General features: G+C 39.5%; 1 protein-coding gene across 1 annotated transcript; it reads right to left on the bottom strand.

The window, feature by feature from the left end:
- Positions 1 to 44,151: 44,151 nt before the first annotated feature.
- Positions 44,152 to 117,372, bottom strand: OSCP1 (Organic solute carrier partner 1). The gene is made up of 6 exons (XM_067154551.2): positions 117,130 to 117,372; positions 106,483 to 106,802; positions 100,672 to 100,831; positions 83,842 to 83,995; positions 67,623 to 67,868; positions 44,152 to 45,075 (listed from the first exon to the last, which is right to left on the bottom strand). Exons 1-6 carry the CDS (start codon positions 117,242 to 117,244, stop codon positions 44,904 to 44,906), a joined length of 1,167 nt encoding a protein of 388 aa, XP_067010652.2. The 5' UTR covers positions 117,245 to 117,372; the 3' UTR covers positions 44,152 to 44,903.
- Between the last annotated feature and the right edge of the window lie 19,181 nt (positions 117,373 to 136,553).

Genomic DNA, 136,553 nt, shown 5'->3' with positions numbered 1-136,553 from the left:
AATATTACAGGCAAAATGTAACATTTAAATAAAACTTAAAGAAGTTCCAAACACTTAAATAAGTTCCAGCCACATCAGATTCATTCATTTTTTCTGTCTTTATCAACAAAATAACGAGGAGAACTAGCTGCATTTGAATGCTATGTAATCACCATAACACTGGAACTGGCTATAGTCGCATCTCTGATGTCTTCTTTTCCTTCACTAAATTAATTGTTGTTACCGGGCGAGTAGGCTGTGCGCGTAGAGGCGCGCGGCTGTGAGCTTGCATCCGGGAGATAGTAGGTTCGAATCCCACTATCGGCAGCCCTGAAGATGGTTTTCCGTGGTTTCCCATTTTCACACCAGGCAAATGCTGGGGCTGTACCTTAATTAAGGCCACGGCCGCTTCCTTCCAACTCCTAGGCCTTTCCTATCCCATCGTCACCATAAGACCTATCTGTGTCGGTGCGACGTAAAGCCCCTTGCAAAAAAAAAAATTAATTGTTGGATTCATGATCACTGGTTATCACAAAATCCAGATCAGCATCTGAATAGCCAGATTCATCAGCGTATAACATTTCCTTTATTTTACATGTTTAAGTCCTCTCACTTGATGCTGCCATGTTCAAAACATCATAGAAACACTAATGCTATTGTTTATTGAAGTTATGAACATTGCAAGAGCTTTGAAACTTACACCACAGATAATAACCTTGTCAGCATGTTAGACAAAATTAGGTACGTCAATGGTTGGGCTGGGCCTGAGAGACCCATTATTACTTTGCGCTAGTAACAGAAAAGTACTAACTGATGAAGCTCCTAGATAAGAACTGCAACACATTCCTATGACTATTACTGAAAGGTAAAGAGCCAATCAGCTCTCTGAATGCTAAGGCCTTGGGGTAATTATAAAATTTCATACTGCAGTATCACGCAGTGTCATGTCAAAAACATGAAAAATGTACCTTGGGACAAATTATGTGACTGGCAGACCAACCCACACCCTGTGGGTGGGGACAGTAGAATAACACCCACGATATCTCCTGTCTGTCGTAAGAGGCGACAAAAAGGGACTCCAAGGGCTGTGAACTTTGGAGCGTGGGTTGGCGACCACGGGGCCCTTAGCTGATTCCTGGCATTGCTTCCACTTCCTTTGTGCCAGGATCCTCACTTTCATCTATGCTATCTAACCTCCCTTGGTCAACTCTTGTTCTTTTCTGACCCTGACGCTATTAGGTTTCCGAAGGCTTGGGAGTCTTTCATTTTCACGCCCTTCGTGGCCCTCGTCTTTCTTTGGCTGATACCTTTATTTTTCGAAGTGTCGGATCCCTTCCATTTTTTTCTCCGATTACTGTTATGCAGAGGATGGATAAATAGTTGTACTTCCTCTTAAAACAGTAATAATCACCACCACCACTGGCAGACCAAGGGTGATGCCACATCAGTATCGGTATATCCGCATCTAGGAACACCATGACTTTGACGTCGCTGTGGCGGCTTGTGTGCTTGTTGATCCTGAGGGCTGTGCCAGCTCAGGGTTACCCATGTTGAATTCGCTTCGGTGTACAGCCAGACTAACAAGGTGTCCCCCGAGTTGCCTGGGAAGTGTCTGTGCTCTTTCTTCCTACCTTCACTATTCTAACCTTAATTTTCATTTCTCTGACTGTCTATCCAGCCTCTCTGTCTTGGGTAGAAAGTTTGTCTTTAAGTTGACCAAATATTTTCCTAGCTACTCGTGGGGCCAAGACAGAACCTGGGAACTATAGTTTTAATTTAGCGAAGGCTGCCGGTCTTAAAGGGGTAAAGGGTGGCACATTCAAAACAGTGTCAAAAACATGGAAAATGTACCTTGAGACGAATTGTGACTGGCAGACCAACCCACCAATTGCCTTGACTGCAGAAATTGACGAACGGGTAACTCAATTCCTGGTTGCTTCCAGGGTCGACGGTCAGAGCAAATGAAGAAGCTCAATGACAGATCTGTCCCATTAAGACAACGTCAGCTGGGCTAAGTAGACAGTTACTGGAGGCTGCGACGTTCGGTACTCTGAATGTTAAAATTGAGAAGCACAAGTCTCTGAACTTCTGCAGAAATGTTATATTTCACAGGGATTTGGTAAAGGCTTCCAATAATGATATGATCAGGAATCTTGCATGTCGGACCGTTACCGAAATGAAAAAGTTAAAAAGGCGTATCAGTGATAAGCTGCTCAATATGGGTGCCTTCATCTCAACCTTTGACGCCCAGCTCGTGCCTGAACACATCCAAGTTGCCATGTACTGCGTAACTGTTCGGCCATACATACCAGCTCCTACGAGTTGTTATAATTGCCAAAGATTTGGCCACACCTCATTACGTCATCAAGGTTCGACAACCTGTAAAATGTACGGAAAATGAGAGCATACTGGTGTCGATTGTACACCACCACCTGTGTGCATTAACTGCCATGGAATGCATGTTCCCATTTCTGAAGTATGTCACACATTTAGGCAGGAGAAAAAGATCCAGGAGATCAAAACGCTGTTAAAATCAATCAATCAATACTGATCTGCATTTAGGGCAGTCGCCCAGGTGGCAGATTTCATATCTGTTGTTTTCCTAGCCTTTTCTTAAATGATTTCAAAGAAATTGGAAATTTATTGAACATCTCCCTTGGTAAGTTACTCCAATCCCTAACTCCCCTTCCTATAAATGAATATTTGCCCCAATTTGTCCTCTTGAATTCCAACTTTATCTTCATATTGTGATCTTTCCTACTTTTAAAGACACCACTCAAACTTATTTGTAACATGTAATACTAATGTAATTTCACGCCATCTCTCTGCTGACAGCTCGGAACATACCACTTATGGTATAGATGTTGATTCCCGTAGGGAACCTGAAATATTTGTCCCGAATGAGTAAATTTATAATACCAATATAAATGGTCCGTTATTGGTTCATTATAAATTTTCCAGCTAACTCATTCCTGGTTGCCAGCGTTTCGCCCCGTGTGCTAAGTTGGGCTTATCAGTTGGTACATAGCACACCCACCAAGACGCATGGCTAGTGCATACCATGGAGGCCACTGTGTCAGGCTACTTGGAGCCTCTGGCAGTGCCAATGCACTATGAGAGACTTTGTCTCATTACCAAAAATTGATGCCTGCTTGGCCATCAGATGATATAGATGTTGATTCCCATAGAGAACCTGAAATATTTGACCCAAATGAGCACATTTAACAGGTGCCAGGAAATGTTCTCCGCAGTGCCTACTTGCTGCTGCATAATGTAGCATCAGCTGTTTAGTTGGCAGCATGGTGTCATATCTGTGACGCTTACTCGCCGACAGGCCAAGGTCAACAGGGTAGCAGTACAAGGAGGGCCATACATGTGAGCTGTGGGCTGACAAAATCGTCAGTATGTATTGCAGTAAGCCAGCGTTCAGATAGATCATTGGAATAGCGCAACAGGATACAGGTGGTAATGTTTACTACTGAAGAGAGAGCTTTTTTTAGTGGAATACATTTTTTGCGAAGGCAATCGGTTTACAGAAAATGTTAAACTAAAATTTCAGGCCCGTTTTCCTAATTCAAAGTGTCCAAACTGGGATACCGCTTATGATTTGATAAGTAAATTTCGTGTGACTGGCTCAGTTCACGATGTACCGGGAACAGTCAGGCCTACACTTTAACAGACGAAAAACTTGATGAATTTTCTGATATAATGCTGTGAAAGTCTTCGACAATATGTGTAGACATATTGAAGTCTGTCTTCGAACACAAGTACAACACTTCCAGCATCTGTTATGAATTGCTGTGGTGAGTACAAAGTTTACTGATTGTTGTTTGTTTGTTTTGTTTTGATACAAGCAGCAGCAGCAGCTTTGCTGCCAATTTAACTGCTCATGCTACCTCGCGCAGCAGCATGTAGGCGCTGCGGAGAACATTTCCTGGCGCCCTGTATAATACCAATATGAATGGTCTGTTATTGGACATTATAAATTTTCCAGCTAACTCATTTCCTGGTTGCCAGTGTTTCGCCCCCATGTGCTAAGCTGGGCTCATCAGTTGGTACATAGCACACCCACCAAGACGCATGGCTAGTGCATACCGTGGAGGCTAAACTAACTAACTAACAATGCTTTCATTCCCCACCCTGAAGGGGTGGGGTGGGCCACCTAGAGGGTAACGCCCTCTCTCTGGCCAAGAGATGCAGGCAGGTTGGGGAGATGTGATGGAAGAAGGAGGTGGGTAAAGGATGTGAAGAAGTAGGAGATGGGTAAGGAATTATGTCTATGCCTAAGGATTGAACAAACGCTTTATTTAATTCAGAAGTACATGCGAGACAATAAATGATTTATGGAAGGGAAAAGGTGGAGTGCAAGTGGGAGAGAAGAAGTTCAGAAGGAAGTGCCAGGGTAAAGGTGCAAGGTAAGGAGATGGAGGGTAGTTGTCATATGATTGAGGGAAGCGATGAGAAGACGAAGGAGTTCAAACGTTGGGAGGGGTGAAAGGATGAAACCAGTTGGAGGAAGGGCGGACACACTGGTGGAGATGGGTAAACAGGAGGAGGGGCTGGCCGGGGGCGACGAGACGTATTATCGTAGGGTTGGCGACCGGGTGAGGGTGGTGAATGAGAGGGTTCCACTCGATAGTGTTGGCCGTGGACACTGGCACCGGTGGTGATGAGCTGGTGGACGGCATCAGATGTAGGCAGTTGGAGCCGCACCAGAAATGTTGGGCCATGGGCGTTCCGAATCCGAATAGCATGTCAGACTGGAACGCCCGCTGCACAAAGTTGTTGTAGAACGTCCCTGTCAGAGATTTCAGGTGGGATTCCACGTAGTACACAGCTATACACAGTTGGAGGGGATGGTGAAGATGACTGGGTCGATGATGTCTGGGCGGCGGCTGCTGCGGTATTGGCTGCCGAAGCAGCGACAGCCGGCGTGCTAGCAGGGAGTTGCTGAAGGGCAGTGGGCAAAGAAATTGGGAGAGATGACGACATAACAGGTGATGAGTGACAAGTGGTGACCGTTGTGACAGGAAGAGAAGAAAGGATACTAGCGGATGTCCTAGTGGTGGTTGTTGGGAAGGAGGGTGTTGATGGCTGAAGCATCGTTCGGGATGTGGGCTCGTGAACAACTGGGACAAGTGTTGGTGATTCAGAGAGCTGGGCTTGAATGTCCGGAAGGGTTGGCACCACTGCATAGTTCTTACAATGGATCGTCGCGCCGGAAGCGAAGAGGCGGCAGAGGGCGTCCTCTCCGCTGAGATGCACTAGAATCTGCGTAGAGGGTTTAGAGGTGTGGCCAACCATCAGTCTGTAGGCGTTATGTACCGGGAAGTCAGCGGCAAGTAGGTCATCGATGATATCTTCTTCAGAGATGGCTGGATCCACTCTGGGGATGATACAGTAGGCTATGGTTGTGGGGAGGTCAACAGCCAGCGAGGCGCCAACCTGTATGCTGATTAGGGTCGGCTAGGTGGCAGGTAGAGATGAAGGCCACCCGGCCTAGCAAAAATTGGAAGTTGCGACGCGGAGAGTATGTCCACTTGGTGGTCTGTTTTGTGAAACAGTGTCGCGCTCTGTTGTAGTGTATGTAGAGTGTGCCGTGTGCTCCGTGTGCAATGCCAATGCACTATGAGAGACTTTGTCTCATTACCAAAAATTAATGCCTGCTTGGCCATCAGATGATGTAGATGTTGATTCCCATAAGGGACCTGAAATATTTGTCCTGAATGAGTAAATTTATAACACCAATATAAATGGTCCGTTATTGGACATAAATTTTCCAACTAACTCATTCCTGGTTGCCAGCGTTTCGCCCCCATTGTGCTATGGTGGAATCTTGTTTGAGAGCTGGACACAACACGACTATGAGAGGAAATCATTCGAAAGACAGAGTATCTGTGGATAGTGGGACGACTGGAGATGTTTGTATCCTTTTCCACTCAGATATCTTCATAGAAATGACAGTCCGTACTCAGCCACACGCAGTTGCAGTTCATGCTTTGTTGCCAGTGATTACAGTGGTGTGCAATGTGTACTTTCCACCAGATTACAATCTTTGGGTGTTTGAACTCCAAGATTTAACCCCTTAGTTACCTCCTCCTTTTCTCTTGCTTCTCTTGGTTCTTCATTTTCCTGCACTAGGGGATGGATTATCAAGGGATTGATCAACCAGTTCAATCAATGCACGCTCAACACAGGGCAACCAACACATTTCAGCAGCATACATGGCACTTTCTCCCATCTGAATATAACCTTGTGCAGCCGAGTATTAGTTCCCCTGTTATGGTGGCATGTACATGATGACTTCTGTGATAGTGACAACTTCTCAATATTAACACTTTTGAATCAAAGACGGTCCAAAGTAGCCAAACACTGGTTACTTCAGTGGACCAGTTGGCTAGATTGTTGAAAACACGCAGTCGTGGCTGATGATATTCTGGAGTCTGTTGACGACCACTTTTCTTTCATTATAGCTGGAATTCTGGCTGCAGCAGAGGAAACAATTCCTTCTTCATCCAGTATCCCTTGCCAGAAACAGGTCCCATGGCGGACCAACACGATTGCAGCAGCCAGTACGTGATCACCGACAGACTTTTAAGCATTATCATCGGATTCGTACAATGGCCAATCATAGTACATTCAAGCGTCTGCGTTCTAAGCCCCAGTTTTTATTTGAGAAAGTAGGAAAAGTGTGTGTCTTCCATGATGTCACATACTCAGTCATCACAAGTACGATCATCTATATATATAAAATAAGAGTTTTGTCTGTACATTGCCCAGAATTTAAAAAGGATGGTATTTCTGTATCAGTCGTGCCCACTGTAACAAGGAAATGCACTTTTTACTTTTCTGTAATTTCTGTCTGTCTGTCTGTCTGTATGTATGTATGTATGTATGTATGTATGTACACGCATCACGAGAAAACAGCTGAAGGGAATTTAATGAAAATCGGTATACAAAGTCGGGTAATAAGTCGCTACAATCTAGGTCATAAATAATTTTATTCACACTGACTGAAATGGTAGTTTAGGGGAATGCCTAAAATTTAATTCTCAAATATTTATGTTATTAGTGGTCATATCTTAATGAAAATTGGTATGCACAGTCGGGGAATAAGTCGCTATAATCTAGGCCATACATAATTTTATTCACGCTGAATGAAATGGTAGTTTAGGGGTAGGCCTAAAATTTAATTTTCAAATGATTATATCATTAGTGGTCGTATATAGTATTATATTTCTGACCATATGTCGTATACATTGTTACCATAACAGCTATGATCAGAGATATTCATGAATTTGGATTTTTGTTTCTAAGTCCTTATAAGTGCTGAGTCACGAGAAAATGGGTAGACAGGATTTAATGAAAATTGGTATGTAAAGTTGGAGAATAAGGAACTACAGTCTTCGCTATAAATAATTTTATAAAACGCTCTAAGATCACAGTCAAAAGAAAACTAAATGTGAAGGCCTACAATATAAAAAGATCATAAAACTGATCAACAATAACATTACAATGACCATTGTTTGTTGTGATGTGCTTTGTCTTCTGTTGCCACTCATCTCCGATAGATAGGATTACTCCTGAGTACCGAGTATTTTTTTTAATTTGCCTTACGTCGCACCGACATAGTTGGGTCTTATGGCGACGATGGGATAGAAAAGGGCTATGAGTGTGAAGGAAGCAGCTTTGGCCTTAATTAAGGTATAGCCCCAGCATTTGCATGGTGTGAAAATGGGAATGCACGGAATAACATCTTCAAGGCAACCAACAGTGGGGTTCGAATCCACTATCTCCCGAATGCAAGCTCAGAGCTGTGTGCCCCTAACCACACGCCAACTCACCCAGTCGTACGAGTGTAACAGTCTGCCTAAATAATGGCCGGAAGTAGCTGGGGAGTTAAGTAACTTTCTTCTTTAGTGTGCCATTCCTCTGTTTCATAAATTTCCGATACTACTGGTACGTAACACACTGGTTTTTCATAGCATTTCAGCTATTCAATCTCTACTCTGAGGCATTGATTGGAATGAGAAGTGTGCATATTTAATGGAATAATGGCAGAGAACTGTTCGCGGCTGCCTGCGGTCTGGTCATTCCAGCTCTGGAACTTTGGACTGTTAGATCGGCACCATAGCACTATTCGTTAAAAGTGAAAAAATGTAGTGTTTTTCATTTGATCGAGTATTTTATATGATAAAATTGCTTTTAACTGCTACATTCCTACTGACGTTTTTGTAATGTCCTATATTGACTTCAGTTAGGAAAACTACAAAGTCAGTATTTCTGAGAATCCCGTAGTGAAGCATGGTTACATCAGCTAGTAGGTAATAAATTTCATATTGTTTCATATTGAAGAGAAATATAATGTAAAGCAAAAGCTAAAGGTTACCACCTATGGTTCAGGGTACTTACAGGGGTTAGACAAGGCTGTAATCTTTCACCTTTGTTGTTTGTTGAATACGTGGAAACCTTTAGGCTTTTGGTTTACATCACAAGTGTGGAAAAAACTCCACCATATTGTTGGAGTATAAGCCCTTAGTCCCCAGAATCTCCATAAATGGAGATGTAGTTACGATTCCTTCAGTCATTGCAGACCACGTTGCGCCACATTTCACAGATACAGCCAGCTCTGGGTTATGATCCTGCATTTCTGTTTATTAAGTGCATAGCAAAGGCACACCATCTGTTCTTTAATAATAATAATAATAATGTTATTTGCTTTACGTCCCACTAAATACTACTATGGTTTTCAGAGACGCTGTGGTGCTGGAAGTTAGTCCCGCAGGAGTTCTTTTACTTGCCACTAAATCTACAGACATGTGGCTGATGTATTTTAGCACTTTCAAATACCACCGGACTGAGCTAGGATCGAACCTGCCAAGTTGGGGTCAGAAGGCCAGAGCCTCAACCATCTAAGCTACTCAGACCGGCATCTGTTCTTTGTCTATTCCCATAACATGCCTTTCACAGGGTGGGAACTGCGGAATGCATTCGCACTGTGCAGGAACACGGCTCCTGGATCAGACTAAATCCACAATCATATACTTAAACATTTGAGTGACTGATGTCTAAAGGATATTCTCACCCTATTCAACAGAGTATGGAGTGAAGGATTGTTTCCATCTCAATGGCGTGAGGGAATTATAATAGCAGTTCTCAAGCCAGGTAAAGATCCAAAGCTTCCAGATAATTACAGGTAATTACTATTTGAAAGGTTGGTGAACCGGCGACTTGTGTGACCCTTGGAAAAGGAAGGTCTCTTGACTAATTGCCAGTGTGGTTTTCGATTTCATCTGTCTGCCACCAATCATCTGGTCAGACTGGAGAGTGCCATTCAGGAGGCCTTTCTCTGGAAGAAACGCCTCGTAGCCGTCCTTGAAAAAGCTTATAGCACTACTTAGCGATATGAAGTTTTCTCAGTTGAATGAGTTGCGAATACATTTCCTCAATATTATTTTCAAGAAAATGGAATACCATGGGGATCTGTACTGAGTGTCATGCTCTTCGCAGTCGCCATTAATAGCATAGTTGCTTCTGCTGGGCCTGCAGCTGTTCTATTGCTATATGTAGACGATTTAGCTCTAAATTACAGCTCCGGAAGGATGGAGTTTGCTGAGAAACAGCTATAGCAAGCTATTAACAGAGACAGCAGATGGGCCGTGCAACATGGTTTTCGATTTTCAGTGGCAAAAACCTCAGTTGTACACTTCTATAGACGTCATCTTGTGAATCCTGAACCAGAGCTCTGTTTGTGAAACAGTGTATTGAGTGTCACACTGTTTGCAGTAGTTGCTGCTGCTGCTGCTGCTGGGTCCGCAGTTGTTCCATTGCTATGTGTAGACGATTTAGCTCTACATTAGAGCTCCGGAAGGATGGAGTTTGATATAGATGTTGATTCCCATAGGGAATCTGAAATATTTGTCCCAAATGAGTAAATTTATAATACAGTACCAATATAAATGGCCCGTTATTGGACATTATAAATTTTCCCGCTAACTCATTCCTGGTTGCCAGCGTTTTGCCCTTGTGTGCTAGGTTGTCTTGAACGGACTTTTAGTGAGATACCTTCATGGCGCGTTCCACGACCAGATATATGGCTAGATCTACTCCATGGACCCAAGGTAAACACAGATTCTTCTGTTTATTGGAAGTATTTCCAGGACTTCGTTCACCAGTATCCAGCCACGAGGCACGTCTTGATGGATGGTTCTAAGATCGCAGAAAGTGTGAGATGTTCTTTCGTCACAGATAATGTTAGCATGAAGATCTCACTTCCTAGTGTCTGTAGCATGTATACTGCAGAGTTTTTTGCCATCTTGATGCTCTGCAGTTTGCACTGGGTGATGAAAGAAACCGCTTTCTCATGTGTATCAACTTGTTAAGTTCTCTGCATTCTATTGACACCTGTTTCCTGCAACATCCAATGGTACAACTAAGTTGTGTGATGTTGACACCGGAATCACTATCGCGAGGCTTCCAAGCCACGTTGGTATTGTGGGAAATGAACTTGCAGTTGAAGCTGCAAAGGAAGTGGTACTTTTACCTCCTAGACCTGTGAATGTACCTGCGGGGGATATTTGTTCTCCGATATACCGAACCATCTTGGTGGCCTGGGAATCAGAGTAGCTAGCTATCCAAACTCCCAACAAGCTGAGAGCAATTAAGAAGACGAATACCGTGTGGCAGTCCTTTTTCTAGCCTTCATGGAGAGAGACCTTAGTTTTGTGTAGGCTGAGGATAGGTCATGGAAGATCTACGCACTATTATCTCCTAAAGAAGGAAGAACCCCCCCCATTGTGTACATTTGGTGCTGCCTTCACCATGGCCCACATCCTCAGAGTGCGCTAATCTCTCTGCCATAAGACAGAACCTCGGCCAGCAGGAGACACTGAAACTCATACTAGTCAATGACGCGACTACTGCTGATCTCGTCATTCTCTTTATGTGTGAGAGCGGATTAATCAAAGGTATGTAAATTTCAAGAATTCTGTACCTCGGGTAGTTTACATTCCCTTTTGATGAGTTTATGACCTTTTCAGCTTTTTGTTTTATTTTTAAAAATCATTTTCAAATTGCTATGTTTTATTCTAAATTCCTTTTCCACTTAATTTGTTAAGACAGGATGATTACCTAGTTCTACTTCTTAAAACAAGATCACCACTACCCGCATAACAGCACAGAGGAGACCAGCTTTGACTGCCCAACAATTACAAGATGACTTCTTGAGGGCAAACAGGGTCTGTGTATCTACATAAACTGTATGCAGTCAGCTGCATAGTGTCCAGTTAAGATAATTTGGACTGATTTAATATGTTCCTCTGGAGAATCATTATCATATAGAGAGGATTAGATGAGTCAGCCAACATGTAATTGGGGGTTGGATGAATAGCATAAGTACTCTTTGCTGATGAAACACAGATATCACTCAGGCCAGATATGCTATGACAAAGGTTGTGGAGATGTAAAGGATGTGGTGCAAAGTACCAGCATTTTCAAGAGGTGGTGGTGAAATTGTTTGGAATATTCATGGCCGTTATACACCTTTCATACCAATTTGAGGGATGTTAACTGCCCAGCAGTAATGGGCTTATATTGGTTTTTCTTGTTAATTCCTGCTGCCAAGTAATGCAGTAGCACTACCATATGATGGCAGCAGAGGATAAGGAGGTATATATCTCAAACCCTGTAGATAAGAAATATGAACTAGTAATCTCATGTTGACCCGTTAACAAAGTCAAACACAACTACACGTTAACGGCAGTATTTAAAAAAATTTAAAAAAACTAGCTCTTACAACAAATGAGCTAATTCACCCAAGAAAACGGGAAGCAAGTACAGACACCGTAAAACACCACCTAAAATAGACAAAAAAACCATACCAGAACTGGTGGAGAGGTGTCACAATTAAAACCATGGATTAAGAACAATAATTGTACCTGGTATCAAAATACTAAGATTAAATAAAGAACATGTCTTACCTTGAAAAGAAAAATATGAATACCTTTATTTCAGGAAAACAAAATTAAATTAAATAAAAGGCCTTAACAGAGAAAACGTCCACCAAATAAATGAAATGAATAGTCTATTTAAATTAAGTTAAATGACAAATTAGAAGGATTAAAATTCCTATTTGTGGTCGACCAACCTAAGAAGAAAATAGTAAATGACATCATGATAATTATTTGGGAATATTAGGTCGTGTAATATTAAGTGCTAGCTGACGCGTTTCGATCCTGCGACCAGGATCGTTTTCAGAGCAATAACAAAGCAAAATGACAACTGTCACTCCATAGTAACCAGACTTAAGATAGAGAAACCCTGTTAGAAATATAGTTCATTCCAGGATCTCCAGAGTCATGGAGAAAGATGTTGACGAGTTAACTATGGAGGGTAGCCATGATCTACTCAATATATAGCTGTCACCTTTGTTGAAATGATTCGGCCGTTTAGCAATTTCTATCATGCCAAATAACATGCTATTATTCCTGACTTAATCCCATAAGAGAATGGCTTTCTTTCTGGGATGTTGTTGTTTGAGTCATCAGTCCATTCGGAAGTTTATTCCCTCGGCAAACTATTTACATAGGTAGGCTACCATGCATTTGAAATGATTATAAGAAACTGTTCTCTCCCTCTGGAAATCTAAAGTTAAATGCCATTCTCCCAGTATTAGAAAACTTGAATAGATTAAACGCAGACTGAGCATCTTCCAACAAAATTTAAAAGTCCCCCCACAAGATCACTCGCGTAAATGAAAACTTCTTCTCACGATGTTACTTGCACAAAATCTCGCCGAATAAAGGGTAACTAACCAACGCAGTCATCGTTTTTATTAACTCGTTCTCGAAGATGCCGTCATATCCTCGATTGGCGCCATCACTTCCCTAGACCAATGCCTAGCTATATCGACCGTGGCTCTATCATTTCATTGGCACAATACATCGCGTACCTGATGCTTACTTCAAACAACTCACGCAGGTGTCTCTAGCCTCTCGCCGGGCTTCCAAAATGCTGTCCGTTGGAGTTCTATTGTTCCCTTGCTCAGTTTTGTGTACGTAATGTCCAAATTCCACCTTCTAAACTTAGCTGGCGAGCAAACAAACCCGAGCTCCAAGCTCCCTGCAGAAATTGTGGCATGTGCTGCTGAATGTAGATGTTTCCTGCCAGTTATACTTAATAAAAATGAAATATTCTCTGTACATTTGAATAAATGACTGATTAATTAAATGAGCACTTCAATAAAGGCTCAAGTGGAATAACCTTTCCTAAACACAAACTGCCTTTAGTCAAACCAGTTATTAATTTTGCAAACATGTCCAATATAATCAGAAAGAATGCTTTCCCAAAGCTTACATGCAATGCATGTCAAACTGACTGACCTTTCCAGGTGCCTTATTCATATTTGGGTCTCTCAAAGCTCTGTCAAATTCTGACCTCAAAATTGGGTCTCCCATTTCATCAGCATCAAGAACCGCTTCTTGTTCCAGATTCGTATCATTTACGCCTTTACCTTGATACAAGTGTTAAATATGTTCTTGCCATATTTCTGCCTTGTCTTCTTTCCCTAGAAGTGGTTTTCCTTCTGAGATCTTAATATTCACATATCTATTTTTCCTTTCTACAAAGATTTCCTTGATTTTCCTTGTATGCTGCATCTACCATTCCTAGGACCATACAACCTTGCACTTCTCTTTTGCCATTCTTCCTTAGCTGTCTTGCACTTTCAATCCACTTCATTCTTTAATCACCTGTATTCTTTTCTGCCCTCCTCATTGTTTTCATTCTTGTACGTTCGTCGTTCATCAATCAGGTTTGGTATCTCCTGAGTTATCCATTGATTCTTAGTTGATCTTTCCTTTCTTTAGCAGCAGTACTGACCTCATTCTTCACGATTGTCCATTCCTTCTCTAGCGTGCTTCTTTCATCCTTTTCATTTAGTCCTTGTGCTACATGTTTCTTGAAACAATCCTTCACACTATTTTCTTTCAACTTGTCTAGATCCCATCTTCTTGCATTCCTTCCTTTCTTCAATTTCTTCAACTTCAGATGGCATTTCATGACCAACAAGTTGTGGTCAGAGTCCACATCTGCTCCTGGGAAATTCTTGCAATCCAGTACCTGGTTTCTGAATCTCTGCCCAATCATAATGAAGTCTATTTGATACCTTCCAGTGTTTCCAGGTCTCATCTATGAATACAACGTTCGTTTGTTGTATTTGAATGAAGTACAGTCGAACCTCAATATCTCGAACCTCCATTACTCAAAAATTTTCAGTATCTCGAAGTAACTTAAATTTCCCGTCGTTTGTTCTATTCTTCACGTGTATTTATTTCTCTATTACTCGAAATTCAATTACACGAATTTCTCAATTTCTCAAAGCAAACATTTCCTCCCTTGAAGCAAAAAATACTCTGTAACTAGAATTTTGTGCAACATTAACTGTGCAATACGGCATTTGTGGTTTGTGAGGATTAGTTAATAAGTAAAGAAAGGTTTACAGTGATGCTGGGGAATAATATGACGGGAACCGCAAAACTAAAACTTCTAATGATTGGAAAATCGGCGAAGCCTCAATGTTTCTCGGGCGTGAATTAATTACCGGCCACGTACAAAAGCAACCCCTGAAGTCGCAGATGACAAGCTCCGTTTACGAATCTTAGCTCCGTGGTATTGACGAGAAGTTTCAATGTGAAGGGAGGAATGGTTAACAGTAACAAATAAAAGACTAATGGACTTTTTCCAAAAAGGTATTAACTGAGGTATGTTTCTTGTTTCACTACTGAATGTACTATATCCCATCTTCTAAAAAGGTTACTATAATTAAAGTGATGCCCTAAAATAGAGTTTGTTTGTATATTTCTAAACACTGTTAAAAATAATGTATTCAGTATAAGCCCGTAGATACATATGATTCAGTTATGTGCCATACATCCTCAAAAACAGTATTCTCGAAATTTCGATAACTCAAAATAAAATTTAGCTCCCGAGGTAACTCGAGATATCGAGGTTCCACTGTATTAGCAAGGGCTAATTTATGAGTGATGCAGAATTCAACCAGCCAACTTCCTCTTTCATTCCCCTTTCCCAATCCAAATTCTCATACTGTATTACTTTCTCTTCCTTGGCCTACCACTGCATTCCAGTCTCCCATCACAATTAGATTCTAGTCACCTTTTACATATTATATTCAATCTTCTATCTCTTCATATATTCTTTCATAACTCTTCATCATCCGCTGAACTGGTAGGCATATAGACGTGTACTATTGTAGTGGGCATTGGTTTGATGTCTGTCTTGACAACAATTATTTTTTCACTATGCTGGTCATAGTACCTTACCTGGTGTTGTATTTTCTTATTCATTATTGAACCACTTCCTGCATTTCCCATTTGATTCTGTGTTGATAATTCTGTAGTCACCTGGCCAAAAATCCTCTCCATCCTGCCAATGTACTTCACTTATACCAGCTACATCTAATTTCCCTTTTCAGATTCTCTTAACAATTCAAACTTTTAACATTCCACACTCCAAATCGCAGAATGTCAGTATCCATCTTTCTGATGATTGCTCCCTCTCGTGTAGTCCCTACCCGGAGATCCAAATGGAAGTTGATTTTACCTCCTGAATATTTTACATCATTCATACAGAGAGCTGCATGTCCTTGGGAGTTAGTTATGGCTGTAGTTTTTGTTGCTTTCAGCCTTGTAGTTGTATCAACAGAACTAAACCATGTTAAGTATTATTACAAGGCTATATCAGTTGATCATCTAGAATGCCACTCCAGCAACTTCCAAAACGCTGCCAACCCCGTTTTGATGAACCATTCATTAGTCTGGTCTCTTGACAGATACCCATCTGATGCGGCTGCACCTGCATTTCGGCTATCTGCTTCACTGGAACGTACAAACCTCCCTACCATTTAATGATTAAGAACAATATCTCTTCAAGAGAACACTGATATAAGGCGAGCAAGGTTGACAATTTCTGGGAACTGGAGGTTATGTATAATTGTTGCCTCGAGTGCATTGAGAAGAAACTAGCCTCCGCTCCTGGCATTATGTAGTCGAGAACTGCAAAAAGTGCAACAAAAAAAGATAGAAGTAGGGAACGGGAGTTGACGAAGTTCATACCTTATAAATATTTTGAGAGAATCCACTTTTTTTTTTTCAGTACTAAAAATAATTATGTCATATAGGACATGTTTCATCACTTCTTCTGGGTTATTTTCAGCTACTTAATGAGTAAGAACAATTCCAACAGCATATGAAAGATACTAAATAATTATATGCCACAAGATGATGCAGTGTCTTTCTTAAAACACATAAAATGTCTATTAAAATATATTCTTGATGTTGAAGGACATTCAAATAAGCCTATGTAGGAAAAATTAAATGAGCATAATTATACTTGAAGTACAATTAATTGTTAAAAACGTGTGTCCTTAAAAATTATAATACCTACATTTGAAGGCAATAATTTACTACATTAAAAAAACACTATACGCCTGTAAACTTCCATTTAAAAAGAAGTTAAAGAGATTACACGGTAATTGTTTTAGTCGTTGCATTGTTATTGATTATTGCCGCTCTTCATATTCAAATATTGCATTGTTGGCTACAGCCGTGAACAAAGGGTGTAGTTTAGTCAAGTAAATATAAATAAAAATCAGCTGATCTTGTATTCCAATCATTTGTAGTTCTGAGTAGGTAGTTAAAGTATCCGTAATTTATATTGCGCTCCCTCGATCTTTCAGTATTTATGAGCGGTTAGATAATAATATTAAAGTTCATATATTCCAGTAATTGCAATTCAAGTCCCTGGAGTAGTAGGAGGAGTTTTGACAGAAATATTTTTGAGAAATTATTATAGACAACCTCGTATTTTTCAGTAGGCCTAATTAAGGACACTTTTATTCTCCATCCCATGGAGTAAGGAAAATAATAGTAATCCACCAGCTGTAATAATCACATAACCACGTTTCAGTTGAGAATTGTAGTGAAGATAAGGTATATTAGATAGTATCTTGCCTGTTATATTCGTGTTTTTCTTTGTGTACGGCAATCCTTTCGATACTTAAGCATTTAACCAAATGCAAGGTTTCATTTCTATTAGAGCATAGTAGGATAAAGTTATACTAAAGAAATAAACTTTTGTCTACGCGTTTAACTTTGCTGGTAATCCTTGAGTACAGTAGTTGTTGCCAATTTCAAACTTTAGGCCTAATTGCAATTTTCATTTCTATTTGTGCTTAATAATAACCTATTGTAATTAGGATATGTCTGGACGTAGTTTAAAAACTGTTGTAGTGTATTGTAGTGACTTATTAGGCTTTAGAGTGCTTATTCTATTATTTTCAGTAGTCTTGCAAATTTCAAACTTTAATTGTAATTTCCATTTCAGTTTGTGCTTAGTAATAACCTGTTGTATTATAATTAAGATACATCTGAACATAGTTTAAAATCATTGTAGTGTATTATAGTACGTATCTTATTATAAATTAGTGTGTTTATTCTATTACTGTGAAATATTTGTGTAGTATAGTATCTGTAGTATCTATAGTATCTATGGTATCTGTATTAACTCTATAACTAGTATTCTGCTGCAGTAATTAGGGCAGACTTGACTGCAGTTTAGAATTGTGTAGACCTAATTCTTGTGTACTACTTTCGGCTTTCAGTAATTAACAGCAACTTTCTTTCTGTTAGGGTGTTGTAGAAAAAACCTAAGTAGTATTGTAGTGTAGTAGTAGCTTATATTAATTACCTTGTTGTTGTGTGATTTTTGTGAACTATCCTAGACAATATTTCTTTCCTTTCATTTTTATAGGCAATATTTCTTTCCTTTCAATTTTATTTGCACAGAATAAGTTATTTTATTTTTCCTTTTCTTCCCATTATTTTGTAAATAATGGCTAAGCAGTGCAACTGTAGGAACTGTGAGTGTGGCCAGGCATTAAGGAGTATGAGGGAGGAGTTGGAGACTTTGAGGGCGATAATTAGGATTCTCTCAGAGGACAGGAAGGAAAGTAGACCTTCCTCAAATAATGTACAGGATACATTAGGTGTAAAGGAGGGATGGGAAGGAAATGGGGGAATTGTAGAAGATAGGTGGTCTAATGTTTTAAGGGGAAGGCGACTGCAGGCTAAGGGCTCTGTTCAGGACAGGTGTCTGTTAGAAATCGGTATGAGTCACTGCAGGTAGAACAACCAAGGGAAGATGAGGAACAGGGAATTGTTGCTGAGATGTGTGGAAGTAGGAGGAAGGGAAAAGGTAGGAAAGGGAAATGTAGTGTAGTGGAAAGGAAAAGACAGGTGGAACAGGGTCATGGGAGGGAGAAAAGGGAGGAAGAAGTAGCTTCTGCAGCAGTGAGAGAAGATAGGGCTGACCAGGAGGGGAGGGGATCAAATGAGGTGGGTAGGGTTGAGGCTCCGGTCATGGGGGATTCCATCGTTAGACATGTGGAAGAAGTGTGTGGAGGAAAGGGAACCAGGGTAGAGTGTTATACAGGAATTAGGTTGAGGCAGATGTTGAGGAAAGTAGAAGAGAAGGAAGAGGAAAAGGAGAAGGTGGTAGTGTTTCACGTTGGTACTAACAACATAAAGCAAGCAGGTATAAGTACCAACATAGCTGGGGATGTGTGGGATCTGGTAAATGCAGCACGGATGAAGTTTAAGGAAGCGGAGATTGTTATCAGTGGAATACTGTGTAGGAGGGATACTGACTGGAAGATGATTGGGGATTTAAATGAGACTATGGAGTGGGTATGTGGGAAACTGGGAGTGAGATTTCTAGATCTTAATAGGTGGGTAGGAGACAGGGAACTGTGCCCAGATGGCCTTCACTTAAATCGCAGTGGTACATATAAGTTAGGAAACTTGTTTAGAAGGGTTATAGGCAGGTACATTCAGGGAAACGGGGTGGCTTAGGGAGCGGTGTTAAGCAAACAGGGAGCTAGAAATCAAGTAGGGATGACATAAAAATGTTAGTGCTCAACTGTAGAAGCATTGTAAAACAAAGGAATCAAATTAAGTAATTTAATAGATATATACTTACCAGATATTGTAATAGGAGTTCAATCATGGCTGAGAAATGATATAATGGATGCAGAAATATTCTCACAGAACTGGAATGTGTATCGTAGAGATAGGATAGGAATGGTAAGAGGGGGAGTATTCATTCTGGTGAAAGAAGAATTTGTAAGCTACGAAAAAGTTAAGGATGAAAAACATGAAATTCTGGGTGTAAGGCTCTTCTCTAAAGATAATAGGCAACTTGATATCTTTGGCGTGTACAGACTGGGAAAATGTAGCGCTGATGCTGATTCAGAATTATTTGATAAGATAATCAGCTATGTTGGAAATGATATGGAAAGGAATGTGATAGTAGCCGATGATCTTAATTTACGAAATGTCAATTGGGAAAGTAATGCGAACGACAGGAAGCATGACCAACAAATGGCAAATAAGTTGATATGGGAAGGGCAGCTGATTCAGAAAGTGATGGAACCAACTAGAGGGAAGAATATTTTGGATGTGGTGCTGATAAAACCAGATGAGCTCTATAGAGAAACCAAAGTAATAGAAGGTATTAGTGATCACGAAGCTGTTTTTGTCGTAGTTAAAAATAAATGTGAAAGAAAGGAAGGTATTAAAATTAGGACTATTAGGCAGTACCATATAACTGATAAAACAGGCATGAGGGAGTTTTTATTAAGTAACTAAGATCGCTGGAAAATGGTAAATAAAAATGTAAACAGACTCTGGGATGGGTTTAAAGCAATCGTTGAGGAATGTGAAAATAGGTTTGTTCCTTTAAAGGTGGTAAGAAATGGTAAGGATACACTATATTATAACAGAGAAATACAGAGACTAAGAAGGAGGAGCAGGTTGGAACAAAATAGAGTTAGAAATAGTTATGGAAGTAAGGAGAAATTGAAGGAACTTACTAGGAAATTGAATCTAGCAAAGAAGTCATCTAAGGATAACATGATGGCAAGCATAATTGGTGGTCATACAAATTTTTGTGAAAAGTGAAAGGGCAGAAACAGGTTCCAAGGAGGACATTCCAGGAATCATTAATGAACAAGGGGAGTGTGTATGCGAGGATCTTCAAAAGGCAGAAGTATTCAGTCAGCAGTATGTAAAGATTGTTGGTTACAAGGATAATGTCCAGATAGGGGATGTGAGTAATACTAAAAAAGTATTAAAATTTACCTATGATAACAATGACATTTACAGTAAGATACAAAATTTGAAAACTAGAAAAGCAGCTGGAATTGATAAGATTTCTGGGGATATAGTATTGTAATGAGATGTACAATATTATAGGTTAGGATCCACCTTTCAATACTCCGTAATAAGATGGTAAAAAGTAGTTACAACCTGTTTAATGGGACCGGTTTCAACACATTTTAAGTGTCATCATCAGCCAATTTGCGAAGATCTTAAAACAACTAGCACATTGAATACAGGCAAAAAATTAACATTGTATCATAACGTAGCAATTCAGTAAATGTTTTTAACTTTAAATAGTATTGTAATGGTTATAGCGTCCGCCATACCAAGTCGCTACGCGCCGAGCTCGTCACCCGTCGCCCCCACCCCTTTAGGCTCGAGCGCACCAATCGTGAGCATAATTTAAGTGCTGGGCGGGCCCTTCTCTCTTCTGTCCGTGGGACGACGGAAAGTACTCGACGATTAATCTGGAGTCTTTCATCTCGCGAGGTTCCTGGATACATCTAGCATCCGGACTGTTCCAGAAGGGTCGGCGCAGCTATATAAGAGACGAGTGACTTGCCTACAGAGAGAGTTAGTTAGTTAGTGAGTGAGTGGGAGCGAGATTGAGTTCGCTGGAGCGCAGTCAGTGATGGCTTGGGAGAGTGCAGCCTGATCGAGTATCTGTCTGTCGGAGCTGAGGACTCGTTCCTGTTTTCCTGATGTCGTGTGTGTGTGTCCTTTGAGGCTGGCTGTTGGAGGAGAACCTGGAGTGTTCTGGAGTGGCGAAGAATGGAACACTGGGTACAGACGTGTGAAGACTGCGGAGTTCAACGAGTTGAGTGAACAGCGGATACTATCCCGACCTGCGAGGTTGACGTGTAGGCTGTGGACCGTGACAGCGCTAACGAGTGTGACTGAGAGAATGTACTGCGAATAATCGATGTGTGTGTGTGTGTGTGCGTGTGCGCATGTGTGTGTGTGTGTGTGTGTCATTGTAGATGGAACATAAGAGAAACTAAAAGAGAGAGCGCGAACCGCCTGAATGAGTGTAAGTGTACTTGTGTAAGTTGTAAGCTCGGCTATCGTCTGTGTGTGTGTGTGTGTGTGTGTGTAAGTCTGTAATTGTAATGCTTCGTTAATAAATCGTAGGAATAGGACGCTACCAGGTTCTGTACGCATTTATTCAGTTATCTACCCCGCCAACACGTTACAACTGGCGTCAGAAGTGGAATGGACAAGTGTGATAAACTAGTGGATAAACTCTAACGTAAAACTGGTGTCAGAATCGAGTACCTGGTAGTGAATTTTGTAGTCGACAGAAATATCTACTAGCGAAATGAATTACGAACAGCTTCAGATTTTTCTAAGCAAGTTTAGTGAGCCTGAAAACAAAATCTTATCTTCCTATGGCAAACTCATTAGTGAACTGAGATCTGAGCGAAGGTCAAACCCGGACCAGCTGAAAACCGATTTGAGTGAACGGAAGAGTGAGGAGTTAAAGTCAGGAGACAAAGTGCGCTCTCTCGAAACCGAGGTCGACGATGATGATGTGCGGGATGGCAACGAACTGGACGAGAAGGGATCCGAAGAGATGCTCGCGGTTGTGGAGTCCGGAGTTCGAGGCCCAGAGGTGGAAGTGAGTGCCCTGCGTGCGAAAACGATGGCTGTGGACAAGCGAATGAACCCTGCTAGCATCGACGGCGGCTCCACCATCGTGAAGTTGGAAACCCTATGCGACGACGGGATTACTTCCAAGAGAACATGCCGGACCCAGTTCGAGACCGGATCGACGTCCAAGAAGAGTGCCGAATATCCGATCGCTGGACTACGAGTACAACGCAGCCCCCAGCAAAGTTCGACCGACGAGGAGGTTATGGGAGTGCTCGATGTACGCTGCGGTGTCTACCAACAGAGAGCCATCTACCGAGTCCAGTCGCAGGAGAGGACTCAGCGCACAGATATAACGCCGCGAATAGTCGACGCCGAGGTCGAGTGATTAGGCAACGTGACTGTGGAAGAGTTATCGCGAGGTGACACCAAGCTCGAGGCGGCTGACGTCTGTGAGAAACTACGTGGCACTGAGATCCGTCCAGGGAGGATGATCGGCAAGAAACAGAACTACGAAGAGGCTCTGATGATGGCCCACGAGACAGAGGCAGCGACTGCAATGGCACGGCTGGAAGGACCCCTACTAGGAGCCGGAGCAGCAATGGAAGACGAACCGATGACCAACGAACGAGGATGCCACCTGACTAGGACACTTGTTCCGGCACGAAGCTGCGCGCCGGTGCAAACATCAAATTCCGCACCTCGGAAGAAGACGAAATCCAGCAGGGCAAAACCTGGGACGAGCAAACCAGTCCCAGGCATCACACCAGAGGACTACGAAGATGCTCAAGCCCTGAAAGTAGACGCGGGTGTGGACGAAAGGAAAACCATCGAAGTTCCGGCTGCCATGCGAAGACTTGCTGACCGTTATCACCGGAAACAAAGACACCGTCGACCGGACCCACCGGATCCCCCATGGAAAGGTGGTGGCCAACCGAACAAACCATCTTGCAGCGTATCGTGGAGCCGCTTGGGACGAGCAGCCTTAAGGAGGGGGCAATGTAATGGTTATAGCGTCCGCCATGCCAAGTCGCTATGCGTCGAGATCGTCACCCATCGCCCCCACCCCCTTAGGCTCGAGCGCGCCACCGCGAGCATCATTTAAGTGCTGGGCGGGCCCTTCTCTCTTCTGTCCGTGGTCGCGCCGCATGGGACGACGGAAAGTACTCGACAATTAATCTGGAGTCTTCCATCTCACGAGGTTCCTGGATACATCTAGCATCCGGACTGTTCCAGAAGGGTCGGCACAGCTATATAAGACGCGAGTGACTTGCCTGCAGAGAGAGTGAGAGTGAGTTAGTGAGTGAGTGGGAGCGAGACTGAGTTCGCTGGAGCACAGTCAGTGATGGCCTGGGAGAGTGCAGCCTGATTGAGTATCTGTCTGTCGGAGCTGAGGACTCGTTCCTGATTTCCTGATGTCGTGTGTGTGTGTGTCCCTTGAGGCTGGCTGCTGGAGGAGAACCTGGAGTGTTCTGGAGCGGCGAAGAAGGGAACACTGGGTACCGACATGTGAAGACTGCGGAGTTGAACGAGTTGAGTGAACAGCGGATACTATCCCGACCTGCGAGGTTGACGTGTAGGCTGTGGACCGTGACAGCGCTAACGAGCGTGACTGAAAGAGTGTACTGCGAATAATCTGTGTGTATGTGTTGTGTGTGTGCGTGTGCGTGCGTGTGCGTGCGTGTGTCTCTCTCTCATTGTAGATGGAACATAAGAGAAACTAAGAGATAGAGCGCGAACCGTCTTGAGTGAGTGTAGGTGTACTTGTGTAAGTTGTAAGCTCGGCTATCGTCTGTGTGTGTGTAAATCTGTAATTGTAATGCTTAGTTAATAAATCTTAGGAATAGGACGCTACCAGGTTCTGTACTCATTTATTCAGTTATCTACCCCGCCAAAACGTTACAGTATCATATCTGAAATACTTATTTGATTATTGTTTGGTTGAAGGAGCTAAACCAAATCAATGGAGAGTTGCTATAGTAGCCCCTGTGTATAAAGGAAAGGGTGATAGACATAAAGCTGAAAATTACAGGCCAGTCAGTTTGACATGCATTGTATTTAAGCTTTGGGAAAGCATTCTTTCTGATTATATTAGACATGTTTGCAAAATTAATAACTGGTTTGATAGAAGGCAGTTTGGGTTTAGGAAAGGTTATTTGACTGAAGCTCAGCTTGTAGGATTTCAGCAAGATATAGCAGATATCCTGGATTCAGGAGGCCAAATTGACTGTATTGCGATTGACCTATCTAAGGCATTTGACAGGGTAGATCATGGATGACTACTGGGAAAAATGAGTGCAATTGGACTTGACAAAAGAGTGACTGAATGGGTGGCTATATTTCTAGAAAATAGAACTCAGAGAATTATAGTAGGCAAAGCTTTATCTGACCCCGTAATAATTAAGAGGGGAATTCCTCAAGGCAGTAGTACTGGACCTTTATGTTTTCTTATAATATATACCAATGATATGTGTAAAGAAGTGGAATCAGAGATAAGGCAGTTTGCAGATGATGTTATTTTTTACATAGTAATAGATAAGTTACAAGATTGTGAGCGGCTGCAGGGTGACTCCAATAGTGTTGTGAGATGGACGGTGGACAATGGTATGATGATAAATGGGCTTAAAAGTCAGGTTGTGAGTTTCACAAATAGGAAAAGTCCTCTCAGTTTTAATTACTGCGTTGATGGGGTGAAAGTTCCTTTTAGAGATCATTATAAGTACCTAGGTGTTAATATAAGAAAACACCTTCATTGGGCTAATCACATAAATATGATTGTTAATAAAGGGTTCAGATCTCTGCACATGGTTATGAGGGTATTTAGGGAGTGTAGTAAGGATGTAAAGGAGAGGGCAAATAAGTCTCTGGTAAGACCCCAACTAGAGTATGGTTCCAATGTATGGAACCCTCACCGGAATTACTTGATTCAAGAACTGGAAAAAATCCAAAGAAAAGCAGCTCGATTTGTTCTGGGTGATTTCCAACAAAAGAGTAGCGTTACAAAAATGTTGCAAAGTTTGGGCTGGGAAGATTCGGGAGAAAGGAGACAAGCTGCTCGATGAAGTGGTATCTTCCGAGCTGTCAGTGGAGAGATGGCGTGGGAGGACATCAGTAGACGAATAAGACTGAGTGGTGTCTTTAAAAGTAGGAAAGATCACAATATGAAGATAAAGTTGGAATTCAAGACGATAAATTGGGGCAAATATTCGTTTATAGGAAGGGGAGTTAGGGATTGGAATAACTTACCAAGGGAAATGTTCAATAATTTTCCAATTTCTTTGCGATCATTTAAGAAATGGCTAGGAAAACAACAGATAGGGAATCTGCCACCTGGGCGTCTGCCCTAAATGCAGATCAGTAGTGATTGATTGATTGATTGCTTGATTGATTGATTGATTTGAGTTGAAGATAAAGGGACTAGTACCAGTATCCCTGAAACGTGGAGAAAGGAAGGAGAAGTGGAAAATCTTCATTTTTTATGAAGGGTCCCTAGGAAGAGCGCTTCCTCTGTAAAGGAGGTGCGAGTAGAATTTGCAGATTTCTTCAGAATAAGACAAGATGGCCCATGGCAGAAAAACAAGTTAGGTTAACTGAGGTTTATGTTTTTTATATATAAGGAATAGAACCTTGACAGAAGAATGAAAGTTTGGCTAAGAAGGACAAGTTTTATATATACTGATATTGTTCAAGTTTATTATGCCGTGCGCGTAGAGACGCGCGGCTGTGAGCTTGCGTCCGGGAGATAGTGGGTTCGAATCCCACTGTCGGCAGCTCTGAAGATGTTTTTCCGTGGTTTCCCATTTTCACACCGGGCAAATGCTGGGGCTCTATCTTAATTAAGGCCACGACTGCTTCCTTCCAACTCCTAGGCCTTTCCTATATCATCGTCGCCATAAGACCTGTCTATGTCGGTGCAACGTAAAGACCCTAAAAATAAAAAAGTTTAATATTACAATTAGGCATAACAAAATTTTGTTAATTGCAAAACATATTTCTTGTCTGTGTATGATTTAGATATGTGATTAAGCTTACCTCTGGAGAAGGCAGATTGCTGTGTGTTTTATTAGGCAGATTTCCTTCCGTTCATCATACTCATTGCTTCAATAGGAAACCACTTCGAAATATGCACACTGTTGCAAGAAATAAATTATATAGTTCAGTGATTAATTATAATCTTATAAATATTTTGAGAGAAGTCCACTTTTTTTCAGTACTAAAAAGATGTATTCTCTTATTAAAATACAAGTATATCAAGTAGGACATGTTTCATCCCTTCTTCTGAGACATCTTCAGCTACATAATGAGTAAGAACAATATCAAAAGCATAGAAAATATCATAAATAAAATTATAAGACATTAGATGATTCATTGTATGTCTTAAAACATATCACAATAATACAGGCTACTGGTATCTCGCGTTAAAAGTCTTTGAAAGCATAGTCGTGAAGTTGAAGGACAGTCAAATAAGCCTATTTAGGGCAAGTGATATTAGCATAATTACTGTACATTTGAAGTTGAACAACCTGCTTAAGCAGAAACGTTTCAGGAAGAAGAAATAATTTGAAGTACAATTAATTATTAAAACGTTGTGCACTTAAAAAGTATGGTTATGTGTGTTGATATTTTTAAATTACAGCAGAATGTTCTTAAATAAGCGATGTGTTACATTTTTATGTAGATGGTTGGACTGGGGAGAAATCCTCTCAGAAAAATTCAGAGAAGAAACTTCCTGTAGTATTCTCTTATTAAAATACAAGTATATCAAGTAGGACATGTTTCATCCCTTCTTCTGAGACATCTTCAGCTACATAATGAGTAAGAACAATATCAAAAGCATAGAAAATATCATAAATAAAATTATAAGACATTAGATGATTCATTGTATGTCTTAAAACATATCACAATAATACAGGCTACTGGTATCTCGCGTTAAAAGTCTTTGAAAGCATAGTCGTGAAGTTGAAGGACAGTCAAATAAGCCTATTTAGGGCAAGTGATATTAGCATAATTACTGTACATTTGAAGTTGAACAACCTGCTTAAGCAGAAACGTTTCAAGAAGAAGAAATAATTTGAAGTACAATTAATTATTAAAACGTTGTGCACTTAAAAAGTATGGTTATGAGTGTTGATATTTTTAAATTACAGCAGAATGTTCTTAAATAAGCGATGTGTTACATTTTTATGTAGATGGTTGGACTGGGGAGAAATCCTCTCAGAAAAATTCAGAGAAGAAACTTCCTGTAGAATCAACTGGTAAAAAGAACGTCAAATGTATGTAACGTAGAAAGTTTTTATTGCATGAAGGAGGAGGGGCCTAAAAAAAGAAGAAAAGGGAGAAATTGGCAAAATTGCCAAAAAGGAATAGATTTATTTTTAATGTCAGAAACCATGTATTTGGGCACTCACTTCCCCGCCCATCTCCTTGTGTTGGCTGACATGCTTGCAAGATTATAGACTAGAAACAGCTGTCTTGCTGTGGTGAGCAGTGAACATTTGGAGGGAGTAGGGGAAGTGTGTGTGTGTAATGCCTGCTATAATAGTAGTTTTATTCTTTGAGAAAAATATTTTTATATATAATTTCGTCAAGAGATGTTAAGTTTTTTCATTACGATTGCCAATTGAATTGTTCCTCTGACCAATCAATCAATCAATCAATCAATCAATCAATCAATCAATCAATCAATCTCCTTTCTCCCAAATCTTCCCAACCCAAACTTGGCACCATTTTTGTAACACTACTCTTTTGTCGGAAATCACCCAGAACAAATCGAGCTGCTTTTCTTTGGATTTTTTCCAGTTCTTGAATCAAGAAATCCTGGTGAGGGTCCCATAGACTGGAACCATACTCTAGTTTAGGTCTAACCAGAGATTTATATGCCCTCTCCTTTACATCCTTACTACAACCCCTAAATACCCTCATAACCATGTGCAGAGATCTGTACCCTTTATTAACAATCATATTTATGTGATTAGCCCAATGAAGGTGTTTTCTTATATTAACACCTAGGTACTTACAATGATCCCCAAAAGGAACTTTCACCTCATCAGCGCAGTAATTAAAACTGAGAGGACTTTTCCTATTTGTGAAACTCACAACCTGACCTTTAACCCTGTTTATCATCATACCATTGCCCACTGTCCATCTCGCAACACTATCGAGGTCACCCTGCAGCCGCTCACAATCTTGTAACTTATTTATTATTCTGTACAGAATAACATCATCTGCAAACAGCCTTATCTCTGATTCCACTTCTTTACACATATCATTGGTATATATTATAAGAAAACATAAAGGTCCAATAATACTGCCTTGAGGAATTCCCCTCTTAATTATTACAGGGTCAGATAAAGCTTCACCTACTATAATTCTCTGAGTTCTATTTTCTAGAAATATAGCCACCCATTCAGTCACTCTTTTGTCAAGTCCAATTGCACTCATTTTTGCCAGTAGTCTTCCATGATCTACCCTATCAAATGCCTTAGATAGGCCAATCGCAATACAGTCCATTTGGCCTCCTGAATCCAGGATATCTGCTATATCTTGCTGAAATCCTACAAGCTGAGCTTCAGTCGAATAACCTTTCCTAAACCCAAACTGCCTTCTATCAAACCAGTTATTAATTTTGCAAACATCTCTAATATAATCAGAAAGAATGCTTTCTCAAAGCTCACATACAATGCATGTCAAACTGACTGGCCTGTAATTTTCAGCTTTATGTCTATCACCCTTTCCTTTATACACAGGGGCTACTATAGCAACTCTCTATTGATTTTGTATAGCTCCTTCAACCAAACAATAATCAAATAAGTATATCAGATATGATACTATATCCCCAGAAATCTTATCAATTCCAGCTGCTTTTGTAGTTTTCAATTTACTAAACGTCACCACAATCCTCTATTTGCAACTAGTGCTGTGGCCTCATTTAATTCTATACCTCTTATCTCTAAATCATTAGAAACCGAGTCTAACCATCGTCATCTTGGTCTCCTACTCCTCTTACTCTCTATAACAGAGTCCATTATTCTCCTAGGCAACCTATCCTCCTCCATTCGTCTCAAATGACCCCACCACTGAAGCCAGTTTATGCATACAGCTTCATCCATCGAGTTCATTCCTAACTTAGCCTTTACCTCCTCGTTCTGAGTACCCTCTTGCCATTGTTCCCACCTGTTTGTACCAGCAATCATTCTCGCTACTTTCATGTCTGTTACTTCTAACTTATGAATAAGATATCCTGAATCCACCCAGCTTTCCCTCCCGTAAAGCAAGGTTGGTATGAAAACAGACCGATGTAAAGATAGTTTCACCCGGGAGCTGACTTCCTTCTTACAGAACACTGTTGATCACAACTGCGAGCTCACTGCATTAGCTTTACTACACCTTAATTCAATCTCACTTACTATATTACCATCCTGGCAGAACACACAGCCTAAATACTTAAAATTTTCTACCTGTTTCAGCTTTGTATCACCAATCTCACATTCAATTCTGTTGAATTTCTTTCCTACTAACATCAATTTAGTCTTCGAGAGGCTAATTTTCATACCATACTCATTGCACCTATTTTCAACTTCCAAGATATTAGACTGCAGGCTTTCAGCACAATCTGCCATTAAGACCATGTCATCACCATATTCTTAAAGAGAGCAAATAAATACAGGTGCCGGGCTGAGTGGCTCAGACAGTTAAGGCGCTGGCCTTCTAACCCCAACTTGGCAGGTTCGATCCTGGCTCTGTCCGGTGGTATTTGAAGGTGCTCAAATACGACAGCCCCGTGTCTGTAGATTTACTGGCACGTAAAAGAACTCCTGCGGGACTAAATTCCGACACCTCGGCGTCTCCGAAGACCTTAAAAAGTAGTTAGTGCGACGTAAAGAAAATAACATTAATTATTATTAAATACAGGTCATGTAGGTATTAGTGGTAGTCATTACAAAATAATTAGGTCTGAAAAGAAAAAAAGAGAAGGTGCCATCTTAGGACAATTCCAAAAATTAACATGTTTTCCTCTGGTATAAGTTCCTCGCAGATACAATATCCTGTTATATCTTCAGTTGTTATTATCATTAGTTCATAGACTTTTTTGTTTTTGTTATTGGTGAGAATCAGCCATTTCAATAGTGATCATAAGTCACTGAGATTACAGTGAAACTCACAGCAGTAAACATACTCCCAGTGTCCCTCTGCTTTTTTTGTGCCAAGAAACACAGAGCTGGGTAGTTGTTTTATGTAACTCATTAGAAGCTTAAAACAACATTCATCAGCCTTATCATCTTATATAACTTGTGTCTGGAGTAATGTGTGAATTATTTTATAGTTACAGTAACTAAGAGAGAGAGAACACATCCAGCTTATATATAAATGAGGAGGGTCTGCTCCAAAGGTGCTATTTCCACTTTTAAAACATGTTTAGTATTTCATCCACATACATTGGCAGTAGTTGAATACTATCGAATGTCATGAGATGAGCAATCCAGACCAGAAAGATGTAATTCCTAGTGATGGGCAGTCTGAGACGGGGTCTAGAGATTTCTCAAAACTAGTGCAAGCACGGTTTCTCGAGAGAAATTTTGAGAGATCTGGAGAGCACTGTCCGGCGTGTAGGGTGTCATGGACCTACAGGAGCGGAATGTTGCTTGTGCCGAGTATGCAAATAGCCAACCACGGGCTTTCTCCATTAAGTAAATATATGTCAACAAGTGATTAGGGCGTTCATTTCTACCCAGGTCTGTGTTGACGCAGTATAACAATAATTATAAAGGATACGCATTCTGGCAATGTATGCAGCGGTAAGTACACGAATGAACAGGCTAAGTACAGAAAAGATGGCTACTGTGGGTGTACATCGTTATAACTCATTATTTATCAGACCTGACATTTAATATCAGTTTGACCAGTACTTGTTTTAACCGACATTATGGTGACAAAAAAAAAAAAAAAAAAAAAAAAAAACTGTACGCTACAACCTGAAGACAATGTCCAAAACGCAATGTAAGTTGTGAACATGGGATTATTTTGAAGAGATGCCACACAGCACAGTCCCCTGTGTTGTTTGTTCAAAAATAGTAAAATACGTCAGCAGAAATACTTCTGGGATGATCCAACACTTATAAACACGTAATATCACTGAAGGGGAATCATCACAAAGAACACCTCTGGTCTGGTCTGCAACATTTGCGAGGTAGGTGTACATCCTATCTACAGTTACTCACAAATTATGCAGGATTATTCAGCTAAAACGTCCACTGTTCAAGATACTGACATTCTGTTTTCACTTTCGTTAATGGTATTAAAGAGCTCAAGAGTTTACATTTTATAGTACTTTTCCTGGTCCTTGACAAAATTTATTGGCACACACGTTTCTGTATGAGAACGTTATATTTCACACAATAACCAATGATGATAAACTATCAATCTTATGCTCGTAGTTACTGGAACGTCGCACAGATCAAACACGGGAGAATATCGGGACTCTGTGCAGGCCAGTCCATTACAGGGATGTTATTGTCGTGTAACCACTCCGCCACAGGCCGTGCATTATGAACACGTGCTCGATCATGTTGAAAGATGCAATCGCCATCCCTGAAGTGCTCTTCAATAGTGGGAAGCAAGAAGATGCTCAAAACATCAATGTAGGCCTGTGCTGTGATAGTGCCACGCAAAACAACAAGGGGTGCAAGCCCCCTCCATAAAAAGCACGACCACACCATAACACCACCGCCTCCGAATTTTGCTGTTGGCACTACACGTGCTGGCAGATGACGTTCACCGGGCATTCATCATACCCACACCCTGCCATCGGATCGCCACATTGTGTACCGTGATTCGTCACTCCACACGTTTTTGCACTGTTTAATCGTCCAATGTTTATGCTCCTTACATCAAGTGAGGTGTCGTTTGGCATTGACTTGCATGATATGTCGCTTATGGGCAGCCGCTCGACCATGAAATCCAAGTTTTCTCACCTCCCGCCGAACTGTCATCGTACTTGGAGTGGATCCTGATGCAGTTTGGAATTCCTGTGTGATGGTCTGGATAGATGCCTGCCTATTACACTTGACGACCCCCTTCAGCTGTCGGTGGTCTCTGTCAGTCAACAGACGAGGTCGGCCTGTACGCTTTCATGCTATACATGTCCCATCACGTTTTCACTTCACTATCACATAAGAAACAGTGGACCTAGGGATGTTTAGGAGTATGGAAATCTCGCGTACAGACTTCTGACACAAGTAACACCCAATCACCTGACCACGTTCGAAGTCAGTGAGTTCCGCGGAGCACCCCATTCTGCTCTCTCATGATGTCGAATGACTACTGAGGTTGCTGATGGAGTACCTGGCAGTAGGTGGCAGCACAATGTACCTAAGATGAAAAACGTATGTTTTTGGGGGTGTCCAGATACTTTTGATCACATAGTGTATACCTGTGTATGATAAGGACAACGAAAATAACATAACTACTAAAGGAATGGGAGATATACAAAGGATGAACCAGTTAATATAGACTTTTATTACATTTGAAATATTCTTACAATACTTTGAAAAACTCTGTTGCATTCATCAGGCAGCAATGTCACCATCAAAATTAAGCTACCATGCCGGTGGGTACAGTCTAACAGAATGTGAACATTATTTTCTTTGCATACTTACTGGCATATACCTCAAACTGTCAACTCTCTCTCAGATATACAGTATAATTGCTATACAAAGTGTGTCATAAGGCCTATCATCAAGCAGACTGTACATCGAGTATACAGATAGTCAGATCATCATCTTTCCAGACCTTCATCCCAATTATCTTGTGTTATTTAAGCCCAGTTTTGTGGCTGGATGCCCTTCTTGCCCTGTATACAGATATAGGCCCATTCAGTATACAGTAGTGTGTTTTCTGTGGTGGTTGGTAGTGTGATGTGTTGTTTGTAAATTAATATGTATATCAGGACAAACTCACTCTCAGACCTTGAGCTACAGGAATTAACAAATCGTGGCTAAAATCCTGGCTCAGCCGAGAATACACACTGGGGTCCTATGAACCAAAGGCCACTATGTTGACCTTTCGCCCAAGGAACTCGACACAGATATTCAGATCCAAATAGTCAAGCAGGTCCTTCCTTCTGTGGAATGTAATGTGTTAACCTTAGAACAGCGGACCATCTTTTTGGAAGACGGTGCATTGTTTTGTCAAGTGCGATTGTATTTCTAAGAAACTGTTTTTCATCCTCCATAGGTTTATAACTGGACACCAGATGGCACTAATATAGATACCAGCTGAATACTGATAGCTTTCAAACATCTTTGAAAAGCAAGCAACGGTCTGGAGAAGTTTATTTAGTTGTAGAAGTGAAAGTACTTTCATATGTTCTTAAAATCAAGACGGCAGCCCGCTTTGTTGATGATTCTGAAATTAAGCGCTTGATTTTCAAAGATCTTAAGTGACAGTACTGATGGTGATGGTGATTATTGTGTTAATTCTGATGAGGAAATTATTCCTGAAAGTAGTGAAAGTGGCAGTGAAATACAAGGTGCCTCAGAAATAACGGGAAATTCCAATAACCGGAATGATGTTCAAGTTGGTGCAGGTGATGATACTATCGGCAGTACGTCAATATTTGAAGAAACCAGTGATGGGGTAAATGTGAACTGGACTGACATAGAACTGCAAGAAAGCAATTATCCAGGTGGACCATTTGCTGTTCATCACCCTGGGCCTATGAACTCGCCTCCCTGTAATGCAGCTCCCCTTATGTTAAAAGAACTCAAAATCCGTTTTGTGAAAATATTGTGTTTTACCTAGCATTCGAAATGAAAAGTGGAGAACTGTGGGACAATATGTAAGAACATACTTGTGTGTTTCAGAGTACCATATTTCAGGAATAAATTATCTATCAGAAATTCTTTTGTTAGAGCAAAATATTTCAACAATTCCCATTGTTCAAAGGATTTTCTAATTATATTTTACAATACTTAGAAATTGTGTTAGTATCTTTTATTATTCTTGTCATCTTCATGTATATCTGTCTTTCAGCTTTCTATTGATGTATAATATGTATTTATTAGGATTAATATATGATTACAGGCATGATTTTATTTTCATGGTGTATATTGGGGAAAATAACTCCAGCATTTACAGATAAACCCGCAGCAGTTCTAGGATTAATATTCAATCTTTGATATGAAACTCTCATATGTCCTCCATAACTATGTAATAATTAACCTGAAAGCATCTGAAAAAATAAATTCTAAAGCCATCATCATAAGCCTCACCAGCTAGTTTGAGAACAATTAGCCTGATTGGTTTTCTTTTGAAGTTTCAAGAGGCCCAGATCTCAGGTGGTGGTGGTGGTGGTGGTGGTGGTGGTGGTGGTGGTGGTGGTGGTAGAAACTGGAAGTGCAACTGCGCGACCATCCTCTCTTTGCACTAATTTGAAGAAAAATGGAAGAGGTCCAACCACAGATCTATGTACAGAGAGGTTCCAGCTGATGTAAAATAAAAGAGAGCAAAACCTCTGAAAGTTGGGCAGAAGACTAGGCCTATTGTAATAAGTTCGGCGCTATGTCTGGTTCATGCATTTAAAGTGCGCGAAAATTATTCACTTTCGGTCATGTTACTAGGCCGTGCGTGATTAGTGTTTTGGACGTAGTGTGTGATGAATTTATCATATTTTATTTAGGAGAGGATTCTAGTGATGCAATAACAGCGAATATTCCTATCTACAGCGAATCGAACCTCTTGTATTCGGATTAATGGAATATGCGTCACATAAGTAGGGCTACTTGTTATTTCGTGGCAAATATATTTTATAGCAAAGTTAATGTATTTCAATGTTCATTTATCTTCTTTTCTATGTAAGGAGCACAAAGAACTTGCAGAGTGAAGAAATGTTTGTTTATGCCTGCGACGACGGAAGGAGGTTTTTCCTTAGTGGAAACTTCGTAGTCAAGAGGAATGAATAGTCGAATGTTTTCAGTCGAACGATAGTATTCATTACTTCCTGTCAAGAAGGCTGAATAGTCTAATGATTTCAGCCAAAAGAAAGTATTCATATAACGCAAGTCGTCAGTAGTTCCATGAAAAACATTCTAATGTTTCCAGGTGAAACTCTCCATATCAAAACTGGAGAGCCGTACTTTTACGAATTAGACCTTTTTAAAACGCAATTTACCAATAATTAGTAATCACTTGTATAAACACCCATTACAACAAAATAAATATTGTATTGACTTACAAATTTATTCAAAGAAGGTACCCACATTTGCAGCCGAGAAGTCTACTACACTCCACATTAGGAATAAGAAACTGCACCACCCGGAGATCCCAGGTTCATATCCCATTCACTGACAGCGGACACCGTATCCTTAGTTTAATACAGTTTTCCACTTTTCTACATTCATTCCTGGCATGTGATACATTAGTACTGTACCTTTGAGCGCATACCCCAATCCCAGACTTATATAATCACACTATCAAGGAACTCCTTACAGGTTAAAATCCGATACACGCACTCATCCACACATGGGGCTAATAAATAGAGAGATACCCTTAATATGAACCAACAACATGCCTTTCTTGGTCCTAACTGGACAGTGAAACGTAGAAAGACTGCAATGAGGCTCTATTCTTGAACAATGCTAACAATAATATGTAAACCTTGTTGCTGTAGTACACAATCAGGATGTAATATGAGAATAGCCAAACACACTACTAGGTATTTTCTAGATTATTATTGTTATTAGGCCATATTTATTAAAAACGTAATTAATATAAACAAATATACAAGGAAACAAAGAGCACATAAACAACAAGAGAAAATCACCTTATCAAGCAGTTACCTTTAAAGTTAACATATTCATACAATAGCCTGGATGAATTAAAACAAATATAAACAGCACACATACAACCTTCTTTGGTTCACAGAGGCAAAGATAGGTATCTTACAAATCAAATAAGTTTATCTAGATTCTTCCCTTTTATGCAGTTTTTTTTTTTTTTCAGATAGAATCATTCCAGCCTTCGAGAAAATTTTCTCAGATGGAACCGATGTTGCAGGTACACAAAAATACTTCAGAGCAAGTTTATACAGGTGGCATTGACGCCTTATTTTTCCTCCAAAACAGTCCAGGGCAGATTCTTCTATCTTCATACGGTTTCTCAATGTACTGGCGGAGTATGACAGTGGCGAAACTTACAGGGTTTAATTTTTGTTTCAGACTACAAACTCTATTGTCGAGGAAACCCCAAATTTCGTAACTGTGATCGTCTTGAGATACAGTACCAGTATTTGTTTCAGTCACGCAGTTTTCACTTGATTCTTCTTCAATTCTCTTTGCAAAGCACGGACATTTCTCTCATTATGGACTGATGGGCTACCTCAAAATTTGTAACTATTAATGCCGCCTTCTTGACTCTAGGATCCATTAAAGTAGCACTCGCAATGATTAAATTCTTTTCAACAGATCCAAATCTGTTTTGGATACCTTGAACTAGCTCCTCTTTTAATGAACCTCCAACATTCAAGTTTAAAAACTTCATGTTAATTCCGTATTGAACCGAGAATCTAATGGAAACAAAAGGGGTCCACCTATTCAATACCATACAATGTTATAAGGAAACATTTTATTATTCTTAATACCGGTTTCGATGCTGGTGTGCATCATCAGCCAAAAATAAGAAAAACATACAATGACAAGGCTACAAAAAACAATGCATAACATATACACAAATTTTACAAAACTGGTAAAACTTGATTAAAAAACCTAAAGAATAGCACCAACTGTCTTAAAACTTTGAATATACATCCTCTTGACAAAAGTCCTCTGAATCTAAAAATGTTAAACCATGTGCGAGCAGATTAAGACAGTTGGTGGTGCTATTCTTTAGGTTTAAGAAGTTAATGTTTACGGATCTTGTTTTTTAATCAAGCTTTACCAGTTTTGTAAAATATGTGTATACGTTATGCTTTGTTTTTTGTAGCCTTGTCATTGTAGGTTTTTCTTATTTTTGGCTGATGATGCACACCAGCATCGAAACCGGTACTAAGAATAATAAAATGTTATAATTTATCTTATAACATTGTATGGTATTGAATAGGTGGACCCCTTTTGTTTCCATTAGATGAACCTCCAACAGTTGTTAGTCCTCTTACCCTTAAGGCTAATTTGAATTCCTCTAACCAATGGAATGACTTTTGACACTGTTGGGTACTTCTCTCCAGAAAGTTCCTGTGTCATTACTTCCATTAGTTTTAATGATGGAATAATACAGTCTTCAACAACTTGCCATTGGTCGGCAGTTAAGGGCTCTGGACTTGACTTAAAATGTGTGACCAATGCACGGCAGACTTTAAGAATATTTGCTAATTCTACACATTTAGCAATAGCATAATTTACAACTAAATTTAACATATGTGCAGCGCATGGCATATTTGGTATGCCAAGATTCTTTACAGCAGCTTTTATATTCGCTCCACTATCAGTCACAATAGCTACTATTCTACCTGTAATGCCCCAGTAATCGAAAACTTGTTTCAGAACATCTGATAAGTATTGTGTTGTGTGACTCTGGGACAGTTCTTTCGTAGCAAGCACACACGACTGTAAACTATCTCTTTCACTATCGAAATAGTGACCAGTCACACAGTGAGAAACTATGTGGTATTCAAAGAAGACCATATGTCTGTAGTCAATGATACATAAAGAGCTGCAGGTAACTCATTCTGTAATTCAGTGCCGGTCAAGTCGTATAAGCTTGGTAGAATTGTAGAGGTAAGCCGTTTCCAATTTGGAAGAGTGTATCTTGGTTCAAGTTCATGAATTCTTTGAAACCACAATCTTCTACAATTGACAAGGGCTGCATATCTCTGACAACCATTTTAACCACTAATAAGTCTATTTTTTCAATTCTAGCATCCGAAATATCATTAGTTTTGTAACTACCGTAAAGACGCAACTAGCGAGTAGGCTTTGTTCTAGGGTTGTGATCTAGCTGCGTAACGTCTTCTTCAGCGGTGATGGTGGACGAATATGCTGAGGTGGTGGGCATGGATTCTGTCTCATTTCCAGATAAACATTATTCTGTTAAGAATCGTAAATGGATCAGATACCGCCCGAACTAAATTGTTTTGCTCCAAAACGGTCACATGCTGGTGCTTTAAATGGTCCCTCAGATTTGATGTGTTATTGGAACGTTTGAATTCTTTCTTACACAGGAGATACAAAGCAGAAGTTGAACCTAATTTTCTCAAAACAATCCCATACTTCGGACCTTTTGGGACTCATTTTTTTCTGCTACACAATAACAAACCGCACAATAACATGAATTTAGCAATGTTTACAAGTAACAACGAATGTATTTGTATAGACAGCAAGATACCGAAAACCCCAGATAGCTATCGGAGATATCCGAAGTGACTACGAACCGATAGTTCCATTCGCTTCCGGGTCGCTGTGACGGGAGTGCGACTGAATTCAGTCGACTTGTTTTGTGCTGACTGGAGAGCAAAATGTGGAGAGATCCGTGACGGGGAATGGGACTGAATTCAGTCGACTTGTTTTGTGCTGACTGGACAGAGAAACGTGGAGAGATCCGTGATGGGGAATGCCACTGAAATCAGTCTACTTGTTTTGTGCTGACTGGACAGTGAAACGTGGAGAGATCCGTGACAGGGACTGCGACTGAATTCAGTCAACTTGTTTTTTAAGTAGTCAACTGTAATGACAGTTTAAACTATCGACTAGTTCGATAGTTATCAGTCGATAGTGCCCATCTCTAGTCCAACCCTTCGAAGAACAAAGGTACCTTTAAAAGAAAGGGAACGGCCAAGAAGGGTGTGATAATAAAAGACCCCTTAGGCCATGTATACTTACCGTATTTACTCGTGTATTAGACCCCCTCGCGTATTAGAACCCCCCCCCCCCCCCCGGCTTTTCGAGACGAAGAAAATGAAAAAAATAAATCTGCCTATAAGACCCCCTAACGTAATTTGTCAGAGAACGACGACGATTCCACTTTGAAGCGGGTACAAGTCTTATTGCAGCTCTGATGACATCACACAAATTTGTGAATAGTTTCGTCCGTACGACCTATGCAATGAAAACGCGTCAAATCCATGTGGTACATCTGTGTTTCGTAGTTAAGAAATGTCTGCCTCTGTAGCGTAGGTCTACTGCAGCTCTGATGACATCACACAAACAGATGAATAGGCCTAGCTTCGTGTCCAACCCGCGCATTGCAAGCATGCATCAGTCATGCCATATGTCTGTGTTTTGTAGTTGATAATGTCCGCCAGCGTAATGGTTATATTTGGAGAGAAGTAAGTTTAAAACGTGATAAAAGCTATCCAATTAAAATGATTGTTTTACTCGCCAATGTGCCTAACAAATAATAATAATTTTATGTCCCCAGTACTTTGAACGATTTTCGGAGACGCCAAACAAATCATACTAGGGTATGCGTTAATAAAAAGAGAGGCAACAAACGTACAAAATTAAACATTATAATAATAAAATGCATTACCACCACACCTGTAGATATCCATAAATGCGGTATCTTTTCCTGTTATTTACTTAAATTTCTTCCGTCAAACTTTTGGCATTATCAGGGCGATAATATACCTAACCTAAACAATGTGGTCTGTCTTATCTCATGGACAGCTGTTTACGCAAATCCTGATGTGATAAATGTAGAGAACAAGCATGAAATGTGCTTAAAAATAAGGGTCTGTGTTTCAACAGCCACAGTTATCAAAAGAATGTTTCCAGTTACTATGTATTACATTTGGAAGTACAACTCGTAACATATGCTAGTTATCAGCTGATGGTTTGGCATGGCTTTATTCAGAAGGAGTGGCTTCTGCTACATATACACCAACTGGGAATATCAGAGACCATCTGGGAATAGATTTACACTGTTTAGACTCTATAGTTGGGAATGAAATTATTTTTAAACGGTTCAAAAAGACGGGACCTCGTATGCTCTTGAATGCAGTGCATGGATTTAAGAGAATGAAGCATGGCTGACGCGACTGGTGAGAGAGAGAGCAGTGAAGATGACATCACTTAGAATGCCGACACATCGGTAGCAAGGCAGGGAAGTTGGCGGCGCAAAGCGATAATTCAAATGAAAGCAGTGATCAGGTTTACTGTGTGCTAGGCCTACTGCTGAACTGACAGAGACAAATGATTGGCCATTAAGTTCTTTTGTATCAGCATTTAATTATATGATAACACGATACCCTTATCCCCTTTCTTCTACAGGATCGAGTATGAAGTGAGACGAATCTTCGTAGTGAGTTTTTACGGCCGTATGCCCTTCCTGACATCAGCCTCACCAGAGGAATTAATGAGATGTAACAAATGACACGATATGAGTTTCTAAAATAGTTTTTTTATGTACCGTAGGCCTAAAAGACGTGTTCACCATTTGTCTGTTTATGTTCAGAAATACTGCCTTCTGACGAAAATAGCCAGTATAATTTAAATACATTCTAAGTTTGTTAAATAATAGTACTATAGAATGTTTACACATACAAATTATAGCTCTTTATAACCTAGAAATCATGTGTTCGCTTCACAAAATTTTGAGGTTATCACATATTGGACCTCCCCTTTACTATTTTTGGCTGTAAAAGTGAGAAAAAAGGGGTCTAATACGCGAGTAAATACGGTAATACTGTCGGGATGCAAGGAAACAAGAGCTGACCAAGGGAGGTTAAACAGGAAAGCTGAAAGTGAGAACCATAATGGGAAGCACTGCCAAGCTGGGCCCATGGTTGTCAACCAATTTCATTAGAGGGTGATGACCAGGCTGTTATAGTCAGTTTTGTCTAGTCAAGTTATATCTGAAACTGTGCACTTTACTTTTTACTTGTTTTATTTCAGGTCTGAACAAAGATTACAAAAAATTTGACGAGCACTGGAAAATATTGGACTGTACTGTCATCATCATTGATTTTCTGCCAAAGTAAAAATAATATCAGAACTGCGATGAATGGAATAGGGTATAAGGAATCAAAAATTTAAAATAACGCTGGTTGAGTAATACCTGTATAGATATCATGTCAGTTTATCAAAATCTGAACATTACATCTATGATGTATGTTTCTTATCCCTTGTGCATCATCAAAAACTTGTACTAATTTGTAAAATGAAAGCTGTAGTTAGTTGTCAATCAACTTTTTATGTAAGCTTTGTCCTTTTGGCAGTGCAGAGATAAATGCATTTCCATCTCTCTAAATTCATAAAACATAAAATAAACAATTAAAATTCGGTACATTGATGGAATCTTATGAGACGGATGTGGTGATAGGAGTGGAATCATGGTTGAGAGAAGGGGTGGGTAATACAGAAGTATTTCCAGAAGGGTCTATCGTCTATCGTCTATCGTAGAGACCGAGGAGATAAAAAAGGAGGAGGGGTATTTATTCTGGTGAAGGAAACTTATTGTTCGCATGAATGGTTTACTGATGAAAGGGATGAAATATTAGGGATAAAATTAGTTTGTGATAATATGAAGGAGGTGGGAATTATAGGAACATATAGGCCTGGAAGAGAGGAAAGAGATATGGAAATATTTGAGAAAATAATAGATTATACTCATAAAAACAATAATGATACGGTAATAATTGGGGGAGACCTAAACTTGCCTGAAGTTGAATGGAATGGAGCTGCAAGTGAAGCCCATGAACAGAAACTGGCAAATAAGTTAATTTGGGAGGGAGGATTTACACAAGTAGTACAAGAACCAACTCGTCTCAATAACTTGCTAGATGTATTCTTGGTTAAACCATGGGAAATTGTTGATAAAACTGAGGTAATTGAAGGAATAGGTGACCATAAGGCTGTAATAATGGATGTAGGACTCGTACCAAAAATGTTTAATAAGAGGGTCACAAAAGACAAGAAATTATACAGAAAAACTAAAGTTGATGAATTTGGGACTTACCTTAAATCACAATTCAGTTGTTGGATAAGTGAAGGGAATAATGTGGATACACTTTGGGCTAAATTTAAAGGAATCATGTGGGAAGGAGAGAAGAGATTTGTACCTGTTAAGAAGGGTAAAATGACCTCAGACCATGTTTATTATACAAGGGAAATAAGAAAATTAAAAAGAAAATGTAGAATAGTAAACAGGAAAATCAAAGAAGTTAGGGAGAATAGAGAAACTAGAAAACAACTAATGAGAGAACTGAATAGAGTGAAAAAGGAAGCAAAAGAGAATTATATGAATGGCATTCTTCAAGAGGGTAATGACCACAAAGGGAAATGGAAAAAGCTGTATTCATATATTAGGAATCAAAAAGGAAAAGGAATCCAAATTCCTACAATGGTGGGAGAAGGGGGTGAACACTATTTAACAGATACTGAGAAAGCAAACCTCTTTAGTAGGGAATTCCGAGATTCAGTAGAAGATTGTCAGGACTTGGAAACCGTAACAGAGGATAGAGAGGGAGAGACACAGAGGGAAACAAGAAGCTTCTCATTTACAAATGAAGATATTTTCAGAGAAATCCAACTGCTTCAGCAAGGAAAAGCAGCAGGAAGTGATCAAATTACTGGGGAGGTATTGAAGACAATGGGGTGGTATATAGTGCCTTATTTAAAATTTCTCTTTGACTATGTCATAAATAATAGTGTGATACCAAAGGAATGGAAGGAATCTATAATAATACCAATTTATAAAGGAAAGGGTGATAAAAGGAAACCAGAGAACTACAGACCAATCAGCTTGACCAGTATAGTTTGTAAAATACTGGAGAGTTTAATAGCAAAGTACATCAGAGGGATATGTGATGATAAAAATTGGTTCATGAGGAGCCAGTATGGATTTAGAAAGAAATTTTCTTGCGAGGCACAACTGGTGGGACTTCAGCAGGACATATCAGATCAGTTAGATTCAGGAGGCCAGTTAGATTGCATAGCCATAGATCTTTCCAAAGCCTTTGATAGAGTGGAACATGGAATATTATTAAAGAAATTGGAGGGAATAGGATTGGACGTAAGGGTTATACGTTGGATAAGAACATTTCTAAATTCAAGGGTTCAGAAAGTCAAAGTAGGAAATAATATATCACAGGAAGAGAAAGTCTGGAAGGGAATTGCACAGGGTAGTATAATCGGTCCATTACTTTTCTTAATATACGCAAATGACTTAGGGAACAATATAACATCGAAAATAAGATTGTATGCAGATGACATAATTGTTTACAGGGAAATAAATAACATTGAGGATTGTTCAGAATTACAAAGGGACCTTGAGAGTATCCAACAATGGGTTGAAGAAAATAATATGAAGATTAATGGAGGCAAATCAACTGTTACAACATTTATAAACAGGAGCTTTAAAACTGAATTTGAATATACTTTGGATGAAGTAGTTATCCCAAAAGATGGCAAGTGTAAATACTTAGGTGTGAGATTTGAAAGTAATTTGCACTGGAAGGGTCATGTTGATGACGTTGTTGGGAAAGCATACAGATCGTTACATGTCATAATGAGGCTACTTAAAGGATGCAACAAAGAATTAAAAGAAAAAAGTTACTTAAGTATGGTTCGTCCATTATTGGAATATGCAAACAGTGTTTGGGATCCTCACCAAGAATACCTAATAAAAGAACTAGATGGTGTGCAGAGGAAAGCAGCAAGGTTTGTAACAGGGGATTTCAGGAGAAAGAGTAGTGTATCAGAAATATTAAAGGAACTTGGGTGGGAAACTTTAAGTAAGAGAAGGGAGAAAACTAGACTTATAGGATTATATAGAGCCTATACAGGAGAAGAAGCATGGGGAGATATCCGTGAGAGGCTTCGGTTGGAAAATAATTATATTGGTAGAACTGACCACAAGTACAAAATTAGAAGGAATTTTAGCAGAAGCGATTGGGGTAAATTTTCTTTCATTGGGAAGGGCGTGAAGGAGTGGAACAGTTTACCAGGGGTAGTGTTTGATCCTTTTCCAAAATCTGTACAGATATTCAAGAAGAGAATAAACAACAACAGAGATAATAAATTAAATGTTAGAGGGCATTCGACCAGTGCAGGATATTGTAAATAATAAATGTGTGTGATTAAATTAATTCCATCCCCTGGTCTAAGGAGTTTGGACAGCCCAAGTAGGGGACTGCCTGTAGGGGTGAAGTACAGTGGGGACTTCGAGGGCCCTGGGACCGCTACGGTAGCTGTGAAGGCCCTTCAGGAACTCTGAAAAGTGGTGGCAAAAGGGGCTCTGGTTAAGACGCAGCAGGTCATTATGCTACTTAGGTTCCAAAATGGGTAAAATATAAATATGTAAATAAATTCAATGTTAATTTTAATCTTATACCAGTTGTATAGTATTATTAGACGTAATTTCACATACCGTACTGTATATGAGTTGACTATGTTTGTAAGATATTATAAGTAGAATTTTGTAAACAATATAAATTTATTAAGGATGATGTGTGTGTTTAATAGAAAAAATTATTAGTGTAAATTGTATAATATTGTATTCTAGGAAAATTTTCTTCATCTCCTGTTAATTTAAAATTTAGTGCTTGACAATAATGTATTTTAGTGTACCATTTGCCACCGAGGTAGACACCTCATTTGCAAATAAAGAGATTTTGATTTGATTTGATTTGATTTGATTTGATGTCTTCTTCATATCTCAGACCTAGATGTAATCACATTAAAACCCTGTACCTACCTATAATTCTTTCTTTCTTTTATAAGGCCCCTTATCCTTTATTTTGTCCTCACCCAGCTGTCCAGTAAGATGTAATAAAAATACTGTTCACATCCCATACAAGTATAGTTAACAGTATATTACAAAAGTTTAACAAGGCTAAATGTACAGTTTATCCACTGACTACATACACACCTCTTTTCTCACAACCCCTCACATATACACTAAATAATAGACTTTTTAAATATATATAAAAAATTAATGAACTACATTATACATTAAATAGTATCAAAATTCACAATATACTGACTGGTATCAAGACTAGAAGAGGAATATTTTTGATTACATGAACCAAGCTCACTCATGGACAGATGCTGAAACATGTGCAATGTAAGACGTATGCAGTGATTAGTGATCCAAACCTTTATACTAAGGCACTTATGACAGACTATCCAAGATCTCTAGGATATCTTCAGGAACATTTGCAGGCTCTTCAGTTTCTATAGTCATCTCCCCGTAGACCTTCTCCAGGACAGCAGAACGTGGCTGCTTGCTAGCATCGATGCTTATAATTTCTCCACAGGAACCATGCTGCTGTTGACCATTGTCCCTGAAATAAATACTTCACGTCATTCTACTTGTTCTGCAGAAACAGCATTGTGTTGAAAACTGAGCTTAATATTCTAGAAGAATGAATGTTGAAAACTGAGGAGTTCCAGAGAACAAGGGCCCATACCCCACAATGTTTTACTTAGATTGCCATGTCTCCCTTCAGATGTACACCAAAGTTTTGCTCAACAGGTTGTTTCTGATGATATATAGTCAAAACTGGTTAAGATGTCCCTCTCTAGTGCATTTCCCTGATTACTACATCATTATTCCAAAGTCCCAGTCCATGTCCTATTAAATACATGTTAAAGAACATGTCCTATTAAATACATGTAAACGAAATCTGAACAGCAAATTTACATCACTCTTTGGTACGTTAGTAATTCCCACCATAAGAATTTAAACGGCCAAACTGCGCACATGATGAGCCAGCGACAACTAGCCTGGGTGAGGATTTGGTAGAGAACTTAATTTCAAGGCCCTAGTAAGTTGGCCTACAGCTGCAGGGAGCATCAGTCTCAAGCCAGTCTTTGATGTGGACGTGTTTGGATTGCACAAGAGTAGCTCGTGTGACGTGTTGGTGCTTAATTTTACGTAAGTGCATTGTGTAACAACGTACGTAAATTAGGCTTACTGTACATAGTATACAACTGACGTGTTGGTGCTTAATTTTATGTTCATAAGTGAATTGTTTAACAACATACATAAATTAGGCCTACTGTACTTACACATAGTGGTTTGCAGGACATTCAGTTATGGAGAGGAAAGCTAGAAGTTTACAAATGATGAAAAATTAAAGTTTATTGAGAAAACGGATGCTAATCCACACATGAAACATGCAAATCACCCAGATGTTGGACATTCCTATGATAACTTTAAACATAATTGTAAGCGATGTATAGTATGCATTTTACTATGTTGGTGTTCTTAAAATGTATTATTTCTTTATTTATTTCATTAATTATAATTGTAAACACTTGCTTCTTTGTTTTCATCGTAATTATTTTTACGTTCAAACCTAACCTTAAATTTAACAGCGTAATTGTTTTTTATTTTTTGGCACTTCCCTCTTTACGACTTTTTTTTCTTTCGGTCTCCACAAAAATGTCCTAACCAGTTTTGGCTATATTTTAATTAGCTTTCTCTGCTGATTGAGGAAAGCATGTGCAACTCAGCCTACCCCTATTTTTCTGAAGTTCACTGACAGAAAAATCATCCAAAATTGGGAAAAATGATTGCAAAGATATTTTCAAAAGACACTCGAGAGAAAGAATGTATTTAAGATTCAAAGCTGCTTCATAATGAAGTCGAAGGGGTTGGATGTGCCACTTCATGATGTTCCTATATTATAGCTCCCTTTTGTGTTTGGAGGCAAAGCTTTTCAAAGCAAGATATTGAGAATATAAAGAAAAACAAGAATCATGTCCCTCTCAAACCTGGACCCATTAAAAGACCAGGATGTGAAAGCTCCCTTTTAATATCTGTCTGAAAATGCCTGAGATTTCATAACAGTGCTGTTTGTAGAGTGTGGAACTGGATTAATACCGATCACTCAAGATGAGACTGAAGAAAATGGAACATCACTCGACAGACAGAGAAGCTCAGGAGCAGGTGTTCAAGTACGAAACCAGAAGACAATAATGTAATTGGCTTTACGTTCCACTAACTACCTACTTTTATGGTTAGAAGCTCAGGAGCAGGTGTTCAAATACGAAACCAGAAGATAATAATGTTATTGGCTTTACGCCCCACTAACTACTTTTACGGTTTTTGGAGACACTGAGGTGCCAGAATTCGGTCCCGCAGGAGTTCTTTTACGTGCCAGTAAATCTACCGACACGAGGCTGACGTATTTGAGCACCTTCAAATAACACAAGACTGAGCCAGGATCGAACCTGCTAAGTTGGGGTCAGAAGGCCAGCGTCTCAACAACTGTCCGAGCCACTCAGCCCGGCCGAAACCAGAAGAGAGAGAGACCAGGGAAGATAAAATAAAATCAAGTGAATGAAGTTCTGAAAAAGTGACAAAAATGTTCATGCTTTCATTTTATTGTAATACTTCAATAAATATTGCTTAAGTATTTCTGGACAATTAGCAAGTGATCTGATTGTTTTAGTTCACAACACAGTCTACAATAGTTCTGTAAAAAAGAATGGCCCATAAAGCTTGAAGTTAAAAGTTCCATTTAAAATCCATCTGAGATACTCCTAGTTACAAACAGAAGTTATTTCTAGGAACAACAATAACAATTCACAAGTAGAAAAACTTTTATGTCAGTTTTCTAAAAATGTACCTTTAGCCCAAAAGCCCTTCTTCCCCAGGACTCCTTAAATGAGCTCAATATTCCAGAAGAATGAAGAACACTAGAAGAGAATTTTCATTTAATAATATTACTTTTATTATTTTACCAGATGTAGTACCCATCCTTGATCATATAGCATGTGCAAAATTATCTAACACCCTAGCTATTTTCTGCCCATATTCAGGCACTTTGCAAAAAAAAAAAATTAAATGTATCCTCCTAATTCAATACAAAACATAATTCCATCATTAGATGGAGCAATAAAATTCAAACATGTTTCGACTCGTTTGAGCCATCTTCAGTGAAATAAGGGAGGTTAAAGTAATCTACATAGTACAAGCTAAAAATGTGCTAAAATCATAATGAAGGAACAAAAGAAAAAACAAGAGAGACATGATGGCTCAAACGAGTTGAAACATGTTAGAATTTTATTGCTCCATCTAATGATGGAATTATGTTTTGTATTGAATTAGGAGGATACATTTAATTTTTCCTTTGTAAAGTGAGAACTGTCAATACGGAATGATTCTAATATCTTGTAATACTCAGGCATGCAGTAATCCCATCTACTGGAGATGAGTGGCAGCAAATGAGAGAAATCACATCACAACAATGGTCAATGTAATTTTATTGTTGATCAGTTTCATGAGCTTTTGATATTGTAGGCCTTCACATTTAGTTTTCTTCTGACTCTGTGATATTAGGGCACCTAATGTAAAGGGAGTCTTCCTTCTTTCATGAACCCTGGTCTTATTCTTCAAGCGATCATTCCTTTAGTTTTTCTCATTTTTTAAAATCATCTTCACAATTTTCCTTGTCTATATTGACTGATGATCATGTTGTTTTACACCTTCCCATGACAAAAACTGTCGCCAGTTAAGATGATTAAACAATATTACCACGTTAGCAATGCTTGGTGTGGATATGGACTAAGCAACAAAAGTCTAAATTCATTAATTCTATCATCACAGTCAGTATGGTAAAACTACATACTGTATACCCTGCACTGCTTTACTTCTAAATTGACGTTTTGGCCAATTTTGGCGCTGTCTGGTGGTTATGCACTGAAATATAGACATCCAACCAATACCAAGCTGCCATTCATATCGCCTTATAACCGGCAGAGTGCGATCTCGAAACCTAGATGCCAACTCTAAAGCCGCGTATACACTTGAGCATTCGCCCCGAATGAGCATGCATTTGCCCAGTTTTGCTCAGAAGAGTACAGGGCGAACCGAATGGATCCGCATGCCTTAGCCTGATCCAAATGTTGTCGGTACCTCAAAGTGAGCACGTGCTCTGTTCGTGCTCAGTGTGGATGGTTGATGACGAGTGGGGTAGCCCGAACAGTATGAGCCGACTGCTTCCGCTATGCTTCCTGCAGCCAGAAATCGCAGTGTCACAGCTAAGCGTTCCTCGGCAGATATGGCTTTCCTAAATGCTGTGTCCTCTCTCTCATTCGTAGCCCTGATACTATGCAATATCCATTCAAAATCTTCGGATGACATTCTCGTAAAATTTTTAAAACTGTCATCTGTTTCATGTCCGATCATTTTTAACAATTGAGCATTGCATCTCTCTTCTTACCCTTTGCCACCACTGCTTTCTCCTTTTTGTTTTCAAGGAATGCAATAAATACATATAACAATAACTGGCGACGATCAATTTTCGATTCGATTCACAATTGTAGCCTCAGGTCAGGCAAAACACTACACTACACCTGAACGCAGACGGTGTTCTCGGTCCGCATGAGCTCCGAACACAGTGGAAACTTGCTCAACAGAGTGACATGCGAGTCGTGCTTGTGTGTTCCCGCATCGGCAACGCGTGCTCATTCGGGGCGAATGCTCAAGTGTATACGCGGCTTTATATTGACGTTCACCACGTGGTTAACCTATCTCGCTCAGCGTATATAGTATTCTGTATGGTTAAAAGAATTAAAAACACAGCAGTTCCACCTAACTGATACTGTTATTTGCTTAAGGCAAATTAAAAAACTTCAGGACATGTTTCGTCTACTTTGTAGACATCTTATTACATTATTATATAATTACATAATACATTATTACATTCATAATTACATTACTACATAATTAAGGAGGACACATTCCTGTTATCTTAATATTAAAATACAAGGGTTATAAGATCTATTGGCATGGACATGAAAAGGAACCCCATAATGGCATAGCATTTGTCATCAGTAAGAACATTTGCATAGTGTCAGATGTAGAACATGTCAATGATAGAAAAATTAGCTAAGATGGAATGTAGGGAAAGAGGTCCTAACCATAATCCAAGTATATGCCCCTTAATTTGGGTGTACTCAAGAGGAGAAAGACACATTCCTGGATGAACTGGAAGAGCACATTGAAAAGAATAATATAATCGTGATGGAAGATTTGAATGCCCAAGTTGGTGTTGATAGAACAGGGTATGAAAATGTGATTGATCCAAATGGCTTTGGAAATGGGAACCAAGAAGGTGAAGATCTGCTGGACTTCTGTTTAAAAATAACCTTATAATTAAGAACACGCTTTTTCAGAAAAGACCCAGCCATAAAGTGACAAAATACAGCTGGATTGGACAGCAGAAATCTTTAATCAATTATTATTATCTCTGATAAGGAAGCCGGTTTTGTTTATCACCGATGTGAAAGTATTGCCAGGAGAATGCTTGGACAGTGACCACAGATTACTGATGCCAACCTTTAGAAATATCCCAGTGGAAAATATGAAGACCAGGTGAAAACCCAAACTAAGGGTGTGAAAATTGGATGAATATGAAAAAAAAAAAAAAAGGAAGAATACCAAAGAAGGATCAGTGACCAGCTCCCAAAAGATGAGATAGAAACAGGAGAAAAGGAATGGACCCAAATCAGGAAAATACTTGTGAGCTCAGCTGTTGATATTGTAGGAAAAACAAGTTGTATACCAAAAGAAAAGGAAATTTCTTGGTGGAATGATTCTGTTCAGCAAGCCATAAAAGATAGGAATATGGCAAGATGAGAAAGAGATAAAGAGAACCTAAAAGGTGCAGGTAAGGATTACATAAAACTGAGAGAACTAGAACAGTAGTATAGAAACCTAAAACTCAGAGCAAAGAGAGTGATTAAATCTGAGAAAGTGAAAAACTGGCTTGAATTTACCAACAAAATAGTAGAAGACAGTAAAGGAAATAGGAAACTCCTGTACAGAATTGTGAAAAACAAAAGAACCAATTAATGCATTGGAAAGAGATGACAGAATTATAATGTGGAGAGAGGAAGACATTTGGGAAGAGATGAGAAGATATTTTTCCTCCTTGCATAATGGAACAGATCCAGCAGAAATCACTAAAGAAGATTTGGAATTGGATACTGGGAACAACACTGGAAAAAGTGAATCCCCATTGGCTTGGTTTGAGATTGAAAATGCTCTGAATAGTATGTGCAGGGGCAGATCACCTGGCCTTGATGAGGTAAGCTCAGATGTGATTAAAGCTGCTGGAACTCATGGACTTCAGTGGCTATTTAGTGTGATGAATGCTGTGTGGAATGAAGAAAAAATCCTGACTGACTGGACTACGGGTTGTATAGCCCTCCTCATCAAGAAAGGACGGATATGTGGCAAATGAAGTATAGAGGAATCACACTCCTATCTCATCGGCTTAAATTGATGGAGAAAGTGAAAGAGAAAAGATTACGAAAGATCATCGAACCACAGCTTGAGAAAAAACAATACGGGTTTTGAAGTAACAGATCTCACTTTTGCTATTAGGTTGATAATGGAAAAACACTGAGAAAAAGGGAAAAAATGTCATCTTTGTCTTTTTGGACCTAGAAAAAGCCTATGACAGTATACTGAGGTATAAACTTTGGGATTTCTTGTGAAGCAGAAATGTTCCAGTATCTCTCATCAGTAAAGTAAAAATGTTGTATAAACAGTGCCACAGCTGTGTAAGGATAGGAAATGGCTATTCCAACTGGTATGTAACAAGTAAAGGAGTGCAATAAGGCGGCACTTTGTCACCTCTACTATTTATCACAGTGATGGATTTGATAATGAAAATGAAACGACACAGCAAGAACAGTGCATTCCAGGCATTTGCAGAAGATGTGGTGATTTGGGGAGGTAATGAGGGAAAAGTTCAAGGAAAGATTAATGCTTGAAATTTTCATTTTAAGGAATTTGGACTTTAAATCAGCCTTACGAAAACAGTTGTTATGACAGTCAACAGACAAACGTCACGAGCAAATATCACAGTGACGGACAGAAATTGCAAGAAGTTAACCACTTCCAATACCTCGGTAGTGTCCTGACTGAAGATAACCAATCAAATGCTAAAATCACAGAGTTCAAGAAGAGGAGCTGTCCTTTATTGTCAGGTTAGAAGCCGCCTCTGGGACAGCCAGATTCCAATACTAGCCAAATGAACACTTTATCAAGCTTACTTCTTGCCCATAACAACCTATGGCCTTGAAACTCTATTATAATGTTCTAAATTTCAAAAAGTCATTGTTTACGAAGCCTTTCACGTGGACAGTCAAGATTTTCTTCTGATGACGCAGAGCACAGTTCTCTGCGAAACGAAAAGAAATTTCACCTTATTTTCTTAACACGGCATAAGCCCAAAAGCTTATACAGCATCATGTCTATAAGTATGGGCCGTGAAAGCATCAATAGCAATATTATTATTATTATTATTATTATTATTATTATTATTATTATTATTATTATTATTATTATTCGTGAGGCACGTTGGCGAATAAAACAATCGTTATGATTGGACTGTTTTTATCATGTTTTAAACCTTCTTCTCTCCAAAAAAAACTATATTGGCCTGAGTTACGAGATATTAAAGATCACTTTGTTAATGATCTCGTCTGCTGTATTAATTTACAACATATTTTTACTTGGAACTAGTTTCAACGCTATTTAGCGTCATCTTTGGCCAAAATGTGAGAAATAGGCATAGACGTATACATGCAGACATGTATATTACACAAAATGGTACAGCATTATGATTAAATAAGAGTAAAAGAGACATAAAATAGTGAATTACAAGATCAGAAAATGTCAGTCGTCAAAATAGTCCATGAAGGGTGAACCAAAACTGTTATTATTTATTTATTTATTTATTTATTTATTTATTTATTTATTTATTTATTTATTTATTTATTTATTTATTTATTTAGCTTATGGCTAGTACATAACTCTACATACAAATATTCAAAAATATAACAAACAATATAACACCTTAAACAATCAACCAATCTCTAAAACAGTTCATAATCTCAAATCTAAGCCGTCCAACCATTGTACAACCCCGTCAGAAGCACACACAGGAACTCCTTCAGCTGACCGGAGTATGACCTCCTAGGACATTCGGTGACAATATGACGGATGGTCTGTTTCTTCTCACCAAAGTCGCACTCAGGGGAGGAGCGCATACCCCACATATGCAACAATGACCCACATCGTCCAGGATTGGTACGGACTCTGTTGAGAAGAACCCAAGTTCTTCTGGGGAGATTAAAACCAGGTAGTGGGTGTTGGCGACTAAAGAGGGTCTGCCATTCATTTGGAGCTGTGTTGGTCCACTCCAATTGCCATTTATCAGAACTGTTAAAGTTCCTGTTGATGAGTTCCCTTGCAGTCTGAATGGGCGGAGATCTTGACTTCAGACATCCATATCTAACAACCATGTCTTCATGAATGGGAAGACTTGGGTTCATTGTTATCTTCCTGAACTCACAAATTAGGTTGTTTTGTCTGCAAATCCTTGGAGGTGTTATGTGGCTCAAGACTAGCAACCAGAAAAGAGGAGTAGATCTGACTGCACCGCTGACAATGCGCATCGTCTGATTCAGAACAACATCAATATTCTTAACATAAGGGCTATTCAGCCAAACAGAAGAACAATACTCGGCTGTAGAGCATACCAGTCCCAGTGCTGACGACCTAAGAGTGGATGCTGATGCTCCCCATGTAGAACCTGCAAGTTTCTGAATGATATTGTTCCTGGTCTTCAGTTTAGCAGCGGTATTCATTAAATGTTTCCTGAAGGATAGTGTCCGATCAAGAGTTACTCCAAGGTACTTGGGGTTAGGACTGTGTGGTAGGGGAGAGTTGTCGAGGGAAACATTCAAAGTAATGTTTGCCTGCCTGTTATTAAAGTGAAAGAGACAGGTTTCCGTTTTGCTGGTGCTAGGTATCAAACACCACTTATCAAAGTACTCGCTCAAAATGTCAAGGTCTCTGTTCAGAATCGCTTCTATCTCATTCACATTGGATTGCTGAGCAACTATTGCTAGGTCATCCGCGTAAGTGAATTGGCGTGATGTAGTGCGGGGTATATCGGCAATGTACATATTAAACAGCAATGGAGAGAGCACAGATCCTTGAGGAAGACCATTGTTGAGCTTTTTAACTTTACTGTTTGTTATCCATAACTACCTGAATCAATCTATCTGATAGCATGTTGTTTATGAGTTGTGACATTACGCTGCATCCAACAAGTTTAATAAAGTTATACACAACTCCCTCTCCCCAAACCGTATCATAAGCGGCTGTAAGGTCTATGAACACTGCACCACTCTTCAGTCGTTTTTCAAAACCTGCTTCAATGTGGGTTTTTAACGCAAGAACTTGGTCTTCACAACTACAGTTAGGTCTAAAACCGGCTTGTTCTTCTGGGAGCGATCGTGAAATTAGAGGGCTTATTCTATTGTAGATGAGCCGTTCCAGAAGTTTGTAACAAACACTCATTAGAGCAATTGGACGATAACTTTCAGGACAACCGGAAGGTTTAACTGGTTTTAGAATAGCCAGAATCTTGGTTCGTTTGAACTCTGGAGGAAGTTTGCCTGTAATCAGAATATTTGAGAAAAACCGTAACAACCATTTCCTTGTGTTCTTCCCACAATGCTTGAGGAATTCAGGGTGAATGCCATAAAAACCAGGTGCTTTGTGGTTTTTTGTTGTCTTCAGAGCAGACAGGAGCTCTTCTTCGGTGAAAGGGGCAGAAATATTTGATGAACCAATATTTTTTTTTTTTTTGCTAGGGGCTTTACGTCGCACCGACACAGATAGGTCTTATGGCGACGATGGGATAGGAAAGGCCTAGGAGTTGGAAGGAAGCGACCATGACCTTAATTAAGGTACAGCCCCAGCATTTGCCTGGTGTGAAAATGGGAAACCACGGAAAACCATTTTCAGGGCTGCCGATAGTGGGATTCGAACCTACTATCTCCCGGATGCAAGCTCACAGCCGCGCGCCTCTACGCGCACGGCCAACTCGCCCGGTGAACCAATATTATGTCTTTTCATGAAGGTTAGTTCTTTTCTTATTAACCGATTGAGTTCTTACTTGGGTTTCACTTTAGACAATCCAGCAATCCGTTTGACAACTTGATCAGGTGATACAGCAGATTTGGGCTGTGGAATGTGAGGTGATCTCCCCAACTTCTTTAAGAGGCTCCAAGCCTTCCTGCTAGAATGTTTGAAATCCATAGTCTCCACAGTTTCTGTCCACTTGTTCCGTCTGGCTTCATCTAAGTTGTTCATGAGTTCATCAGCAACATCTGTTTCTCCATTCTCTTGAAAATCACTGTAGAGTTTTTCACATGTTTCATTCCATCTGGGTATGTACTCCTTTCTGACCCCTCTAGGAATGTGTCTTTTTGCAGCGGCATGTATTGCTTTAACAAATCTACAGTAGTTGTTGACAACAGGAGGAATCCATCTTATGCTGCTATCAAGATCAGTAGAGAAACTGTCCCAGTTAGCTTTGACAAAATTCCACCGTGGGAAACGATCTAATAATGGGGATATGAGTGCCTATTTCCAAAAGAACAGGACAGTGCTGACTGTGTGGGAAGTTTGTGAGCACTTTACGAATAGGAGGTAAACTGTATCCCTGGTGATCAGTGGACACAAAACATAAGTCAGGATTGGTTTCTGTGTTCCACCTTGCTGATTTAAAGGAGCCTTTTTCCTTTGAGTTGAAGATGAGCTGAATATTGGACAAGTCTGACCATTCAGTAAGTTTTTCTCCACAAAGGTCATTTGATCTGTATCCCCATTGGGTGTGATGGCTGTTAAAGTCACCTACATAGACAGCAGGATGTGCAAAGTTTGGAAGAACATTATCAAGCCATGGGATACCTGGAGGTTTATAAGTGTTCACAACTGTCAAGCTGTTAACCTGAGTCACAATGTTAGAAATGTTGTTCTCATGGTGTGTAGAGACTAGATGAGCATCCATGATGGAGTTGCAAACATAGGTCGCAGAACTGTATGATTAATGATAAGTAACTCCCAATAATCTGTAACCATGGATCTTTCCTCTTGAGTGCATTTGTGACTCATCAGAGATATGAGTTTCTTGAACACAGATTAAATCATGTTATTTTCTAATGACAGTTTGGACAAATAGTCGGCCTTAGATTTACTCATGACTTCTATGTTAATTTGAAGGACTCTTAATACAGGACCCAAGGGTTTGGTTGATTGGCTCTGAAAAGAGCTTCTGTGAGCTGTCCTTTGTTTGTGTACCATTGGTCAGGAGATCTCGAGAGACAGTCTGACCGCCAAGTGCTGATGTTCAGTTCAGTAATGGAAATTTAATTCCAACTACCTTAGCAGGGGCACCACGGGCAGGAATCAGCTTCACGAACATGAGTTAGGACTCAAAAACACAATCCCCCAAAAAACATACAACACAACAAAACCACGCGGAAGTTCGAGATGAATATGGCAGTTAAAGATTCAAATTTTTTCAGACACTCTTCCATTAAATGTCGCCTGCCACAAGTGTAGTATAAACATAAGTTAGGATTCAACAAACACAATCGTCTCAAAAATGCACATAACATTTTTTTAAACTTAGGACTGAGATGAACTTGGCAGTTAAGGATTCAAATTTGTAGTCACTTTTTCGCCAAGTGTCAATTCAAAACAGGCTGTGAAGGATGAAATAAAATTGTACAAACACGAGTTAGGACTCGATAAACGCAATCTTTTGAAATACATGTAACACATTTGAACTTTGTGTAAGCTCGAGATGAACTTGGCATTTAAAGATTTGTGTTCACTTATTCATTAAATGTCACTGGTGCGAGTGTAGTACAAACACGAGTTAGGACTCAACAGAAACAATCTTCTCAAAATTGCACATGACATTTTAAACCTTAAGTTCGAGATGAACTTGGCAGTTGAAGATTCAAATTTGTAGATACTGTTCATTAAATGTCACTTCAAAACAGTCTATGAAGGGTGAAATAAAATTATAACAAACATGAGTTTGGATTCAATAAACACTAAGTTTTAAATACATATAACACATTCAAATTTTGCATAAGTTCGAGTTGAAGATTCACATTTGTAGTCACTTTTTCATTAAATGTCACATAAGACGAGCGTAGTACAAACATGATTTAGGGTTCAACATACATAAACTTTTTAAAAATGCATATAACATTTCAAAACTCAAGTACGAGATGAACTTGGCAGTTAAAGATCCACATTTGTAGTAATTTTTCATTGAATGTCACTTGCTGAGGGTGTAGTAAACATTTTCATTTGACAAGAATACAAACTTCGATTTACGTAAAACGTTTTTCTGGAGAGCTTTGAAGTTGACTGTGCTATTGTCTGTGGTCTATTGTTGCAATGTAACGTGTAAAGTGGAGACAAGTTTTGAAGCCAAGGTTTCTATGATGTTCGCATTTCAATGAGGGACCTGAGGCGCTAAAGCTATGGCACGTGATGAAGAGGAACTGAACGCGATGGACAGCTTAGGTCAGGGGAACAGCTATTGTTGGGGTAGGAGGGGAGAGGGAAGGAGGTGGAGCGGTAGGGAGGGTGATGCGGTGAAAGTGCGTGGCACGAGAAAGTATTATGCATAATGTGAAAGACAGATCTGTTATTTGGAATATTAATATTTTTGAAAAATGCAATGCAATGAGAAAGTCGAACAGGATCTTTGGTTTCTTGGAGATATCATTTAAATTTAGGTTTGGATTGAAATATTGATCTAAATGAATATAGCAGTTTTCAGTGACGTCAAGTAAAGAACCTTTGTTTAGAACTTCTAATACCTCAAGATCTTGATCTATTTCAGTAAAGTTGTGCTTAAATTCTTTCATATGTAGGCCAACCGCAGAAAAACGGTTGTGCTTTATAGCATTGACATGTTCTGCATATCTGATTTTAAAACTGCGTCCTGTTCGACCTAGGTAAGAGCTATAGCAGTCTTGGCAAGAAAACCTACATACACCTGATTTAGAAAAAGGACTACTTTTATTTATTGGTGTAGAGTTATGCAGGATCTCTGTGCTTCTACTGTTAGTACGAAAGGCTATTTTAACGTTGTGTTTTTTAAAAACATTAGTGACGTTGTAAATTTCCTTATTAAGGTAAATGTTGAAAACGTGGCAGTGCTAGTATTGTCTTTTATTAAGGTGGTTTTTGGGGGGTATTTGAATTTATTGATTATTCTTTCAATAAAGGCTTTATTATATCCATTAAATTTTGCTATAGAACAAATGGTGTTCAGTTCTTTATTTAAGTATTTTCTGGACATCAGAATCCTGAATGCTCAATCTACCAAGTTATTATATGTAGCCGCTTTTTGTGTTTGAGGACGTAGTGAGTCATTTCTTATAGCAGTGGCTGTTTGAGTGGGCTTTCTATAAATACTATATGTAAATGAAGAGGGGTGCCTATTGATTGTTAGGTCTAGAAAATTGATAGAATTATTTATATCTGATTCTAAGGTAAATTTAATGTCGTGATCGATGTTATTAAGATTTCTGAGGGTGGATGGCGCATCTATAGAGCGTTCATCTAGGATTATAAATATGTCATTCAAATGTGTCAAACTTCAACCATATCATTCAATGCACTCCTTTGATATAGTCAACATGTATCCCATGTATAACTCATTATTCCCGATCATCGAAAAAAACTTACTAGCTAACAATCAACTAAGTAAACTTGAAGTTCAAGACTTCATGACTATCTTAAGATTACCAATTAACAATAATTATTTTACATTTGATAAGGTTATTTACAAACAAGACGGTTTGGCAATGGGTTCACCGGCCTCAGGAATTTTAGCAGAGATCTACCTTGATTTCTTAGAGCATACCACCATCGACAATAACATTAAATTTGCCAATATCCAATTCTGGGCTAGGTATGTGGATGACACATTTATAATCCTCTTTAGATGCGCCATCCACCCTCAAAAATCTTTCATATGCTGCCCCATTGCCGAAAACCTATTGTATCTAACAGCATTAACGTGTTCCGCGTATCTGATTTTAAAGTTTCGTCCTGTTTGTCCAAAATAAGAACTGCTGCAGTCATGACAGAATAATCTGTACACTCCAGAACTATGAAAAACATTATTTCTATTTAATGAAGTGGAGTTATGCAGGATGTCAATACTTCTATTATTAGTTCTGTTAGAAATCTTGGTGTTATGTTTTTTGAAGTTGTTGGTGACACTGTGTATTTTATTTGTAAAGGTGAAAGTCGAAAAATATTAACTTTGGGTTTTCTTCTCAGAAGGGTGGTATTAGGACAGTACTTAAACTTTTTTATGATTCTCTCAATGAAAACATTCTTGAAACCATTGATTCTAGCTAACGCCCGAATTAAATTTAATTCTTTATTCAAATTCTTTTTTGACATAGGAACTCTAAAGGCTCTGTCAACCAGACTATTATAGGTAGAATTTTTATGGGCCTGAGGATGGGAAGAATCATTCCTGATGGTGATAACAGTCTGAGTAGGTTTTCTATAGATATTATATAAAAAAGAAGAAAGTGATCGAGTAACCGTTAAGTCCAAAAAATGTAAATGATTATTATTATTCTCGGATTCTAAGGTAAACTTTATATCTTACTCCAAACTGTTAAAATTATCAAGAGTAGTTTTTGCATCTGTGGACTGTTCATCAAGAATTACGAAAGGTTAAATTGTTAACTATAGCATTATTTTCTAGGAAATCTAAATAAATCTCTGCCGAAATCCTGCAGGCTGGTGACCCCATTGCCAGACCATTCTGCTTATAAATGGTATTATCAAAAGTAAAGTAATTATTAATTAGCAAGCTAAGAAGACTCATAAAATTTAGAACTTCTCGTTTACTTAGTTCGCTATTAGCAAGAAGATTCTTCTTGCTGATAGGAAGAAGCTCCTTGGTATTTATACTGGGAAACGTGTTAACTATGTCGAAAGAGTGCATAGTGTGATAGGGACGAAGAACAAAAAGATCCAATCTACTAATTAATTCCGTGGTGTTCTTAATAGAGTTGTTCGAAAAAAAATTGTAATTTTTAGCAAGAAATGTTTGAAAAACTGTGCTAGCTTGTAAAGAGGACTGGGCCTATAATTTATAATAGGTCGAATGGGTACACCAGCCTTGTGAATCTTGGGAAGTGATCTCGCTGTCGGCAAACTCGGGTTCATGGTTAATAACTTTTGTTTTTCTTGTTCTGTAAAAAGGAAGGAAGAATCTTTCAAGATTTGTTTTAACTGTCTTTGAATGAGTTGTGTACGGTCCTTCTTTATAATTGAAAAAGAATCATTATTAAAAAAGGCTTTGGTTTTCTGTATGTATTCTGTTTTTTCCATAACTACGGTTGTATTGCCCTTATCAGCTTTTGTGATGATAAGGTTATTAACAGATACTTTCTTCTTGAGGTCCTGAATTTTCTTTCTTACTTTAAAAAGTTCTGTATTATTATTAGGGACTAATGCATGTTTTTCAGAAAGAAAAGTTTCTTCAAGTTGTTTTTTAACATTAAATCTGATTTTCTCTTGGAGGTCATGTAGCATTTTACTAATAGCCATCTCTGACTCAATGACAAGTTTTGTAACTGTATTGGCAGGATTTAGACATGGCCAGTTGTGCTTTCTTACAGAACTAATAATAGAAGTATTGACGTCCTGCATAACTCCACTTCATTAAATAGAAATAATGTTTTTCATAGTTCTGCAGTGTACAGATTATGCTGTCATGACTGCAGCAATTCTTATCTTGGACAAACAGGACGAAACTTTAAAATAAGATACGCGGAACACGTTAATGCCATTAGATACAATAGGTTTTCGGCAATGGGGCAGCATATGAAAGATTTTTGGCATAATTTTACTAGCACTGATCAGGGATCTCACAGTTTTACAGGTTCTTAATAAAGGTACTTTGCTTGACATCACTGAGAGCTGTTTCATTCACCTGGATCAATACTTTAATGCTGGTTTAAATCTCAATGATATTTCAGAGAAACCAAAAGTATTGTTCGAATTTCTGATAGTGTTTTTCAGATTCAATAAAGATTCCAATAGCAAATCAGTCTTTCAAAGCACACAGAAAGTGTTCTCATGCCACGCCCTCTTACCGCATCGCCCTGTATAATTACCCTCCCACATCCCTCCTTCCTTCATTGCCATCAGCTCTAAGTCCCTCCTTCTCCTTCCTACTTTCCCTACCTATCCTGCTATCTTCCCTCATTACCTCCCCTCTCTTCCCCTCCAACACAGGTACATTGGTCACGGTGTCTTGCGGCTCTCAGTGTCTTCTCTAACATTTGATTATACATATCATACACGCTGCCAGAGGTGAGCCTCATATTCACGTTAATTCTTACGATAGGACCTTACCTTTATCTTTTTTCAAAGGCCTTTCTTAACATTCTCCTCTTTTTCTTTATCTGCATCAGGTCCCATTTTGAACCGAGAATATCGTTTAGTACCCTGGAAACACGGCGTCCGCCTTATTTTCATGTAAAATAAAAAATAATTTTGTTATTTAATACTCAGCAGACTGAATCCAGACACGTTCTTTAAGTTAGAGAAGACATGTATTTTATTACGCAAAACAGTGTTTGAAGTTTCCTCATGTTCAGTTCTAGAAGTTTTTACGTCTTATGACTGGTTCGTTATTTTCACGGCAGACTTTTTTTAACCAATAGTAAAATGTTTTCTTATTAATTGCACCTGTTACTTCAAGACTCAGTGGATGTTCAGCAAGAAAATCTTTTATACAAATAATGTTACAAAATAAGGAAATATGCTCTCGGACTTTTAAATAGTGAGATATTAGTTTTTGTCCTCAGCTCAATTTAATCTGCTCACATATTATTCAACGCTTTTAGATTCAGAGGACTCTTGTCAAGAGGAAGTATATACAAAGTTAAAGACATTTGGTGCTATATTTTTAGGTTTCGGTTATAAGTTAATGTTTACGATCATGTTTTTAATTAAGCCATGCCTGATTTTGTAAAATTTGTGTACACTTTATACACTGTTTTTGTAACCTGGTCACTGTATGTTTTTCTAATTTTATGGCTGATGATGATGCACACCAGCATCATAGCTGCCAACTTTTAGAAATAAAAAATAGGAAGATCTTTTAATTCTTGTATTTCATCATATATATTGCAACATGGTCTAAGTGAAAAAAAGACAGGATGAAAGGCATGCATACCTACAGTTACAATGTGATTTGATCATTAAAGTTAAAATTTTAAACTAAAAAACATTAAAATGGTTACAAGAAAATGTACCCCAAAACCAAACCAAACCCCATGGCACTACAGCCCTTGAAGGGCCTTGGCCTACCAAGCGATCGCTGCTCAGCCCGAAGGGCTGCAGATTACAAGGTGTCGTGTGGTCAGCACGAATCCTCTCGGCCGTTATTCCTGGCTTTGTAGACCGGGAGCGCTATCTCACCGTCAGATAGCTCCTCAATTCTAATCACGTAGGCTGAGTGGACCTCGAACCAGCCCTCAGGTCCAGGTAAAAATCCCTGAGCTGGCCGGTAATCGAACCCGGGGCCTCCAGGTTAAGAGGCAGGCACGCTACCCCTACACCACAGGGCCGGCGAAAATGTACCTCAATCACTCTAATTCATGACACATTCATATGAATAATAATAATAATAATAATAATAATAATAATAATAATAATAATAATAATAATAATAATAATACAGTCGAACCTCCATATCTCGAAACTCTACTCGAATTTTCATTATCTCGAACTTACTTAGATTTTCCGGCCGTTTGTCCTATTCTTCCGTGTATTTATTTCACTAGAAATTAAAAGAATTTCTCGATTTCTCGAAGCAAAAAATACTATGTAACTCGAATTTTGTGAAACATCAACTGCGCAATACGGCATTTGCGATTTGTGAGAAACAGTTGACAAGTAGAGAAAGGGTTCCGGTGAAGCTGAAAACTAATATGATGGGAACCGTAAAACTCGAACTTCTAGTGATCGGCAAATCGGCAAAGCCTCGCCATTTCTCGGGTGTCAATTAATTACCGGTCACATACGAAATCAAGCCCAGAAGTCGCGGATGACAAGCTCCATTTACGAAACTCGGCTGCGTGTATTGACGAAGTTTCAACGTGTAGGGAGGAAAGGTTAACCGCAATAAACAGAAGAGACTAACGGATATTTTCCAAACGTGTTAACGGAGCTATGTTTCTTATTTCACTACTGTATGTACTGTATCCTGTCTTCTAAAAAAAATACTATAATAAGGGTTATAATTAAAGTGATGCTGTAAAAGAGTTTCTTTGTATATTTTTAAGTACCTGCACCGTTAAACATAACATATTCAGTAAAAGCCCGTAGATACATTTGATTGAATTATGTGCTATACATGCTCAAAAACGGTATTCTCTATATTTCGAAATTTCGATAACTCGAAATGAAATGTATCTCCCGAGGTGATTCGCATAATAGTTTCTTTTATTAGACTGTAAAATGAACGATAATGTAATTTTATAGGTATCTCCGAACACTTGGTGATACGTTTGTTATGTTTTGTAGCCATAACGTGAAGAGAAAATACCAGAAACTGTCACCAACACAACTCCCTGAAATACATTCAACTCATTAAAATTATTAAGTAAGAATAAACAAACATGCAGTGAAGTACCGATACGCGAAACTAGCACGTACAAGACAGATCGGCATGCTCATATATTATTAACATACAACTTTGACACGGAGAAAAACATATAACCGCTAGAAAAAACATGTGGCATACAATTCCAACGAAATTACGCACAGAAACGATGTTAGTGTGCGAACCACACGATAAGAAACTCATTCTTTCGTCCCGATTAACTGAGTCGCTAGCGCTCGCTAGCCTCTCTTGCTTGTAGGACGATTGCCGTCCCGAATCCCCAGCCGTAAAGCACACATGCTGCTGTAGAGAGCTGGAAACACGATACACGAACGCGACGGACTCACGAAATAAAGCATCAAATAAAAATGCTTGAAAATTAGGTTGGGTAAATTACACAAGCATATAAGAATGTATCCTTTATCCTAGGGAAAGAGTATTGACTGTACTCGAGGTTATATTGGTCAAAAATAGGAAGAATTAAAAATAAATCGGAAAATCGGAAGAATGAGTTAAAAAACAGAAAGTTTCCGGGTAAAACGGAAGGGTTGGCAGGTATGCAGCATTGAAACTGGTACTAAGAATAATAAAATGTTATAAATTATTTTATAACATTGTATGGTATTAAATAGGTGGACCTTTCCTGTTCCAATTAGATTCTCGGTTCAATACAGAATTAACATGAAGTTTCTAAACTAAAGTAAACTCGTTTCCTCATCCCGAGGTGGTGCAGCTCTTATTAGACAGGGAGTTACATGTACCATTAGTACCGCAAATCAACCTCCCTGCCATTCATAAATCTCTGGCAATACAGTACCGGGAATCAAACTCAGGCTCCTGAGAATGGCAGCTAATTGTGCTAACCATTATGTTGGTGGACATTCTTAACTACAAAACACAGACAAATACACATGACTAATGCGTGCTTGCAATGCGCGGGTCGGACACGAAAGTATTCACCAATTTGTGCGACGTCATCAGAGCTGCAGTAGGCCTACACCATGGAGGTGGGACATTTCTTAACTACAAAACAGAGTTGTACCACATGACTTTGACGCGTGTTTTCATTGCGTGGGTCATACGAACGAAACTATTCACAAATTTATGTGATATCATCAGAGCTGCAGTAAGGCATGTACCGGCTTTGAAGCAGAATCGTTCTTCTTCTCTGACAAATTAAGCTGGGGGGGGGGGTCTTGTATGCAAGATCTTTTTTTTTGTCTCAAAAAGCCAAAGGGGGTCTAATACACGAGTAAATACAGTAATTCTTCGTTCTCCATACCTGATTCCGATCACCTTCAGAATCTCAAATAGCTTGGTCCAATCAACATTACCGAATGCCTTTTCTAGATCTACGAACGCCATGTAAGTGGGCTTATCCTTCTTAATTCAATCCTCTAAGATCAGACGAAAGTCAGGATTGCTTCTTCACTTGTTCTTACACTTCTTCTGAAGCCAAACTGATCTTTTCTGAACACAGTTTCAACTTGTCTTTCCATTCTTCTGTAAATACTGTGTTAAAATTTTGCAGGCATGAGATACTAAACTAATGGTGCGGTAGTTTTCACACTTGTCAGCACCGGCTTTCTTGGGAATAGGTATAACAACAGCTGCCATACATCAGATGGCACTTCTCCTGCCTCATACATCTTACACACTAAATGGAATAACCTCGTCATGCTGGTTTCTCCTAAAAAGCCAGTAATTCAGAGGGAATGTCATCGATTCCAGGTGCCTTGTTCCTATTTAGGTCTCTCAAAGCTTTTGTTAAATTCTGACCTCAAAATTGGGTCTCCCATTTCAACAGAATCAACAGCCTCTTCTTGTTCCAGAACCATATCATCTATGACTTTCTGCCTTGTCTTCTTTCCCTAGAAGTGGTTTTCCATCTGAGCTCTTAATATTCATACACCTAGTTTTCTTTCTCCAAAGCTTTCCTTGATATCCCTGTATGCAGCATCTACCTTTCCTAGGACCATATAACTTCACATCGTTGCACTTCTCATTCAGCCATTCTTCCTTAACTGTTCTGCACTTTCTATCCAGTTCATTCTTTAATCGTCTGTATTTTTCCGCCCTCTTCATTTTTTTTTTTTTTTTTTGCTAGTTGCTTTACGTCGCGATGATGGGACAGGGAAGGGCTAGGAGTGGGAAGGAAGCAGCCGTGGCCTTAATTAAGGTACAGCCCCAGCATTTGCCTGGTGTGAAAATGGGAAACCACGGAAAACCATTTTCAGGGCTGCCGACAGTGGGGTTCGAACCTACTATCTCCTGAATACTGGATACTGGCCGCACTTAAGCGACTGCGGCTATCGAGCTCGATCCTCTTCATTTTTAGCAATCTTGTATTTTTCTATTGATTCTTAGTTGATCTTTCCTTTCTTCCAAACATTTCTTCAGCAGCCCTACTGATCTCATTCTTCATGACTGCTCATTCTTCCTCAACTGTGTTTCCTTTAGGCTTTTCATTTAGTCCTTGAACAACATGCTCCTTGAAACAATCTCTCACACTCATTTCTTTCAACTTGTCTAGATCCCATCTCCTTGGATTCCTTTCCTTCTTCAATTTCTTCAACTTCAGATGGCATTTCATGACCAACAAGTTGTGATCGGAATCCACGCCTGCTCCTGGGAAAATTTTGCAATCCAACACCTGGTTTCTGAATCTCTACCTAATATAATGGTCTATCTAATACCTTCCAGTGTCTCCAGGTCTCAACCATGTATACAGCCATCATTTATGGTATCTGAACCAAGTATTAGCAAGGACTAAATTGTGAATGGTGCAGAATTCAATTAGCCAACTTCCTCTTTCATTCCTTTGTCCCAATCCAAATTTTCCTGCCGTATTACCTTCTTGTCTTTGGCCTACCACTGCATTCCAATCTCCCATCACAATTAGATTCCAGTCACTTTTTACATACTGGCTACCTCTTCATATATTCTTTCGATTTCCTCATCATCCGCTGAACTAGTAGGCATATAGACCTGCACTATTGTGGTAGGCATTGGTTTTGTGTCTATCTTGACAACAACAATCCTCTCACTATGCTGGTCGTAGTAGCCTACCTGCTGCCCTATTTTCTTATAATTAAACCAACTCCTCCTATATCCTTCATTTTCACTATTTTTCCTACTTCAATTTTTGTTACCACTACTGTATGGTCTCCATCAGAGGCTACTTCTAACAAATGTCTATGAACTGCTTTTTATCCTTACGTTTCCCCATCCCCATCCATATTTTATAATCTTTCAACTATTCTTTGTCCTGAACCACATATTGCTCACACATCACCCATTTCTCACATAAAAATCCACCAACTTCTCTCCCACTTCATTCCTCTTTCCATACCCAGAAGGTCCAATTTTTTCTTCCATTCCTTTACTGTCACATACCACCGTTGCATAAAAGTCTCCCATGACAATTAATTCCACATCCTTTATTTCTCTCTCCAGTGTCTCCATGAATTCATCCATATCTTCTCCTTTACACTTGGATGAAATCCTTTATTCCATTCTCCGTTCTTAACTGTCCTCCACTCCAGTAGAGAATGTATCCATTCCTCACCTTCTTCTTTCCTTTTCCTCTTCACTTAATCTCACAGCTATATTCTCCTTCTCCATGAAATCAATCATCTCTTCGCCCAAAGAGTCCAAACCAATGTGGATATTTTGCAGTTGGCAGATATTTAAATGTTCGCTTACAAAAAATGCCAGTTCTAACATAGTTCAGCTTGACCCCAGTGGTTTGGATCGTTCAGCAGTTTTCATGCATTTTCTATTAACTCCTCATCACAATTTTTTACATATTTTCATTGGCAATTATTGTTTTTTTGCTAATGATTTAACGTTGCACTAAACACACTGAAGGTTTCTGGAGAGACAAGGGTGGGAAAAGGCTAGGATTGGGAAGTTACCAGCTGTGGCCTTAACTGAGGTACAGTCCCAGTATTTTCCTGGTGTGAAAATGGGAAACAATGAAAAACCATTTTCAGGGCTGCCAGCGGTGGGGTTCAAACCCACCATCTCCTGAATGAAAGCTCACAGCTATGTGAAACTTAACCGCACAGCCAACTCGCTCAGTCATTTGCCATAGACAAGAGCACTTAGGCTTCGGTACTGAACACCAACTGTTGTTTCACAAATCAGAAAATGAATGAGCTGCGTGAAAAGCAAAGTGGGGTCAGAAAATGGAGAATGGTAAAAAGCAAGGGGGAAAAAAATATGAAAATTAGATGGCTGGTCTTTTGTTTTTTGGAGGGGGGACAAATTTTAGCACTGCCTGGGAGCAGCAATATACCTAAATACAGCCCTGACAATGAAGATCATATACTTACTCTTCTTCTCGATCTGCGTTCACCAAGTTCAGGTGGATCAGTTTTCGTTCATGGCCCACGTGGTTTCCCAGCAACTGAGCCATGAGAAGATTCAGTTCTTCTTGACCAAGATTTAGTTCCTCTTGAACTGCAAGTATATCAGCATGTTCGTAACTAACTTCTGGAGGTGCGACATTGTGACTGCCTTCTGGCACTCTTCTTTTAGGTGCAGGTGATGCTCTCCCAATGGTAGGATAGTCCTTGTAACTGAAACATACAGAAAAATTGAATGACTTAATTCTACATATCAAGATAAAAACTGTAGAAATATTTATGGAATAGGCAATTCCCAGCATAATTACATAATTTTGTTGTATGGATATGGTATAAAAACAAGTATTTTCAATATTGCATTGATCTCAGTTGAAAAAAAAAAACCCATGAAGATTGAATGTCAGGTAGGAAATACAAAACTAACAGGGGGATCATTTTAAGAGCTTAGGATGTGTATTCTCCCACGATGGCAGTGTAGGAAGTGAAACTGAATCACAGTGTAGCAAAGGTAATGCAATGAGCTCGCAGTTGTAATTGATGGTACCCTGCAAGAAAAGAACGATTTCTCACTTGAAATTATCTTTACACTGGTCAGTTTTCAGAATGACTTTGCTGTACGAGAGTGAAAGCTGGGTGGACTCAAGATATTCATAAGTTAGAAAGGACATGAAGGTAGCGAGAACATATGTTAGTATAAAAAAGTGGGAACAATAGCAGAAAGTCACTTGGAATTAGGAAATAACAGATAAGTTAGGAACTCTATGAGGCTGTGCATATAAAGAAGTTGGGGTTGTGTGAGATGGATGTAGGAGGGTAGGTTGTACAGGAGAATAATGGACTTGCCAAGGAAGGTAAGAGATGCAGAGGGAGAACAAGCAACTATGGTTACTCAGTTTTTAACGATTTAAGGAGAAGAGATATAGAACTAAATGAGACTACGGAGCTAGTTACAAATAGCAGATTGTAGAAACACAGTTATCACAGAAGCTTGCAGACTGAATGCTGAAAGGCATAACAATCTATAATGAAGATGTCTGTCTAGGGGACACTACAAGCAACAGTTTAGTTGACCTCAAAATGTTAACCCAAAACCAACTAAACTATTAATAACCTCTAATTTCCATCATGAGCAGCATTTTTTATAACACAAGAACCCTTAATTACATAATTATATCCAAAAACTTAGAATATTAGAAAGTGGTTATGTATATTAAGTCATAGTAAACAACATGAAACTTACAGAATCCATCCATTTAATGACCTTGTGCTCCAACTTATTCACTTCAATAAAACTTTGCAATATAAGAATCCCATATTTGGTGTTACATATTAACTGTATAGTAAAAGAAAAAATGATATAACTGGTCCACCGTAATCAAGTGTATCTTAAAAGAAAAAGTTAAGAAAATTTGCACAGTTGGTACATGTTTTGGCCCCATTAGACCTTCTTCAGCCTTAAAAATAGAAGTTAATAAAACACTCAAAAAACATACACTAAAAGTTCAATGAAAAATCAAACTTTGAAATATCATACCTTATAGTATAATGAAAAAATAACCATAAACACCACATATAGAAACATACAGGGAGTATAATTTAAGACTTTGCACTTTAGCTCACAGTCTGCGTGAATCCCCAAGCGAGTGCCATATGGCTTGTGTCAAGCTTGGTGTGATAAGAACTCTTGACAGTTGACAGAGCACTTTGCTAGTAACAGTTGGAGTTGTAAGGTGTTTTGTGAGGTTATTATCATGATGGTTAAGTAGTCTACAGCGCAGAGAATATTTCTGGTCGAGTGTTGAAATGAAATGGCGTATGGCTTTTAGTGCCGGGAGTGCCCGAGGACATGTTTGGCTCGCCAGATGCAGGTCTTTTATTTGACTCCCGTAGGCGACCTGCGTGTTGTGATGAGGATGAAATGATGATGAAGACGACACATACACCCAGCCCCCGTGCCAGCGAAATTAACCAATTAAGGTTAAAATTCCCGACCCTGCCGGGAATCGAACCCGGGACCCCTGTGGCCAAAGGCCAGCACGCTAACCATTTAGCCATGGAGCAGGGCTGGTTGAGTGTTATTTGCACAAGAAGAAACCAGTTAAAAGGTGCCTTCAAAAATTCCATACACAGTTTCCCGGTTCTACAGTACCAAAACATTATGGATAATAACTTGTTCACAAGTGGCATAGTACTCGTTCTGTAACTAATAAGAATAAACAGCTAAGGCTAACAGCTTTCACACAGGAGAGATTAGAAGCTATACTGGCAAGACTGTACGTCAGCCCATGTAGGCCTAAGTCGCTTCGGAGAGTAACTCAGAAAGCTGGTATTTCACATTTAACAGCACGTAATGCAAACAAAGTATATTATTTATGATTTTACCAGACTCATTCAGTCCATAATATACAGCCTACAGATTCTATTTCAAGAATAAGATTTTGGAACTGGCCTCTCACCCGAGGCCCTAAGTTGAATTCCAGGCCAGGTCAGGGATTCTGACCTGGTCCTGAGGGTTAGTTTGAGGTCTACTCAACCTACGCGATTACAATTGAGGAGTTACCTAGTCTAGAAAATCAAGAATAACGACCAGGAGGATTTGTTGCTCTAACCATGTGTCACCTCGTAATTTGCAGGCCATCGGACTGAAGAGAGATTGCGTGGAAGGTCAAGGCCCATCAGGGCTGTAGTGCCGTGTGGTTTATGTTTAATGAGTAGTGTCCACGATGGCATCATAGATGCAAACTTACTTTCTATGAGTGACGAAGCATGGTTTCATTTGAGTGCGTATGTCAATTCACACAACAGTATCTGGGATACAGAGAACCTGCACATTTTACAGCCAACACCAATGCACGATGCAAAGGTGGGTGTATGGTGTGCCGCCAGTGCCCGACGAATTATCAGTCCGATATTATTTTAGGACACTTACTCCCGACCATTATATTCACAACATTTTTGAACCAATTTTTGCTGGACTGACTGAAGAAGAAAATAGGTACAGCAATTTCTAGCAGGAAAGTGCATAGCTCTATGCGGCGGTTGCAGGACGTGTTTGATGACAATCAGATCATCAGTAAAGACCTATGGCCCCTTCATTTCCAGATTTAAGTACATGCAAATTTTATCTATGTGGAAATCTCAAAGGAAATGTTTACAGGAATAATTCTCAAAATGCAGAAGAATTAAAAATCAAAATTAGGAACACTGTGCATTCCACCAGTGTCCATGAACAGCAAAGTGTGTTTTGAAATCTCATTACGAATGTGAAGCTTGCATCATACCTCAAGGAGATCACTTTCAACATCTTCTGTAAATACTGGTGAGTTCAGTTTCACTGATTAATTTTTTTTTTGCTATCTGCTTTACGTCAAACCGACACAGATAGGTCTTATGGCGACGACATGATAGGAAAGGCCTAGGCATGGGGAGGAAGCAGCCGTGGGCTTCACTAAGGTACAGCCCCAGCATTTGCCTGGTGTGAAAATGGGAAACCACGGAAAACCATTTTCACGGTTGCCGACAGTGGGGTTCGAACCCACTATTTCCTGGATGCAAGCTCACAGCTGTGCACCCCTAACCACACAGCCAACTCGCCCGGTACATATTTTTAATATATATTTTTTGCTATTTGTTTTACGTCGTACCGACACAGATAGGTCTTATGGCGACAATGGGATAGGAAAGCCCTAGGAATGGGAAGGAAGCAGCTGTGGCCTTCACTAAGGTACAGCCCAGCATTTGCCTGGTGTGAAAATGGGAAACCACGGAAAACCTCTCAAGGCTGCCAACAGTGGGGTTTGAACCCACTATCTCCCGGATGCAAGCTCGCAGTTGCACGCCCTGAACCACACGGCCAACACTCCCGGTATATTTTTATTTATTCATTTATTTATTTATTTAATTCATTTATTTAATTTTTATACGTGTAATCATGCTGCTTCTTTGAAACAACTACATCCGCTCACCATTGCACTTGCAGTCACTGCTTCTCTGCACTCCTACGCCTCGGTACTCCGCTACTAAGTCTTAAATTATACTCCCTGAATAAAAGCATTCATTCTTGAAATCTTGATGAAAGAAGTGACTTAAGAAGTGTGAACAGTGGTTACAGATATCAATTTGTAATATACATGAAAAATAATTGTCATGTAGAAAATCTTTTGTAATGGACAATTAGAAAAAATGAAACCTGAAATATGCTGTCAATACGGAAAACAAATTTTTCTTTTAAGTTACACTTGTATCGACTAAGGTGGACCAGATACAGTATATACAGTCATACCTGCCAACTTTACAAAACCAAAAAACAGGAGTTTTTGACATGAAAATTAGGAAAAATCAGGAGAAATCACGAGATATAATTGGTCAAAACTGCTTATTCTACATGTCTTGCGCAATATAGTACTATGATATACAGTGGAACCTCTATTCTCCGTTTTTGGAGGGACCACAGGAAAAAAACGTACAACACGGGAAAATGGAAAATCCGGGAATGAATGAACCATCAACAATTTGGCTAAACATCACAAAAATGAAATATGTATAGTTATAATCTTACAAACACCCCTAAACCAAACCAAACTACAGCCCCAATGGGCCTTCCGCCTACCAAGCGACCGCCCTCGGCCTGAAGGCCTGCAGATTACGAGGTGGCACATGGTCAATGTGACGAATCCCCTCAGCCATTATTCCGAGCTCTCTAGACTGGGGCCACCATCTCACCATTCAATAGCTCCTCAGTGAAAGGTAAGTGTAGAATGAATAAACCTGGAACCAGCCCTCATATTGAGGTAAAAATGCCTGACCTGGCCGGTAATCGAACCTGGGCCCTACGGGTGAGAGGCAGGCAATTTAGACCGCGGGGCCGGCTTCAAACATTAATTACTGGTACGCGACTTAAAAATCTTGAAACTTTACATTCAGTTTTACCGGGGAAACTTTGTCAGTTTCCTCTGGAAACTTCTTTCAGTTCAGCAACTTTGATCAGCCAGAGCCAAACTATTCGAAAAATCTAATACAGTACCTGTAACAGCAAACCAAACAACAATCGACCACAAGTAGTTTTTAATTCACCATCTCTGATCTATAAAATAAAGCACATTAGATACAAAAGTGCCCAACATGATGGCGAAATCCTCTTTTCTTATCTTCCATTATAATTTGGTCACCAGTATACTGTTCGTAGTCAGTTTATGGAAATCTTGTACCGTGTAAATTAGGCCTACATCGGCTTTTCAAGGTTATGTTGAACTCGAGAATATGGTTTCGAATGTATTGATCTTCAAGTTTTCAAATGCATTAAATTCAATTCTGCCCGTCACTAATCATAATCAAATTGGAAAGAGAAAAAATATCATTAACACTTCCGAAATTACGATTATGCGCGACCTTAAGCTCAGCTGGAAAGCACGCTCGCTGTACAAATCGGTACGAGTGCGAAAGGATACAAAGCTTTAAATGTAACGTGTGCAAATAAAACGACTGCAGTTTTCACAACATTTTAACACAAAAATGTGAAATTCCCAGTCTTATAGTAGGACGAAAACAGTAATAGGCAATCTCTAAATCTCCCATGGCTTTATGTATGTAAGGTGCAACATCTGTTCTGGTCTCGATAACATAACCATGTACGATAATATTAAAATACTACTGTAAATTTGTGTTACTTAAGAAGGAGCCATTTCGATTCCTGTCTGAAAGCCCAGTGACTATACAGTGCCATGAAGAAATGCCGAAAAACTGTTCGGCGATACACTCGGGAAAAAAAAAAAAAAAAGAAATAAACATCTAACCCTGGACATAATTTAGACGTTTTGCAAGTACGAACATTTAGCAAAATTCATTTCGTGTTCGAGTAGAGCTGTCGAAGAAATGTGCTTTGTCTCCTTCCAATTGTTGTGGACACACACTGCTTTATGATTTCCATAGATTTTCTAAATAATACCACTGGAATGCGATGCTAAGATGGTCCCTTATGCAAGTTCGCCGCCGATCGCTTTTCTAGTACAGTACTTCCTCAAATTACCGGTACCGCAATGACGAGACGTTAACACCAAGATCCGTAAGTATGCCGTAGCCGTCCTTTCGTGAGATACAGTTTCTTGAAAAAACGTGTGATTGAGGATTTAGCGTTGATGGGACTGAAATTTCTGGACGGTTGATCCGGGAAATAGTTTCTTCGAAGAACGGATAATACGGGATTTTTACGTGATTTGATTAGGATGCTCGCGGGACCACGTAATTTGAATTAATAATACGGGAAAGCATAATTTCCGGGAAAGTACAATTGAGGTTCTACTGTATTTATAACACTTATTGTCTCAAAGCCCGACTGCTAGCTATGCGAGGCTACAAAGGCTAAAAATTACACATCTCTATTACCTCACGGAAAGTATGTGAGTAAGATGATTGGTCTCTGATAAGCCTTCCGAAAATAGTATGACGTCATGTTTCACATGTGTGAATCGGTCATGCACTTAGATGCCATTACTTAGCAAATTCATAGATTAATATATTGCATACAGCACCCACGCAATTATGTGAAGATCCATGCTATTTGTATCAAATAACTAGCTGTTGTACCCGTGATTTGCTACGGAATTCTCAGAAACACTGCCCTTATTGTTTTCCCAACTGAAGTCAACATAGGTCATTATAATGACGTCAGTACGAATGTCACGATTAAAGGTAATGCTGTCATATGAAATATTCGATAAAATGGAAAACAGCATATTTTCTGACTTTTAACGAAAAGTACTACAGCGTCGATCTAACAGTTGAAAGTTCCAGAGCTAGAACGACTAGGCCGCAGACAGCCGTGAACACTCCTGTGTCATTATTCTGTTTAAGTGTGCACACTGCTCATTCCAATCCCTGCCTTCGAGTAGAGATCAAAAAGCTGGAATACTATGATGATCCAGTGTGTTACATACCGGCAGTATTAGAAAATTTATGAACCAAAGGAATAGTATGCTAAAGGAGAGAGATCTAACTCCCCAGCTACTTCCTGCCAATATTCAGGCAGGCTGTTATACTAGGTATGCAGCAGTAATTCCATCTATAGGAGATAAATGGCAGCAGAATACACAAAGCCACCACCGTCCCAATCCTATATAGAGATTGAGACGGCAGTGCACAAAGCACAACACAACAAACAATGGTCAATGTAATGTTATTGTTGATCAATTTTATGAGCTTTCTATATTGCAGGCCTTCACATTTAGTTTTCTTCCGACTCTGTGATATTAGAGCATCTAATGTAAAGTGACTCCTCCTTTCTTTCATGACTCCATCTTATGTTGCTATTTAAGCAATCGTTCCTTTGTAAATTTTTCTCATTCTTATAATCATCTTCACAATTTAATCACCATCACCATCTATATTATTATAGTCAGTACGATAAAAAAATATAAATAACCAGACATTGTACTCTCTATAACTTTTTTATGTAGTACTTTTGGATATGGCCAAAAAGATAGGTAATTAAAAATTACATTTTTGGCACCAGCGTAGACTGTAGTTCCTTACTCCCCAACTTCACATACCGATTTTTATTCAATTCTCTTCTCCCATTTTCTTGTACTTCAGCACTGATATGGACTTAGCAACAAAAATCCAAATTCATGAATATCTCTGTTATCATAGCTGGTACAGTAAAAATGTATAAGATATAAATGATAGGAAATTTAATAACTTTAATTATGAAGTATTTATCGATAGGACCAATAAAAACAAATATTTGAGAATTAAATTTTAGGCCTTCCCCTAAACTAACATTTCACTCAGCGTGAACACAATCATTTATGGCCTATATTGTAGCGACTTATTCCCCGACTTTATATACCGAATTTTCATTAAATTCTCTTCAGCCGCTTACTCATGATGGGCGTACATACATACATACAGAAATTACGGAAAATTAAAACCTGCATTTATCCTTGTTAATATGGTCACGAACGGTACAGAAATATCACTCTTTTTCAATTCTGAACAATGAACAGACACTCTTATTTTACTTATATTGAGATAAATTAAAATTAGTCAGAATTGTCTCCAAATGGCTTCTTAAAATCTCTAGAAAAGTCACTAGTCGTTATCACTGAAAATCTGTCACTAAATTACTAAAAAAGATACATATCTAGTGGCTACTCCAGAATCGACTAGACTGATGAGATGTGTAAACGAACACGAATATAGCACACGAGAACGAGAGACTGACAATTGATATACGCGTCGCGACATACAGGTTTCAATCAATTTCAATAATCATCTCACATTCGCGCAAATTTCTCACATTAATAAACGTCGATATTTCGTTTGAACGGGCGGGATTTGAAAACAAATGTTTGAAGTTCATCAAAAAATAAGCTAAAATCGGGAGAAATAATAGAATAATCGGGAGGCGGGAAAAACTGTCGAAAATCGGGAGCCTCCCGTCTAAATCGGGAAAGTTGGTAGGTATGTACAGTAATTTATCTACATATATAAAACTAGCAAGATACCCATGCTTCGCAACGGTTTTATACTGAAATTTATAATGGAATGCTTAACATTTTATATATAATCCACCAAAATTCGCGATTTGACGGCAAAGTTCCTCCCATTCTTCAATCTTTATTTCCAGCAATCAATTTTGTACTTCCTGGGATATCTCCAGGTATTCCGCCCAGTCAGATGGGTCCCTAAATCTTTGCCATCTCTTCCTATAAACATTTTTAATGTGGACAAATCCTTGAGGAGATCTGGCGTGGTGTCATCTTGGGTGCCATGGCAGTACTGAAGCCGCGGCCCGACTGCATTCGTAATCATTACCTGGTCAGGACCCATTCCCAGCGCAGTCCGCATATTTTGAAAACAGAAAAATATTATTATTATTATTATTATTATTATTATTATTATTATTATTATTGATGATCTGGACGCCACAGCAAGATGCAAGACCGCTACTTGCCGGTAAATTACATCTGCTGCCATTGTCATTGCTGACAATGTGACCAGCACCATTGTTGTGCGTAGGCGAGTGCGCAGGATTTCTGGCGATACGAATGATATACTTCCGTGCATCATTGACCTTATTATAGAGGTGAACAATTGCATGGTCAATATAATTTCTATCGTTTATTTCGAATGTGTTTAAATTCTTATTTATGTGCCAGGAGAATCTACTGTAATCTAACTTTAAGTTCTTCAAAGGAAAAGATGGCTCTTGAAAACGAACCCAGGAAAGATAAAAAATTATCGGTTTATGTTCGGAATCAAGCACATTATGAACAGTAAAATCAGTTGGTCTCAACTCCTTTCCCAGCCCACCGCCATTGATTCCCCCACCCCCACCCCCCAGAGAAAGAAGGCATTCCAAATACCAATGTTCACGTCTGCTACCTTCGGTTTTGAGATATAAGTTACCCCATAAAAAGAATGAACTTTTTTCACTTCCTTTCACACTCCCTCCGAATAAGTGAATTTTCCAGAAAAAATATTTGTTTCTTTATTAGTAAAGGATCTTCTAAATACCAATTATCACGACTGTAACATCTTCAGTTTTTGAGATATATGTCCTCATAAAAGGAATTCAACTCCTTTTCATCCCCGCCCCTCAAGATGACTTCCCTCCCCCAAAAATGCGTTTTTCTTTGTTTTTAATGTATGTATGTATGTGGGGTATTCAGCCCGAAGCCTGGTTTGATCCTCCACAGTTCCACCTACAGCTGTCATAGATAACCTAGGCATCAATGAAGAGGCATACTAGGGAAAAGAGGAGTGAGGTAGTTTCCCGTTGCTTTCCTCTTTGTTTTTAAAGGAGATCCAGATACCAATTTTCACGTCTGTAACAACTTTAGTTTTTATTAGATGCAAGCATCCTCATACAATCAATTCAATTAATTTTCCAAATCCTTCTCCCCCCCACCCCCTTCATTGGATTTTCCAAAATCAAAGGAATAAGTGTTTCTTTACTTTTAAAGCAGATTCCAAATATCAATTTTTACATCTGCAACACCTTTCATTTTTGAGATAATAGTATCTTCATACAAATAATTCAAACAATATTTAAATTCTACCCCCAACCCCATTTTAAGTGGATTTCTGAAAACAAAAACAAAAAAATACGTATTTCTTTATTTTTAAAGGAGATTCCAAATACCAAATTTCACGTCTGTAACATCTTCAGTTTTTGAGACATCAGTATCCTAATAAAAATAATTCAACCCCTTTTTCAGTCATTTTTACCCCCACCTAAGTGTTTTTTTTTTTCTGAAAATAAAAAATACATGTTTATTTTAATACAGATTAAAAAATACCATTTTTCTCTTCTGCAACATATGAAGTTTTGAGATATATTGGTACTGTAGACATTCTCATTTTAAAATTTCACCCCCTTTTTAGTTCCCCTTAAGTTGAGTTTCCGAAAACAAATCACCTATATTTCTTTACTTTTACAGGAGATTACAATTACCAATTTTTACATCTGTAACATTTTACATTTCTTAGATGTTATAGATATAGTCTTTCTAAAAATTCACCCCATTTGTCACTCCTGTTTAACCCTCATTAACTGGTTTTTCCAAAAACAAAAAAATATGTGTTTCTTTATTTTTAAAGGAGATTCCAAATACCAAGTGAACTTTCTTTTCAGCCCCTTCTTCAGTTTCTGAGATATACGTATCCTCATTAAAGGCATTCAACCCCTTTTCCATTACTCCTACAGGGATTTTCCAAAAACAAAAAAAATACGTGTTTCGTTATTCTTAAAGGAGATTCTAAATACCAATTTTTTTACAGTAAATTTTTAAAGTTTTGAGATACAGATATACTCATTTTAAAACTTCACCCCCCTTTTCACTCCCTTAGCGATGGAATATCCAAAACTCCTCCCTTAGTGAGCACCTACATTGTAATGTAATTGCGTCCTCAAAATTTCATTTCGCTATGTCCAGTAGTTTTAGCTCGGTGATGATGAATCAGTCAGTCAGTCAGTCAGTCAGTCAGTCAGTCAGTCAGTCAGTCAGTCAGTCAGTCAGTCAGGACATGTTATTTTACATAGATAGATAAGAGTTTTGTCTGTACATTGCTCAGAATTTAAAACATTGTATTTCTGTATCGGTCGAGTTCAGAGCAACAAGGAAATGCACTTTTTCACTTTCCATAATTTCCGTCTGCCTGTACGTACGTACACGCACGTAGGCACATATGTGCATCATGAGAAAATAGCCGGATAGAATTTAATGAAAATCAGTATGTAAAGTCGGGGAACAAGTCGCTACAATCCAGGCCATAAATAATTTTATTCACTCTGAATGAAATGGAGTTATTAGTGGTCCCGTCAATAAATATTACATAACTAAAGTTATACAGTATTAAATTTCTGATCATTCATGTCATACATTTTAACCATACCGGCTATGTTAACAGAGATACAGTAGAAGTCCATACCGGCTATGTTAACAGGGATACAGTGGAAGTCCGCTATAGCGAGTACGGTATACAACGAGAACCCCGTTGTAACGGTAACTTTTGCCCGTCCCTTCAAAATTCCTATACTAAACTGTGTATTATCCTTCGGTTACAGCGAGAGCCCAATCACTGACGCATCCGTTATTACGAGCGATTTTGCGCGCTCGATATTTTCCGTTGCCGATATTTATGCACGCAGTCATTGTACTGCATGCGATTGATCATCTTCGGTACCGAATCGTTTTCTCGCTATGCCCACCAGCGAGCTCTCTCGTCGACATTCGAAGGCAATGTCGGAGTCTATTAGTAATACCCGTCGACTGCTCTTACGCAAGGAAAGTGAAAGAAGAGAACATGTTTTCGTAATAAATGCGTAAATAACGTGTCCGGTAACCGCTGTTAACTCGTTAAAGATAAACGCTGTATAAACAATCGCTTAATTTTAATGCTAAATACCGCAATTACGTAAGAATGAGATAGGCTTACACCTCAAGATATGGCAGAGTGCGTCGTTGATTATGAGGTTAGTTTATATTTTCTCACGTCCCGTAAATTACGGAAAGGCTACCATCACGTCAATTTATAGCGAGAAGGTTATAGTTTCTCTACTGGTGCTTGAAGTATGTTTTCATCATACATACAGTACAGATAAGTTAGGATAGGTGACGCTATTTAAATAACAAAACTGAAACGTTTGCCACAAAATGCGATCGATCACCTTCGGTACGGTATAATTTTCGATCTATGTGCATTTGCGAGCTCTCTCGTCAACATTCGAAGGCGATATTGGAGTCGATTAGTAATACCCGTCGACTGCTGTTCTCTAAAGGAAAATTCGAAATGAAAGAGGATAACATGTTTTCGTAATAAATGCGTAAATAACGCGGCCGATAGCAGTTGTTAACTTGTTAAAAATAAAGTCTGAAGTAAACGATCGCTTAATTTTAATGGTATACCGTATACTGAAATTAAGTAAGAATGTGATACACCTCAAGATATGGCAGGGTACATCACTGATTTCAGAGGATATTTCTTCGCGTCTAGTTAAATTTCGGAAAGCTATTCCCATGTCAATTTTTAGCGGGGAGGTTATTTCTCTATATGCGTTTCTGATAGGTTTTCATGATACATATACGTTTAAGTTAGGTGATGCCGTTTGAAGAAGTAAACTGAAATGTTTGCTACAGAAGCCTCTGGAGTGATACCGTATTTCTCCGAATCCAAGACGACTTTTTTTCCTCAGAATCTCATGTGAAAAATCAAGCAAGGTTCGCTTTGCATTCGCGGCCTGATAGTAATGAACACCACTGGGAACTATGGTACCGCAGTAACCACGCTGTTTTTTCTTCACCCCCCCGCACGCACCAAAAACTCGTTGACAATAAACGACCGCCTCTTTATCATATATCGCTAGCCGCGGCGACCGGTTGTACAATGCCTTTGTGTAACGAAATAGTGAAGAGAGAATGACATTCTGTTATCCTCTAAAAAAAAAAAAAAGTTTCTCAAATCTGCAGAATGGCATCAAAACATGCGAGACTTCGAATTCTTAGAAAGGCCACGGCTACTCAGTAGCAGAGTTATAACGCGTCTACTGTACCTGACGCTTCGTAAAATTAAGTTTTATAGACAGCAAGAATATTTTCGTGATGAATCGTCGTATTGTAAAGATACGTGGAAAAGGTATTGCCGGCAAAATTTCAACGGGTTCTCGTCGATGTTATGATGCCAATTTGAAGTTAATGGCTATTAAACACTCGGAAATGTATACTAATCGTGCAGCCGCAAGAAAATACGGCATAGGCCTAACTAAAGCCAATATTCGGCGTTGCCGTGAAGACAAAGATAGCTTAAAAATGCGTACTGCATAAAAAATGTATTCAGTGGCCTGCAACAAGGACGCTTTAAAGAAGTCGAAGATGAAATTGTGAGGTATGTGCACAAAAATGTAAGGGCAGAATTGCCATACCGCGGCGCAATAAACTCGTTCGTTGACTTTCAAAGTCCGCGATTAAGACCTATTTGTACATCGTTAGCCGCTGAAGTTGGCCGAATCCGGCAAGCAAGACGTGCGTGTAGCGCCTGAGTGAATGTAACAGTTTTATAGAGTGAAAGTAACAGTTTTATAGTGAGCAAGAATATTCTCCTGATGGATCGTCGTATTGTAGAGACGCGTGGAATGTGTATGCCGGCAAACTTTCAACGAATTCCCTTTGATATTATGATGCCAATTTTAAGTTAATGGTTATTAAACCCGCTGAAATAAAGCATAATTGTACGCCTGCAAAAAAATACGGCATAACTAAAGCCAATGCTCGGCGTCTACAAATAGTCTAAAATGCGTACTGTATAAGAAAGACATTTATATGATTTTACAAAGCACTTTTTAAGCCTGATTAAAATTTTTTGAAGGAAAAAGTGGGGGTCGTCTTGGATTGGGAGAAATGCGGTAATATATATATTTTTCAGAATGAAATTAAACACACGCTTTCACGTAGTATCGGATTTCGAAAAACACACAAGTAAGCCGTAGTGTGGATATTATCTGCGAAAACGCAAGTTTTGAACAAATTGATTGCTATTTCATACTGATTTTAATGTGCATGGGGGTTTTCCCGACTTTTACAAAAATCGGATATAACGACAATCCGCTATAGCGAGTAAATTTTTCGCCGTTCTGAATTCTCGCTATAACGGACTTCTACTGTATTTATGAATTTGGATTTTTGCTGCTAAGTCCATATCAGTGCCAAGTCACGAGAAAATGGATAAACAGATTTTAATGAAAATCAGTATGTAAAGTCAAGGAATAAGGAACTACAGTCTACGATTTAAATAATTTTATAAGATGCCCTAAAATCACAGAGTCGGAAGAAAACTAAATGTGAAGGCCTACAATATAGAAATCTCATAAAACTGATCAACAATAACATTATATTGACCACTGTTTATTGTGATGTGCTTTGTGTCTTCTACTGCCATAGAAAATTAAATGAATATTGTGAGGATGGAATTCCTTCAAATTAAGTAAAAACAAGAGTTAAAATAGCATTGAATTATCATGATTCCTGGTTGAACCAGTCAAAAGACACATATCAGCAAAAATACTAAGGTTGACGTATAACGTGAACTCCAATAGTTGTGAATTCCATAGGAGAGACACAATCTTGGTGCCAGAAAAAAAGTACAAGTTAAGCTAGTCAATATTCACACGCTAGCAATAAAACTAGAAAATTATATGTATTTAAAGAACTATTGACTTCATCTTTAGTGAACTTGACTTTTCACAGCTTAGGCCTAGGTTTAAGGAATAGACTTTACTACACCAAGAAGCAAAATTATTTTACAATTAGCTTTACACAGCACTGACACATATAGGTTCTATGGCAGCGATGGGATAGGAAACAGCTAGGAGTTGGAGGGAAGTGGCCATGACCTTAATTAAGATACGGCCCCAACATTTGCCTGGTGTGAAAATGGGAAACATGGAAAAACATCTTCAGGGCTGCCAACAGTGGGGTTCAAACCCACTATCTCCTCAATGCAAGCTTATAGCTGTGCGCCCCTAACCACTTGACCAACTGTGAATTAGTTACTAGGTAGCATAAATTATTTAATGGGTAAGGTGCATCATTTTCATAATCTGCATTTAACATTGATAGAGAAACATCATCATTTTACAGTTCCAGTTTCCCAGGTACTGTTGGTGAGCCTCTTCCACTCTGTCTTATTGAGAAACATATCAGTTGAAATTACTTTTTTGTTGTATTTTTTTGTTTACATTGTGCACTATTCAGAATATTTAAATTCTGTAACTGGGACATTTTTTTTTTTTTTTTTTTTTTTTTTTTTTTTTTACAAGTTGCTTAACGTCGCATCGACACAGATAGGTCTTATGGCGACATGTGACAGGAAAGGGCTAGGAGTGGGAAGGAAGCGGCCGTGGCCTTAATTAAGGTACAGCCCCAGCATTTGCCTGGTGTGAAAATGGGAAACTATGGAAAACCATCTTCAGGGCTGCCGACAGTGGGATTCGAACCCACTATCTCCCAAATACTGGATACTGGCCGCACTCAAGCAGCTGCAGCTATCGAGCTTGGTGGACATAAATGTAGAATATTATAATTTGGATCCACCTTATTCAATACATAAAAACTGCTGTTTAAATGAAATTATAACATATATTTCAATCAGAACTAGTTTCGACGCCCATCTGCATCATCATCAGCTGATATAGGTTCTTGGAAAAATTGGCAATCACGTAAGTTTATCTACGTCAAATTGAACACAATTCAAAACCATATTAACAACTGATGATGCTGATGACGACGCAGATGGGCGTCGAAACTAGTTCTGATTGAAATATATGTTGTAATTTCATCTAAACAACAGTTTTTATGTATTGAATAAGGTGGATCCAAATTATAATAAAAGTTGTAATCTTGGTTCAATACGGACAAACAATTAAATTTATTAATTTAACTTTAAATAAATGTAGAAGACCGGATCTTTCAGATGGTTTTTCGTAAGTTAAAATCCATTGAGTAGTTTTATAGCAGGATTATTTTGAAAAATGGCTAAAATTGCTTGGACTCTAATGACAATTACAAAATATGGACTTGGACCTCAGAATTTTAAAAACAGAAGTGAAGGAGGACACAATAAGTATGATTACTGATTTCCTGAAAAGAATGATGAGGACTGTGGGGTGGCTTTCTACTGCTATTTGTCTTACATGTTGCTTCCCAGTTTGGTGACTCTATTGCCATGGAGCTCTAGGGACCCAGATTCTTCAGCACCAGTGTAGTTGCCACCTGAAGGGAACCGTCTCACCTGTCGTACTTCACCATTCCAATCGTATGTTCGAATACATCCGGGAACTTCACAACCTGAAAAATTAAAAATATAAATAAAATAAGAATTTTGCCTGTCATTTGCTCAGAAGTTTTATAAACGGGTAATTCTGTGTGGATGATCTCCAGAAAAGGAAGAAAAGGCAATTTTTAAAAATCTGTCATGCATGCCCATGTAAGTTCATACAAGATTTTTAAAAATTAAGGTCAGACTGGCTGCAGCTATGTAAATTTTGTGCCACTGCAGAAATGTACATGCACGCCAGCTCGCAGCATGCCTTGCACAGAGCAGTCATGGTGTCACAATGGCTCTTTATGCTGTGAAGTTAAAATGATTAAGACAACTGAACAGCACACCGACTGTGAAATAGGTCTGTGATTCATTTTTTTACAGCAAGGAATGTGTCAACAAAGGACATACGCTGCCAGATATATGAGGTGTTCGGCCCCAATGCAATAAGTGACAGTAAAATGCATAAATGTGTAAGGTCGTTCAAGGACAGGCAGGACAATGTCTATGATGAACTGCGATCGGGGCAACCTTATGTAATCACAAATGAGTTGCCACACGCAGTTGACACAAAAATTCATTAAGACTGGCTGCTCATGATTTCCACTGGAATTTCCAGAAATTTCAAGGTCAGTGCTGTACAATATCGTTTCTGAAAACTTGCAGTTCAGAAAAATGTTTTTGCAACGGGCTCCCAGGCTGATTTTGAGGAGCACAAGAAAAAAAATTGACCTGATAGAATGAGGAAGGAGATTAACATTTGAACAAAACTGCCACAGGGTATAAGATAAGGGTGTCTCACATGACTCCAGGAACAAAGTGGCAGTCAATGGAATGGGAAAACACAAATTCCCCCCAAAAAATGAAAGCCAAACAGACAATTTCAACACACTAGATTATGACAACTGTGTTTTGTGATAAGTGTGTCAAATTTATGCCATATGGGACACAACAATAAATGGAGCTGCATACTGTACAACCTTGAGGAACCTTTGGCGCGCCGTACAGAATTAGCAACTTGGCCTACTGTCATCTGGAGTTTTTGTTGCTGTATGACATTGCATGACCTCATTCTGCTGCTCAAACTCAAGAATTAATCAGAACTGGTAACAAAATTTCATAACACAACCATTCAGAATCAACAGGAAAATAATAATAATTTTATTTATCTCGTATGTCATCTGCTTCAAGTCTGCTGCCAAAACCTTATGTCAACTTACTCTTATTGCTTATGTTTTGTATGAGCACTACCAGTAGTCTGGCACTGGTAACAGCTTCACAGTTGGTTAAAATGGTCATAATTTCTTCATTATTTTCATGTGCATGACCAAGAATGAATCGTAAAAGTTTCTTGACCATATGAACGATCCGTTTCCACCATCCACCCCACCATGCTGCTGTGGGTGGATTGGACCTCCATTCAGTTTTCAGCACTGTTTCGTCCTTTATCTTCTTCCAGTCAAGTGTCTTAAGTAAAATCTTTACCAAGCTTGATAGCTACAGTAGCTTAAGTGCAGCCAGTATCCAGTATTCAGGAGACAGTGGGTTTGAACCCCAATGTCGGCTGCTCTGAAGATGGTTCCCCATGGTTTGCCATTTTCACACCAAGCAAATGCTAGGGCTGTACATTAATTAAGGTCACAGTCGCTTCATTCCCACTCCTAGCCCTCCCTATCCCATCGTCGCCATAAGACCTACATGTGTCGGTGTGACGTAAAGCAACATACATACATACATCATTATAGACCATTATGCCTTTCAGCATTCAGTCTGCAAGCCTCTGTGAATATACTAAATGTCACCACCATCTTCTATTTGCAACTAGTGATGTGGCCTCATTTAGTTCTATACCTCTTATCTTTAAATCGTTAGAAACTGAGTCTAACCATCGTTGCCTGGGTCTTCCTCTACTTCTCTTACCCTCCATAATATAGTCCATTATTCTCCAGGTAAGCCTATCCTCCTCCATTTCCTGGTTTATGCGTACAACTTCATCCATCAAGTTCATTCCTAACTTAGCCTTTATCTCCTCATTCTGAATACCCTGCTGTCGTTCTTCCCACCTGTTTGTACCAGCAATTATTCCCGCTACTGCCATGTCTTTTACTTCTAACTTATGAATAAGATATTCTAGGTCCACCCAGTTTTCACTCCCATATAGCAAAGTTGGTCTGAAAACAGACCAATGTAAATATAGTTTCGTCCGGGAGCTGACTTCCTTCCTAGAGAATACTGTTGATTGCAACTGCGAGCTCACTGCATTAGCTTTACTGGACCTTGATTCAATCTCACTATGTTGCTATCCTGGGAGAACACACATCCTAATTACTTGAAATTATCTACCTGTTCCAGTTTTGTATCACCAATATGACATTCAATTCTCTTGGATTTCTTACCTACTGACATCAATTTAGTCTTTGAAAGGCTAATTTTCATACCATACTCACTGCACCTATTTTCAAGCTTTCGGTACAATCCGTCATTAAGACCAAGTCGTAAGCATAGGCCAGACTGCTTACTACATATCCACCTAACTGAACCCCTCCCTGCCACTTTATACCTTTCAGCAAGTAATCCATGTAAACTACGAACAACAAAGATGAAAGATTACAGCCTTGTCTAACACTTGTAAGTACCCTAAACCAGGAACTGCAGTCCAATTGTCAGCATAAATGCCTTTGATTGATTTTAATAATCTACCCTTAATTCCATAGTTCCCCAGTATGCCGAGCATATTTTCCCTTGGTACCCTGCCATATGCTTTCTCTAGCTCAACGAAACATAAACATTCTCCATTCCTCTCGTACCATTTTTCAATCGCCTGGGGCATACTGAAAATCTGATAATAACAGCCCCTCTGTGGTCTGAAACCACACTGGTTTTCATCCAACTTTGTCTGATATACTAATCAATGAGATACCTCGATAGTTGTTGCAATCCTTCCTGTTCCCTTGCTTATAGATAGGGGGCAATTACTGCTTTTGTCCAATCTGGAGGTACCTTACCTACACTCTATGCCAATCTTACTACTCTATAAAGCCATGTCACCCCTGCCTTCTCACTATACTTCAGCATTTCAGGTCTAATTTCATCCATTCCTGCTGCTTTATGACAATGGAGTTTATTTATCATCCTTTCCACTTCCTCAAGCGTAATTTCACCATCATTTTCCTCCTCCCCATCAGCTCGGTTGTTCAGGACGTCACCAGGAAGATTTCCTTTTACATTCAGAAGATCTTCAAAATATTCCCTCCACCTGTCCAGTGATTCCCTGGGATCTAGTATGAGTTCACCTGAATTACCCAAAATACTGTTCATTTCCTTTTTCCCTCCCTTCCTAAGATTCTTTATAACTGTCCAGAAAGATTATTACCAAAATCTTCGCAAGACTTTTTTTTTGATTCAACAGCGATTTGTTCGCTACGTACAATTCCCTGTCTGCATCAGCCCTTGTTTGGAGCCATTTCTGATAAGCCTTCTTTTTACATTTACAAGCTGCTCTACCTTCATCATTCCTCCAAGATGTTCCACTTTTTCCCATCTTTACGCACAGTTGATCCTAGGCATTCCCTTGTTGTTTCTACTAAAGCATCCCTGTGTGTCACCCATTCTATTTCTACATCCTAAATCTGCTTACTGTCCACTTTTCGGAACTTCTCACTAATCATATCCATGTACCTCTATCCAACTTCTTCGTCCTGGAGATTTTCTACTCTTATTTGTTTGCAGACAGATTTCACTTTCTCTATCCTAGGCCTAGAGATACTTAGTTTACTGCAGATCAGATAGTGATCTGTATCATTGAAAAATCCCTGAAAAACCCGTCCATCCCTAACAGATTTCCTGAATTCGAAGTTGGTTAAGATATAGTTTATTATGGATCTGGTACCCCTACCCTCGCATGTGCAGCATTGAATAGCCTTATGCTTGAAGAATGTATTCGTAACTGCTAAACCCCTACTAGCACAGAAGTCCAGCAAATGCTTCCCATTCCTATTAGCTTCCATAATTCCCCACATTTACCAATCATCCTTTTCTTATCCTTCAGTTCTATTTCCAACTCTTGCATTGAAATTGCCCATTAGAACTATCCAATCCTTGCTGTTGACCCTGACTACAATGTCACTCAATGCTTCATAAAACTTGTCAACTTCATCCTCATCTGCACCCTCACATGGTGAATGCACCAAGACAATTCTCGTCCTAATTCGTCAAACTGCCAAATCTACCCACATCATTCACTCATTTACATGCCTATGATGCGTGCACTAGTATTCCTGATGAAAAGTCCTACCCCACACTCTGCCCTTCCCTTCTTAACACCCATCAAGTACACTTTATAATCTCCTATCTCTTCCTCGTTATCTCCTCTTACCCGAATATCACTTACTCCTAGCACATTCAGATGCATCCTCTTTGCTGACTCAGCCAGTTCTACTTTCTTTCTTCCATAAGCCCCATTAATATTGATAGCTCCCCATCGAATTCCATTTTGTTCCCCAAGTTGTTTCCAAGGAGTCCCTCGCCTGTCAAATGAGAGTGGGACTCCGTTACTTCCATAGGTCCGAGGCTTGCTTAAAATGTTCTGAGCTCGGTAAATTCACGAAGCAGGATGCTACTGTACTTACACATAGTCCAAGTGAGGATCTCTCCTCTAACGGGTTAGGGACCACTAGTGGGTTGTATAGTCCTAGCCGCCTGAGCACAAGGAGAGCCATGACTTAGAATATGTCCGCGATGCCCACTCCCATTCTGTAGCAACTGGTATCCTGACTCTCAGGACCGCTTACTAGGCCACTCAGCCGTTGCCCATGGTTCACAAACTAGGATGTGACTACAGTAACCCACACCATCAACCATCTTAAAACAACTTGCAAAAAAAAATCTTTGACCCAACAAATTTTGTGCCATTGTTACTGCAGATGACACGCAGCCTACCTTACCTCGATATGAATCTTCTTAGTGCTAACACATAACTGGAAGCGGAGGGGGTTGCAACAAGCACAAAATGAACTGCTCTAAAGACAACACATGTGTCCATCGAGGGATAAGAATTTTATATTGGTCCATATTGAACTGAGATTACATTAAAATTTAACATATTTTACAGTTCCACCTTTTCAATACAGTCCAGAACTTGATGTTTTTCTTCAGATGCTACGGACTCGCTTGGTCATCTCCAACTACTTCAAATGCTGAGGCATCTGTTGTTCCAATGACCATATTGAGCAAATAAAGGGAAGAGACACAGAAGACAAGATGAATTACTCCCTAGGCTTGGCAAACCTAATAACACTAGGGTAGGAAGAGAATGAGAGTTGGCCAAGAGGTGATAGATAGGAAAGAATAGAGAGAGGAGTGCTGTACTACAAGCAGAGTTGGTAAGTAATTGAGTAAATGTAATTGAATTACTTGTAACAAATACTTTTTTAGTAATCTTTGCTGTAATCATTACTTTTTACAATATGTAATACCGTATTTCACGGCATAATCGTCGCCACCGCATAATCGTCGCATCCTTTATTTTCAATACAAAAATCTGACTTTAAACCTTTAATTACATAATCGTCGCACGTCCAAATTTTGTTCACTAATCTGGTTAAAAGACAATGGAACTGCAACGTAAGTTGCACATGAATGCGCAATTTAAATACGTGTATGGTTTATGGGCAATTTGGCAACACAGTCACGTTTGCGACATGTTGCACAACGTATAAATAAATAATACCGGTATATGTACGACGCATGGCTTACCGGTAGACTATCGGCAGTTTGACAACGTGGTCGCGAGACAGTGTACTATTTATTTACCACCTACATATTATGCTTACCGGTAGGCTATCGGCAGTTTGACAACGTGGTCGCGAGACAGTGTACTATTTATTCACCACCTACATATTATGAGTTCCCATTTGAAATACGTAAGGCTGTAAGTTATCGCTTATCGGCAACGTCGCCAGGAAATACCGGCTAGGTAGGTTGAATGGACCTCGAACCAGCCCTCAGATACAGGTAAAATTCCCTGACCCGGCCGTGAATTGAACCCGAGGCCTCCGTGTAAGAGGCAAGCACGCTACCCCTACACCATGGGGCCGCCTCCTGTGTTATTGCGCACGAAGTGAAATCCAAGACGATAACACAGATTTCCACGGAATTATTCAGCCGAATTATTTACGATGTCTCAGTTGTCATCGCTAGACTCTTATCTTACTACTACATCATAAGTGTCCGGGCATGGGATGAAAACTTTTATCCAAGCAGTCAATGCTATTAAAGTTTTATTTTATAAACTCGTCAGTAATGTAATGTAAAATCATCAATAACTGGGAAGAAATATTAACCTAATTACCGTATGTTTAAAATAAATTGAAAAAAATGAATGTTTGTTACCGACGTCTCGGAATACAGTCAACTATACAGTAGATCTACACCGCGCTAGCTAGAGCTCCGGTTTGCGAGCTTTGCGCAAGCGCAGTAGTGTGTCGCAACCAACGAGCTAAACTGATAAATTGTTGCATGCTTCCTTGCTGCCTAACAGTATTGGCTGCTCTGGAATGGACAGATCACAGATGCATTTATTTGTTTCAGATTTACGTGATTACTGTAGACATGTGTGCGTGAGAACTTAAGTTTTTAATTTGTGTTTTGGGTGTTTGCAGAAATAATTTGTTTTAATAGTGAACAATTACGGAAAGTCATTTATATCGCAAAACATTAACGTGTGAAGCATTTATAAGCGATTATGGGTAAATATAGAAACTATTCTGTGGGCTTCAAGCTAAGCGTAATTGCCTTCGCTGAACAGCACGGGAACAGAGCTGCAGAAAGAAAATTTTCTGTGAGTGAAAAGTTGGTGCGTGACTGGCGGAAAGTAAAAAACAAGCTAAAAAGCACAAACCCTTCTAGACGCGCGTTTAGAGGTCCTAAAACAGGGAAGTTTCCTATAATTGACGAAGAAGTGTTTAGGTACGTCAGTGAAATACGTAACAATGGCTGCAGTGTATCATATGAAATGTTACAAATTACGGGACAGGAGGTAGCGCGCAAACACAACATACCGGTAACTCAGTTTAAGGCGACTCGTGGGTGGATTAAGGGGTTCATGCGACGACACAATCTGTCAGTGCGAAGGAGAACAACACTAAGCCAAAAGTTGCCTGCTGATTACACGGACAAGATTGTAAATGTTCACCGATTTGTCATACGTTTGCGCAAGGAAACTTCGTACTTGCTTTCTCAAATCGGTAATGCCGATCAGACTCCAATCTTTTTTGATATGCCTCGCAACAGCACTATTGCGCTACACGGAGTGTATTAATGAAAACCAGCGGTAGTGAGAAGTTGCGATGCATGGCAATGCTAGCCATTACAGCTGACGGGAGAAAGTTGCCGCCTTACATCATTTTCAAGAGGAAAACGATGCCTAAGAATATACAGTTTCCCCGTGGAATTCATGTACGAGTGCAACCAAAGGGTTGGATGGACGTAGAACTCATGCTGGACTGGGTTAAAACTGTGTGGAATAGAAGACCTGCACTACTAAAACAACCAGCTCTGCTTGTTTTAGATAATTTCCGACGTCACCTCGTGAACGAAGTGAAGCAAATTCTCACTACAAATAAGACACGACAGATAGTAATTCCTGGTGGCCTAACATCTGCTTTGCAGCCACTAGACGTATGTGTTAACAAACCCTTTAAAGACCACTTACGTCGATTTTACAACGAGTGGATGATGAGCGGCGATCAGCAATTGACGCCCGCCGGAAATATCAGGCGTCCACCCTTGGACTTGTTATGCTCGTGGGTGAAGAAGAGTTGGGATCTTATACCACCTGAACTAGTCTCCAAGAGCTTCAAAAGGACTGGGATTTCGAATGCACTAGACGGTTCCGAAGATGACGCAGTGTGGCAGGGAGACGAAGAATCTGATACTGGTATTAACAGAGGCGAGGACGGCGCATCAGATAGCGAAACCTGCGATAGCGACACCGAAGATTTGGAATAAATTGCGTACCGGTAAGTCCGCATTTCACAACAAAGCGATAATTTTTTGCAAGTGTAATATTTTAACTTTAATACTCAAATTAATGACAAATTAACTTAATAAGTTCATTTTTATTTTCAGGTTGGAAAAACGTTCGCCGAATTGTTGCGAAAAATTATGAATTTTGTTTTCTTCTTCTTCATGTGCCATGTCCTCGCAGAACGTTGGCGATCAGTAGCATGATCTGTTGTTTGTTCATAGCTGTTCTGAACAGAGTAAGCTTTGTCACCCCAAACCACTGGCTCAAGTTGCCGAGCCATGATGTCCTACTTCTCCCCGGACCACGTTTTCCATTAATTTTCCCTTGGAGTATTACTTGCAGAAGGTGGTATTTAGAGTTCCGCATCATATGACCAAAGTATTCTAGTTTCCTTCTCTTGATGGTAGTGAGAATTTCTGGTTCTTTGTTCATACGGTGCAAAACGTCTATATTGGTCATTTTAGCTGTCCAAGGTATCTTAAGCATCCTTCGGTACGTCCACATTTCAAATGCTTGCAATCTCTTGCACATGGTCTCAGTTAGTGTCCATGCCTCAACGCCGTACAACAGAATGCTGAAAACGTAGCACCGGAGTAGTCGTGTCCGTAGTGAAATGGAAAGGTCACGGCTTGTCAAAAGTTTCCTAAGTCTCTGAAAAGAAGTTCTGGCCTGCTCAATTCTGCATCGGATCTCGTGAGTAAGGTCCCAGTCATCATTGATGTGACATCCCAGGTATTTAAATGTTGCCACTCTCGCGATCTGTTCCTTCGCTGTTGTGAGATTACCTCGAATGCCATCTTCATTCCTACTTATAACCATCCACTTGGTCTTCTTTACATTAAGCTTCAAGCCCATTGCGCTGCTGGCTTCAGTGACAGCATTAAGTAGTTCCTGTAGATTCTGGAGATTGGTTGCAAGTAGCACAGTGTCATCGGCGTACCTGATGTTATTTATGATGAAACCATTAACCACAATTCCTTGAGTCTTTCCGTAAAGAGCATCTCGAAAAATCTTTTCTGAATAGATGTTGAAAAGCATGGGGGAAAGAATACAGCCTTGGCGAACTCCTTTCATAATTGAGACTTCTTCCGAGACACGACCATCAACTCTTATGCCAGCACACTGGTTCCAGTAGAGATTACCAATAATACGAATGTCCCGTCCATCAAGTCCTAATTCCCGAAGAATGTTCATAAGTTCATCATGGCGGACTGTATCGAAAGCCTTCTCGTAATCGATGAAACAAGCAAAAACATCGACATTGACATCTCGGCACCGTTGGACTAATATCTGCAGACTGAATAATGCCTCTAATTTTGTTTTAGACTATTTTAATTATTTTGATGTATAAACGTGAGTATTACGTGCATCTTAAATTTGTATCAAATACAATTTAGTTATAAATACATTTTTTGAGTAATACAAATACTGGTATTAAATATTCATCGTATAATGGTCGCACCCTACAATTTTTTTCGAAAATTTTGGTATAAAAAGTGCGACGATTATGCCGTGAAATACGGTATTTACTTGTAATTTACTTGTAGAAATAAAATTATAATCATTACATTCTAGTAACTGCATGAAATGGGAAAAAGTTAGTGATGATAGAGAAAACATTTTCATTTCTACTAAAGCAGAACCAGTAGCTTCACCAGTCCCCCTCCAGGTGCTTCTACAGTTGCACCAGGATGATATAGGTTACTCGATACAATTGAAGATCCTTTATGTGATGAGGGGCACTAGTAGCTCCTTTCTTGAGATATTGTGTGGAGCCACAACGGTAACCAGACACTATACAAGAAGGAGGAAGCTAAAGCACCGCCCACCCCCTGTGGGAGGGGGGCATAAGAATATCCCCATGGTTACTAGCTCAAGTCAAAGGCTTGGAAGTGGAAGCCTCACCCACATCTGCTAAAGAGGCATCCATGTTACCTCCGCATGGGTGATACGGTGGTTCAGCTGAAGTGGGTCCTGGTGATTGAGGTGAAAGCTCACTGCGGTGTGCTGGAACTAACACATCACTTTGCCCTACATAGCCTGAATGAGCCGCGGGTTGGAAACGGGGTGAACCCCACCTACGGGGAATCCATGGCTGTGAACTCAGTCATGGGAATGCCAAGTGGGAACCACGTGAGTAGGTCTACTGGATGTGGAACAAACCTGGTCGGGTTCGGGCCAGGGGCGTGGTACCTGCTATGGACAGCCTGAGTTGTGCGAGGACAATGTCTGGCGGAATGCCTCATCACGGATGGTGAGAATGCTGCTCAGGACGCTATAAGGGGCAAAAACCCTACGTCAGATGGAACCATGGACATTCCAAATGAACCACTCAAACAAATACCAATGAAAGCTATCGAAGCTTCAGAAGAGCAGGTCCAGCAGCAGGCTAAAGAGGAGAATATGGAGACAGAAGTCCCAGAATGGCAGGCTGACTCCAAATCTGAAGAAGAAACAGAAGAAGCAAGAGGAAAGCAGACTTCTGGACAAAAACAGGAGATTTCACTGAGAAAGACCTGAAGGTACCGGCATCAAAACTAAATAGGATGCATACAGATAGACCAACTTGCGCAAGTGCCTACTACAAGGAAAAGAAGAAGGCGAGGAAAGAAGCCAAGATAGCGGCTGGCACTTGGGTGGAGAAGAAGCCGACGAACAGGGATCGGCAAAACGCTATGCCAATGACTACATCCAAAAGGCCAAGGTCGGAGGAAAGCACGCCATCAAGTTCGGCTACAAAACCACCCTCTAAGAAACAGAAGGATGAAATAGTCATGTCTTTCTTGGAAAGACTACCCTCAGTTAAGGTCGCAATAATACCTAAGACCTCACCAGACGGAAAACTCAAGGAGGAGGACGTGACTGAATTGTCATCTGTTCTGATAGCACAAATGCTAGTGGCTTTACGTCGCACTGACACATACATCTTATAGCGATGATATAGCACAAATGAAGCCCCTGTCAGACGGATGTCTGTCAGGCTTCCTTCAGCCTTTCCTGGAAAGTGGAGCTATGGTACTGATCTGTGTAAATCCAAACATGAAAAGTTGGCTGGAACAGACAGTATCAAATTGTAACCATTGGAAAGGGGAGACCCTACAGGTGGCGGATGAAAAAACGGTGCTGAATACGACCAAGGTCATCACCAAGTTCCCACCTCCTTTTGACAAGATGAAAGTGGAGGATGTTCTTGTCAGAATCAATCACCACGATACCAAACTTCTAACGCAAGAGTGGAGAATGCTGAATGCCACTTCAATCGACAAAGTCGTTTTAGCCCTTGGTGAAAGAGACTTTGAAGAGCACAAAAAGAGAAGCATTAAGGCTAAGCTCGGACTTGGGCAGATCAAGTTTCAGGTCATCAAGGGAATAACGAAACCCAATGTTGATAAAGGTGGTGCTGAAGGTCCTTCAGGCCAATCTTCAGCATAAAAAAGCAGCTGTGGCCAATTTTGCCAGGAAGTTCAAGTCCAGGGCAATTGACATGCCCCTCATTCAAGAGCTTTGGGTACCCAAGGGCAGAGTAGCAGGACTGGTGGAATCTGGAGGTAAGCTGATGTATGATACATCATCAGAAATACCTAGAACATGTCTTCTTGTGAACAGGAAACTAAAATGTCTTATGTTGCAGGAACACTGTTCACGGGACTTAACCGTGGCCAAGATTAAACATGGAAATTGGGAGGGACCCAGAGAAATAACCATAGACTCTGCTTACCTCCCACATGACTCAACTGATCTGCCCCCATCAGAAGAAGTTGAGAACCTAATTTGCAACGCAAAGAGGAAAGGCAAATACCTAGTCCTTGGAGCAGATGCAAATTCACACTACACGGAATAGGGCAGCACGAACTGCAATGCAAGAGGTGAGTCTTTACCAGAGTTTATTATTGGAACTGAGTTGATGATACTAAACCTAGGAACCAAGCCTACATTTATAAATAAAAATCGTAGGGAGGTAATAGACATTACACTAAGCACTACGCATAATGCAAACTGTATCAAAGACCGGAAGGTGCTGGAGGAACCATCACTGGCAGACCACCAGCACATCCAATTTGCAATAGATGTGGGACTATATGGGATTGAGATGTACAGAGATCCAAAAAGAACTAACTGGGATAGACACGGAGAAGTTCTAGGGAAGGCTGTAAAAAAAATTCCAATTAACGTAAGAGGACAGAAAGAATTGGATGAGGCAGTGGAACTATTAGAAGAGGCCATTGTAGACTCATTCCATGACAACTGTCCTCTCAAAGTAAGGTGGTGGAACAACAAACTAGCCAAAATGAAAAAAGAGGTTAGGATGTTGTACAGATTATCATCTAGAAATGGTATGTGGGACATATATCATAGGAAACTCACTGAGTATAACCTAGAGATACAGAAGGCAAAAAGAAAATCTAGGAGACTGTTCTGTGAGAAAGTGGAATCACACACTGAAACAGCAAGGCTCCAGAAGGTTCTGAAAGCAACCCATATAGATCGAGTGGGGGCACTGGAGAAACCAGATGGGTCATTTACTCAGGCTGGGAAGGACATGCTGGAGATACTAATGGCGTGTCACCTTCCTGAGGCTGAGGGGATGACAGAAGAAGAAACGGTTGGAACAGAGACCAGAGCTCGAAGAGCAGACTGGAATTGTGCCAACAGAATAATAAAACATAACCACGTAAAATGGGCAATCGACACGTTTCATCCTATAAAGGCTCCAGGGCCAGAATGAGATACTTTCGATACTCCTACAGGAAGGACGGGATATATTCGTCACTGCCCTGACGGACCTCTTCAGAGCTAGTCTAGCTATAGGGTACGTGCCGAAATCATGGTCTAAAACTAAAGCAGTATTCATACCTAAGCCTGGAAGGGCAAATTATGCTCAAACCAAAGCATACAGACCATTATATTTAACCTCCTTCATGCTGAAAGCAAATGGAGAAAATTCTGGATAAATATATCAGAAGAACGGTGCAACTGAACTCAACGTTACATGAAAATCAGTCTGCATATAGACCAGGCAGATCCACTGAAGCAACACTCCACCAATTGGTCTGTAAACTAGAGGAAAGCATAGAATATAAAGAAATTGCACTGGCGGAAATTCTAGATATAGAAGGAGACTTCAGCAATACAACCTATGACTCTACGATCAAAGCATTTGCAAAGAGCAAGGTGAGTAAAACCGTAGTCAAATGGATTAAATCCATGTTAGATTGAAGATAAAAGCAACCCCATTTGAAGAAACGCTGACAGTTTGGGCCACCCGAGGCTGTGCTCAGAGAGGAGTTCTTTCTCCTCTGTGGTGAACAAAATCATAGCCACGCTCAATGAACAGGGTTTTTATACACAAGGATACGCAGATGACCTAGTGATTGTGGTACGAGGTAAGGTGATGAGTGTTATCCAAGACCTCATGCAAAGAGGTGGTGAACTGATGCTGGGAAGAACAACTATCAGTCAACCCGAACAAGATAGCTCTGGTCCCTTTTACAAGAAGGAAAAAATTGGAGGGAAAGAGACCACTGAAGCTCTTTGGGCAAGAAATATATATGGAAGAACAGGCACTGCACCTACGTGTAGTGTTAGATAAAAATCTAACCTGGAATCCACATATAGAAAGGAACATAATCTGGGCCAGGAACTTGCTGTATGCATGTAAGAGAGCTGTCAGGAAGACATGGGGCCTAAAACCATCAATGGTAATGTGGATATACACAATGATCCTTAGACCGTTGATGACCTATGCTGCAATTATCTGGTGGCAGAGAGTAAGTCAAGGAAAAGTCAGCTGTAGATTAAATAGCCTGCAGAGAATGGCATGTATAGCTATAACTGAGGCTATGAGAACTACGCCAATAGAAGCCTTGAATACTTTACTAGACCTCCCATCACAACGCAATTTCATAAACGGACAGGCTAGAATGAATGCACTAAGACCCAATCTAGGAAACTGTAAAATTAACAGAGTAATAACGAAGGAAGTTCTACACATGCCTTCTGATTATATGATACCAAAGTACAACTCTGAAAAACCATCTGAGACCCAGATAATAAAAGAAGAAGACTGGAATATCAACAAGTGAAATACTGATAGATAGAGAAGATATAGTGTGGTGGACTGATGGCTCAAGGACTGAGGATGGCACAGGAGGAGGAATCAACAGGGGAAGACCTGAGAGATCAATCCAGATGAGCCTGGGCAGACACACTACAGTCTTTCAAGCTGAAGTGATAGCTATCACAACATGTCTTGAAGAAAATCTGAAAATGAACTATAGGAATAAGAACATTTTCATTTTTATGGACAGCCAAGCGGCCATTAAGGCACTAGAGGCAATCTGGATAATATCCAGAACTGTCTGGTATTGCCATTCACTTCTCCTGAAGCTCACAACATTGTCAAAATAATATGGGTACCAGGGCATGCAGGTATAGAAGGAAATGAAAAGGCAGATAAACTGGCCAGGAAAGGGGCAGATACACATTTTGTAGGCCCAGAACCTGTATGCGGGATTTCCTATGGACAAGCCCGACACTACATAGGAAAATAGGTATAAAAGAAATAAATAGAAAACTGGAAAAATACTCCAGGATGCAGACTTGCAAAGGAACTGATAAAAGGACCAAACAAGGAGCATACTAAAGAACTGCTGAAACTCAGCAAATAAAATAAAAGACGGGTAGTAGGACTGTTAACAGGATACTGCCATCTGAAAAAACACCTACATAGAATTGGAGTAATAAGAGAAATGCAATGAAGCAGAGGAATCAGCTGAACACATACTTTTCAAATGTGAGGCGCTGGGTAGAACAAGACTCTCCACTCTAGGACTACCGGGTGAAGAAAGAGAAAAAATCCAAGAACACCCAATAAGAACAACCTGCAGCTTTGTGAAGGGAGCAGGTATATCTATGAAGGAAAAACATGGTAGCAAAAGATCTTAGAGGTCAATGCTAATTGGGAACTAATATTTAGAGGGCCCATGAAGAAGAAGAAGAAGATGAAGAAGGATGAGGAGGAGGAGGAGAAGAAGAAGAAGAAGAAGAAGAAGAAGAAGAAGACGAAGAAGAAGAAGAAGAAGAAGAAGAACAAGAAGAACAAGAAGAAGCTTAACCAGTGCTGGACAATGTACTTTCTTACTTCTCCAGTACTTCCTAACAAATCAAACTTTTCCTACAATTTCCACTGCTGCTGGGTATATTCTTAAAATTAAACACAGATATTTGTTCAAATGCCCCTCTAGAGTGTCTTTTCAGAAAATGCAAAGAAGTAGTTTAGTTCAGCTATGAGAATTTAAAAAATAAACTAGTGGATCCATGCTGCTCCGCAGCGTTCCTTATAAATAGATCGGATAACTCGTATCAATATGCCTGTCGCTGTCATATTATTTTGCCTGCCCTTTTCAATAGTTTTATGAACATTTAATACTGGTAATGTAATTTATAACACTTCTTTCCATATTCTCTGTGCTTCGACCATTCGGACGTATTTGGATCTTAACATTTTCAAACGATCTTACTCGAGATAGTGCAATGTACAATTGGCCGTGACTGAATACTACTCGCTTTTTCGAGAGTTTGTCCCTGCGCTTTATTAATGGTCACACATAAGGTTAATCGACTTGATACCTTCCCATTTCTATGTAAGTGGACTGTTTTATCTTAGAAGCAGTATGTTATTAGGAATGTTCTGCCATCTGTTGAGTATATTCGGAAGCCGGGGAAGGTCCGAGAACCAAATAGCATCTAATGGAGAATAGTATTCTTCCATCATCAGAGCAAGTGTATACTCTCTGGCTTCACACGTAGTAATCACACATGGCTGCATGCAATGACATTACTAAGGATGAAAATCACAATTTATAAAAGTGTTAGATGTTTAGCAACCTGCTAAGTACAGAGTGCCTTGCGGGTTGAGGTAAGCCTTCGCTTCCAATTATTGGAGTGATCATTTAATAATTTGATTTTATGATTACTCAAAGTGGGTTGAACTTAGAGACCTATTAATGTTTCATGATTCACTGGCAGGTAATTCAGCGAGAATAAAAGAGAAATGAAGCAAATTGGTCCAATAGAACGGACGGACGGATTTGCCAAAGCTGTTTATAGTAAACTCTTTTAATACACAGATTGTTTTGTAAGTTTTGAAGTGCTGCAAGTCACTAACAAAAATAAAAATGAATAAAAATCATTTTGAAAGTTCCAAGTTAGTGATGATAGCCACTTCTCTATGCTAGAGGATGGTTGCCTAGTTGTACTTCCTCTTTAAACAATAATCACCACCACCACCACCTGACTCTACACTAAAAAGAAATGCACCAACTTATTTTTCTTTGGAACCTTTTCAGCCCTCTGAAAAAAAAAGTCAGCAATTTCCTTAAGACTGGCATTCTGTGAAGCAAATGTAATTATAATTTTACTGATTATTTCTCAAAAAAAAAAAAAAAAGTAAATAGAACACAATGCTTCTCAGGTAACTGTAATTCAGCCCAATTACTGTTTCCAGGTACTTTTCCCCACCCTGACTATAAGTGTAAGTTGTAACGAACTCAGCTGGGACTCTATGGTCACCGAACTATGTCTCGCATACTATGACACTTCGACAACTAGTATATAACAAAGAAGTGCAATTCCCAGAATAAGCCAGGAGAAAAGCACCACACAAATATAGAGTACCTGAGGGAACAGGTCCAGAATTAGGAATATAAAACTTTCCATCATCAGCCTGTACACCATGCCGCAAGAAGACAGACACTCGAACCTTGAGATCTTGGAAGAAGTTCAGTAGACTGTAGCGGATAGTTTGCAGTTCTCCCACTGAAAGAGAACCATATGTCTGGAACAGAAATTGACAGCATGACAATAGTTCAATGTCAGAACTAGCAAATGGAAGAGAATTCAGGAAATTAATGAGAAATATCCAACATGCAACAGACAGAACACAGATAGGAGTTACATAACAGCTTATATTATTCCAAACTGCACAAATGAACAAGAAAGCAAATCGTGCTATCACTCGAGCCAAGAAAAATTATGTGTGGTTTATAACCAACAACAAAAAGACCTTGTGCAATGCAAGCTCCAAGTTCAGCCAAAATTCTTTCAGAGAAGTGGGCTCTATCAATCGAAAACGAGAAAGCACACTATACTTTCACACCTTAACCTGTTCTTCATTGTAAGTTAAAGAGTGTATCTAACAGTATTTAAGAACTTCTAAGTAAAATGGCAAAAATCAAGTTCTTTTCTACCTGCATTAGTTAATTATAGTGCTAAAATTTGGTTCAGTTTATAAGAGAACGGCTAGCTCAACAGGATGACTGATTCACTAATTGTCAGGAAATAACATATTTGGAGAATTCTGGTAGCTTGCAGTGAAGTATGCTGTAGAGATTCATCTTGCATAATAACATTATGTTCACTGATCATAAATTAATGACACTGAGATGAATCACTTTTAAATCTCGATTGGTTTTGTGCAGGTACAGGAAGTATTCAATCATGTAACAAAAACCCAGGGTATATTCATTCTAAAAATTTGACGCAAAGAATACACTCAAGTAAGAACATTTGAATATTTAAATAAAGGACAGCATGAATTTTGTTACTAGAACTCGGGCAATGTGATTCTGCCGAACATTTTTTTTTTTTTTTAAATCAGTAGATATTATTCCCTTTCCTTCCTCACAGCACTTAACAATACTTGCAAGGATACCTCTCTCCATGCTATGCACCACAAATCACAATGCTATGTTTCATGCATGGAGGTGTTCCCTCATTACTGACATCCACTGTTTACATTCATTCATGGAACAATGAGATGTAATTGATGAACAGAGTACACTAGTGGAACATGCACAAAGCATCATACTGATGCCCTCTACTCCTTGCAATGTGGTTCAAGTTAGCTAAAGTAGAGGTCCTAGATCTAAACTTTTTTTTTTTTTTTACTAGTTGTTTTACGTCGCACCGACACAGATAGGTCTTACGGCGACGATGGGATAGGAAAGGGCTAGGAGTGGGAAGGAAGCGGCCGTGGCCTTAATTAAGGTACAGCCCCAGCATTTGCCTGGTGTGAAAATGGGAAACCACGGAGAACCATTTTCAGGGCTGCCGACAGTGGGGTTCGAACCTACTATCTCCCGAATACTGGATACTGGCCGCACTTAAGCGACTGCAGCTATCGAGCTCGGTGATCTAAACTTTTAGTAGCAGTAGTGTGAATTAAACATGATCTTCACTCTGCGCAATCAAAACTGAACGATGCTTTTTTTTTTTTTTTTTTCCACAGAATGCACCCTAATAAGGAAAAAGTCAAACAAAATATTACTATTCTATATACTAGCTGTCTATCTCACATTTTAAACCCCCTGTGGGTGGGGTAGAATAACGCCCAAGGTATCTCTGGTTGTCATAAGAGACAACTAAAAGGGGCTGCAGGAGCTCTTAACTTAGGAGCATTGGTTGTCGACCAGGGGGTCCTTAGCTGAGTCCTGGCATTGCTTCCACATGTGCTAGGATCCTCATTTTCATCTACCTATCCGACCTCTCTTGGTCAACTCTTTTCCTTTTCCGACCCCAAAGGTATTAGAGCAGTCAAGGCCTAGGGACTTTCATTTTCACACCCCTCATGCCCCTTATCTTTCTTTGGCTGATACCTTCATATTTCGAAGTGTTGAATCCCTTCCATTTTTTCCCCCCTGATTAATGTTAATAGAGAATGGTTGCCTAGTTGCACTACCACCACCACCACTCTCACATTTTAATAATACAATACTACACTAAAGCTAAATAAACAATTCACAACCATTACACATGAAATGGCTGAAAACTTCACTTGAATTTGGTCAAAAAATGCAAACTGGGATTGATGAGAAGGGGGCCCATCTATAAAGATGTGCACAGGCACAATGGTGAATGCTCGATATCCATTTTGCAGTAGGCCCACAAGGCCTGCGACTCAACAGAGTGGGGGTGTGTGCATGTGTACACGGCGTGGGCTAGCAGCTTGATGTTTGTTCAGTGAGCTTCCACAGCCTGCCTGTCTATTTGTGACTTCCTTAGATCTCTTGAGTTTGTGTTGTACTTGCATACAAACTGTACACCCATGGATTCGAACCCCATTTTAACAGTCCTCTATGCCCATACTTCTCGTCTGAAGATTTCTGTTTCCTTCGTTATCTTTACGTACATTATGAGCTCATCTTGTAACTATTCTGTACTCCTAATAATGCAAGTGTTTATAACACATTTCTTTACATGAATTATCTATTAAGTTACTGAAAAGTAATTTCCAGTAATTGAGAGTATTCTAAATATTAATTTTCCAAAGTAAATACCCAAAAAAAAAAAATTGAATTATGAAACAAAACTGTTCTAGAAATCGAGAATGTAAATTATAAGGTTGCACTTTTCTGCCACCAGAAAGACACACACATTTAAAAATAAAATTAGACTCATGTATTATATTTGTACTTAGTGATTATTTCTCTTTGTGTTATCTCTATTATTAACACTACCACATCCCTACTGATCCCGTTCCCTCTTTCACGTATCACAAGCAAACATACAGGATACTATCTGTTCTGTAGTGATGTTACCTGCTTCAGGCATCAGCCTTACATCCAGCTTGTAGTGGTACCAGGCAAACAAAGGAGAGCCCACGCAATATGATATACTGTGTCTGCGTAAGCTATGGTCAAATTCTCTCAGGAGTAAGGAGAGATTGAAGGAGCTCACTAGGAAATTAAATTCAGCAAAAAAATCAGCAAGGGATAACATGATGGCAGACATAATTGGGAGCCACAAATTTTAGGGAGCAATGGAAGGACATGTATAGATACTCTAAGGCAGAAACAGGTTCCAGGAAGGACATTCCTGGGATCATTAATGAACATGGGGAATGTATATGCAAGGACTTACAGAAGGCAGAAGTATTCAGTCAGCAATATGTACGGTAATGGTAGTAGGATATTACGATAATGTCCTGATAGAGGAGGCAACAAATAATGGTGAAATACTGAAATATACCTATGATAATAAAGATATTTATAAAAAGATACAAAAGTTGAAAACTAGAAAGGCAGCTGGGGTTGATAAGATTTCTGGGGATATATTAAAGGCTGTGAGTTGGGATATAGTGCCATATCTGGAATACTTATTTGATTACTGTTTGCAGGAAGTAGCTATACAAAATGAATGGAGAGTTGCAAAAGTAACCCCAGTGTACAAGGGAAAGGTTGACAAACATAAAGCAGAAAATAACAGGTCAGTCAGCTTGACATGTGTAGTTTGTAAGCTCTGGGAAAACATTCTTTCTGGTCAAATTAGACACGTTTGCAAAACTATGAAATACTTTGACAGAAGGCAGTTCGGGTTTAGGAAAGGTTATTCCAGTAAAGCTCAACTTGTAGGATTCCAGCAAGATATAGCAGATATTTTAGATTCAGGATATCAAATGGACTGTATCACTATTGAACTATCCAAAGCTTTTGATAGGGTAGATCATGGGAGATTACTGATGAAAATGAGGGCAATTGGACTTGACAAAAGAGTGGATGAATGGGTGGCTACATTACCAGAAAATAGAACTCAGAGAATTAGAGTAGGTGAAGCATTATCTAATCCTGTAATGATTAAGAGAGGGTCCGTAGGGCAGTATTATTAGACCTTTATGTTTTCTTATATATATATATATAAATGATATCACAGATAAGGATATTTGCAGATGATGTTATATTGTTAGAACAGTAAATAGTTGCAGGATTGTGAGCGACTGCAGGGGGACTTAAACAATGTAGTGAAATGGGACGAAAAGTCAAGTTGTAAGTTTTACCAAGTCCTCTCAGTTATAATTATCGTGTTGATGGGGTGATAGTAACTCATGGGATACAATGTAAGTACCTAGGTGTTAATATAAGAAATGATCTTCATTGGGGTAATCATTTTAACAAGGTAGTTAAGAAAGGTTACAGATACCGGGCGAGTTGGCCATACGGTTAGGGGCGCGCGGCTGTGAGCTTGCATCCAGGAGACAGTGGTTTCGAGCCCCACTGTCAGCAGCCCTGAAAATGGTTTTCCATGGTTTCCCATTTTTCATACCAGGCAAATGCTGGGGCTGTACCTTAATTAAGGCCATGGCTGCTTCCTTCCCACTCCTAGGGCTTTTCTATCCCATCATCGTCATAAGACCTATCTGTGTCGGTGCGATGTAAAGCCAATTCTAAAAATTAAAAAGTTACAGATCTATTCACATGGTTATGAGAGTATTTAGGGGTTGTAGTAAGGATGTAAAGGAGAGGGCGTACAAGTCTCTGGTAAGACCACAGAGTATGGTTCCAGTGTATGGGACTCTCAACAGGACTGCTTAATATGAGAACTGGAAAAAATGTAAAGGAAATCAGCACGATTTTTTCTGTGTGATTTCCAACAAAGGAGCAGTGTTGCTAAAATGTTGCAAACTTTGGTCTGGGATGACTTGGGAGTAAGGAGACAAGATGCTCGACTATGTGGGTTTGTTTCGAGCTGTCAGTGGTGAGTTGGTGTGGAATGACATAAGAATATGCATGAGTGGAGCTTTTAAAAGTAGGAAAGATCATAATGTAAAGATAAAGTTGGAATTCAAGAAGACAGATTGGGGCAAACATTCATTTATAGGACGAGGAGTAAGGGAGTGGAATAAATTATCAAGGGAAATGTTAAATAAATTTATAATTATGTTGAAAATACTCAAGAAAAAGCTAGGTAAACAATTATAAATAAATGTAAATATAAGGTAAACAAATGATAAGGAATCTGCCACCTGGGTGACCACTGACTGATTGATTGATTGATTGATTGATTGATTCATTCATTCATTCATTCATTCATTCATTCATTCATTCAGTCATTCAGTCATTCATTCATTGATAGAAGCTCACAGGCTGCAAGTGCACACTTCTACCCATCTATTTGAGGAAGGCAGTATATGAAGATGTGGAGATTGCCCTTTGCTGTTTTCATGTTTGTCCTTGTCTCCTTTTCAATTGCTTCCTCATCTCACATTGACCTATCATTAAGTTTATCATTTTGTAAGTTCCTTTTCATGTTCCTATCTCTCTAAGTAATAGACGATGAGGAAAGAGGACAACAGCCAGTAGCTTCTAATGAGACTTCACAATCCCTAGTTTCCTTTTCTACATAGCAACCTGATACACATTTTGAAGATATTCCTACTCCTTACATCACTATACAAACTCTGAACTTACATTACACGAGAGGTCTTTCTGAGTTAATACCGCAATGCCAGGCTTACATTACCCTATATAACTGCCTATATGACAACCACATTTATTATTTAATCACAAACTAATGTAACAGGTAAGTCATGATATATCTCTGATAAAATGGTGCAAAAGTGCAGGCGATGAAATATTGCAGTGCAACATGATTGCATGCTTACTGTAAGCATATTATTTAGAGCAGACAGAACATGTTTTAAAAAATCCTTACATCCATGATCATTCTGTATGTAGTGTCAATCTGTTTCTGGATGGCCGGTGCAGATATGAAGTTGCGAACGGCATCCAGATGATTCAGTGTGATGAGAATAAGATCCACAGGACGGGAGGCCATAAATACTTGATACTTGAATGCCATTGTCATTAGATCATACAGCTTATCCATACTGGCTTTATTGAGTCGCATGATAGAGGAATGAACCAAGTCTTCAAATAATTTACGAAGAGCCAGTTTGTTGTATGCTTCTAGTGGCTTGAATAGTTCCCTCAGAAATCTCTCGTTGAACATTATACCCCCAATATCATTCATCACTGCAGAATAAGACACAAAGTATGCTACACAGTTATACGAAACTACATCTTTTTTAAGATAATTTATATAATTTAACATACAAACAAAAAGGAAAACTACTTGTTTTAACCAATTTCAAGGAATTGTTAATGGATTTAATATTCCTAAGAGAAATTTCAAGAACCTTTTCTTAAATGTCTACCTTCAGGTTTTTAATTATAATGAAATGAATTGGTAATACTACTCAATTTTATTCATAAACAATAACTAAATTATAAGAAAATTTTCAACTTACATGTCATGCAATCTAAAACACTCTTACAGGTCTCGAAACTTTTGCGATTATTTTGGGAGGGAATATATAGATTTTTTGAACAATTATATATTAATTAAATTTCATTAGTGTATTTACTTCTTAACATACTTTATTTTTGAGAAATTGATGCTATATCCTCCAACATGAGTTTTTTCCTAATAATGTATTCTGAGTATTTAGATTTAGATTTGAAGAGGGCAGTATATGAAGATGTGGAGATTGTCCTTTGTTGTTTTTATGTTTGTCCTTTTCTCCTTTTCAATTGCTTCCTCTTCTCACACTGACCTATTATTGTGTTTATCCTTTTGTAAATTCCTTTTCATGATCCTATCTCTCTAAGTAATAGATGATGAGGAAAGAGAAAAGCACCCAGTAGCTTCTAATGAGACTTCATAATCCCTAGTTTCCTTTTCTACATAACAACCTGACACACATTTTGAAGATATTCTTACTCCTTACATCACTAGACGAACTCTGAACTTACATTACATGAGAAATCTTTCTGAGTGAATACCGCAATGCCAGGCTTACATTACTCTGTATAACTGCCCGCATGACAACCACATCCGTATAGGTCTCCGATACTCTTGACATTTTTGTATCATGTTTACCACTATGCTATGCATAGAGGAAGAAGCTGATGTCATATAATTCTTTCAGTTTCACAGAGTTACAATTTAAAAAATTGTTCCATTTGTACTCCAACAAGCATCAACATGTTATTAGGCCAGAAGACAATTTGAGGAGATCCAAAAAATGTCTATTCAAATCATGAAGTGAATAATTTTCTTTGTGACGGCTGCATATGAATTTTTTTATGGTAACATATAAATACACTATTAAAATTATTAAATAATGTAATGAACCTTTTCATTTGTAATTGTTACTTATGTATTTTAAAATGTAAGGTATCAAGACATTATTACATGTGACCCTATTAATATTCAGTGTTTGAGTAATCATATTGCAACATATCATGTATTATATACAGTATCATAATGTGATATCTATACAATATTTTGGAATTACTAAATAAAAGAGGGGGGTTTATACCATAATTTGGAACAGTGGGAGTAATACCGTATCTACGCGAATAATCCCCGCACCCTAATTTTAGGTAGGCCTATTTTGAAAAAAAAAAAGAAATGCCAACTTTGACGCAAAGAAAACACATCCCAATTTCGTGCCTCAAATTTTTTAAAAAATGTGCAGGTATAATTCGCATAAATACGGGTATTTACGCGAATAATACCCGCCACCGAATAATCCCGCACCCTAAATTTAGAAAGGCTGATTTTGAAAAAAAAAAAAAATGGCAACATTGACGCAAATAAAACCCGCACCCCAATTTCGTGCCCCAAATTTTTTTTTTTTAATGTGCGGGTATTATTCGCGTAAATACGGTAATAGTAATATTTGACTTCAGATACAGTTATCTCAGAAGAATATTTTGCTACAATCGTGTAAGTTTGCAATAGGCAAAGGGCCTCATAGCTGCATTCGGGAGATGGTGGGTTTGAATTCCAGCATTGCAGCCCTAAGATGGCTTTCCGTAGCTTCCCATTTTAACACTAATACGTAGAAGTCTACGTAGAGTATACAAGGTTTAGAGTACCTAAATTACCTTCCTTCTTTCACAGCTGGTACACACACTAGTGGGACCATTTAACATGTGATTCCCTTGCATTGTATTAGTTTTCTTCTTCTCCTTCGTATGGTCCCTACGCATCCTGTACCATGGTAAACATCTTAGCTGTGTTAATTCTGTTGGTAGCTGTTCAAAATTGCTCTTCAAGCTGTCAGTAAGAGGTTATTGCTCTTGCTGAAACATTGCCACAATACGTGTAAATAAAGTACAGATACACGGCTTCATCTCTTATTAAATACAAGTGTGAAGAAGTTTTCTCTGTTTTCTTTCTTTGCAAGAAATTAAATGTTGCACCAACACATACTGTTTTTTGGCAATAGTGGGATGAAGAAGAATAGGGCTGGGAAGGTAGTAGCCTTGGCCTTAATTAAGGTAGAGGTCTGGCATTTGCTTGGAGTGATCAGGCGAGTTGACTCACAGCTGTGAGCTTGCATTCGGGAGATAGTGGGGTTCGAACCCCACTGTCGGCAGCCCTGAAGATAGTTTTCCATAGTTCCCCATTTTCACACCAGGCAAATGCTGGGGCTGTACTTTAATTAAGGCCATGGCTGCTTCCTTCTCATTCCTAGCCCTTTCATTATTCCATCGTCACCATAAAACCTATCTGTGTCCGTGCGACATAAAGCAAGTTGTATAAAAATAAAAGAATTTGCTTGGAGAGAAAATGGGAAACTACGTAAACTATCTTCAAAACTAACAGTGTTGGGGTTCAAACCCATCTCCTAAATGGAAGTCCATAAGTTATGCACTTGCCACCACCAGTACTGTAGTCAGCAGTAAATGATACATGATCACACTTCATGCAGCAGCCTGGTTTCAGTAATTCTTCAATCATTAGCATTATATTACAAAAGCAAATGTTCTCAGAAGTTTCTTAATCCAAGTTTAACTGTGCACTGCTTTAAGACATTAATTTTAGTCTATAAAAGATTTGTGATGCACAGCTAAAAATTGTGTGAAAATGATGGTATATTGCTATGTTCTAGGTAGTAAGTCAAGTCCTGATAAAAAAAATCTAATAAAAAAACTACTGCTGAACCCTTCATGGCTGTCACAAACAGAGTGACACTGAGATGTGATTTCTGAGTATCTCCATTTTTCCGAATGCAGTATTGCAAATATACCCTCACTACTTTGACACATAATGGATGGAGGAAAAAAATTTTGAAATGTACAATGGCAAGTTACTTCAAAATTTCAATTGATGCAGGTTGAAAGGAGGCCATAGTGCGACACAGTGTAACAGGCTTTGTCCAAATTGAAGAAAATGGCCATCAAGTGCTGATTTCAGGGAATAGTCCTGGATTGAACTATCCAGGCATGCCAGGTGGTCAGTGGTGGAGAGATCAGCAATAGCCTCACTGGTACTCTGACAACAGTTCTCTTTTCTCCAGACAACACAAGTCATCAATTCACCATCCTCTCAAACAGCTTACACAGACAATTAGTAAGACAAATAGGTCTGTAGCTTTCTGCATATTTGGAGTCTCTGTTAGGCTTGAGGTGAGGAATTACTATCCCCTCTCGCCACTGAGACAGAAACTCACCCTCTAACCAAATTCAGTTGAAAACCCTTAGAAGATAGCAAAGACTATCCTTCCTGAGCTGTGTCAACATCTGGTTATGGACATTAACTGGCCTGAGAGACCAGACCTTACAAAGCACCAAGGCACTCCAGAGTTCCTAATCCATAAAGGGCACGTTGAAATCTTCTGAAGCGTGAGAACCAAAACATAAATGGTGTTCTGCTTCATGCTTTGCAGAAAGGAATTCAGGATGGAAAGGGAATCACAATCCAAGGAGAGGAAATCAAATCCCTGAGATTTGCTGATGATATTGTCATTTTATCTAAGACTGCAGAAGGTCTGGAGAAATTGCTGAACGGTATCGATGGAGTCTTGGGTAAGGAGTACAAGATGAAAATAAGTCTAAAACAAAAGTAATGGAGTGCAATCGAAGTAAGTCAGGTGACGCAGGAAATATTAGATTAGTAATTATGAAGTCTTAGGAAGTAGATGAATATTGTTATTTGGGTGGTAAAAAAAACTAACATTGGCAGAAGTAAGGAGGACATAAAATGCAGACTAGCATAAGCGAGGAAGGCCTTTCTTAAGAAAAGAAATTTGCTCACTTCAAACATTGATCCAGGAATTAAAAAGATGTTTTTGAAGTCTTTCGTCTGGAGTGTGGCAATGTATGGAAGTGAAACGAATGAAGAGATACTGAATCAAATTGGTGAGATGAAATTGATTTGGCTAAATTTTACGACAAGAAATAGAATGATGAGACCTAAGACAATTACGACTTGTTCAGTTGGTTTTTGAGTGAAGTGTACACAGTAAGAATGTTAGGGGTAGACCAAGATATGAATATGACAAGCAGATTAGAGCAGATGTAGGATGAAGTAGTAACATAGAAACGAAAAGGTTAGCGTGGGATAGGGCGGCATGGAGAGCTGCATCAAACCAGTCTATGATGACTCAAACAACAACAATTTCCAGAACCAGACACCTCTGCGAAGAGACTAGCTAGATCATTCGCAGCCGAGGGTGAATCAGTGATGATAATGCCCGCAACGGAAATTCTCTATACATCCTTCAAGGCTCTCCCTCGCTGTCTGAAACATGCTGACTGGTCAAAGTACACATCTTTGGCAGTCTTTAATAACCTGAATAGCTGGTGTAGACAGTGATTTGACATATATTATAAAAGTTAATGCTGCTGCTGAGGAGTCTATTCCATTCCTTCTCTGAGACTCCTCGGTGTAGACTTGTTCCCTGGTGGTCCTTGTATTCCTGAAATAAGTCTGAGTTTAGTCCATACTTGAGATGACTGTGTATGTGCCGTCATGGACAACATATACCCTCCACATGAGCCTACTTTGTTGAATAAGATGGAAGTACAACTAGGCAACCATCCCCTATATAACATTAATCAGAGAGAAAAAATGGAAGGGATCCAACACTTCGAAAAATGAAGGTATTATAGTTGCTGGCTATGCCATCTTTCCACCAGGGAACGAGTCTATGTCGTGGAGTCTCAGAGAAGAAATGGAACAGACTCCTCAGCAGCAGCATTAACCTTTATGATATACATCAAATCACTGTCTATGCTCCAGCTATTTGGGTTGCTGAAGACTGCTAAAGATGTGTCAGCATGTAGACAGCGATCTGACAAATTATAACAGATAATGCTGCTGCTGAGGAGTCTATTCCAATTGACCAAAGGAAGACAACCGCCATGAAGAGCGTGAAAAAAGAAGACTCCCTAGGCCTCTAATACCGTAGATGTCGGAAAAGAAAAAGAGTTGACCAAGGGAGGTCGGATTGGACAGGTGAAAGTGAGGAGCTTGGCAGAAGTGGAAGCAATGCCAGGAATCAGCTAAATGCCCTGTGGTTGCCAACCCATGCTCCCAAGTTGACAGCCCCTGGGACCCCTTTTAGTCACCTCTTACAACAGGCAGGGGATACCATGGATGTTATTCTACAACCCCCACCCACAGGGGGATAAACTGGATAGCCGGTGGCTGAAGATATAATACCATACTTGGAATCCTAACACCTGTCCAATATGTTCATCCTATTTCAAACAAGAGGATTTTGAAAGAAAGCCATCATCTGCAATGGCCAATTTTTTGTTTCATTGAGTGTACATCCCACTGAAACAGGAACGAGTGCATGGCCGCACAGACTAATGACAATAACAGAAAAATTTCCGTGCGTGATGCTAAATTGAGTTTGTTCTCCTGTATCAAAATGCATAATTCCAGCTCCCTTATCGACTTCTCCAACACCATTCCTCCGGAACAAGGTATTTCAGAGCCCCATGAGGGGAAATCAGCATTCAAATCATCCAATAGGAAGAAAGATACTGGGAGCTGATCTACAAGGTCAGTTACATCATTGATATTGAGAGGCTGGCCTGGCGAGAAAAATACATTACAAACTGTAGTCATGACAGGCAAGAAATACGTACCACTACTGCCTCCAGCTCGGTTCTTAATGGAACTGGTTCAGAATAGGCATCAGAACAAATGAAAATACCAATGCCACTGCAAGGCTGGTTGGCATAACCTCATTCTTTTCAGAATATTCTAACATTTCTTAAAACTGTGTGATGATCTGGTCCGAGATCTGTGTTTTGAATACAAACTATACTCACTGCAAACTGATTGATTAGCTCATGCAGTTCAGTTAGATGCCTGTCATAACCGTCATAGTTTCACTGCAACAGTGCCACAGTGTTGATTTTTGCTTGTTTATGTTAGGTTATAAGCGACAAGCCACTTTATAACCTAAACACTGCTTCAGTTCCATCCGATGATGGAGGTGAACCCTTGACGTCCATCACCTCGTCACTTGACAAGATATGAGAGAGACTGAGAGTCCAGGAAGGCCTCCGAGATGCTTTATATGGTGGTGGGGGTCCTGCTATGAGAGAAGCACATTGGAACAAGTGATGAACTTGACAAACTTTATGCTATAATCCATCTGCTTTGAAGGAGCATTCATGGATTTGAACTTACAGTGCACTTCCTGGTATGCAAGACCATCTAGAGTCTTAATTTCCTGGATCCTCTCACTGATATAGACAGGACAGTTTCTTTCTTGAAAGGAATGAAGACCAGGGCAGGTGGTGCATGTTTGGAGGTATGCACTGTTCCACGCCATAAGCTTCTTTCCCACAAGTAGCACAGATAGATTCGTTCGAAAAGCAAGATATCATGTGTCCGAACTTCTGACAATTATAGCACTGCATTGGAGGTGTAATGTACGGACTCACGTCACAATGATAGGTTGTGACCTTGATTTTCTCTGGTTAACAATGGCAATCTGGTGGCAGCATCTTCACCATTGACTTTGCGCGCCTGACATCCCACACCACGGTTCTTCATATGCTCCATCAGTTCATCTTTGGTGGTGTTCAAGATCAGGTTATAGTGAAAGATCACTCCACAAACCAGGTTCAGAGAATTGTACTCTTCCACTTTGACAAGAATATCGCAAGTGAGCACTTGAGCAACTGCTGAGCTTGAGCTGTGGTGGGTCTCGACAGTAATGAACTACCACTGCATCTTTTTAAGGTCCTCAAGTTCACTGTAGACACCTTCTATTAGTCTACTGAACAAAATGGATTCGAACAGCCTGAAATCATTCCCATTGGTAGCAACCAGAAATCTGGGGAAGCTGGATCCCAAACTTTCACGCTGCACTTATTCCAAAAGGGTTGCCCCCCTGTGGGAATTAAATGTTGAAGACTTAGGTGGTGGACCGTCCAGCCCCGCGGTGTAGGGGGCAACACTTCTGCCTGCCACCCGGCGGCCCCAGGTTCGATTCACGGCTGGATCAGGGATTTTTAACTGTAAATGATTAATATCCCTGGCCTGGGAACTGGGTGTTTGTGTCGTCCTTAATGTTCCTTTCCTCACATTCAACACTCTACACTTCCTCCATTCCAATTACAGGCAGGTTCATATCACATGGTGCCTGCCACCTGGGCGACTGCCCTAAGTGCAGATCAGTATTGACCGATTGATTGAAGTAGGTGCAAAAGAACTCTATAGGTCGACGCCCCAAACAAACAGCATTTTTAAAATTAAAAAAAAAATGTTTAGGTGGTGGACCACCCTTGACAGGTTTTGAACATTTTGAAACCATGTCTGAAAGTATTCTCCACAAATGCAACCAACTCTGATCATGGACAGTCTCTGTAGCCACCACACAGCCATGCTTGGAAGGTATTGTTCAGAGTCTAATGTTAAAAGAATGCCATTTACGAAAGATCAAAATAGACGCTATGATTAAGATATACTACAGAAATGCTATAGGAATGCAGGTAGATTGTTACTGAGAGCTTTACTGTTAAAAAGTCCACGAAGGATATGAACACGGTACACACGTAACCTTCCATAATCTTTGTCATCTCACATTTGATGCTTGTCAGAAGGCTCTTATCGCATTTACTGTCAATTAATTAATGTCATAAACCAAACATTTAGTAATTATTATGACAATAACGATACATTTATGGGGAGATATACATCACAAGCATCTGAAAAGTCGTCTTTTCCCAAACTGTAAAATGTCACACAGGTTTTCAACAACAATGGGATAGAAAATAGCCAGGCCAGGAAAGCAAGCAGCTGTGGCCTTCAGGTACAGACCCAACAATTGCTTGAACACAGAAAACCATCTTCACGTCTGCTGATGATGGGGATCAAATCCACCACCTACCAAATGCAAGCTTACAGCAACAAGGCATAGGTAGCTCACTCAGGTTCTGCCCTGATGTTCTCAAAATATTCCTGTGGGGTTCTCAAATTGAATGATCAGGCAGCAACAATAGCCTGAATCGGGAATTGATTTAATCTGCTTGTGCCAGGGTCCTCACTTTCAACTCTCATACCTAACCTCATGTTCTCTTCCAACCCCAACGGAATAAGGTTTGTGAGCCCTAGAGTGACTCGCTTTTAGGTTTTCCATTGGCTCTCATTTTTATTAGACTATACCTTCAATAAATATAACTTTAAAGCTTTTTTTTTTTGCTTTACGTTGCACCGACACAGATATGTCTTATGGCGACAATGGGAGATGACAGGCCTAGGAATTGGAAGGACGCGGCCGTGGCCTTAATTAAGGTACAGCCCCGGCATTTGCCTAGTGTGAAAATGGGAAACCATGGAAAACCCATCTTCAGGGCTGCCGACAGTGGGGCTCGAACCCACTATCTCCCGATTACTGGATCCTGGCCGCACTTAAGCGACTGCAGCTATCGAGCTCGGTGCTTTAAAGCTTTTCAGTCTGTCAAAACACTAATTATTATACATATAATACCACAAATATTAGCATGGTTTTTTATAGATATGTTATAGTGTGTTATAATTAGCGTTTCAACAGACTGAAAAGTCTTACAGTCATATTAATGGACTTGATACTGAAAAAAAATGTGGCTTCCTTTTTAACAAAAAAGATACCTTCATCCTACAAATAGTTGGACTTTTTCCTCTAACCAGCTTTCACAAGGGTCATAAGGTAAATGTTTATGCTGACAATCAACATCATACAGGGAAACATATCAGAGTACAATGTGGTTTATTTCTCTCTCTCACTCCCTGTGTCCTCATAGGATGTGGTGAAATGTCATTCAGATCTGGAAAGTTTCTGCTATTCTTTGTGGTTCTGAGCCAACTGCTCATGGAGAGACTTCCCCATTAGCATCTTAGCCAGCCGTACACATGGCGTGTGAAGAGCAAGGAGTATCATAATTGTGCACTGAGAGAAGCTTTTTCAAACTAGTTGCTAACAATAAACCAACCACTGTGATCGCGTCATCATCTCGTCGTGTAAGGTCAATTGATGAGCAAACCGTACCATGTATAAGGTAAACCTTTCAGGTACGCCGCAACGTGTATGGCCGGCCCTACTTTGGCCTCTCCATCTGGTTGGTGCTCGTCTTTGAGGTCCTCTTCCTTGCACTTTTCCTTCTCCAATGTTCCCAATTTGTCTGGGGATGTGTCCAAAGTATGTTACACAGGACTGGTTATTTTTTTCTATTAGCCTATCCTTAACTTTAAGCTCTTCCAGAACTGATGCCCTGGTGCAGTGGTCTGTCCAAAACATTCATAGGTCACGCCGACACACCCCCATTTCTAACATTTCTATCCTCTTCCTGCCAGCAGCGTATCATCGTTGCGCCTCGAAATATCGCTATGTGACAATGTTGTCAGGAAAAATACTGACCCACAGCACGTGTATCACTTAGAACGAAAATTCGTTTATATAGTTCATGCAATACTGAATAAATAAATATATAATTTGCTATTTGCTCTATGTCGCACCAACACAGATGTGTCTTACGGCGACGATGGGATAGGAAAGGCCTAGGAATTGGAAGCAGCCGTGGCCTTAATTAAGGTACGGCCCCGGCATTTGCCTGGTGTGAAAATGGGAAACCACGGAAAACCATCTTCAGGGCTGCCGACAGTGGGGCTCGAGCCCACCATCTCCCGATTACTGGATACTCGCCGCACATAAGCGACTGCAGCTATCGAGCATACTGAATCTTAGATGACAGAGCCTTTCTGGTCAGAGTTCTAAGTTGAAATACAAACACACAGCGGTTTTTCTAGGCGCCACAACGGTAGACTATTACACAATCAGTTATATTAAAGCATGAACCAACATCAGTTTAGTGCTTTTGGTCATTCTCCTGCCTTTCCAAATCCGGTTAATAAAGGAGTGCAAATTGGGTTTAAAATTATAGGGCAATTAAATCTCACCCTATTTTCGTCGTTTTAAAGAGTGCTGTCAACATACTAAACTGTTACATGAGCCACTATACATAGCCACTAAAGAGAAAGGATCTAGATCTTTAAACTACGAACCTTTGAGTGCTTTATCCTTAGGAATGTTTTGGGCCGTTAACCTCTGATCTAAAATGTACATCATTTCTCCTCCCAAATTCAGAAATAACAGTGGAACTGTTCGAAGGCTGGTCATAGTGAAAAGCAACAGCTAATTCACGTTACAGTTATGTCATTCGCGTAAAAAATATCGCAGAACACAAGTAAGCCATAAATGTTTCAGTCAAAAAAAAGGTATCAACCGTAGGACAAATAACTATATAATCTGATCTGATCTGATCTGTCAAAATCTTCTTCTTCTTCTTGGTTAGTTGTTGGACATCGTCGTAAGACGCTACGTCCAGTCACTGGTTTGCAGGGTAATTAATGTCTGGGATAGGTGCCAACATTAGAAGAAAGTAGTACACTACGAAAGAGGAGGGTTAGCTATGTAATGAAGCGAATTGCAGCAGGTAATGATGAAACTTAGGAAAATACCAATGATATATAGGCTAAACTATCAGGGCAGAACACAAAAACACTGGGGCACAGGGTTCTAATTCTTCACGTCTGTGTGGTCTGTCACAACGTCTTACTACAAACGAACAACACCGGACCACAAATAAGGGTTAGTATGTGCAAGTCCGTACCCAGAGGAAAGGAAAAGGTTACAAATGGATGTTACCTGTAACTAAAAAATTGATGATTAAGTCTACAACGTGAAAAGTCGGTGTGAACACTAAACACAAAACGTTTAACGGCAGTTGGTAACCCGCATGAACAAAGCTTACCTATGAATTCGCGACGGTGATGTTCATATGTCTGACAGTGAAAAAAGATAAGAGTTACAGTACTGACTGCTCGGCCACATGGACATAAGGTACTTTCAAGAAGAGTAAGACGATAGAGATGTGTAGGCGTACAGATATGATTTAGGCGGAGTCGGATGAGTGTAGAATGCTCCTACAATTCTATTGCAATAGCCGTATGTTTTACTTGGAAGGAGTGGAGTGTCCCAATAGAAGAAGAATCTCATCCTGTAATGACTTTATCCGATGCTTCACTCGGACATTTTGTCCCATGTGTTCTATTAACTCTTCAAACATCTTAGAGACGTTGCGACATTTGTCGGTAGAAGTAACATTTGAATTACAGTGTAAAGCCTTGACAGAGGGAGATGCTGATAGTTGTGCGTGGGAATCCGAAGGTTGCCCTTGGGGACTTGACTTCCGTGATGTAGATGCAGGCTCGTTAGGAGTAGCAGGTATCAAACGCACTACTGGAGTTCCAGAATGTTCTGGAACCGTCTTCGGGTTACTTATCAAATTCAGATATGATGCCCTGTCATAACCTGGTTTAGCGGGTGGGCGGGGAGGGTTACTAACCACCATAGTAAATTTACGCTTTCGGGGGAGAGTTTCTTCCGATTGGGAAGGTCTATTGGGTAAAGGAGGGAAATGTTGTGGCATCAGAAGGGGGTTGGATATGGACTGTAATGGGGCAAAATAGTTTTTCACTTCTAAATATGATTTGTTTTCAACACTCATAATGCGTTTAATTTCTTTCTGTTGTTTGTGGATTTCACAATGTTCTGCTCCCGAAGGATGATTTCCGGCACAGTTAGCGCATTTAACTAGTTGGTGAGTGCAATCTTCGGTAGAGTGAGTAAGGGACCATTGTCCACATCTCGGCTCCCTGGAACGACAATTAGTAGCGGTATGTCCATACCGCTGACATCGTTTGCATAATAAAGGAGAGAATATAAAGGCCTGAACCTCTAAAATGACTTTAAAAATGGACACACTTTTCGGAAGTTGTTGACTTTCGAATACAATCTTCACAGTACCTGTAGGGATATATTCAGTTTTTCCCTCTTTGGATGAACGTCTATTTAGACGTTGTACTTTCACTACAGGATATGGTGAGTCTAAATAGGTGAGAATGTCGGATTCGGAAATAGTAGTGTCTACTCCTATCTGTCAAAATCAAACAAAATAGTAGCTGTCTAGCAGTGACCAAAGAACTTCAAGTGCAACCTGCAGAACACGGTCAACTTCGTGCGTCGCTCTTGCCAAGTTACCTCAAATGACCACGGATGTGAATATATTGTAGATTGAATATTGTAATACTCCCTTCATTTTACCTCAGATGATTTTACCCATTGCACAGCCCAGGATCGTCGTATAGAATTTTTAATAATCGTGCAGTGACGACTCCCTCTGAATCACATGTTAACAGGCACGGTGTATATACATGTTCTCCGCCACCTGTAGCGCTGCTGTCGATAAAAGGCCCAAGTACGCGTGCTTTTCGTCGGCTTACTGTGGAAGTGTGTAAACTGTTTTTAGTCTTTTTCAGTAGTATTATACATTCTCCAGTTGTATACGTGCAAAATAGCTGGTATTAACTTTTCGTTAACTGAAAAGTGAAAAAGATTAAGCATTTGAGAAGTAGGACGTATACTTTGGCATATGCTTCAATTTACTACCGCATGTGAACATGCCTACAACTTGCAATGTCCCGGGTTGTAATTCGGGTTACAATAAACATTCGAATGATAAGCGTCATTTTTGTTTCATCCCCAAAAGTTCCCACTCTGTTCTCAAAGTGGTCGAAGGCTATCCCACGTCAACATCTGCCTTAAAGTGATAGTACCCTTAACATAATTTTTCAGTCAGATTAGAGCCATGGCAAAAGCTCTTGTCAAAGAGAATGCCAACATCATAAGTACAGCTCAGGAAAAAAAATACAGCACGCTTACCTTTGATCAGCCACCATTATCCTTTCTGTTTTCGCTAGTGGCCTCACGTCGCACCGACACAGATAGGTCTTATGGCAACGATAGGATAGGAAAGGCCTAGGAGTTGGAAGGAAGCGGCCGTGGCCTTAATTAAGGTACAGCCCCAGAATTTGCCTGGTGTGAAAATGGGAAACCACGGAAAACCATTTTCAGGTCTGCCGACAATGGGATTCGAACCCACTATCTCCCGGATGCAAGCTCACAGCCGCGTGCCCCTAACCGCACGGCCAACTAGCTCGGTCCACCATTATCAAGTTGGGAAGATGAACAAATAGCTCCTTTCACCAGTTCAAAAATTAATGTTATTCATCAGTTCTGTGGGTATATTTTTAAACATGCAAGCAAAATTATAGGCTGTACAGCATGTATTGGTTCTATGCAAAACAATACAGAGGAGGCCCTAACAAGTCTAGAAGAATATTGTAACGCATCCAACTATCGTATTTACCCATCGAGCGAATTATTATTGATGTTTTCTCATGTAGAGGAAGTTGTTATGAAAAATATTAGTGTACAAGAAGCATTATGAGGAAAAATATTTCAAGGATGCCTGGATAGCTTACCTTCAATTACCGTACTGTTTCTCATAGACTTGGGTGCTGTACTGAACATGCTCAGGACTTGGTATCAAAGTTAATTTTTCATTACATACGATGCCGATTTTATTTCCGAATAAAATAAGTACGGAAAGAAATGCAATCTTGTACGACCGCAAAACATACCCGGAAAATGTAGAAGGTGTCCAGTTAACTGACTGATGGGGTGAAGTGCTGGTAAGATTCATTAATTTGAGCATGTTAAAATGTAATTTAATTTAAGTAGTTATGTAGGAATTACATATGTATGACATACCGGTACGTAACATCATGTGGGTGCCTGCTGAGTTTTAATATGTTTATATTACGTAACATGTACACTAATACTTGAACATGAGTTTTTTTAGGTTATAACTGATAATTGCAACTGAGTTTGATTTTGTAGTGAATTAATGAAATATGACTTAGCTCTATACACACATACCCATTTGAGATATTCGTTAAGACACTGACGAACCAATTTCAGAAGTAATATCATTAAATCATTACCATACCGTATGTAAAATATTTCCTACGAATTTGTCACATATCACTTTCAAAACAAGGAAGACTATATCTTAATTTGCACGAAACACAGATCGCACATAAACATAGTCATCGGTCAGTAAAGAGAATGCACATTCCTGAAATATAACAATAATAAACACACGGTTTTAAATAATTTATTTAAACGATGAATTCTGAATTAAGTCACATCAGATCTCATTTAAAATCTCAGGTTCAGGGAGGGACAGCTGATCCCTGTTTACCTACACCAGCGTCGCGTAGTGTAGGAACATACAGTACATTTAGATAGTGCCGTATCTTGCCTGCTATATTCGTGTGTTATCTTTCGTGTGTATCTATTAGACCGTAATACTAATAATAATTTGTCTAAGCATTTAGCTTCGTTGGTAATCTTTGAGTACAGTAGTTCTTGCAAATTTCATTTCTGTTGTGCTTAGTAATGACATACGGTACGGTACCGGTATCGTAATTAGGATACGTCTGAAAGTAGTTTAAAATTACTGTAGTGTACTGTACAGTAGTATACGAGTAATATCCTATTAGAATTTAGTGTGCTTATTTTATTATTGTAAAATATTTGTGTAGTACTGGTGTAGTAGAGGTATCCGTAGAAACTCTTACTAAAATACTATTGTCGTAATTAGGATAGGCTTAATTGCAGTTTGGAATTGTGTAGTTCTTGTGTATTTCTTTCGATATTCAGTAATTAACAGCAGTTTTTATCCTGTTAGGGGTTGTAGGATTAAAAAAAATAGAGCACGACTAAGTAGTATTGTAGTGTAGTCGTATATTAATTATTACCTTATTGTTGTGTACTATCCCAGACAATGTATCCCACCGTTCATTTATTTTTTGCAAAAGTTATTTTATTTTTAATTTCATTTTTTTCGTAAAGAATGGCTAAGGAGAGCGAGTGTACTTACTGTGGGTGTGGCGAGGCATTAATGGCTATGAGGGAGGAGTTGGAAAGTTTGAGGGAGATAATTAGGATTCTCACAGAAGACAGGAAGGGAAATAGGACTCCCTCAAACAATGTACAGGTTACAGTAGGTGTACAAGAGGGAGGGGAAGGAAAGGGAGGAATTGTAGAAGAGAGGTGGTCTAATGTTCTAAGGGGAAAGAGATTGCAGGCTAAGGGCTCTATTCAGGATCAGAATTCAGGACAGGTGTCTGTGCGAAATAGGTACGAGTCACTCCAAGTAGAACAACAGAGGGAAGATGAGGGACAGGTAACTGTTGCTGAGATGTGTGGAAGTAGAAGGAAGGGAAAAGGTAGGAAAGGGAAATGTAGAGTAGAGGATAGGAAAAGACAGGTGGAACAGGGTCATGGGAAGGAGAAAATGGAGGAGGAAGTAGCTTCTGCAGCTATCAGGAAAGATAGGGCTGACCAGGAGGGGAGGGGATCAAATGAGGTGGGTAGGGTTGAGGCTCTGGTCATGGGGGATTCCATCGTTAGAAACGTGGGGAAAGTGTGTGGAGGAAAGGGTACCGGTACCAGGGTAGAATGTTATCCAGGAATTAGGTTGAGGCAGATGTTGAGGAAAGTAGAAGAGAGGGAGGAGGGGAAGGAGAAGGTGGTAGTGTTTCACGTTGGTACCAACAACGTAAGGCAAGCTGATATAAATACCAACATAGTTGGAGATGTGTGGGATCTGGTAAATGCAGCACGGGTGAAGTTTAAAAAAGCGGAGATTGTTGTTAGTGGAATACTGTTTAGGTGGGATACTGACTGGAGGGTGATTGGGGATTTAAATTAGACTATGAGTGGGTATGTGGGAAACTGGGAGTGAAATTTCTAGATCCTAATGGGTGGGTACGAGATAGGGATCTGCGCTCGGATGGCCTTCATTTAAACTGCAGTGGTACGTATAAGTTAGGAAATTTGTTTGGAAGGGTAATAGGGAGGTAATTCAGGGAAACGGGATGGCCTAGGGAGCGGTGATAAGGGAACAGGGAACTGGAAATCAAGTAGGGATGACATAAAATTGTTAGTGTTGAACTGTAGAAGTATTGTAAAGAAAGGAATAGAATTAAGTAATTTAATAGATATATATTTACCAGATATTGTAAAAGGAGTTGAATCATGGCTGAGAAATGATATAATGGATGCAGAAATTGTCTCAAGGCACTAGAGTGTGTATCGTAGAGATAGGATAGGAATGGTGGGAGAGGGAGTGTTCATTCTGGTGAAAGAAGAATTTGTAAGCTACGAAAAATTTAAAGATGAGACATATGAAATTCTCGGTGTAAGGCTCATTTCTAAAGATAATAGGCAACTTGATACACTTGGAGTGTACAGATCGGGAAAGGGTAGCACTGACGCGGATTCGAAATTATTTGATAGGATAGTCAGCTATGTGGAAAACGACATGGAAAGAAATGTGATTGTAGCGGGAGATCTGAATTTGCCGGATGTCAATTGGGAAGGAAATGCGAACGACAGGAAGCATGACCAACAAATGGCAAATAAGTTAATATGGGAAGGACAGCTGATTCAGAAAGTGATGGAACCAACCAGAGGGAAAAATATCCTGAATGTCGTGCTGATAAAACCAGATGAGCTGTATAGGGAAACTGAAGTAATAGATGGTATTAGTGATCATGGAGCTGTTTTTGTCGCAGTTCAAAATAAATGTGATAGAAAGGAAGGTCTTAAAAGTAGGACTGTTAGGCAGTACCATATGTCTGATAAAACAGGCATGAGGGAGTTTTTAAAAGGTAACTATGATCGCTGGAAAACGGTAAATAAAAATGTAAACAGACTCTGAGATGGGTTTAAAGCAATTGTTGAAGAATGCGAAAATAGGTTTGTTCCTTTAAAGGTGGTAAGGAATGGTAAGGATCCACTATATTATAACAGAGAAGTAAAGAGACTAAGAAGGAGGTGCAGGTTGGAACAAAATAGAAATAGTTATGGAAGTAAGGAGAAATTGAAGGAACTTACTAGGAAATTGAATCTAGCAAAGAAGTCAGCTAAGGATAACATGATGGAATGCATTATTGGTGGTCATACAAATTTTTGTGAAAAGTGGAAGGGTATGTATACGAACTTTAAGGCAGAAACAGGTTCAAAGGAGGACATTCCAGGAATCACTAATGAACAAGAGGAGTGTGTATGCGAGGATCTTCAAAAGGCAGAAGTATTCAGTCAGCAGTATGTAAAGATTGTTGGTTACAAGGATAATGTCGAGATAGAGGAGGAGACTGAGGCCAAAGAAGTAATAAAATTTACATACGATAACAATGACTTTTACAATAAGATACAGAAGTTGAAAACTATAAAAGCGGCTGGAATTGATCAGATTTCTGGGGATATACTAAAGACAATGGGTTGGGATATAGTACCATATCTGAAGTACTTATTTGATTATTGTTTGGTCGGAGGAGCTATACCAGATGAATGGAGAGTTGCTATAGTAGCCCCTGTGTATAAAGGAAAGGGTGATAGACATAAAGCTGAAAATTACAGTCCAGTAAGTTTGACATGCATTGTATGTAAGCTTTGGGAATGCATTATTTCTGATTATATTAGACATGTTTGTGAAATTAATAACTGATTCTATAGAAGGCAATTCGGTTTTAGGAAAGGTTATTCCACTGAAGCTCAACTTGTAGGATTACAGCAAGATATAGCAGATATCTTGGATTCTGGAGGTCAAATGGACTGTATCGCGATTGACCTGTCTAAAGCATTTGATAGGGTGGATCATGGGAGAACTGGCAAAAATGAGTGCAATTGGACTAGACAAAAGAGTGACTGAATGGGTTGCTATATTTCTAGAAAAGATCTCAGAGAATTAGAGTAGGTGAAGCTTTATCTGACCCTGTAATAATTAAGAGGGGAATTCCTCAAGGCAGTATTATCGGACCATTATGTTTTCTTATATATATAAATGATAAAAGTAAAGGAGTGGAATCGGAGGTAAGGCTTTTTGCGGATGATGTTATTCTCTATAGAGTGATAAATAAGTTACAAGATTGTGAACAATTGCAACGTGACCTCGAAAATGTTGTGAGATGGACAGCAGGCAATGGTATGTTGATAAACGGGGTTAAAAGTCCAGTTGTGAGTTTCACAAATAGGAAAAGTCCTCCCAGTTTTAATTACTGCGTTGATGGAGTGAAAGTTCCCTTTGGGGATCATTGTAAGTATCTAGATGTTAATATAAGGAAAGATCTTCATTGTGGTAATCACATAAATGGGATTGTAAATAAAGGGTACAGATCTCTGCACATGGTTACGAGGGTGTTTAGGGGTTGTAGTAAGGATGTAAAGGAGAGTGCATATAAGTCTCTTGTAAGACCCCAACTAGAGTATGGTTCCAGTGTATGGGACCCTCACCAGGATTACCTGATTCAAGAACTAGAAAAAATCCAAAGAAAAGCAGCTCGATTTGTTCTGGGTGATTTCCGACAAAAGAGTAGCGTTACAAAAATGTTGCAATGTTTGGGTTGGGAAGAATCGAGAGAAAGAAGAAGAGCTGCTCGACTAAGTGGTATGTTCCGAGCTGTCAGCGGAGAGATGGCGTGGAATGACATTAGTAGACGAATAAGTTTGAATGGCGTTTATAAAAGTAGGAAAGATCACAATATGAAGATAAAGTTGGAATTCAAGGGGACAAACTGGGGCAAATATTCATTTATAGGAAGGGGAGTTAGGGATTGGAATAACTTACCAAGGGAGATGTTCAATAAATTTCCAATTTCTTTGAAATCATTTAGGAAAAGGCTAGGAAAGCAACAGATAGGGAATCTGCCACCTGGGCGACTGCCCTAAATGCAGATCAGTATTGATTGATTGATTGATTGATTGATTGATTGATTGATTGATTGATTGATTGATTGATTGATTGATTGATTGACGGGGGAGGCGGAAGAAGCAAGGCGTTTAAGGGAGTATTTCTGTGCAAGCATACGCCGTCTAAGTACTAGGGGAAATTCACGTAACTCTACTAATAATGCATTGGTAGGTGTAGTCCTGAGATGGTGGTGGTGGTGTATATTGTTTTAAGAGGAAGTACAACTAGGAACCATCCTCTATATAACACTAATCAGAAGGAAAAATGGAAGGGATCCGACACTTCGAAAAATGAAGATATCGGCCAAAGGAAGACAAGGGCCACGAAGGGCGTGAAAATGAAAGACTCCCTAGCCCTCGCAAACCTAATAGCGTCGGGGTCGGAAAAGAACAAGAGTTGACCAAGGGAGGTCGGATATGATAGTTAAAATTGAGGAGCCTGGCACAAGTAAGTGGAAGCAATGCCAGGACTCAGCTGAGGGCCCCGTGGTCGCTAACCCACACTCCAAAGTTCAGAGCCCCTGGGACCCCTTTTAGTAGCCTCTTACGACAGTCAGGGGATACCGTGGGGGTTATTCTACCGCCCCCACCCACAGGGGGATGTAGTCCTGAGAGCTCCGAGGAAAAGTCGTAAAGCAATAAATTGAAGGTTATTAAGTAGCGTAATGGATGTAAGTGAGGCTGTACCTATGATATGAGAACAATAGTCAAAATTGAGCGAATAGTGGCTTTATATAATGAGAAGGCCGTAACGGGATCCGCTTCCCATTGGCGCCGTATAACAGTTTGTAGAACTTGAAGGTATCAGCTTTTAGACATAACGATTTAAGATGTCGGTGCCGAGTAAACTTTTGGTTAAAGATTATCCCAAGGTATTTTTAATGGGTGGTAAAGGAAATGCTATGTCCTTGGAAAGTGAGAGGGCAGCGATCATATGTGCGCTTGTGTGTAAAGAACATTGCGGCACATTTTTCGAGAGATAACCGGTGTCCATTATCATGAAACCACATATATACCTCACTCATGACGTTACTCATAAATGTGCGTGCCTCATCAATACAATTATGTGATGAGTATTAAACAAGGTCTTCCGCATACATGAGAACACGAACATGATGCGAAATAATATGTTTAAGATCACCAACATATAATGCAAAACGAATGCCACATAGTATATCTCCTTGAGGCAAACCACTTGACGAAGAACGACTGGTTAAGTGACGGTATAACGATTTAATTGTTAAAGAGCGAAAGGTATATAAGTTTTGTAAGATAGTTAGGACGGCGGAAGGTAGGCGTTTTGCAGCGAGTTTAGCCCAAAGCACATGTAATAGGATGGAGTCGTAAGCTTTATGTGTATCCAAAAAAGTGGCGAGGGTACTATTTTTACGGTGTTGGTCATGAGTACTACGGCCTTTGAGAAATGCATATTGGTGTTTATGGAGTAAATTATAATATTCCATTGTCCACAACAATCGCTGTATTAGTATTTTTTTAAGTTTTGCTCATAAAGGATCCTAAGACAATACCACGAGAGTTCTCGTGATTTGTAGGAGATTTTTGAGGTTTGGGAGTAAGAGTGAGGAAACACTCATTCCACTGAGGATGGGCATGAGTGGTAAGCAGGATATCGTTGTAAAAGTGTAGGAGTATCGACTGCGCGTGCAAGGGTAATAATCGAAGCATTTTATAGGTAATGTAATCTGGACCAGGAGAGGATGTGGATGCGGAATGAAGGATAGATTGCAATTCACGTAATTAGAGGGGTTGAAGAAGGGTGGAGTATTTAGAGTTTGGGGGATACTGGGGAGTTAAAAATAGAGGTACAGTATAATCCGGAGTCAATGAATGGAAAAAGGAGAGGAGAATGTCTTGTGGTTTGATTCAGTGAACATTATGTGAGGAGGAACGTGACAACGTCCGGATGGCACTCCATAATTGGACGGGAGAAATATGCGAAGTGAGAGAATATATAAATAATTTCCACGCGGCACGACGTTTTTTGGTGAAAATTAATTTAGTTTTGGTAATATGAAGTTTCAACCCGAGATAATTCTGACATGTAAGGGATTGTCGACTAGTACGGAGTAAAAGTTTTCGCTGTATAATGAGTTGATGGCACTCAATACCCCACCAGCGAATATATTGGAAGGGACGTGGGGCGGATGAAACAAAAGGTTTACAAGGATGATAAGTATCAAGATACTGGGAGAGAAGTGCCACGAAGAATTGATGTAAGATTTGTGCCGATAAATGGCAAAAGTGATATTGTAAGTATGAGGAAAAGGCTTGATCATCAAAATTCCGTACAGACCGGATATTAATAGCAGGGACATGAGGATGAACAGGGGGGTCAGGTCGGCTAAAACCGTATGTAACACAAATGGGATAATGATCACTTGTGAACGTGTCCGAGAATGTTGTCCAAATAAGCACAGGTGTCAGTTTTGAACGGCAAAAAGTAAGGTCGACCGCACTACGTGGAGATCCACGGGAAGCAATTCTCGTTGGAGAGCCGTCATTAAGAAGAGTCAAATCAAGACGTTGTAAAGATAAAAGAAAATATGAACCAATGAGGAGTATCATTAGCTCCACCCCAGGCGGTATGGTGAAAATTAAATTCACCTAAGTAGAGGAAATTGGGTAAAGCTCAAATTGATGGAAAAATTGCGCCCATTGTGTGCTTGTGATATGAACATCAGGGGGGACAATAAAGATTGATAAGGTGTAACTGGTTGTAAATAATACCAACAATGAAGGTGTGAGGTATAGGTTTTTAAATAGGTAAGGATTGGTATGGGAGAGAACGATGGATAATGGAGGCAGCTACACCATAACATGGGCCATCGTGACGCACTTGATTATATCCTGGTAACGAAAATATTGATTGGTCTGAGAACCATGTTTCTTGCAGAGCAAGAATATGAGCACATGTTTAGTTAATAACCAAATGAATTTCACTCGTTTTATTGAGTACACTCCTAGCGTTCAATTGAACTATGTTGATCATAAAGAGTAAAAATATCACATAACCGGTCTAGTAATTTTTGGATAACGTGCTTGATTGAGGCTTGGATTAAAAGAAGAATGATGTTATGGATAACTTTCTGAAGGTGGACCCTCTGGCTATAAAAGGGGTGTTCCGTATGTTTGAAGGGAGTGATTGGGGAGATGACATTAGCTGTAGAAGTAAAGGGTTGTGACTGCAGGTTTGACGGTGGGGGAGCGTTGATACTCAGGCGAGTTTTGTGGAATGGGTGGATCTCTAAGGATAGCCATATGTGCAGCTCTGTCATACCCCGAAGGGGTTGTAGGTCTTGGCGGTTGCATAATAACCTGAGTAAACTTACGCTTTCTCGGATTTTCGCTGGGAGGGATGTGAGGTTCCCTAGAAAGGGGCGGGAATTGTTGCGGATGTTTGGTAGGATAATATACCGGGGATAAAACTTTAGATTTTGCTTCGGGGAAAGATATGTTCTCAGTGCTCATAATTTTCTTTACAAGTTGTTGATGTTTATGTTCGGGGCACGTCAAGTGCCCGGTTGGATGGTCCTCTTTACAATGTGCACATTCTGTGATCCGTTCGGTACATCGTTCTATGATATGCTGCATGGAACAGTTGCCGCATCGGAAAGCTTGTGCCCGACACTGCCATACGATATGACCGTAGCGTTGGCAGTTTTTGCAAATAATAGGGTTGAAAATAAATGGTTCAACATGAAGATAGACACTATAAAGTGAGACATAGTGTGGAAAAAGTTGTGATCGAAAGACTACTTTTACGGAACCGGTGGGTATGTATTTAATGAAGTCATTGATAACAGCTTTACGATGAAGACGCAGGACAGATTTGACCTTGCTATCGGCTTTGAAATGATGTAGAATAGTCTCTTCAGTCAGGTTTTTATCCACATCTCTAATAATAACAACACGAAAAATAATTGAGCTATAGGTGGGCTGGCAACAGGTTGCACTTGACAGTTGTAAGTCATGTTGGCACTACTACAAAAATGAAATGAAGAACGTCACCCGTCAATCAGAATCACCAAAACTACTAATTTTTATGTCAGATACAGTTACGCATTTTATTCATGTTAATTCGTATTTAATTTCGTATAGTGCTTATAATATTTTATTTGCTTGCACAAATATGAGCATTTAAAATATGTTATAAGGTTTCAGCGGGCCACAAAATAAATACGAACTATTTTCACTTGATTGTTGTTGGCGATATGGGTAGTATAGTGGTGCCATCTATAACTAGCTTGACTACCGTATTGAAGTGTTGCCGTTTTGTCTGTCGCCGTTAGCACGTGGTCAGGTGTGGTTCGCGCGTTTATGAAAGTATTGTTTTCACTGTGAGATAATTGTGAAATTTTATTTTAACGAACTCAGAGCGATGTCTCGGAAACGACAACATTAGTCATGAAGCGCGAAGTGATAATTCCATGCGCCGCGGAGTGTCCCTTAATAGTCAGGCATAAGAATTAGTGCGGAGAACTCGTACGTTTTACGAGAGGGAGAGGAAATTCGTACGCTTGCATAGCCGTCTCTCTGTTCCTGCAGATCATGTTGTGGAACGCGTATGTCACCTCTAAGAACAGAAGTAAAAGGGGACTGGGGTACATAGCAGTAACGGATACGGGGATGAGAGTAGGGACTTATTTCACAGCACTTCGGGAAAGAAACGAATTAAGCTATCTCCTGAAACAGGAATTAATTATTTTGCAGGCTGATGAAATGAAATGGCGTATGGCTTTTAAGTGCCGGAAAATCCCAGGACGGGTTCGGCTCACCAGGTGCAGGTCTTTTGATTTGACTCCCGTAGGCAAGCTGCGCGTCGTGATGAGGCTGAAACGATGATGAAGACAACACATTTACCCAGCCTCCGTGCCAGGGAAATTAACCAATGATGGTTAAAATTCCCGGCCCTGACGGGAATAGAACCCGGGACCCATGTAACCGAAGGCCAGCACGCTAACCATTTAGCCATGGAGACGGACCCCAGGCTGATGCTATACGAAGACACGGTACGATTATTACAGCTCAACGTCCCTTCTGTCATTGTTATGGACAATGCACCTTACCACTCCGTAATAATGGACAATACCCTTACTTCGAGCGCCCGTAAAGAACTGTTAGTGGAGTGGCTGCAGGAAAGGAATATCACAGCGCATATGTATATGACTATAAATTAGTCGACGAGGTAGTGAAGGAACAAGGGCACGAGGTTATTACGTTGTTGCCGTACCGGTACCACAGTCACTTCAACATCATTGAGTTGGTACGGTATGGGTTGAAGTAAAACCTAACGTACGCACTAATAACAAGAAGCCTGTGTATAGCCGCCATCTTGTGCAATCGCCCATGGCTGCCATCTTTCTCTACAGAAGTCTATGTATAGCCGCCATCTTGTGCAATCGCCCATGGCCCGCATCTTTCTCTATAAGTACATATGTATACCCGACATCTTGTGCAATCGCCGATGGCCGTCACCTTTCCCTATAATAGCCATGTATAGCCGCTATCTTGCGCAATCGCCCATGGCAGGCATCTTTCTCCATAAGAATCCGTGTATAGCCGCCGTTATGCGCAAGTGCCCCTAGGCCGTCTCATAAGGGCAGACGCCAACTTGCGCAAGCGCCCATAGTAGGCATCTGTGTCCATAAGGAGCCGTGTCTTCCGCCATTTTGCGCAAGTGCTCCTAGGCCGTCTCATAAGATCAGCCGTCATTTTGCATATGAGCCCTTAAGCCGTCTCATAAGGAGCTGTGTATAGCGGCCATCTTGTGCAATTGGCGTTGGGAAGGGCATCTTGCCATAAAACTACGGCCCTGTGTTGTTAGACTCCTCCATGTGATTACGTGCGTTTACTTATGTCAATCCCCTTCGCCATACAACTTAAAACAACGTCCGGAGGATCATCATTGTTCTACTACTCAGGAAAGCGTCGGGAAGGGCATTTCGCCGTAAAACTACGTCCCGTAATGTTAAGCCCCTCCAATATTACGAGTGTCCACGTCGAGAAGGGCATCTAGCGGTAAGGCTAAGGTTAGGCTCCTCCATGAGGTTAGGCTCCTCCATGAGGTTAGGCTTGCTCTCTTATGCGCCGGGAAGGACAACTAGTCGTTAAAGTGAGGTTCGGTCCCAGAAGATGGCGACTGTGATGTTAGGCTCGCTCTCTTACGCAAAATTCACAAATCGCCATTGCCCACCTACTATACTAGGGGTCAATGACCTCGGGTCAGAACCCGCTTAGCTACACTACTAGGTGCTGACGCAGCAGTCACGTGATCCGCAGTGCAGCTTCTGATTGGCCCGCTGTTGAACTGTCTTTCCCCTACTAATAAGGAAATGCCGAAAGTAATTTACTACAACTCCCCTTAAGTTCAATATTTCATGTAATCAAAATGTAACAGAGAGACCGTGACGATTTCTACGTTTCTATCAATGAGATTACGTATTCTGACAAATGATGTTAATATGATACACAATAGGACCAACACGTATGGACGTAAAAGTGAATATATGAGCACTTCTGCTTATTCTTGTTTCTCAAAAATTGAAATTGAGATTATGTTAATTATCTTCCTATTCAAATAGCTGTTTATTTATTCAAGTCATTTAATGTTGTACAGTTGTATATACCGAGTTTCAAACACTTAAAGTTATGTTGCTCTGCGCGGTACAGCACGGGCTTTAATGATCGTAGCAAGATGACTCCAGTCCTCAGACCTTAATGTTACACTCGATCGAACAAAAATGGCGAATCGAGTAGACGGACTTGTCAGAAATATGGGTTTGTTTTGGTTTGCTGTTATCGTATGTAGTCGGTTTAATTCCATGAAAGTTGACGATAAATGGTAGTTTCTTTGTAGAATATAAGTGTGCGAATGTATTTATATGAGTCAGTGGACACGTAGGATCTGTAATTATAAGCAGTAATGTGAGAATGTGCTTGTTATGATCGTGTTTTTACCAATTAAAGAACTAGAGTGCACTATGTGGACCGGGTTTTAGTCTAACTATGGCAATGCGTCTCATACAACTATTCTTAAGTTTTCTACGGAGTAGAATATTAAGAGAGAAATGGATTAGTAATATGCATCGTGATTATTTTGAAGTTCACGAGAAAACTGTAGCGTGCAAATAATCATTTTGAGAATAAGTCTGATGTTAGGGAAGCCATTGCTCTACTTCCAAACTATTCGTGTTTCTCGAAAAATATTAATTTAGATAGAACATAACTGATATTGTGTTATTCCATCAGTGTCTATGTGCTTCAAAATATCAAGTAATATAGATGCAAGTGTATTTTACAATAATCTATGCTTTGCCTGCGTAAATGTTTGACTGGATCTTGGAGTATAACAAAACTTATAAGTGTGAGAGATTGAGCAATCTGTATACTGTTACACAGAAGATATAGTGACTTGAGGGATTAGCTGGGTTTGTAACGCAGGGTTTTACACGACCAACACATTCTGATTCGTGCTGTGGTTATCTGTGGTTATCGTCCATGTGCTTAAATATCAATTTTTAAAGTCAATAGAGTTTTTCACTCATGTTCTTTAATGGGTAAAAACCTATTATGTCTTACTTCTTTAGTGTCTGAACTTTTCATTACTAAGGTTACCATCATTGTGTAAACTGCTGCTATGTCATATGTCAACATTATGTTGGCATTACCAGGGCCGTTCATTGGGATAACATAATCATTTCGGGTGTACTAGAGCTGATTGGCTCAGACGGTTAAGGCGCTGGCCTTCTGATCCCAAAATCGCAAGATCGATCCTGGCTCAGTCCAGTGGTATTTGAAGGTGTTCAAATACGTCAGTCTCGTAACAGTAGATTTACTGGCCCGTAAGAGGACTCCCGCGGGACTAAATTCTGGCACTTCGGCGTCTCCTAAAACCGTAAAAATGTAGTTAGTGGGACGTAAAGCCAGTAACATTATTATTTCGGGTGTACTTCCCTTTCATTGGGTGCTGAACACAGAAAATTTTCCACCACGTCAAAATTAAGGCACCATGTTATGTTTCATTGATCTCATGAGAGCTAATTAATTGAGGAATTTCGCACGTTAATTTATTTTTAAACATTAAAAATGATCTTATTAATATAATTTTAATAGCTTTATCATGTATTTTCATCTAACCAGCAAAGTGAAATCTAAGAGAAAACGTTATTTGAGTAATTGAAATTTCTAAATAATCAGCTTGTTGTTCCCTTTTCTAATAGAATATATGGTTCTAGTTGATTATATGTGGTGCGTACGTGTTTGCGAAGGGTTTTCATATGTGAAGAATGGTATTTTACACCCCTATAATGTTACTTTTATCATGTTAAATTACCGCCGTTTAAATATGTACGTGATATTTTTGTGTTAGACAATGCCAGCAGTCCGGCTACTTCGGCTGCCATGTTTTTCTTATATTACGGTCTGAGGATTGGACTCGGTCTTGATCGGTCTTGATCGTAGGTAGAGATGGTCGATAAATCACAGCCTGTTACTTTGTCACCTATATATATGATACGCTGTCACGGAAGTATCTGTGACAAAATATCGTTTAATTCATGTTTCTGTTTCACACTCACAAGGCCATGTTATCCGCTGTAGCTCATGGTCTTTATCCGTTTTACATTTATCAGTTAAGGTGTTAAATCAAACATTGTATCAATAGTGTATTTATGAGCACAATAGAGAGAATACCTGTCTGGCAACTCTATATGTCATGTTTCGAACAGATTAGTCCTCAGCTGGCAAATGAGGCATGTTTGAATACATAATACTTTTTCGAGAAGTACTTGTCCGATTTTCAAAATATTCCTGGTGCTGAAATTTTAATGTTTGTAGATTTAAGGCTATGTGTTCAAAATTGTGTGGTACCGTTTAAAAAGGTAAAGTCAGTACCATGAACTCAGAAAATATTAACGTCATGACACAATACTTACTTTAAGTCCGATTATAAATACTTTGGTAGCATTACTGAGAGTGAAAACAAAACGTCAATACTGTGACCTTATCGGTCTTGTACATATTTATTTATTAATTAAATGGCAGTGAAAAACATTTGTAACGCTCCCTTGTACTTGTTACAAAAAGTTGCATTAAGTTGCACCTGCTTACACAACCTTTGTAGCCTGCTAAACACCACTCCGTCTTAACTAAAAGAATACACAGATAGAGAGAGAGAGAAGAAAATGTCAAGCCAGAAAAATCGATAATGATACCTTCACCCGTTGAAAAATGGCCGAAACACGATGTTGCCAGCTCGCGAGTTGCATTTGTATGATGAGTTTTCGAGACATGAATAATAATTAATATGGGAAACCTCGGGATGTTATATGATTTCATTACAGACATCTGCCAAAATTCCAATTCTTTATAATATATTAACGTGTGGAAGAATATGCAATCGTTGCGTTATATAAGACGCTAAGTGTCAGGACGCTTCCTTTGTATGCAGCAATCTCATGGAGGACATTGTAGGAGCATTATTTTGATAATTAATTTTAAATGAATGGCCGAACACACATTTGAGTGTATTACCGATATCATACGACACGTGGAACTATTAATTAAAAAAGTAGTGGGGATTAGCCACTGTCTCTTGCATGAGTGGGGGAAAGTTTATAAAAGGAATAGCGGTGATGACAACAGTATCCATTTGACGCGAAAGATCCAAAGCAGAACCACGGTTTGATGGTGTTCTGATCTATTTAGTGTTTCAGACTGTAAATATACAGTTTATATATTCGGGAATATTATAATTGTCTACAAACAATAGTATTTAAAAAAGGCTGAAGTTATGTGACCGCAAGAACGGTATAATTGTAATTTTTTAAGTGATGCAACAAGTGTTAATTTCATTAAAGTGTAATAATTGTATTCTTTGTGTTGAAGTGACGCAACAAGTGTTAATCTCATAAAAGCTGTTATAAGTGTAGAAGATAACCATTGGATTATGAACGCGCTCAGCGGGAGTAGCAACGGACATGAACCCGTGACCAACGTCAACACCATGGAAGCTTAAAAAGAAAAAATGAGGGTCTTCTCAGGACCCGAACCTTGGATTATTACGACATGATGATAAGTACTAAAATTAAATAATTTTCTAAATAAATGCGCGGTTATTCAATGTGCAGATCACATAAATTAGGTTAGAAATGTAAATTGCGTGTATTTTTGAATTAGAGAGAGAACTTGTGAGTGGTCTTCATATTCATTTATGTTCATTTCATGGAATTAATAGTCTACTCCATGGGCTTAAATATATATAATTAACATAATGCATGTATTTGATATGATGATAAAATTTTAGTTAGTCTGAGAGTAATTAGACTAGGTAAAAGGAATAGAATGTAGATTTGTTTTGGCACTGAGCCAAACCGTAATTTACATAAATTTATTTACGTGATATCCAAGCTTATTATGATAATGCATGGTGATTATGCTTTCAAAAACGGACTATCGGCTGTTAACATCAGGATAGGAAGGCACTCTTATTTTCACGTAATTTGCATGATAATATTTGTAGATGGCTGTATTAATTATATGTGTAACTTGTGACATGCCTGGACATCGAACAGACGCCTTCCTATTGAGATCAGCGTTTTCCTTTAATGTCGGATATTTTCCCTTTCTATATATGAGAATAACATTTTGGATATGTTTAAAATCCATATTTGATTTTATTGGTTTGAGTTTAAAATGTAGGAAAAACCTAGGCTGTATTCTGTAATCGAATGGAAGCAAACCTGGT

The sequence above is a fragment of the Anabrus simplex genome, chromosome 1 (genome assembly GCF_040414725.1).
Source record: "Anabrus simplex isolate iqAnaSimp1 chromosome 1, ASM4041472v1, whole genome shotgun sequence".
Lineage (NCBI taxonomy): Eukaryota > Metazoa > Arthropoda > Insecta > Orthoptera > Tettigoniidae > Anabrus > Anabrus simplex.
This window is presented reverse-complemented; position numbering and strand designations above follow the sequence as displayed.

Excerpts from the sequence above, each read along its gene's own strand:
- OSCP1 (XM_067154551.2), bottom strand. The coding sequence starts at position 117,244 with ATGACCAGCCTTCGAACAGTTCCACTGTTATTTCTGAATTTGGGAGGA. Across the intron at positions 106,803-117,129 it reads TAAGGATAAAGCACTCAAAG|TGATGAATGATATTGGGGGT; the intron begins GTTCGTAGTTTA and ends CTTATTCTGCAG. Across the intron at positions 67,869-83,841 it reads ACCAAACTGGGAAGCAACAT|TTACAAGGACTATCCTACCA; the intron begins GTAAGACAAATA and ends TGTATGTTTCAG.